General features: G+C 61.1%; 6 protein-coding genes across 11 annotated transcripts in view; 5 read left to right on the top strand and 1 right to left on the bottom strand.

Annotated features, from left to right (window-relative positions):
* Positions 1–68,103: 68,103 nt before the first annotated feature.
* PROM2 (prominin 2) lies at positions 68,104–77,428 on the bottom strand. The gene is made up of 26 exons (XM_068920518.1): positions 77,349–77,428; positions 76,532–76,625; positions 75,872–76,298; positions 75,720–75,769; positions 74,815–75,017; positions 74,605–74,725; positions 74,376–74,439; positions 74,072–74,161; positions 73,732–73,931; positions 73,577–73,651; positions 73,429–73,492; positions 73,162–73,321; positions 72,886–73,038; positions 72,668–72,791; positions 72,497–72,588; positions 72,278–72,362; positions 72,015–72,161; positions 71,857–71,928; positions 71,178–71,270; positions 71,033–71,086; positions 70,805–70,885; positions 70,639–70,707; positions 70,444–70,533; positions 70,240–70,346; positions 70,064–70,143; positions 68,104–68,187 (listed from the first exon to the last, which is right to left on the bottom strand). The coding sequence occupies exons 1-25, from the start codon at positions 77,426–77,428 to the stop codon at positions 70,080–70,082; spliced, it is 2,859 nt and encodes a 952-aa protein (XP_068776619.1). The 3' UTR covers positions 68,104–68,187; positions 70,064–70,079.
* Positions 77,429–80,151: 2,723 nt separating this feature from the next.
* Positions 80,152–85,590, top strand: DUSP11 (dual specificity phosphatase 11). The gene is made up of 10 exons (XM_068920566.1): positions 80,152–80,337; positions 80,652–80,727; positions 81,614–81,745; positions 81,960–82,083; positions 82,669–82,729; positions 83,058–83,104; positions 83,634–83,709; positions 84,022–84,147; positions 84,580–84,624; positions 84,863–85,590. The coding sequence occupies exons 1-10, from the start codon at positions 80,303–80,305 to the stop codon at positions 85,116–85,118; spliced, it is 978 nt and encodes a 325-aa protein (XP_068776667.1). The 5' UTR covers positions 80,152–80,302; the 3' UTR covers positions 85,119–85,590.
* A 413-nt stretch (positions 85,591–86,003) lies between these two features.
* On the top strand, positions 86,004–99,302 carry STAMBP (STAM binding protein). Of its 2 annotated transcripts, none has more exons than XM_068921013.1 (10): positions 86,004–86,090; positions 87,753–87,993; positions 92,065–92,140; positions 92,796–92,891; positions 93,794–94,169; positions 94,869–94,993; positions 95,940–96,077; positions 97,289–97,401; positions 97,616–97,715; positions 98,177–99,302. In XM_068921013.1, exons 2-10 carry the CDS (start codon positions 87,779–87,781, stop codon positions 98,231–98,233), a joined length of 1,296 nt encoding a protein of 431 aa, XP_068777114.1. In that variant the 5' UTR covers positions 86,004–86,090; positions 87,753–87,778; the 3' UTR covers positions 98,234–99,302. The 2 variants fall into 2 exon arrangements, with proteins under 2 accessions (XP_068777114.1, XP_009678556.1); XM_009680261.2 differs by lacking the exon at positions 86,004–86,090 and adding an exon at positions 87,031–87,461.
* Positions 99,303–102,200: 2,898 nt separating this feature from the next.
* On the top strand, positions 102,201–105,707 carry ACTG2 (actin gamma 2, smooth muscle). Its single transcript, XM_068921014.1, has 9 exons — positions 102,201–102,298; positions 103,275–103,444; positions 103,528–103,656; positions 103,737–103,847; positions 104,339–104,423; positions 104,507–104,668; positions 104,743–104,934; positions 105,047–105,228; positions 105,435–105,707. Exons 2-9 carry the CDS (start codon positions 103,319–103,321, stop codon positions 105,576–105,578), a joined length of 1,131 nt encoding a protein of 376 aa, XP_068777115.1. The 5' UTR covers positions 102,201–102,298; positions 103,275–103,318; the 3' UTR covers positions 105,579–105,707.
* Positions 105,708–106,571: 864 nt separating this feature from the next.
* DGUOK (deoxyguanosine kinase) lies at positions 106,572–114,438 on the top strand. 3 transcript variants are annotated; one of them, XM_068920720.1, is made up of 7 exons: positions 106,572–106,686; positions 108,406–108,518; positions 109,085–109,272; positions 111,205–111,352; positions 111,903–112,018; positions 112,282–112,381; positions 113,015–114,438. In XM_068920720.1, the coding sequence occupies exons 1-7, from the start codon at positions 106,638–106,640 to the stop codon at positions 113,084–113,086; spliced, it is 786 nt and encodes a 261-aa protein (XP_068776821.1). In that variant the 5' UTR covers positions 106,572–106,637; the 3' UTR covers positions 113,087–114,438. The 3 variants fall into 3 exon arrangements, with proteins under 3 accessions (XP_068776821.1, XP_068776820.1, XP_068776822.1); XM_068920719.1 differs by having other exon boundaries at positions 106,609–106,686; positions 111,148–111,352; positions 113,015–114,436; XM_068920721.1 differs by lacking the exon at positions 106,572–106,686 and adding an exon at positions 108,112–108,241 and having other exon boundaries at positions 111,148–111,352; positions 113,015–114,436.
* Positions 114,439–120,214: 5,776 nt separating this feature from the next.
* TET3 (tet methylcytosine dioxygenase 3) overlaps positions 120,215–129,343 on the top strand; it is a 26,205-nt gene continuing 17,076 nt past the window's right edge. The window contains exons 1-2 of one of the 3 annotated variants that reach the window (XM_068920713.1): positions 120,384–120,425; positions 120,846–120,909. The gene's annotated coding sequence lies outside the window, so the exon portion shown is untranslated. Of the gene's footprint in view, positions 120,426–120,845; positions 120,910–124,894; positions 125,121–129,343 lie in introns of those variants that run through there. The other 2 variants (XM_068920715.1, XM_068920714.1) reach the window with 2 other exon arrangements.

A 129,343-nucleotide genomic window follows, 5' to 3' on the forward strand; every position in this document is an offset into this window, starting at 1 on the left:
AGGGGTCCCGGAGTGTGTTTTGTTTTGGCCGAGGGGTCTTGGAGTGTGTTTTGTGGAGGGAGAGGCCCCTTGAAGTGGCTTTTGTGGAGTGTGAGGTGCCTCGGAGTGTGTTTTGGGGATGCCGAGGGTCCTCAAAGTGTGTTTTGTGGAGTGTGAGGTGCCTGGGAGTGGCTATTGGGGAGGCTGAGGGTCCTCGGAGTGGCTTTTGGGGAGGCCGGGGATCCTCCGAGTGTGTTTTGGGGAGGCCAGGGAGCGTCAGAGTGGCTTTTGTGGAGTGTGAGGTGCCTTGGAGTGGCTTTTGGGGAGGTGTCAGGGCCACCAAGTGTGTTCTGGGGAGGGCGAGGGGCCTTGGAGTGGCTATTGGGTAGGCGTTGGGGCCTTGGAGTGGCTTTTGTTGAGGAAGAGGAGCCTCGGAGTGTGTTTTGGGGAGGCCTCAGGGCCTCGGAGTGTGTTTTGGGGAGGCCTCAGGGCCTTGGCGTGGCTATTGGGGAGGGGTCGGGGCCTTGGAGTGGCTTTTGGGGAGGCGTGGGGTCCTCGGAGCGGCTTTGGAGGATGCCGAGTAGCCTCCGAGTGTGTTTTGGAGAGGCGGAGGGTCCACCGAGTGGCTTTTGTGGAGTCGGAGGTGGCTCGGAGTGTGTTTTGTGGAGGGCGAGGGTCCTCGGAGTGTGTTTTGTGGAGGGCGAGGAGCCTCGGAGTGGCTTTTGTGGAGGCCGAGGGGCCACCGAGTGTCTTTTGTGGAGTGTGAGGTGCCTCGGAGTGTGTTTTGTGGAGGCCTCGGGGCCTTGGAGTGGCTTTTGGGGATGTTGCGTGGCCTCAGAGAGTTTTTTGGGGAGGCTGAGGGTGTTGGGGTGTGTTTTGTGGAGGGCGAGGTGCCTCCGAGTGTGTTTTGTGGAGGCGGAGGGGCGTTGGAGTGTCTTTTGGGGAGGGAGAGGAGCCTCGGAGTGTGTTTTGTGGAGGGCGAGGAGCCTCCGAGTGTGCTTTGGAGAGGCGTAGGGGCCGACAAGTGTGTTTTGTGGAGGCGGAGGGGCCTTGGAGTGTGTTTTGGGAGGGCTGAGGAGCTTCTGAGTGTGTTTTGGGGAGGCCATGGGGCGTCGGAGTGGGTTTTGTGGAGCCTGGGGAGCTTTGGTGTGTGTTTTGTTTTGGCCGAGGGGTCTCGGAGTGTGTTTTGTGGAGGCCGAGGGGTCTCGGAGTGTGTTTTGTGGAGGGAGAGGCCGCTTGAAGTGGCTTTTGTGGAGTGTGAGGTGCCTCGGAGTGTGTTCTGGGGATGCCGAGGGTCCTCAAAGTGTGTTTTGTGGAGTGTGAGGTGCCTGGGAGTGGCTATTGGGGAGGCTGAGGGTCCTCGGAGTGGCTTTTGGGGAGGCCGGGGATCCTCCGAGTGTGTTTTGGGGAGGGCGAGGGGCCTTGGAGTGGCTATTGGGGAGGGGTGGGGTCCTCGGAGCGGCTTTGGAGGATGCCGAGTAGCCTCCGAGTGTGTTTTGGAGAGGCGGAGGGTCCACCGAGTGGCTTTTGGGGATGTTGCGGTGCCTCAGAGTGGCTTTTGTGGAGGCCTTGAGGCCTCGGAGTGTGTTTTGTGGAGGGCGAGGAGCCTCGGAGTGCGTTTTGGGGAGGCCAGGGATCCTCAGAGTGTGTTTTGGGGAGGCCGGGGAGCGTCACCGAGTGTCTTTTGTGGAGTGTGAGGTGCCTCGGAGTGTGTTTTGTGGAGGGCGAGGTGCCTCGGAGTGGCTTTTGTGGAGAGAGAGGAGCCTCGGAGTGTGTTTTTGGGGGGCCAAGGATCCTCAGAGAGTGTTTTGGGGAGGCGGAGGGGCGTCGGAGTGGCTTTTGGGGATGCCGAGTAGCCTCCGAGTGTGTTTTGGAGAGACGGAGGGTCCACCGAGTGGCTTTTGTGGAGTCGGAGGTGGCTCGGAGTGTGTTTTGTGGAGGGCGAGGATCCTCGGAGTGTGTTTTGGGGAGGCCGAGGGGTGTTGGAGTGTCTTTTGGGGAGGGAGAGGAGCCTCGGAGTGTGTTTTGTGGAGGGCGAGGAGCCTCCGAGTGTGCTTTGGAGAGGCGTAGGGGCCGACAAGTGTGTTTTGCGGAGGCGGAGGGGCCTTGGAGTGTGTTTTGGGAGGGCTGAGGAGCTTCTGAGTGTGTTTTGGGGAGGCCATGGGGCGTCGGAGTGGGTTTTGTGGAGCCTGGGGAGCCTTGGTGTGTGTTTTGGGGAGGCCTCGGGGTCCCGGCGTGCGTTTTGGTGATGGTGAGGTTCCTAGAAGTGTATTGGAGGGAGGCCGAGGAGCCTCGGAGTGGCTTTGTTTTGGCCGAGGGGTCTCGGAGTGTGTTTTGTGGAGTGTGAAGAGCCTGGGAGTGTGTTTTGTGGAGTGTGAGGAGCCTGGGAGTGTGCTTTGGGTAGGCCAAGGGGCGTTGGAGTGGCTTTGTGGAGGCCGAGGGGTCTCGGAGTGTGTTTTGGGGAGGCCGAGGATCCTCCGAGTGTGTTTTGGGGAGGCCGAGTGGCGTCGGAATGGCTTTTTGGGAGGCCTGAGGGCCTTGGAGTGTGTTTTGAGGATGCTGAGGATCCTCTGAGTGTGTTCTGGGGAGGTCGAGGGGTGTCGGCGTGGCTTTGGGGAGGCCAAGGGGCGTCGGAGTGGCTTTGGGGGAGGCCGAGCAGACTGGGAGTGTGTTTTGGGTAGGCGTTGGGGCCTTGGAGTGGCTTTTGTTGAGGAAGAGGAGCCTCGGAGTGTGTTTTGGGGAGGCCTCAGGGCCTCGGAGTGTGTTTTGGGGAGGCCTCAGGGCCTTGGAGTGGCTTTTGGGGATTTTGTGTGGCCTCAGAGAGTTTTTTGGGGAGGCCGAGGGTTTTGGGGTGTTTTTTGTGGAGGGCGAGGGGCCACGGAGTGTTTTGGGGAGGCGGAGGGGCCTTGGAGTGTGTTTTGGGAGGGCTGAGGAGCTTCTGAGTGTGTTTTGGGGAGGCCATGGGGCGTCGGAGTGGGTTTTGTGGAGCCTGGGGAGCCTCGGAGTGTGTTTTGGGGAGGGCGAGGGGTCTTGGAGTGTGTTTTGTGGAGGGAGAGGCCGCTTGAAGTGGCTTTTGTGGAGTGTGAGGTGCCTCGGAGTGTGTTCTGGGGATGCCGAGGGTCCTCAAAGTGTGTTTTGTGGAGTGTGATGTGCCTCGAAGTGTGTTTTGTGGAGGCCTCGTGGCCTTGGAGTGGCTTTTGGGGATGTTGCGTGGCCTCAGAGAGTTTTTTGGGGAGGCCGAGGGTGTTGGGGTGTGTTTTGTGGAGGGCGAGGGGCCACGGAGTGTGTTTTGTGGAGGCGGAGGGGCGTTGGAGTGTCTTTTGGGGAGGGCGAGGAGCCTCGGAGTGTGTTTTGTGGAGGGCGAGGAGCCCCCGAGTGTGCTTTGGAGAGGCGTAGGGGCCGACAAGTGTGTTTTGTGGAGGCGGAGGGGCCTTGGAGTGTGTTTTGGGAGGGCTGAGGAGCTTCTGAGTGTGTTTTGGGGAGGCCATGGGGCGTCGGAGTGGGTTTTGTGGAGCCTGGGGAGCCTTGGTGTGTGTTTTGGGGAGGCCTCGGGGTCCCGGCGTGCGTTTTGGTGATGGTGAGGTTCCTAGAAGTGTATTGGAGGGAGGCCGAGGAGCCTCGGAGTGGCTTTGTTTTGGCCGAGGGGTCTCGGAGTGTGTTTTGTGGAGTGTGAAGAGCCTGGGAGTGTGTTTTGTGGAGTGTGAGGAGCCTGGGAGTGTGCTTTGGGTAGGCCAAGGGGCGTTGGAGTGGCTTTGTGGAGGCCGAGGGGTCTCGGAGTGTGTTTTGGGGAGGCCGAGGATCCTCCGAGTGTGTTTTGGGGAGGCCGAGTGGCGTCGGAATGGCTTTTTGGGAGGCCTGAGGGCCTTGGAGTGTGTTTTGAGGATGCTGAGGATCCTCCGAGTGTGTTCTGGGGAGGTCGAGGGGTGTCGGCGTGGCTTTGGGGAGGCCGAGGGGCGTCGGAGTGGCTTTGGGGGAGGCCGAGCAGACTGGGAGTGTGTTTTGGGGAGGCCTCGGGGCCTTGGAGTGGCTTTTGTTGAGGAAGAGGAGCCTTGGAGTGTGTTTTGGGGAGGCCTCAGGGCCTCGGAGTGTGTTTTGGGGAGGCCTCAGGGCCTTGGCGTGGCTATTGGGGAGGGGTTCGGGGCCTTGGAGTGGCTTTTGAGGAGGCGTGGGGTCCTCGGAGCAGCTTTGGAGGATGCCGAGTAGCCTCCGAGTGTGTTTTGGAGAGGCGGAGGGTCCACCGAGTGGCTTTTGTGGAGTCGGAGGTGGCTCGGAGTGTGTTTTGTGGAGGGCGAGGATCCTCGGAGTGTGTTTTGGGGAGGCGGATGAGACTCCGAGGGGCCACCGAGTGTCTTTTGTGGAGTGTGAGGTGCCTCGGAGTGTGTTTTGTGGAGGCCTCGTGGCCTTGGAGTGGCTTTTGGGGATGTTGCGTGGCCTCAGAGAGTTTTTTGGGGAGGCCAAGGGTGTTGGGGTGTGTTTTGTGGAGGGTGAGGGGCCACGGAGTGTGTTTTGGGGAGGCGGAGGGGCGTTGGAGTGTCGTTTGGGGAGGGCGAGGAGCCTCGGAGTGTGTTTTGTGGAGGGCGAGGAGCCTCGGAGTGTGCTTTGGAGAGGCGTAGGGGCCGACAAGTGTGTTTTGTGGAGGCGGAGGGGCCTTGGAGTGTGTTTTGGGAGGGCTGAGGAGCTACTGAGTGTGTTTTGGGGAGGCTGAGGGGCCACCGAGTGTCTTTTGTGGAGTGTGAGGTGCCTCGGAGTGTGTTTTGTGGAGGCCTCGGGGCCTTGGAGTGGCTTTTGTGGATGTTGTGTGGCCTCAGAGAGTTTTTTGGGGAGGCCGAGGGTGTTGGGGTGTGTTTTGTGGAGGGCGAGGGGCCACGGAGTGTTTTGGGGAGGCAGAGGGGCGTTGGAGTGTGTTTTGGGAGGGCTGAGGAGCTTCTGAGTGTGTTTTGGGGAGGCCATGGGGCGTCGGAGTGGGTTTTGTGGAGCCTGGGGAGCCTTGGTGTGTGTTTTGGGGAGGCCTCGGGGTCCCGGCATGCGTTTTGGTGATGGTGAGGTTCCTAGAATTGTATTGGAGGGAGGCCGAGGAGCCTCGGAGTGGCTTTGTTTTGGCCGAGGGGTCTCGGAGTGTGTTTTGTGGAGTGTGAAGAGCCTGGGAGTGTGTTTTGTGGAGTGTGAGGAGCCTGGGAGTGTGCTTTGGGTAGGCCAAGGGGCGTTGGAGTGGCTTTGTGGAGGCCGAGGGGTCTCGGAGTGTGTTTTGGGGAGGCCGAGGGGACTCCGAGTATGTTTTGGGGAGGCCGAGGGGCCACCGAGTGTCTTTTGTGGAGTGTGAGGTGCCTCGGAGTGTGTTTTGGGGAGGCCTCGGGGCCTTGGAGTGGCTTTTGTGGATGTTGCGTGGCCTCAGAGAGTTTTTTGGGGAGGCCGAGGGTGTTGGGGTGTGTTTTGTGGAGGGCGAGGGGCCACGGAGTGTCTTTTGGGGAGGGAGAGGAGCCTCGGAGTGTGTTTTGGGGAGGGCGAGGAGCCTCGGAGTGTGTTTTGTGGAGGGCGAGGAGCCTCCGAGTGTGCTTTGGAGAGGCGTAGGGGCCGACAAGTGTGTTTTGTGGAGGCGGAGGGGCCTTGGAGTGTGTTTTGGGAGGGCTGAGGAGCTTCTGAGTGTGTTTTGGGGAGGCCATGGGGCGTCGGAGTGGGTTTTGTGGAGCCTGGGGAGCCTTGGTGTGTGTTTTGGGGAGGCCTCGGGGTCCCGGCATGCGTTTTGGTGATGGTGAGGTTCCTAGAAGTGTATTGGAGGGAGGCCGAGGAGCCTCGGAGTGGCTTTGTTTTGGCCGAGGGGTCTCGGAGTGTGTTTTGTGGAGTGTGAAGAGCCTGGGAGTGTGTTTTGTGGAGTGTGAGGAGCCTGGGAGTGTGCTTTGGGTAGGCCAAGGGGCGTTGGAGTGGCTTTGTGGAGGCCGAGGGGTCTCGGAGTGTGTTTTGGGGAGGCCGAGGGGACTCCGAGTATGTTTTGGGGAGGCCGAGGGGCCACCGAGTGTCTTTTGTGGAGTGTGAGGTGCCTCGGAGTGTGTTTTGGGGAGGCCTCGGGGCCTTGGAGTGGCTTTTGTGGATGTTGCGTGGCCTCAGAGAGTTTTTTGGGGAGGCCGAGGGTGTTGGGGTGTGTTTTGTGGAGGGCGAGGGGCCACGGAGTGTCTTTTGGGGAGGGAGAGGAGCCTCGGAGTGTGTTTTTGGGAGGGCGAGGAGCCTCGGAGTGTGTTTTGTGGAGGGCGAGGAGCCTCCGAGTGTGCTTTGGAGAGGCGTAGGGGCCGACAAGTGTGTTTTGTGGAGGCGGAGGGGCCTTGGAGTGTGTTTTGGGAGGGCTGAGGAGCTTCTGAGTGTGTTTTGGGTAGGCCATGGGGCGTCGGAGTGGGTTTTGTGGAGCCTGGGGAGCCTTGGTGTGTGTTTTGGGGAGGCCTCGGGGTCCCGGAGTGCGTTTTGTGGAGGCCGAGGGGTCTCGGAGTGTGTTTTGTGGAGGGAGAGGCCCCTTGAAGTGGCTTTTGTGGAGTGTGAGGTGCCTCGGAGTGTGTTTTGGGGATGCCGAGGGTCCTCAAAGTGTGTTTTGTGGAGTGTGAGGTGCCTGGGAGTGGCTATTGGGGAGGCTGAGGGTCCTCGGAGTGGCTTTTGGGGAGGCCGGGGATCCTCCGAGTGTGTTTTGGGGAGGCCGGGGAGCGTCAGAGTGGCTTTTGAGGAGTGTGAGGTGCCTCGGAGTGGCTTTTGGGGAGGCGTCAGGGCCTTGGAGTGGCCTTTGGGGAGGCGTGGGGTCCTCGGAGCGGCTTTGGAGGATGCCGAGTAGCCTCCGAGTGTGTTTTGGAGAGGCGGAGGGTCCACCGAGTGGCTTTTGGGGATGTTGCGGTGCCTCAGAGTGGCTTTTGTGGAGGCCTTGAGGCCTCGGAGTGTGTTTTGTGGAGGGCGAGGAGCCTCGGAGTGCGTTTTGGGGAGGCCGGGGATCCTCAGAGTGTGTTTTGGGGAGGCCGGGGAGCGTCACCGAGTGTCTTTTGTGGAGTGTGAGGTGCCTCGGAGTGTGTTTTGTGGAGGGCGAGGTGCCTCGGAGTGGCTTTTGTGGAGAGAGAGGAGCCTCGGAGTGTGTTTTTGGGGGGCCAAGGATCCTCAGAGAGTGTTTTGGGGAGGCGGAGGGGCGTCGGAGTGGCTTTTGGGGATGCCGAGTAGCCTCCGAGTGTGTTTTGGAGAGACGGAGGGTCCACCGAGTGGCTTTTGTGGAGTCGGAGGTGGCTCGGAGTGTGTTTTGTGGAGGGCGAGGATCCTCGGAGTGTGTTTTGGGGAGGCCGAGGGGTGTTGGAGTGTCTTTTGGGGAGGGAGAGGAGCCTCGGAGTGTGTTTTGTGGAGGGCGAGGAGCCTCGGAGTGTGCTTTGGAGAGGCGTAGGGGCCGACAAGTGTGTTTTGTGGAGGCGGAGGGGCCTTGGAGTGTGTTTTGGGAGGGCTGAGGAGCTTCTGAGTGTGTTTTGGGGAGGCCATGGGGCGTCGGAGTGGGTTTTGTGGAGCCTGGGGAGCCTCGGAGTGTGTTTTGTGGAGGCCTCGGGGCCTTGGAGTGGCTTTTGGGGATGTTGCGTGGCCTCAGAGAGTTTTTTGGGGAGGCCGAGGGTGTTGGGGTGTGTTTTGTGGAGGGCGAGGGGCCACGGAGTGTGTTTTGGGGAGGCGGAGGGGCGTTGGAGTGTCTTTTGGGGAGGGCGAGGAGCCTCGGAGTGTGTTTTGTGGAGGGCGAGGAGCCTCCGAGTGTGCTTTGGAGAGGCGTAGGGGCCGACAAGTGTGTTTTGTGGAGGCGGAGGGGCCTTGGAGTGTGTTTTGGGAGGGCTGAGGAGCTTCTGAGTGTGTTTTGGGGAGGCCATGGGGCGACGGAGTGTCTTTTGTGGAGCCTGGGGAGCCTCGGAGTGTGTTTTGTGGAGGCCGAGGGGTCTCGGAGTGTGTTTTGTGGAGGGAGAGGCCCCTTGAAGTGGCTTTTGTGGAGTGTGAGGTGCCTCAGAGTGTGTTCTGGGGATGCCGAGGGTCCTCAAAGTGTGTTTTGTGGAGTGTGAGGTGCCTCGGAGTGTGTTTTGTGGAGGCCTCGTGGCCTTGGAGTGGCTTTTGGGGATGTTGCGTGGCCTCAGAGAGTTTTTTGGGGAGGCCGAGGGTGTTGGGGTGTGTTTTGTGGAGGGCGAGGGGCCACGGAGTGTGTTTTGGGGAGGCGGAGGGGCGTTGGAGTGTCTTTTGGGGAGGGCGAGGAGCCTCGGAGTGTGTTTTGTGGAGGGCGAGGAGCCTCGGAGTGTGCTTTGGAGAGGCGTAGGGGCCGACAAGTGTGTTTTGTGGAGGCGGAGGGGCCTTGGAGTGTGTTTTGGGAGGGCTGAGGAGCTTCTGAGTGTGTTTTGGGGAGGCCATGGGGCGTCGGAGTGGGTTTTGTGGAGCCTGGGGAGCCTCGGAGTGTGTTTTGGGGAGGGCGAGGGGTCCCGGAGTGTGTTTTGTTTTGGCCGAGGGGTCTCGGAGTGTGTTTTGTGGAGGGAGAGGCCCCTTGAAGTGGCTTTTGTGGAGTGTGAGGTGCCTCGGAGTGTGTTTTGGGGATGCCGAGGGTCCTCAAAGTGTGTTTTGTGGAGTGTGAGGTGCCTGGGAGTGGCTATTGGGGAGGCTGAGGGTCCTCGGAGTGGCTTTTGGGGAGGCCGGGGATCCTCCGAGTGTGTTTTGGGGAGGCCAGGGAGCGTCAGAGTGGCTTTTGTGGAGTGTGAGGTGCCTTGGAGTGGCTTTTGGGGAGGTGTCAGGGCCACCAAGTGTGTTCTGGGGAGGGCGAGGGGCCTTGGAGTGGCTATTGGGTAGGCGTTGGGGCCTTGGAGTGGCTTTTGTTGAGGAAGAGGAGCCTCGGAGTGTGTTTTGGGGAGGCCTCAGGGCCTCGGAGTGTGTTTTGGGGAGGCCTCAGGGCCTTGGCGTGGCTATTGGGGAGGGGTCGGGGCCTTGGAGTGGCTTTTGGGGAGGCGTGGGGTCCTCGGAGCGGCTTTGGAGGATGCCGAGTAGCCTCCGAGTGTGTTTTGGAGAGGCGGAGGGTCCACCGAGTGGCTTTTGTGGAGTCGGAGGAGGCTCGGAGTGTGTTTTGTGGAGGCCTTGAGGCCTCGGAGTGTGTTTTGTGGAGGGCGAGGAGCCTCGGAGTGGCTTTTGTGGAGGCCGAGGGGCCACCGAGTGTCTTTTGTGGAGTGTGAGGTGCCTCGGAGTGTGTTTTGTGGAGGCCTCGGGGCCTTGGAGTGGCTTTTGGGGATGTTGCGTGGCCTCAGAGAGTTTTTTGGGGAGGCCGAGGGTGTTGGGGTGTGTTTTGTGGAGGGCGAGGGGCCACGGAGTGTGTTTTGGGGAGGCGGAGGGGCGTTGGAGTGTCTTTTGGGGAGGGAGAGGAGCCTCGGAGTGTGTTTTGTGGAGGGCGAGGAGCCTCCGAGTGTGCTTTGGAGAGGCGTAGGGGCCGACAAGTGTGTTTTGTGGAGGCGGAGGGGCCTTGGAGTGTGTTTTGGGAGGGCTGAGGAGCTTCTGAGTGTGTTTTGGGGAGGCCATGGGGCGTCGGAGTGGGTTTTGTGGAGCCTGGGGAGCTTTGGTGTGTGTTATGTTTTGGCCGAGGGGTCTCGGAGTGTGTTTTGTGGAGGCCGAGGGGTCTCGGAGTGTGTTTTGTGGAGGGAGAGGCCCCTTGAAGTGGCTTTTGTGGAGTGTGAGGTGCCTCGGAGTGTGTTTTGGGGAGGCCGAGGGTCCTCAAAGTGTGTTTTGTGGAGTGTGAGGTGCCTGGGAGTGGCTATTGGGGAGGCTGAGGGTCCTCGGAGTGGCTTTTGGGGAGGCCGGGGATCCTCCGAGTGTGTTTTGGGGAGGGCGAGGGGCCTTGGAGTGGCTATTGGGGAGGGGTGGGGTCCTCGGAGCGGCTTTGGAGGATGCCGAGTAGCCTCCGAGTGTGTTTTGGAGAGGCGGAGGGTCCACCGAGTGGCTTTTGGGGATGTTGCGGTGCCTCAGAGTGGCTTTTGTGGAGGCCTTGAGGCCTCGGAGTGTGTTTTGTGGAGGGCGAGGAGCCTCGGAGTGCGTTTTGGGGAGGCCGGGGATCCTCAGAGTGTGTTTTGGGGAGGCCGGGGAGCGTCACCGAGTGTCTTTTGTGGAGTGTGAGGTGCCTCGGAGTGTGTTTTGTGGAGGGCGAGGTGCCTCGGAGTGGCTTTTGTGGAGAGAGAGGAGCCTCGGAGTGTGTTTTTGGGGGGCCAAGGATCCTCAGAGAGTGTTTTGGGGAGGCGGAGGGGCGTCGGAGTGGCTTTTGGGGATGCCGAGTAGCCTCCGAGTGTGTTTTGGAGAGACGGAGGGTCCACCGAGTGGCTTTTGTGGAGTCGGAGGTGGCTCGGAGTGTGTTTTGTGGAGGGCGAGGATCCTCGGAGTGTGTTTTGGGGAGGCCGAGGGGTGTTGGAGTGTCTTTTGGGGAGGGAGAGGAGCCTCGGAGTGTGTTTTGTGGAGGGCGAGGAGCCTCCGAGTGTGCTTTGGAGAGGCGTAGGGGCCGACAAGTGTGTTTTGCGGAGGCGGAGGGGCCTTGGAGTGTGTTTTGGGAGGGCTGAGGAGCTTCTGAGTGTGTTTTGGGGAGGCCATGGGGCGTCGGAGTGGGTTTTGTGGAGCCTGGGGAGCCTTGGTGTGTGTTTTGGGGAGGCCTCGGGGTCCCGGCGTGCGTTTTGGTGATGGTGAGCTTCCTAGAAGTGTATTGGAGGGAGGCCGAGGAGCCTCGGAGTGGCTTTGTTTTGGCCGAGGGGTCTCGGAGTGTGTTTTGTGGAGTGTGAAGAGCCTGGGAGTGTGTTTTGTGGAGTGTGAGGAGCCTGGGAGTGTGCTTTGGGTAGGCCAAGGGGCGTTGGAGTGGCTTTGTGGAGGCCGAGGGGTCTCGGAGTGTGTTTTGAGGATGCTGAGGATCCTCCGAGTGTGTTCTGGGGAGGTCGAGGGGTGTCGGCGTGGCTTTGGGGAGGCCGAGGGGCGTCGGAGTGGCTTTGGGGGAGGCCGAGCAGACTGGGAGTGTGTTTTGGGTAGGCGTTGGGGCCTTGGAGTGGCTTTTGTTGAGGAAGAGGAGCCTCGGAGTGTGTTTTGGGGAGGCCTCAGGGCCTCGGAGTGTGTTTTGGGGAGGCCTCAGGGCCTTGGAGTGGCTTTTGGGGATTTTGTGTGGCCTCAGAGAGTTTTTTGGGGAGGCCGAGGGTTTTGGGGTGTTTTTTGTGGAGGGCGAGGGGCCACGGAGTGTTTTGTGGAGGCGGAGGGGCCTTGGAGTGTGTTTTGGGAGGGCTGAGGAGCTTCTGAGTGTGTTTTGGGGAGGCCATGGGGCGTCGGAGTGGGTTTTGTGGAGCCTGGGGAGCCTCGGAGTGTGTTTTGGGGAGGGCGAGGGGTCTTGGAGTGTGTTTTGTGGAGGGAGAGGCCGCTTGAAGTGGCTTTTGTGGAGTGTGAGGTGCCTCGGAGTGTGTTCTGGGGATGCCGAGGGTCCTCAAAGTGTGTTTTGTGGAGTGTGATGTGCCTCGAAGTGTGTTTTGTGGAGGCCTCGTGGCCTTGGAGTGGCTTTTGGGGATGTTGCGTGGCCTCAGAGAGTTTTTTGGGGAGGCCGAGGGTGTTGGGGTGTGTTTTGTGGAGGGCGAGGGGCCACGGAGTGTGTTTTGGGGAGGCGGAGGGGCGTTGGAGTGTCTTTTGGGGAGGGCGAGGAGCCTCGGAGTGTGTTTTGTGGAGGGCGAGGAGCCTCCGAGTGTGCTTTGGAGAGGCGTAGGGGCCGACAAGTGTGTTTTGTGGAGGCGGAGGGGCCTTGGAGTGTGTTTTGGGAGGGCTGAGGAGCTTCTGAGTGTGTTTTGGGGAGGCCATGGGGCGTCGGAGTGGGTTTTGTGGAGCCTGGGGAGCCTTGGTGTGTGTTTTGGGGAGGCCTCGGGGTCCCGGCGTGCGTTTTGGTGATGGTGAGGTTCCTAGAAGTGTATTGGAGGGAGGCCGAGGAGCCTCGGAGTGGCTTTGTTTTGGCCGAGGGGTCTCGGAGTGTGTTTTGTGGAGTGTGAAGAGCCTGGGAGTGTGTTTTGTGGAGTGTGAGGAGCCTGGGAGTGTGCTTTGGGTAGGCCAAGGGGCGTTGGAGTGGTTTTGTGGAGGCCGAGGGGTCTCGGAGTGTGTTTTGGGGAGGCCGAGGATCCTCCGAGTGTGTTTTGGGGAGGCCGAGTGGCGTCGGAATGGCTTTTTGGGAGGCCTGAGGGCCTTGGAGTGTGTTTTGAGGATGCTGAGGATCCTCTGAGTGTGTTCTGGGGAGGTCGAGGGGTGTCGGCGTGGCTTTGGGGAGGCCGAGGGGCGTCGGAGTGGCTTTGGGGGAGGCCGAGCAGACTGGGAGTGTGTTTTGGGGAGGCCTCGGGGCCTTGGAGTGGCTTTTGTTGAGGAAGAGGAGCCTCGGAGTGTGTTTTGGGGAGGCCTCAGGGCCTTGGCGTGGCTATTGGGGAGGGGTCGGGGCCTTGGCGTGGCTTTTGGGGAGGCGTGGGGTCCTCGGAGCAGCTTTGGAGGATGCCGAGTAGCCTCCGAGTGTGTTTTGGAGAGGCGGAGGGTCCACCGAGTGGCTTTTGGGGATGTTGCGGTGCCTCAGAGTGGCTTTTGTGGAGGCCTTGAGGCCTCGGAGTGTGTTTTGTGGAGGGCGAGGAGCCTCGGAGTGGCTTTTGTGGAGGCCTTGAGGCCTCGGAGTGTGTTTTGGGGAGGCCGAGGGGACTCCGAGTGTGTTTTGGGGAGGCCGAGGGTCCACCAAGTGTCTTTTGTGGAGCCTGGGGAGCGTCGGAGTGTGTTTTGTGGAGGCCTCGGGGCCTTGGAGTGGCTTTTGGGGATGTTGCGTGGCCTCAGATAGTTTTTGGGGAGGCCGAGGGTGTTGGGGTGTGTTTTGTGGAGGCCGAGGGGCGTTGGAGTGGCTTTTGGGGAGGGAGAGGAGCCTCGGAGTGTCTTTTGGGGAGGGCGAGGAGCCTCGGAGTGTGTTTTGTGGAGGGCGAGGAGCCTCCGAGTGTGCTTTGGAGAGGCGTAGGGGCCGACAAGTGTGTTTTGTGGAGGCGTAGGGGCCTTGGAGTGTGTTTTGGGAGGGCTGAGGAGCTTCTGAGTGTGTTTTGGGGAGGCCATGGGGCGTCGGAGTGGGTTTTGTGGAGCCTGGGGAGCCTTGGTTTGTGTTTTGGGGAGGCCTCGGGGTCCCGGCGTGCGTTTTGGTGATGGTGAGGTTCCTAGAAGTGTATTGGAGGGAGGCCGAGGAGCCTCGGAGTGGCTTTGTTTTGGCCGAGGGGTCTCGGAGTGTGTTTTGTGGAGTGTGAAGAGCCTGGGAGTGTGTTTTGTGGAGTGTGAGGAGCCTGGGAGTGTGCTTTGGGTAGGCCAAGGGGCGTTGGAGTGGCTTTGTGGAGGCCGAGGGGTCTCGGAGTGTGTTTTGGGGAGGCCGAGGATCCTCCGAGTGTGTTTTGGGGAGGCCGAGTGGCGTCGGAATGGCTTTTTGGGAGGCCTGAGGGCCTTGGAGTGTGTTTTGAGGATGCTGAGGATCCTCCGAGTGTGTTCTGGGGAGGTCGAGGGGTGTCGGCGTGGCTTTGGGGAGGCCGAGGGGCGTCGGAGTGGCTTTGGGGGAGGCCGAGCAGACTGGGAGTGTGTTTTGGGGAGGCCTCGGGGCCTTGGAGTGGCTTTTGTTGAGGAAGAGGAGCCTCGGAGTGTGTTTTGGGGAGGCCTCAGGGCCTTGGCGTGGCTATTGGGGAGGGGTCGGGGCCTTGGCGTGGCTTTTGGGGAGGCGTGGGGTCCTCGGAGCAGCTTTGGAGGATGCCGAGTAGCCTCCGAGTGTGTTTTGGAGAGGCGGAGGGTCCACCGAGTGGCTTTTGGGGATGTTGCGGTGCCTCAGAGTGGCTTTTGTGGAGGCCTTGAGGCCTCGGAGTGTGTTTTGTGGAGGGCGAGGAGCCTCGGAGTGGCTTTTGTGGAGGCCTTGAGGCCTCGGAGTGTGTTTTGGGGAGGCCGAGGGGACTCCGAGTGTGTTTTGGGGAGGCCGAGGGTCCACCAAGTGTCTTTTGTGGAGCCTGGGGAGCGTCGGAGTGTGTTTTGTGGAGGCCTCGGGGCCTTGGAGTGGCTTTTGGGGATGTTGCGTGGCCTCAGATAGTTTTTGGGGAGGCCGAGGGTGTTGGGGTGTGTTTTGTGGAGGCCGAGGGGCGTTGGAGTGGCTTTTGGGGAGGGAGAGGAGCCTCGGAGTGTCTTTTGGGGAGGGCGAGGAGCCTCGGAGTGTGTTTTGTGGAGGGCGAGGAGCCTCCGAGTGTGCTTTGGAGAGGCGTAGGGGCCGACAAGTGTGTTTTGTGGAGGCGTAGGGGCCTTGGAGTGTGTTTTGGGAGGGCTGAGGAGCTTCTGAGTGTGTTTTGGGGAGGCCATGGGGCGTCGGAGTGGGTTTTGTGGAGCCTGGGGAGCCTTGGTTTGTGTTTTGGGGAGGCCTCGGGGTCCCGGCGTGCGTTTTGGTGATGGTGAGGTTCCTAGAAGTGTATTGGAGGGAGGCCGAGGAGCCTCGGAGTGGCTTTGTTTTGGCCGAGGGGTCTCGGAGTGTGTTTTGTGGAGTGTGAAGAGCCTGGGAGTGTGTTTTGTGGAGTGTGAGGAGCCTGGGAGTGTGCTTTGGGTAGGCCAAGGGGCGTTGGAGTGGCTTTGTGGAGGCCGAGGGGTCTCGGAGTGTGTTTTGGGGAGGCCGAGGATCCTCCGAGTGTGTTTTGGGGAGGCCGAGTGGCGTCGGAATGGCTTTTTGGGAGGCCTGAGGGCCTTGGAGTGTGTTTTGAGGATGCTGAGGATCCTCCGAGTGTGTTCTGGGGAGGTCGAGGGGTGTCGGCGTGGCTTTGGGGAGGCCGAGGGGCGTCGGAGTGGCTTTGGGGGAGGCCGAGCAGACTGGGAGTGTGTTTTGGGGAGGCCTCGGGGCCTTGGAGTGGCTTTTGTTGAGGAAGAGGAGCCTCGGAGTGTGTTTTGGGGAGGCCTCAGGGCCTCGGAGTGTGTTTTGGGGAGGCCTCAGGGCCTTGGCGTGGCTATTGGGGAGGGGTCGGGGCCTTGGAGTGGCTTTTGGGGAGGCGTGGGGTCCTCGGAGCAGCTTTGGAGGATGCCGAGTAGCCTCCGAGTGTGTTTTGGAGAGGCGGAGGGTCCACCGAGTGGCTTTTGGGGATGTTGCGGTGCCTCAGAGTGGCTTTTGTGGAGGCCTTGAGGCCTCGGAGTGTGTTTTGTGGAGGGCGAGGAGCCTCGGAGTGGCTTTTGTGGAGGCCGAGGGGCCACCGAGTGTCTTTTGTGGAGTGTGAGGTGCCTCGGAGTGTGTTTTGGGGCGGCGGAGGGGCCTTGGAGTGGCTTTTGGGGATGTTGTGTGGCCTCAGAGAGTTTTTTGGGGAGGCCGAGGGTGTTGGGATGTGTTTTGTGGAGGGCGACGGGCCTCCGAGTGTGCTTTGGAGAGGCGTAGGGGCCGACAAGTGTGTTTTGTGGAGGCGGAGGGGCCTTGGAGTGTGTTTTGGGAGGGCTGAGGAGCTTCTGAGTGTGTTTTGGGGAGGCCATGGGGCGTCGGAGTGGGTTTTGTGGAGCCTGGGGAGCCTTGGTGTGTGTTTTGGGGAGGCCTCGGGGTCCCGGCGTGCGTTTTGGTGATGGTGAGGTTCCTAGAAGTGTATTGGAGGGAGGCCGAGGAGCCTCGGAGTGGCTTTGTTTTGGCCGAGGGGTCTCGGAGTGTGTTTTGTGGAGTGTGAAGAGCCTGGGAGTGTGTTTTGTGGAGTGTGAGGAGCCTGGGAGTGTGCTTTGGGTAGGCCAAGGGGCGTTGGAGTGGCTTTGTGGAGGCCGAGGGGTCTCGGAGTGTGTTTTGGGGAGGCCGAGGATCCTCCGAGTGTGTTTTGGGGAGGCCGAGGGGCCACCGAGTGTCTTTTGTGGAGTGTGAGGTGCCTCGGAGTGTGTTTTGTGGAGGCCTCGGGGCCTTGGAGTGGCTTTTGGGGATGTTGCGTGGCCTCGGAGAGTTTTTTGGGGAGGCCGAGGGTGTTGGGGTGTGTTTTGTGGAGGGCGAGGGGCCACGGAGTGTGTTTTGGGGAGGCGGAGGGGCGTTGGAGTGTCTTTTGGGGAGGGCGAGGAGCCTCGGAGTGTGTTTTGTGGAGGGCGAGGAGCCTCCGAGTGTGCTTTGGAGAGGCGTAGGGGCCGACAAGTGTGTTTTGTGGAGGCGGAGGGGCCTTGGAGTGTGTTTTGGGAGGGCTGAGGAGCTTCTGAGTGTGTTTTGGGGAGGCCATGGGGCGTCGGAGTGGGTTTTGTGGAGCCTGGGGAGCCTTGGTGTGTGTTTTGGGGAGGCCTCGGGGTCCCGGCGTGCGTTTTGGTGATGGTGAGGTTCCTAGAAGTGTATTGGAGGGAGGCCGAGGAGCCTCGGAGTGGCTTTGTTTTGGCCGAGGGGTCTCGGAGTGTGTTTTGTGGAGTGTGAAGAGCCTGGGAGTGTGTTTTGTGGAGTGTGAGGAGCCTGGGAGTGTGCTTTGGGTAGGCCAAGGGGCGTTGGAGTGGCTTTGTGGAGGCCGAGGGGTCTCGGAGTGTGTTTTGGGGAGGCCGAGGATCCTCCGAGTGTGTTTTGGGGAGGCCGAGTGGCGTCGGAATGGCTTTTTGGGAGGCCTGAGGGCCTTGGAGTGTGTTTTGAGGATGCTGAGGATCCTCCGAGTGTGTTCTGGGGAGGTCGAGGGGTGTCGGTGTGGCTTTGGGGAGGCCGAGGGGCGTCGGAGTGGCTTTGGGGGAGGCCGAGCAGACTGGGAGTGTGTTTTGGGGAGGCCTCGGGGCCTTGGAGTGGCTTTTGTTGAGGAAGAGGAGCCTCGGAGTGTGTTTTGGGGAGGCCTCAGGGCCTCGGAGTGTGTTTTGGGGAGGCCTCAGGGCCTTGGCGTGGCTATTGGGGAGGGGTCGGGGCCTTGGAGTGGCTTTTGGGGAGGCGTGGGGTCCTCGGAGCAGCTTTGGAGGATGCCGAGTAGCCTCCGAGTGTGTTTTGGAGAGGCGGAGGGTCCACCGAGTGGCTTTTGGGGATGTTGCGGTGCCTCAGAGTGGCTTTTGTGGAGGCCTTGAGGCCTCGGAGTGTGTTTTGTGGAGGGCGAGGAGCCTCGGAGTGGCTTTTGTGGAGGCCTTGAGGCCTCGGAGTGTGTTTTGGGGAGGCCGAGGGGACTCCGAGTGTGTTTTGTGGAGGCCTCGGGGCCTTGGAGTGGCTTTTGGGGATGTTGCGTGGCCTCAGAGAGTTTTTTGGGGAGGCCGAGGGTGTTGGGGTGTGTTTTGTGGAGGGCGAGGGGCCACGGAGTGTGTTTTGGGGAGGCGGAGGGGCGTTGGAGTGTGTTTTGGGGAGGGCGAGGAGCCTCGGAGTGTGTTTTGTGGAGGGCGAGGAGCCTTGGAGTGTGTTTTGGGAGGGCTGAGGAGCTTCTGAGTGTGTTTTGGGGAGGCCATGGGGCGTCGGAGTGGGTTTTGTGGAGCCTGGGGAGCCTTGGTGTGTGTTTTGGGGAGGGCGAGGGGTCTCGGAGTGTGTTTTGTTTTGGCCGAGGGGTCTCGGAGTGTGTTTTGTGGAGGGAGAGGCCCCTTGAAGTGGCTTTTGTGGAGTGTGAGGTGCCTCGGAGTGTGTTTTGGGGATGCCGAGGGTCCTCAAAGTGTGTTTTGTGGAGTGTGAGGTGCCTGGGAGTGGCTATTGGGGAGGCTGAGGGTCCTCGGAGTGGCTTTTGGGGAGGCCGGGGATCCTCCGAGTGTGTTTTGGGGAGGCCGGGGAGCGTCAGAGTGGCTTTTGTGGAGTGTGAGGTGCCTCGGAGTGGCTTTTGGGGAGGTGTCAGGGCCACCAAGTGTGTTCTGGGGAGGGCGAGGGGCCTCGGAGTGGCTATTGGGGAGGCGTTGGGGCCTTGGAGTGGCTTTTGTTGAGGAAGAGGAGCCTCGGAGTGTGTTTTGGGGAGGCCTCAGGGCCTCGGAGTGTGTTTTGGGGAGGCCTCAGGGCCTTGGCGTGGCTATTGGGGAGGGGTCGGGGCCTTGGCGTGGCTTTTGGGGAGGCGTGGGGTCCTCGGAGCGGCTTTGGAGGATGCCGAGTAGCCTCCGAGTGTGTTTTGGAGAGGCGGAGGGTCCACCGAGTGGCTTTTGGGGATGTTGCGGTGCCTCAGAGTGGCTTTTGTGGAGGCCTTGAGGCCTCGGAGTGTGTTTTGTGGAGGGCGAGGAGCCTCGGAGTGCGTTTTGGGGAGGCCGGGGATCCTCAGAGTGTGTTTTGGGGAGGCCGGGGAGCGTCACCGAGTGTCTTTTGTGGAGTGTGAGGTGCCTCGGAGTGTGTTTTGTGGAGGGCGAGGTGCCTCGGAGTGGCTTTTGTGGAGAGAGAGGAGCCTCGGAGTGTGTTTTTGGGGGGCCAAGGATCCTCAGAGAGTGTTTTGGGGAGGCGGAGGGGCGTCGGAGTGGCTTTTGGGGATGCCGAGTAGCCTCCGAGTGTGTTTTGGAGAGGCGGAGGGTCCACCGAGTGGCTTTTGTGGAGTCGGAGGTGGCTCGGAGTGTCTTTTGTGAAGGGCGAGGATCCTCGGAGTGTGTTTTGGGGAGGCCGAGGGGACTCCGAGTGTGTTTTGGGGAGGCCGAGGGGCCACCGAGTGTCTTTTGCGGAGTGTGAGGTGCCTCGGAGTGTGTTTTGTGGAGGCCTCGGGGCCTTGGAGTGGCTTTTGGGGATGTTGCGTGGCCTCAGAGTTTTTTGGGGAGGCCGAGGGTGTTGGGGTGTGTTTTGTGGAGGGCGAGGGGCCACGGAGTGTGTTTTGGGGAGGCGGAGGGGCATTGGAGTGTCTTTTGGGGAGGGAGAGGAGCCTCGGAGTGGCTTTTGTGGAGGCCTTGAGGCCTCGGAATGTGTTTTGGGGAGGCCGAGGATCCTCCGAGTGTGTTTTGGGGAGGCCGAGTGGCGTCGGAATGGCTTTTTGGGAGGCCTGAGGGCCTTGGAGTGTGTTTTGAGGATGCTGAGGATCCTCCGAGTGTGTTCTGGGGAGGTCGAGGGGTGTCGGCGTGGCTTTGGGGAGGCCGAGGGGCGTCGGAGTGGCTTTGGGGGAGGCCGAGCAGACTGGGAGTGTGTTTTGGGGAGGCCTCGGGGCCTTGGAGTGGCTTTTGTTGAGGAAGAGGAGCCTCGGAGTGTGTTTTGGGGAGGCCTCAGGGCCTTGGAGTGTGTTTTGGGAGGGCTGAGGAGCTTCTGAGTGTGTTTTGGGGAGGCCATGGGGCGTCGGAGTGGGTTTTGTGGAGCCTGGGGAGCCTTGGTGTGTGTTTTGGGGAGGCCTCGGGGTCCCGGCGTGCGTTTTGGTGATGGTGAGGTTCCTAGAAGTGTATTGGAGGGAGGCCGAGGAGCCTCGGAGTGGCTTTGTTTTGGCCGAGGGGTCTCGGAGTGTGTTTTGTGGAGTGTGAAGAGCCTGGGAGTGTGTTTTGTGGAGTGTGAGGAGCCTGGGAGTGTGCTTTGGGTAGGCCAAGGGGCGTTGGAGTGGCTTTGTGGAGGCCGAGGGGTCTCGGAGTGTGTTTTGGGGAGGCCGAGGATCCTCCGAGTGTGTTTTGGGGAGGCCGAGTGGCGTCGGAATGGCTTTTTGGGAGGCCTGAGGGCCTTGGAGTGTGTTTTGAGGATGCTGAGGATCCTCCGAGTGTGTTCTGGGGAGGTCGAGGGGTGTCGGTGTGGCTTTGGGGAGGCCGAGGGGCGTCGGAGTGGCTTTGGGGGAGGCCGAGCAGACTGGGAGTGTGTTTTGGGGAGGCCTCGGGGCCTTGGAGTGGCTTTTGTTGAGGAAGAGGAGCCTCGGAGTGTGTTTTGGGGAGGCCTCAGGGCCTCGGAGTGTGTTTTGGGGAGGCCTCAGGGCCTTGGCGTGGCTATTGGGGAGGGGTCGGGGCCTTGGAGTGGCTTTTGGGGAGGCGTGGGGTCCTCGGAGCAGCTTTGGAGGATGCCGAGTAGCCTCCGAGTGTGTTTTGGAGAGGCGGAGGGTCCACCGAGTGGCTTTTGGGGATGTTGCGGTGCCTCAGAGTGGCTTTTGTGGAGGCCTTGAGGCCTCGGAGTGTGTTTTGTGGAGGGCGAGGAGCCTCGGAGTGGCTTTTGTGGAGGCCTTGAGGCCTCGGAGTGTGTTTTGGGGAGGCCGAGGGGACTCCGAGTGTGTTTTGTGGAGGCCTCGGGGCCTTGGAGTGGCTTTTGGGGATGTTGCGTGGCCTCAGAGAGTTTTTTGGGGAGGCCGAGGGTGTTGGGGTGTGTTTTGTGGAGGGCGAGGGGCCACGGAGTGTGTTTTGGGGAGGCGGAGGGGCGTTGGAGTGTCTTTTGGGGAGGGCGAGGAGCCTCGGAGTGTGTTTTGTGGAGGGCGAGGAGCCTTGGAGTGTGTTTTGGGAGGGCTGAGGAGCTTCTGAGTGTGTTTTGGGGAGGCCATGGGGCGTCGGAGTGGGTTTTGTGGAGCCTGGGGAGCCTTGGTGTGTGTTTTGGGGAGGGCGAGGGGTCTCGGAGTGTGTTTTGTTTTGGCCGAGGGGTCTCGGAGTGTGTTTTGTGGAGGGAGAGGCCCCTTGAAGTGGCTTTTGTGGAGTGTGAGGTGCCTCGGAGTGTGTTTTGGGGATGCCGAGGGTCCTCAAAGTGTGTTTTGTGGAGTGTGAGGTGCCTGGGAGTGGCTATTGGGGAGGCTGAGGGTCCTCGGAGTGGCTTTTGGGGAGGCCGGGGATCCTCCGAGTGTGTTTTGGGGAGGCCGGGGAGCGTCAGAGTGGCTTTTGTGGAGTGTGAGGTGCCTCGGAGTGGCTTTTGGGGAGGTGTCAGGGCCACCAAGTGTGTTCTGGGGAGGGCGAGGGGCCTCGGAGTGGCTATTGGGGAGGCGTTGGGGCCTTGGAGTGGCTTTTGTTGAGGAAGAGGAGCCTCGGAGTGTGTTTTGGGGAGGCCTCAGGGCCTCGGAGTGTGTTTTGGGGAGGCCTCAGGGCCTTGGCGTGGCTATTGGGGAGGGGTCGGGGCCTTGGCGTGGCTTTTGGGGAGGCGTGGGGTCCTCGGAGCGGCTTTGGAGGATGCCGAGTAGCCTCCGAGTGTGTTTTGGAGAGGCGGAGGGTCCACCGAGTGGCTTTTGGGGATGTTGCGGTGCCTCAGAGTGGCTTTTGTGGAGGCCTTGAGGCCTCGGAGTGTGTTTTGTGGAGGGCGAGGAGCCTCGGAGTGCGTTTTGGGGAGGCCGGGGATCCTCAGAGTGTGTTTTGGGGAGGCCGGGGAGCGTCACCGAGTGTCTTTTGTGGAGTGTGAGGTGCCTCGGAGTGTGTTTTGTGGAGGGCGAGGTGCCTCGGAGTGGCTTTTGTGGAGAGAGAGGAGCCTCGGAGTGTGTTTTTGGGGGGCCAAGGATCCTCAGAGAGTGTTTTGGGGAGGCGGAGGGGCGTCGGAGTGGCTTTTGGGGATGCCGAGTAGCCTCCGAGTGTGTTTTGGAGAGGCGGAGGGTCCACCGAGTGGCTTTTGTGGAGTCGGAGGTGGCTCGGAGTGTCTTTTGTGAAGGGCGAGGATCCTCGGAGTGTGTTTTGGGGAGGCCGAGGGGACTCCGAGTGTGTTTTGGGGAGGCCGAGGGGCCACCGAGTGTCTTTTGCGGAGTGTGAGGTGCCTCGGAGTGTGTTTTGTGGAGGCCTCGGGGCCTTGGAGTGGCTTTTGGGGATGTTGCGTGGCCTCAGAGTTTTTTGGGGAGGCCGAGGGTGTTGGGGTGTGTTTTGTGGAGGGCGAGGGGCCACGGAGTGTGTTTTGGGGAGGCGGAGGGGCATTGGAGTGTCTTTTGGGGAGGGAGAGGAGCCTCGGAGTGGCTTTTGTGGAGGCCTTGAGGCCTCGGAATGTGTTTTGGGGAGGCCGAGGATCCTCCGAGTGTGTTTTGGGGAGGCCGAGTGGCGTCGGAATGGCTTTTTGGGAGGCCTGAGGGCCTTGGAGTGTGTTTTGAGGATGCTGAGGATCCTCCGAGTGTGTTCTGGGGAGGTCGAGGGGTGTCGGCGTGGCTTTGGGGAGGCCGAGGGGCGTCGGAGTGGCTTTGGGGGAGGCCGAGCAGACTGGGAGTGTGTTTTGGGGAGGCCTCGGGGCCTTGGAGTGGCTTTTGTTGAGGAAGAGGAGCCTCGGAGTGTGTTTTGGGGAGGCCTCAGGGCCTTGGAGTGTGTTTTGGGAGGGCTGAGGAGCTTCTGAGTGTGTTTTGGGGAGGCCATGGGGCGCCGGAGTGGGTTTTGTGGAGCCTGGGGAGCCTTGGTGTGTGTTTTGGGGAGGCCTCGGGGTCCCGGCGTGCGTTTTGGTGATGGTGAGGTTCCTAGAAGTGTATTGGAGGGAGGCCGAGGAGCCTCGGAGTGGCTTTGTTTTGGCCGAGGGGTCTCGGAGTGTGTTTTGTGGAGTGTGAAGAGCCTGGGAGTGTGTTTTGTGGAGTGTGAGGAGCCTGGGAGTGTGCTTTGGGTAGGCCAAGGGGCGTTGGAGTGGCTTTGTGGAGGCCGAGGGGTCTCGGAGTGTGTTTTGGGGAGGCCGAGGATCCTCCGAGTGTGTTTTGGGGAGGCCGAGTGGCGTCGGAATGGCTTTTTGGGAGGCCTGAGGGCCTTGGAGTGTGTTTTGAGGATGCTGAGGATCCTCCGAGTGTGTTCTGGGGAGGTCGAGGGGTGTCGGCGTGGCTTTGGGGAGGCCGAGGGGCGTCGGAGTGGCTTTGGGGGAGGCCGAGCAGACTGGGAGTGTGTTTTGGGGAGGCCTCGGGGCCTTGGAGTGGCTTTTGTTGAGGAAGAGGAGCCTCGGAGTGTGTTTTGGGGAGGCCTCAGGGCCTTGGCGTGGCTATTGGGGAGGGGTCGGGGCCTTGGCGTGGCTTTTGGGGAGGCGTGGGGTCCTCGGAGCAGCTTTGGAGGATGCCGAGTAGCCTCCGAGTGTGTTTTGGAGAGGCGGAGGGTCCACCGAGTGGCTTTTGGGGATGTTGCGGTGCCTCAGAGTGGCTTTTGTGGAGGCCTTGAGGCCTCGGAGTGTGTTTTGTGGAGGGCGAGGAGCCTCGGAGTGGCTTTTGTGGAGGCCTTGAGGCCTCGGAGTGTGTTTTGGGGAGGCCGAGGGGACTCCGAGTGTGTTTTGGGGAGGCCGAGGGTCCACCAAGTGTCTTTTGTGGAGCCTGGGGAGCGTCGGAGTGTGTTTTGTGGAGGCCTCGGGGCCTTGGAGTGGCTTTTGGGGATGTTGCGTGGCCTCAGATAGTTTTTGGGGAGGCCGAGGGTGTTGGGGTGTGTTTTGTGGAGGCCGAGGGGCGTTGGAGTGGCTTTTGGGGAGGGAGAGGAGCCTCGGAGTGTCTTTTGGGGAGGGCGAGGAGCCTCGGAGTGTGTTTTGTGGAGGGCGAGGAGCCTCCGAGTGTGCTTTGGAGAGGCGTAGGGGCCGACAAGTGTGTTTTGTGGAGGCGGAGGGGCCTTGGAGTGTGTTTTGGGAGGGCTGAGGAGCTTCTGAGTGTGTTTTGGGGAGGCCATGGGGCGTCGGAGTGGGTTTTGTGGAGCCTGGGGAGCCTTGGTTTGTGTTTTGGGGAGGCCTCGGGGTCCCGGCGTGCGTTTTGGTGATGGTGAGGTTCCTAGAAGTGTATTGGAGGGAGGCCGAGGAGCCTCGGAGTGGCTTTGTTTTGGCCGAGGGGTCTCGGAGTGTGTTTTGTGGAGTGTGAAGAGCCTGGGAGTGTGTTTTGTGGAGTGTGAGGAGCCTGGGAGTGTGCTTTGGGTAGGCCAAGGGGCGTTGGAGTGGCTTTGTGGAGGCCGAGGGGTCTCGGAGTGTGTTTTGGGGAGGCCGAGGATCCTCCGAGTGTGTTTTGGGGAGGCCGAGTGGCGTCGGAATGGCTTTTTGGGAGGCCTGAGGGCCTTGGAGTGTGTTTTGAGGATGCTGAGGATCCTCCGAGTGTGTTCTGGGGAGGTCGAGGGGTGTCGGCGTGGCTTTGGGGAGGCCGAGGGGCGTCGGAGTGGCTTTGGGGGAGGCCGAGCAGACTGGGAGTGTGTTTTGGGGAGGCCTCGGGGCCTTGGAGTGGCTTTTGTTGAGGAAGAGGAGCCTCGGAGTGTGTTTTGGGGAGGCCTCAGGGCCTCGGAGTGTGTTTTGGGGAGGCCTCAGGGCCTTGGTGTGGCTATTGGGGAGGGGTCGGGGCCTTGGAGTGGCTTTTGGGGAGGCGTGGGGTCCTCGGAGCAGCTTTGGAGGATGCCGAGTAGCCTCCGAGTGTGTTTTGGAGAGGCGGAGGGTCCACCGAGTGGCTTTTGGGGATGTTGCGGTGCCTCAGAGTGGCTTTTGTGGAGGCCTTGAGGCCTCGGAGTGTGTTTTGTGGAGGGCGAGGAGCCTCGGAGTGGCTTTTGTGGAGGCCGAGGGGCCACCGAGTGTCTTTTGTGGAGTGTGAGGTGCCTCGGAGTGTGTTTTGGGGCGGCGGAGGGGCCTTGGAGTGGCTTTTGGGGATGTTGTGTGGCCTCAGAGAGTTTTTTGGGGAGGCCGAGGGTGTTGGGATGTGTTTTGTGGAGGGCGACGGGCCTCCGAGTGTGCTTTGGAGAGGCGTAGGGGCCGACAAGTGTGTTTTGTGGAGGCGGAGGGGCCTTGGAGTGTGTTTTGGGAGGGCTGAGGAGCTTCTGAGTGTGTTTTGGGGAGGCCATGGGGCGTCGGAGTGGGTTTTGTGGAGCCTGGGGAGCCTTGGTGTGTGTTTTGGGGAGGCCTCGGGGTCCCGGAGTGCGTTTTGGTGATGGTGAGGTTCCTAGAAGTGTATTGGAGGGAGGCCGAGGAGCCTCGGAGTGGCTTTGTTTTGGCCGAGGGGTCTCGGAGTGTGTTTTGTGGAGTGTGAAGAGCCTGGGAGTGTGTTTTGTGGAGTGTGAGGAGCCTGGGAGTGTGCTTTGGGTAGGCCAAGGGGCGTTGGAGTGGCTTTGTGGAGGCCGAGGGGTCTCGGAGTGTGTTTTGGGGAGGCCGAGGATCCTCCGAGTGTGTTTTGGGGAGGCCGAGTGGCGTCGGAATGGCTTTTTGGGAGGCCTGAGGGCCTTGGAGTGTGTTTTGAGGATGCTGAGGATCCTCCAAGTGTGTTCTGGGGAGGCCGAGGGGTGTCGGCATGGCTTTGGGGAGGCCGAGGGGCGTCGGAGTGGCTTTAGTTGAGGAAGAGGAGCCTTGGAGTGTGTTTTGGGGAGGCCTCAGGGCCTTGGCGTGGCTATTGGGGAGGGGTCGGGGCCTTGGCGTGGCTTTTGGGGAGGCGTGGGGTCCTCGGAGCAGCTTTGGAGGATGCCGAGTAGCCTCCGAGTGTGTTTTGGAGAGGCGGAGGGTCCACCGAGTGGCTTTTGGGGATGTTGCGGTGCCTCAGAGTGGCTTTTGTGGAGGCCTTGAGGCCTCGGAGTGTGTTTTGTGGAGGGCGAGGAGCCTCGGAGTGCGTTTTGGGGAGGCCGGGGATCCTCAGAGTGTGTTTTGGGGAGGCCGGGGAGCGTCACCGAGTGTCTTTTGTGGAGTGTGAGGTGCCTCGGAGTGTGTTTTGTGGAGGCCTCGTGGCCTTGGAGTGGCTTTTGGGGATGTTGCGTGGCCTCAGAGAGTTTTTTGGGGAGGCCGAGGGTGTTGGGGTGTGTTTTGTGGAGGGCGAGGGGCCACGGAGTGTGTTTTGGGGAGGCGGAGGGGCGTTGGAGTGTCTTTTGGGGAGGGCGAGGAGCCTCGGAGTGTGTTTTGTGGAGGGCGAGGAGCCTCCGAGTGTGCTTTGGAGAGGCGTAGGGGCCGACAAGTGTGTTTTGTGGAGGCGGAGGGGCCTTGGAGTGTGTTTTGGGAGGGCTGAGGAGCTTCTGAGTGTGTTTTGGGGAGGCCATGGGGCGTCGGAGTGGGTTTTGTGGAGCCTGGGGAGCCTTGGTGTGTGTTTTGGGGAGGCCTCGGGGTCCCGGCGTGCGTTTTGGTGATGGTGAGGTTCCTAGAAGTGTATTGGAGGGAGGCCGAGGAGCCTCGGAGTGGCTTTGTTTTGGCCGAGGGGTCTCGGAGTGTGTTTTGTGGAGTGTGAAGAGCCTGGGAGTGTGTTTTGTGGAGTGTGAGGAGCCTGGGAGTGTGCTTTGGGTAGGCCAAGGGGCGTTGGAGTGGCTTTGTGGAGGCCGAGGGGTCTCGGAGTGTGTTTTGGGGAGGCCGAGGATCCTCCGAGTGTGTTTTGGGGAGGCCGAGTGGCGTCGGAATGGCTTTTTGGGAGGCCTGAGGGCCTTGGAGTGTGTTTTGAGGATGCTGAGGATCCTCTGAGTGTGTTCTGGGGAGGTCGAGGGGTGTCGGCGTGGCTTTGGGGAGGCCGAGGGGCGTCGGAGTGGCTTTGGGGGAGGCCGAGCAGACTGGGAGTGTGTTTTGGGGAGGCCTCGGGGCCTTGGAGTGGCTTTTGTTGAGGAAGAGGAGCCTCGGAGTGTGTTTTGGGGAGGCCTCAGGGCCTTGGCGTGGCTATTGGGGAGGGGTCGGGGCCTTGGCGTGGCTTTTGGGGAGGCGTGGGGTCCTCGGAGCAGCTTTGGAGGATGCCGAGTAGCCTCCGAGTGTGTTTTGGAGAGGCGGAGGGTCCACCGAGTGGCTTTTGGGGATGTTGCGGTGCCTCAGAGTGGCTTTTGTGGAGGCCTTGAGGCCTCGGAGTGTGTTTTGTGGAGGGCGAGGAGCCTCGGAGTGGCTTTTGTGGAGGCCTTGAGGCCTCGGAGTGTGTTTTGGGGAGGCCGAGGGGACTCCGAGTGTGTTTTGGGGAGGCCGAGGGTCCACCAAGTGTCTTTTGTGGAGCCTGGGGAGCGTCGGAGTGTGTTTTGTGGAGGCCTCGGGGCCTTGGAGTGGCTTTTGGGGATGTTGCGTGGCCTCAGATAGTTTTTGGGGAGGCCGAGGGTGTTGGGGTGTGTTTTGTGGAGGCCGAGGGGCGTTGGAGTGGCTTTTGGGGAGGGAGAGGAGCCTCGGAGTGTCTTTTGGGGAGGGCGAGGAGCCTCGGAGTGTGTTTTGTGGAGGGCGAGGAGCCTCCGAGTGTGCTTTGGAGAGGCGTAGGGGCCGACAAGTGTGTTTTGTGGAGGCGTAGGGGCCTTGGAGTGTGTTTTGGGAGGGCTGAGGAGCTTCTGAGTGTGTTTTGGGGAGGCCATGGGGCGTCGGAGTGGGTTTTGTGGAGCCTGGGGAGCCTTGGTTTGTGTTTTGGGGAGGCCTCGGGGTCCCGGCGTGCGTTTTGGTGATGGTGAGGTTCCTAGAAGTGTATTGGAGGGAGGCCGAGGAGCCTCGGAGTGGCTTTGTTTTGGCCGAGGGGTCTCGGAGTGTGTTTTGTGGAGTGTGAAGAGCCTGGGAGTGTGTTTTGTGGAGTGTGAGGAGCCTGGGAGTGTGCTTTGGGTAGGCCAAGGGGCGTTGGAGTGGCTTTGTGGAGGCCGAGGGGTCTCGGAGTGTGTTTTGGGGAGGCCGAGGATCCTCCGAGTGTGTTTTGGGGAGGCCGAGTGGCGTCGGAATGGCTTTTTGGGAGGCCTGAGGGCCTTGGAGTGTGTTTTGAGGATGCTGAGGATCCTCCGAGTGTGTTCTGGGGAGGTCGAGGGGTGTCGGCGTGGCTTTGGGGAGGCCGAGGGGCGTCGGAGTGGCTTTGGGGGAGGCCGAGCAGACTGGGAGTGTGTTTTGGGGAGGCCTCGGGGCCTTGGAGTGGCTTTTGTTGAGGAAGAGGAGCCTCGGAGTGTGTTTTGGGGAGGCCTCAGGGCCTTGGCGTGGCTATTGGGGAGGGGTCGGGGCCTTGGCGTGGCTTTTGGGGAGGCGTGGGGTCCTCGGAGCAGCTTTGGAGGATGCCGAGTAGCCTCCGAGTGTGTTTTGGAGAGGCGGAGGGTCCACCGAGTGGCTTTTGGGGATGTTGCGGTGCCTCAGAGTGGCTTTTGTGGAGGCCTTGAGGCCTCGGAGTGTGTTTTGTGGAGGGCGAGGAGCCTCGGAGTGGCTTTTGTGGAGGCCTTGAGGCCTCGGAGTGTGTTTTGGGGAGGCCGAGGGGACTCCGAGTGTGTTTTGGGGAGGCCGAGGGTCCACCAAGTGTCTTTTGTGGAGCCTGGGGAGCGTCGGAGTGTGTTTTGTGGAGGCCTCGGGGCCTTGGAGTGGCTTTTGGGGATGTTGCGTGGCCTCAGATAGTTTTTGGGGAGGCCGAGGGTGTTGGGGTGTGTTTTGTGGAGGCCGAGGGGCGTTGGAGTGGCTTTTGGGGAGGGAGAGGAGCCTCGGAGTGTCTTTTGGGGAGGGCGAGGAGCCTCGGAGTGTGTTTTGTGGAGGGCGAGGAGCCTCCGAGTGTGCTTTGGAGAGGCGTAGGGGCCGACAAGTGTGTTTTGTGGAGGCGTAGGGGCCTTGGAGTGTGTTTTGGGAGGGCTGAGGAGCTTCTGAGTGTGTTTTGGGGAGGCCATGGGGCGTCGGAGTGGGTTTTGTGGAGCCTGGGGAGCCTTGGTTTGTGTTTTGGGGAGGCCTCGGGGTCCCGGCGTGCGTTTTGGTGATGGTGAGGTTCCTAGAAGTGTATTGGAGGGAGGCCGAGGAGCCTCGGAGTGGCTTTGTTTTGGCCGAGGGGTCTCGGAGTGTGTTTTGTGGAGTGTGAAGAGCCTGGGAGTGTGTTTTGTGGAGTGTGAGGAGCCTGGGAGTGTGCTTTGGGTAGGCCAAGGGGCGTTGGAGTGGCTTTGTGGAGGCCGAGGGGTCTCGGAGTGTGTTTTGGGGAGGCCGAGGATCCTCCGAGTGTGTTTTGGGGAGGCCGAGTGGCGTCGGAATGGCTTTTTGGGAGGCCTGAGGGCCTTGGAGTGTGTTTTGAGGATGCTGAGGATCCTCCGAGTGTGTTCTGGGGAGGTCGAGGGGTGTCGGCGTGGCTTTGGGGAGGCCGAGGGGCGTCGGAGTGGCTTTGGGGGAGGCGGAGCAGACTGGGAGTGTGTTTTGGGTAGGCGTTGGGGCCTTGGAGTGGCTTTTGTTGAGGAAGAGGAGCCTCGGAGTGTGTTTTGGGGAGGCCTCAGGGCCTCGGAGTGTGTTTTGGGGAGGCCTCAGGGCCTTGGCGTGGCTATTGGGGAGGGGTCGGGGCCTTGGAGTGGCTTTTGGGGAGGCGTGGGGTCCTCGGAGCAGCTTTGGAGGATGCCGAGTAGCCTCCGAGTGTGTTTTGGAGAGGCGGAGGGTCCACCGAGTGGCTTTTGGGGATGTTGCGGTGCCTCAGAGTGGCTTTTGTGGAGGCCTTGAGGCCTCGGAGTGTGTTTTGTGGAGGGCGAGGAGCCTCGGAGTGGCTTTTGTGGAGGCCGAGGGGCCACCGAGTGTCTTTTGTGGAGTGTGAGGTGCCTCGGAGTGTGTTTTGGGGCGGCGGAGGGGCCTTGGAGTGGCTTTTGGGGATGTTGTGTGGCCTCAGAGAGTTTTTTGGGGAGGCCGAGGGTGTTGGGATGTGTTTTGTGGAGGGCGACGGGCCTCCGAGTGTGCTTTGGAGAGGCGTAGGGGCCGACAAGTGTGTTTTGTGGAGGCGGAGGGGCCTTGGAGTGTGTTTTGGGAGGGCTGAGGAGCTTCTGAGTGTGTTTTGGGGAGGCCATGGGGCGTCGGAGTGGGTTTTGTGGAGCCTGGGGAGCCTTGGTGTGTGTTTTGGGGAGGCCTCGGGGTCCCGGCGTGCGTTTTGGTGATGGTGAGGTTCCTAGAAGTGTATTGGAGGGAGGCCGAGGAGCCTCGGAGTGGCTTTGTTTTGGCCGAGGGGTCTCGGAGTGTGTTTTGTGGAGTGTGAAGAGCCTGGGAGTGTGTTTTGTGGAGTGTGAGGAGCCTGGGAGTGTGCTTTGGGTAGGCCAAGGGGCGTTGGAGTGGCTTTGTGGAGGCCGAGGGGTCTCGGAGTGTGTTTTGGGGAGGCCGAGGATCCTCCGAGTGTGTTTTGGGGAGGCCGAGTGGCGTCGGAATGGCTTTTTGGGAGGCCTGAGGGCCTTGGAGTGTGTTTTGAGGATGCTGAGGATCCTCCAAGTGTGTTCTGGGGAGGCCGAGGGGTGTCGGCATGGCTTTGGGGAGGCCGAGGGGCGTCGGAGTGGCTTTAGTTGAGGAAGAGGAGCCTTGGAGTGTGTTTTGGGGAGGCCTCAGGGCCTTGGCGTGGCTATTGGGGAGGGGTCGGGGCCTTGGCGTGGCTTTTGGGGAGGCGTGGGGTCCTCGGAGCAGCTTTGGAGGATGCCGAGTAGCCTCCGAGTGTGTTTTGGAGAGGCGGAGGGTCCACCGAGTGGCTTTTGGGGATGTTGCGGTGCCTCAGAGTGGCTTTTGTGGAGGCCTTGAGGCCTCGGAGTGTGTTTTGTGGAGGGCGAGGAGCCTCGGAGTGGCTTTTGTGGAGGCCTTGAGGCCTCGGAGTGTGTTTTGGGGAGGCCGAGGGGACTCCGAGTGTGTTTTGGGGAGGCCGAGGGTCCACCAAGTGTCTTTTGTGGAGCCTGGGGAGCGTCGGAGTGTGTTTTGTGGAGGCCTCGGGGCCTTGGAGTGGCTTTTGGGGATGTTGCGTGGCCTCAGATAGTTTTTGGGGAGGCCGAGGGTGTTGGGGTGTGTTTTGGGGAGGCGGAGAGGCGTTGGAGTGTCTTTTGGGGAGGGAGAGGAGCCTCGGAGTGTGTTTTGTGGAGGGCGAGGAGCCTCGGAGTGTGCTTTGGAGAGGCGTAGGGGCCGACAAGTGTGTTTTGTGGAGGCGGAGGGGCCTTGGAGTGTGTTTTGGGAGGGCTGAGGAGCTTCTGAGTGTGTTTTGGGGAGGCCATGGGGCGTCGGAGTGGGTTTTGTGGAGCCTGGGGAGCCTTGGTGTGTGTTTTGGGGAGGCCTCGGGGTCCCGGCATGCGTTTTGGTGATGGTGAGGTTCCTAGAAGTGTATTGGAGGGAGGCCGAGGAGCCTCGGAGTGGCTTTGTTTTGGCCGAGGGGTCTCGGAGTGTGTTTTGTGGAGTGTGAAGAGCCTGGGAGTGTGTTTTGTGGAGTGTGAGGAGCCTGGGAGTGTGCTTTGGGTAGGCCAAGGGGCGTTGGAGTGGCTTTGTGGAGGCCGAGGGGTCTCGGAGTGTGTTTTGGGGAGGCCGAGGATCCTCCGAGTGTGTTTTGGGGAGGCCGAGGGGCCACCGAGTGTCTTTTGTGGAGTGTGAGGTGCCTCGGAGTGTGTTTTGTGGAGGCCTCGGGGCCTTGGAGTGGCTTTTGGGGATGTTGCGTGGCCTCGGAGAGTTTTTTGGGGAGGCCGAGGGTGTTGGGGTGTGTTTTGTGGAGGGCGAGGGGCCACGGAGTGTGTTTTGGGGAGGCGGAGGGGCGTTGGAGTGTCTTTTGGGGAGGGCGAGGAGCCACGGAGTGTGTTTTGTGGAGGGCGAGGAGCCTCCGAGTGTGCTTTGGAGAGGCGTAGGGGCCGACAAGTGTGTTTTGTGGAGGCGTAGGGGCCTTGGAGTGTGTTTTGGGAGGGCTGAGGAGCTTCTGAGTGTGTTTTGGGGAGGCCATGGGGCGTCGGAGTGGGTTTTGTGGAGCCTGGGGAGCCTTGGTGTGTGTTTTGGGGAGGCCTCGGGGTCCCGGCGTGCGTTTTGGTGATGGTGAGGTTCCTAGAAGTGTATTGGAGGGAGGCCGAGGAGCCTCGGAGTGGCTTTGTTTTGGCCGAGGGGTCTCGGAGTGTGTTTTGTGGAGTGTGAAGAGCCTGGGAGTGTGTTTTGTGGAGTGTGAGGAGCCTGGGAGTGTGCTTTGGGTAGGCCAAGGGGCGTTGGAGTGGCTTTGTGGAGGCCGAGGGGTCTCGGAGTGTGTTTTGGGGAGGCCGAGGATCCTCCGAGTGTGTTTTGGGGAGGCCGAGTGGCGTCGGAATGGCTTTTTGGGAGGCCTGAGGGCCTTGGAGTGTGTTTTGAGGATGCTGAGGATCCTCCGAGTGTGTTCTGGGGAGGTCGAGGGGTGTCGGTGTGGCTTTGGGGAGGCCGAGGGGCGTCGGAGTGGCTTTGGGGGAGGCCGAGCAGACTGGGAGTGTGTTTTGGGGAGGCCTCGGGGCCTTGGAGTGGCTTTTGTTGAGGAAGAGGAGCCTCGGAGTGTGTTTTGGGGAGGCCTCAGGGCCTCGGAGTGTGTTTTGGGGAGGCCTCAGGGCCTTGGCGTGGCTATTGGGGAGGGGTCGGGGCCTTGGAGTGGCTTTTGGGGAGGCGTGGGGTCCTCGGAGCAGCTTTGGAGGATGCCGAGTAGCCTCCGAGTGTGTTTTGGAGAGGCGGAGGGTCCACCGAGTGGCTTTTGGGGATGTTGCGGTGCCTCAGAGTGGCTTTTGTGGAGGCCTTGAGGCCTCGGAGTGTGTTTTGTGGAGGGCGAGGAGCCTCGGAGTGGCTTTTGTGGAGGCCTTGAGGCCTCGGAGTGTGTTTTGGGGAGGCCGAGGGGACTCCGAGTGTGTTTTGTGGAGGCCTCGGGGCCTTGGAGTGGCTTTTGGGGATGTTGCGTGGCCTCAGAGAGTTTTTTGGGGAGGCCGAGGGTGTTGGGGTGTGTTTTGTGGAGGGCGAGGGGCCACGGAGTGTGTTTTGGGGAGGCGGAGGGGCGTTGGAGTGTCTTTTGGGGAGGGCGAGGAGCCTCGGAGTGTGTTTTGTGGAGGGCGAGGAGCCTTGGAGTGTGTTTTGGGAGGGCTGAGGAGCTTCTGAGTGTGTTTTGGGGAGGCCATGGGGCGTCGGAGTGGGTTTTGTGGAGCCTGGGGAGCCTTGGTGTGTGTTTTGGGGAGGGCGAGGGGTCTCGGAGTGTGTTTTGTTTTGGCCGAGGGGTCTCGGAGTGTGTTTTGTGGAGGGAGAGGCCCCTTGAAGTGGCTTTTGTGGAGTGTGAGGTGCCTCGGAGTGTGTTTTGGGGATGCCGAGGGTCCTCAAAGTGTGTTTTGTGGAGTGTGAGGTGCCTGGGAGTGGCTATTGGGGAGGCTGAGGGTCCTCGGAGTGGCTTTTGGGGAGGCCGGGGATCCTCCGAGTGTGTTTTGGGGAGGCCGGGGAGCGTCAGAGTGGCTTTTGTGGAGTGTGAGGTGCCTCGGAGTGGCTTTTGGGGAGGTGTCAGGGCCACCAAGTGTGTTCTGGGGAGGGCGAGGGGCCTCGGAGTGGCTATTGGGGAGGCGTTGGGGCCTTGGAGTGGCTTTTGTTGAGGAAGAGGAGCCTCGGAGTGTGTTTTGGGGAGGCCTCAGGGCCTCGGAGTGTGTTTTGGGGAGGCCTCAGGGCCTTGGCGTGGCTATTGGGGAGGGGTCGGGGCCTTGGCGTGGCTTTTGGGGAGGCGTGGGGTCCTCGGAGCGGCTTTGGAGGATGCCGAGTAGCCTCCGAGTGTGTTTTGGAGAGGCGGAGGGTCCACCGAGTGGCTTTTGGGGATGTTGCGGTGCCTCAGAGTGGCTTTTGTGGAGGCCTTGAGGCCTCGGAGTGTGTTTTGTGGAGGGCGAGGAGCCTCGGAGTGCGTTTTGGGGAGGCCGGGGATCCTCAGAGTGTGTTTTGGGGAGGCCGGGGAGCGTCACCGAGTGTCTTTTGTGGAGTGTGAGGTGCCTCGGAGTGTGTTTTGTGGAGGGCGAGGTGCCTCGGAGTGGCTTTTGTGGAGAGAGAGGAGCCTCGGAGTGTGTTTTTGGGGGGCCAAGGATCCTCAGAGAGTGTTTTGGGGAGGCGGAGGGGCGTCGGAATGGCTTTTGGGGATGCCGAGTAGCCTCCGAGTGTGTTTTGGAGAGGCGGAGGGTCCACCGAGTGGCTTTTGTGGAGTCGGAGGTGGCTCGGAGTGTCTTTTGTGAAGGGCGAGGATCCTCGGAGTGTGTTTTGGGGAGGCCGAGGGGACTCCGAGTGTGTTTTGGGGAGGCCGAGGGGCCACCGAGTGTCTTTTGCGGAGTGTGAGGTGCCTCGGAGTGTGTTTTGTGGAGGCCTCGGGGCCTTGGAGTGGCTTTTGGGGATGTTGCGTGGCCTCAGAGTTTTTTGGGGAGGCCGAGGGTGTTGGGGTGTGTTTTGTGGAGGGCGAGGGGCCACGGAGTGTGTTTTGGGGAGGCGGAGGGGCATTGGAGTGTCTTTTGGGGAGGGAGAGGAGCCTCGGAGTGGCTTTTGTGGAGGCCTTGAGGCCTCGGAATGTGTTTTGGGGAGGCCGAGGATCCTCCGAGTGTGTTTTGGGGAGGCCGAGTGGCGTCGGAATGGCTTTTTGGGAGGCCTGAGGGCCTTGGAGTGTGTTTTGAGGATGCTGAGGATCCTCCGAGTGTGTTCTGGGGAGGTCGAGGGGTGTCGGCGTGGCTTTGGGGAGGCCGAGGGGCGTCGGAGTGGCTTTGGGGGAGGCCGAGCAGACTGGGAGTGTGTTTTGGGGAGGCCTCGGGGCCTTGGAGTGGCTTTTGTTGAGGAAGAGGAGCCTCGGAGTGTGTTTTGGGGAGGCCTCAGGGCCTTGGAGTGTGTTTTGGGAGGGCTGAGGAGCTTCTGAGTGTGTTTTGGGGAGGCCATGGGGCGCCGGAGTGGGTTTTGTGGAGCCTGGGGAGCCTTGGTGTGTGTTTTGGGGAGGCCTCGGGGTCCCGGCGTGCGTTTTGGTGATGGTGAGGTTCCTAGAAGTGTATTGGAGGGAGGCCGAGGAGCCTCGGAGTGGCTTTGTTTTGGCCGAGGGGTCTCGGAGTGTGTTTTGTGGAGTGTGAAGAGCCTGGGAGTGTGTTTTGTGGAGTGTGAGGAGCCTGGGAGTGTGCTTTGGGTAGGCCAAGGGGCGTTGGAGTGGCTTTGTGGAGGCCGAGGGGTCTCGGAGTGTGTTTTGGGGAGGCCGAGGATCCTCCGAGTGTGTTTTGGGGAGGCCGAGTGGCGTCGGAATGGCTTTTTGGGAGGCCTGAGGGCCTTGGAGTGTGTTTTGAGGATGCTGAGGATCCTCCGAGTGTGTTCTGGGGAGGTCGAGGGGTGTCGGCGTGGCTTTGGGGAGGCCGAGGGGCGTCGGAGTGGCTTTGGGGGAGGCCGAGCAGACTGGGAGTGTGTTTTGGGGAGGCCTCGGGGCCTTGGAGTGGCTTTTGTTGAGGAAGAGGAGCCTCGGAGTGTGTTTTGGGGAGGCCTCAGGGCCTTGGCGTGGCTATTGGGGAGGGGTCGGGGCCTTGGCGTGGCTTTTGGGGAGGCGTGGGGTCCTCGGAGCAGCTTTGGAGGATGCCGAGTAGCCTCCGAGTGTGTTTTGGAGAGGCGGAGGGTCCACCGAGTGGCTTTTGGGGATGTTGCGGTGCCTCAGAGTGGCTTTTGTGGAGGCCTTGAGGCCTCGGAGTGTGTTTTGTGGAGGGCGAGGAGCCTCGGAGTGGCTTTTGTGGAGGCCTTGAGGCCTCGGAGTGTGTTTTGGGGAGGCCGAGGGGACTCCGAGTGTGTTTTGGGGAGGCCGAGGGTCCACCAAGTGTCTTTTGTGGAGCCTGGGGAGCGTCGGAGTGTGTTTTGTGGAGGCCTCGGGGCCTTGGAGTGGCTTTTGGGGATGTTGCGTGGCCTCAGATAGTTTTTGGGGAGGCCGAGGGTGTTGGGGTGTGTTTTGTGGAGGCCGAGGGGCGTTGGAGTGGCTTTTGGGGAGGGAGAGGAGCCTCGGAGTGTCTTTTGGGGAGGGCGAGGAGCCTCGGAGTGTGTTTTGTGGAGGGCGAGGAGCCTCCGAGTGTGCTTTGGAGAGGCGTAGGGGCCGACAAGTGTGTTTTGTGGAGGCGGAGGGGCCTTGGAGTGTGTTTTGGGAGGGCTGAGGAGCTTCTGAGTGTGTTTTGGGGAGGCCATGGGGCGTCGGAGTGGGTTTTGTGGAGCCTGGGGAGCCTTGGTGTGTGTTTTGGGGAGGCCTCGGGGTCCCGGCGTGCGTTTTGGTGATGGTGAGGTTCCTAGAAGTGTATTGGAGGGAGGCCGAGGAGCCTCGGAGTGGCTTTGTTTTGGCCGAGGGGTCTCGGAGTGTGTTTTGTGGAGTGTGAAGAGCCTGGGAGTGTGTTTTGTGGAGTGTGAGGAGCCTGGGAGTGTGCTTTGGGTAGGCCAAGGGGCGTTGGAGTGGCTTTGTGGAGGCCGAGGGGTCTCGGAGTGTGTTTTGGGGAGGCCGAGGATCCTCCGAGTGTGTTTTGGGGAGGCCGAGTGGCGTCGGAATGGCTTTTTGGGAGGCCTGAGGGCCTTGGAGTGTGTTTTGAGGATGCTGAGGATCCTCCGAGTGTGTTCTGGGGAGGTCGAGGGGTGTCGGCGTGGCTTTGGGGAGGCCGAGGGGCGTCGGAGTGGCTTTGGGGGAGGCCGAGCAGACTGGGAGTGTGTTTTGGGGAGGCCTCGGGGCCTTGGAGTGGCTTTTGTTGAGGAAGAGGAGCCTCGGAGTGTGTTTTGGGGAGGCCTCAGGGCCTCGGAGTGTGTTTTGGGGAGGCCTCAGGGCCTTGGTGTGGCTATTGGGGAGGGGTCGGGGCCTTGGAGTGGCTTTTGGGGAGGCGTGGGGTCCTCGGAGCAGCTTTGGAGGATGCCGAGTAGCCTCCGAGTGTGTTTTGGAGAGGCGGAGGGTCCACCGAGTGGCTTTTGGGGATGTTGCGGTGCCTCAGAGTGGCTTTTGTGGAGGCCTTGAGGCCTCGGAGTGTGTTTTGTGGAGGGCGAGGAGCCTCGGAGTGGCTTTTGTGGAGGCCGAGGGGCCACCGAGTGTCTTTTGTGGAGTGTGAGGTGCCTCGGAGTGTGTTTTGGGGCGGCGGAGGGGCCTTGGAGTGGCTTTTGGGGATGTTGTGTGGCCTCAGAGAGTTTTTTGGGGAGGCCGAGGGTGTTGGGATGTGTTTTGTGGAGGGCGACGGGCCTCCGAGTGTGCTTTGGAGAGGCGTAGGGGCCGACAAGTGTGTTTTGTGGAGGCGGAGGGGCCTTGGAGTGTGTTTTGGGAGGGCTGAGGAGCTTCTGAGTGTGTTTTGGGGAGGCCATGGGGCGTCGGAGTGGGTTTTGTGGAGCCTGGGGAGCCTTGGTGTGTGTTTTGGGGAGGCCTCGGGGTCCCGGAGTGCGTTTTGGTGATGGTGAGGTTCCTAGAAGTGTATTGGAGGGAGGCCGAGGAGCCTCGGAGTGGCTTTGTTTTGGCCGAGGGGTCTCGGAGTGTGTTTTGTGGAGTGTGAAGAGCCTGGGAGTGTGTTTTGTGGAGTGTGAGGAGCCTGGGAGTGTGCTTTGGGTAGGCCAAGGGGCGTTGGAGTGGCTTTGTGGAGGCCGAGGGGTCTCGGAGTGTGTTTTGGGGAGGCCGAGGATCCTCCGAGTGTGTTTTGGGGAGGCCGAGTGGCGTCGGAATGGCTTTTTGGGAGGCCTGAGGGCCTTGGAGTGTGTTTTGAGGATGCTGAGGATCCTCCAAGTGTGTTCTGGGGAGGCCGAGGGGTGTCGGCATGGCTTTGGGGAGGCCGAGGGGCGTCGGAGTGGCTTTAGTTGAGGAAGAGGAGCCTTGGAGTGTGTTTTGGGGAGGCCTCAGTGCCTTGGCGTGGCTATTGGGGAGGGGTCGGGGCCTTGGCGTGGCTTTTGGGGAGGCGTGGGGTCCTCGGAGCAGCTTTGGAGGATGCCGAGTAGCCTCCGAGTGTGTTTTGGAGAGGCGGAGGGTCCACCGAGTGGCTTTTGGGGATGTTGCGGTGCCTCAGAGTGGCTTTTGTGGAGGCCTTGAGGCCTCGGAGTGTGTTTTGTGGAGGGCGAGGAGCCTCGGAGTGGCTTTTGTGGAGGCCTTGAGGCCTCGGAGTGTGTTTTGGGGAGGCCGAGGGGACTCCGAGTGTGTTTTGGGGAGGCTGAGGGGCCACCGAGTGTCTTTTGTGGAGTGTGAGGTGCCTCGGAGTGTGTTTTGGGGCGGCGGAGGGGCCTTGGAGTGGCTTTTGGGGATGTTGCGTGGCCTCAGAGAGTTTTTTGGGGAGGCCGAGGGTGTTGGGGTGTGTTTTGGGGAGGCGGAGAGGCGTTGGAGTGTCTTTTGGGGAGGGAGAGGAGCCTCGGAGTGTGTTTTGTGGAGGGCGAGGAGCCTCGGAGTGTGCTTTGGAGAGGCGTAGGGGCCGACAAGTGTGTTTTGTGGAGGCGGAGGGGCCTTGGAGTGTGTTTTGGGAGGGCTGAGGAGCTTCTGAGTGTGTTTTGGGGAGGCCATGGGGCGTCGGAGTGGGTTTTGTGGAGCCTGGGGAGCCTTGGTGTGTGTTTTGGGGAGGCCTCGGGGTCCCGGCATGCGTTTTGGTGATGGTGAGGTTCCTAGAAGTGTATTGGAGGGAGGCCGAGGAGCCTCGGAGTGGCTTTGTTTTGGCCGAGGGGTCTCGGAGTGTGTTTTGTGGAGTGTGAAGAGCCTGGGAGTGTGTTTTGTGGAGTGTGAGGAGCCTGGGAGTGTGCTTTGGGTAGGCCAAGGGGCGTTGGAGTGGCTTTGTGGAGGCCGAGGGGTCTCGGAGTGTGTTTTGGGGAGGCCGAGGATCCTCCGAGTGTGTTTTGGGGAGGCCGAGGGGCCACCGAGTGTCTTTTGTGGAGTGTGAGGTGCCTCGGAGTGTGTTTTGTGGAGGCCTCGGGGCCTTGGAGTGGCTTTTGGGGATGTTGCGTGGCCTCGGAGAGTTTTTTGGGGAGGCCGAGGGTGTTGGGGTGTGTTTTGTGGAGGGCGAGGGGCCACGGAGTGTGTTTTGGGGAGGCGGAGGGGCGTTGGAGTGTCTTTTGGGGAGGGCGAGGAGCCTCGGAGTGTGTTTTGTGGAGGGCGAGGAGCCTCCGAGTGTGCTTTGGAGAGGCGTAGGGGCCGACAAGTGTGTTTTGTGGAGGCGGAGGGGCCTTGGAGTGTGTTTTGGGAGGGCTGAGGAGCTTCTGAGTGTGTTTTGGGGAGGCCATGGGGCGTCGGAGTGGGTTTTGTGGAGCCTGGGGAGCCTTGGTGTGTGTTTTGGGGAGGCCTCGGGGTCCCGGCGTGCGTTTTGGTGATGGTGAGGTTCCTAGAAGTGTATTGGAGGGAGGCCGAGGAGCCTCGGAGTGGCTTTGTTTTGGCCGAGGGGTCTCGGAGTGTGTTTTGTGGAGTGTGAAGAGCCTGGGAGTGTGTTTTGTGGAGTGTGAGGAGCCTGGGAGTGTGCTTTGGGTAGGCCAAGGGGCGTTGGAGTGGCTTTGTGGAGGCCGAGGGGTCTCGGAGTGTGTTTTGGGGAGGCCGAGGATCCTCCGAGTGTGTTTTGGGGAGGCCGAGTGGCGTCGGAATGGCTTTTTGGGAGGCCTGAGGGCCTTGGAGTGTGTTTTGAGGATGCTGAGGATCCTCCGAGTGTGTTCTGGGGAGGTCGAGGGGTGTCGGTGTGGCTTTGGGGAGGCCGAGGGGCGTCGGAGTGGCTTTGGGGGAGGCCGAGCAGACTGGGAGTGTGTTTTGGGGAGGCCTCGGGGCCTTGGAGTGGCTTTTGTTGAGGAAGAGGAGCCTCGGAGTGTGTTTTGGGGAGGCCTCAGGGCCTCGGAGTGTGTTTTGGGGAGGCCTCAGGGCCTTGGAGTGGCTTTTGGGGATTTTGTGTGGCCTCAGAGAGTTTTTTGGGGAGGCCGAGGGTTTTGGGGTGTTTTTTGTGGAGGGCGAGGGGCCACGGAGTGTTTTGGGGAGGCGGAGGGGCCTTGGAGTGTGTTTTGGGAGGGCTGAGGAGCTTCTGAGTGTGTTTTGGGGAGGCCATGGGGCGTCGGAGTGGGTTTTGTGGAGCCTGGGGAGCCTCGGAGTGTGTTTTGGGGAGGGCGAGGGGTCTTGGAGTGTGTTTTGTGGAGGGAGAGGCCGCTTGAAGTGGCTTTTGTGGAGTGTGAGGTGCCTCGGAGTGTGTTCTGGGGATGCCGAGGGTCCTCAAAGTGTGTTTTGTGGAGTGTGATGTGCCTCGAAGTGTGTTTTGTGGAGGCCTCGTGGCCTTGGAGTGGCTTTTGGGGATGTTGCGTGGCCTCAGAGAGTTTTTTGGGGAGGCCGAGGGTGTTGGGGTGTGTTTTGTGGAGGGCGAGGGGCCACGGAGTGTGTTTTGGGGAGGCGGAGGGGCGTTGGAGTGTCTTTTGGGGAGGGCGAGGAGCCTCGGAGTGTGTTTTGTGGAGGGCGAGGAGCCTCCGAGTGTGCTTTGGAGAGGCGTAGGGGCCGACAAGTGTGTTTTGTGGAGGCGGAGGGGCCTTGGAGTGTGTTTTGGGAGGGCTGAGGAGCTTCTGAGTGTGTTTTGGGGAGGCCATGGGGCGTCGGAGTGGGTTTTGTGGAGCCTGGGGAGCCTTGGTGTGTGTTTTGGGGAGGCCTCGGGGTCCCGGCGTGCGTTTTGGTGATGGTGAGGTTCCTAGAAGTGTATTGGAGGGAGGCCGAGGAGCCTCGGAGTGGCTTTGTTTTGGCCGAGGGGTCTCGGAGTGTGTTTTGTGGAGTGTGAAGAGCCTGGGAGTGTGTTTTGTGGAGTGTGAGGAGCCTGGGAGTGTGCTTTGGGTAGGCCAAGGGGCGTTGGAGTGGCTTTGTGGAGGCCGAGGGGTCTCGGAGTGTGTTTTGGGGAGGCCGAGGATCCTCCGAGTGTGTTTTGGGGAGGCCGAGTGGCGTCGGAATGGCTTTTTGGGAGGCCTGAGGGCCTTGGAGTGTGTTTTGAGGATGCTGAGGATCCTCCGAGTGTGTTCTGGGGAGGTCGAGGGGTGTCGGCGTGGCTTTGGGGAGGCCGAGGGGCGTCGGAGTGGCTTTGGGGGAGGCCGAGCAGACTGGGAGTGTGTTTTGGGGAGGCCTCGGGGCCTTGGAGTGGCTTTTGTTGAGGAAGAGGAGCCTCGGAGTGTGTTTTGGGGAGGCCTCAGGGCCTTGGCGTGGCTATTGGGGAGGGGTCGGGGCCTTGGCGTGGCTTTTGGGGAGGCGTGGGGTCCTCGGAGCAGCTTTGGAGGATGCCGAGTAGCCTCCGAGTGTGTTTTGGAGAGGCGGAGGGTCCACCGAGTGGCTTTTGGGGATGTTGCGGTGCCTCAGAGTGGCTTTTGTGGAGGCCTTGAGGCCTCGGAGTGTGTTTTGTGGAGGGCGAGGAGCCTCGGAGTGGCTTTTGTGGAGGCCTTGAGGCCTCGGAGTGTGTTTTGGGGAGGCCGAGGGGACTCCGAGTGTGTTTTGGGGAGGCCGAGGGTCCACCAAGTGTCTTTTGTGGAGCCTGGGGAGCGTCGGAGTGTGTTTTGTGGAGGCCTCGGGGCCTTGGAGTGGCTTTTGGGGATGTTGCGTGGCCTCAGATAGTTTTTGGGGAGGCCGAGGGTGTTGGGGTGTGTTTTGTGGAGGCCGAGGGGCGTTGGAGTGGCTTTTGGGGAGGGAGAGGAGCCTCGGAGTGTCTTTTGGGGAGGGCGAGGAGCCTCGGAGTGTGTTTTGTGGAGGGCGAGGAGCCTCCGAGTGTGCTTTGGAGAGGCGTAGGGGCCGACAAGTGTGTTTTGTGGAGGCGTAGGGGCCTTGGAGTGTGTTTTGGGAGGGCTGAGGAGCTTCTGAGTGTGTTTTGGGGAGGCCATGGGGCGTCGGAGTGGGTTTTGTGGAGCCTGGGGAGCCTTGGTTTGTGTTTTGGGGAGGCCTCGGGGTCCCGGCGTGCGTTTTGGTGATGGTGAGGTTCCTAGAAGTGTATTGGAGGGAGGCCGAGGAGCCTCGGAGTGGCTTTGTTTTGGCCGAGGGGTCTCGGAGTGTGTTTTGTGGAGTGTGAAGAGCCTGGGAGTGTGTTTTGTGGAGTGTGAGGAGCCTGGGAGTGTGCTTTGGGTAGGCCAAGGGGCGTTGGAGTGGCTTTGTGGAGGCCGAGGGGTCTCGGAGTGTGTTTTGGGGAGGCCGAGGATCCTCCGAGTGTGTTTTGGGGAGGCCGAGTGGCGTCGGAATGGCTTTTTGGGAGGCCTGAGGGCCTTGGAGTGTGTTTTGAGGATGCTGAGGATCCTCCGAGTGTGTTCTGGGGAGGTCGAGGGGTGTCGGCGTGGCTTTGGGGAGGCCGAGGGGCGTCGGAGTGGCTTTGGGGGAGGCCGAGCAGACTGGGAGTGTGTTTTGGGGAGGCCTCGGGGCCTTGGAGTGGCTTTTGTTGAGGAAGAGGAGCCTCGGAGTGTGTTTTGGGGAGGCCTCAGGGCCTCGGAGTGTGTTTTGGGGAGGCCTCAGGGCCTTGGTGTGGCTATTGGGGAGGGGTCGGGGCCTTGGAGTGGCTTTTGGGGAGGCGTGGGGTCCTCGGAGCAGCTTTGGAGGATGCCGAGTAGCCTCCGAGTGTGTTTTGGAGAGGCGGAGGGTCCACCGAGTGGCTTTTGGGGATGTTGCGGTGCCTCAGAGTGGCTTTTGTGGAGGCCTTGAGGCCTCGGAGTGTGTTTTGTGGAGGGCGAGGAGCCTCGGAGTGGCTTTTGTGGAGGCCGAGGGGCCACCGAGTGTCTTTTGTGGAGTGTGAGGTGCCTCGGAGTGTGTTTTGGGGCGGCGGAGGGGCCTTGGAGTGGCTTTTGGGGATGTTGTGTGGCCTCAGAGAGTTTTTTGGGGAGGCCGAGGGTGTTGGGATGTGTTTTGTGGAGGGCGACGGGCCTCCGAGTGTGCTTTGGAGAGGCGTAGGGGCCGACAAGTGTGTTTTGTGGAGGCGGAGGGGCCTTGGAGTGTGTTTTGGGAGGGCTGAGGAGCTTCTGAGTGTGTTTTGGGTAGGCCATGGGGCGTCGGAGTGGGTTTTGTGGAGCCTGGGGAGCCTTGGTGTGTGTTTTGGGGAGGCCTCGGGGTCCCGGAGTGCGTTTTGGTGATGGTGAGGTTCCTAGAAGTGTATTGGAGGGAGGCCGAGGAGCCTCGGAGTGGCTTTGTTTTGGCCGAGGGGTCTCGGAGTGTGTTTTGTGGAGTGTGAAGAGCCTGGGAGTGTGTTTTGTGGAGTGTGAGGAGCCTGGGAGTGTGCTTTGGGTAGGCCAAGGGGCGTTGGAGTGGCTTTGTGGAGGCCGAGGGGTCTCGGAGTGTGTTTTGGGGAGGCCGAGGATCCTCCGAGTGTGTTTTGGGGAGGCCGAGTGGCGTCGGAATGGCTTTTTGGGAGGCCTGAGGGCCTTGGAGTGTGTTTTGAGGATGCTGAGGATCCTCCAAGTGTGTTCTGGGGAGGCCGAGGGGTGTCGGCATGGCTTTGGGGAGGCCGAGGGGCGTCGGAGTGGCTTTAGTTGAGGAAGAGGAGCCTTGGAGTGTGTTTTGGGGAGGCCTCAGGGCCTTGGCGTGGCTATTGGGGAGGGGTCGGGGCCTTGGCGTGGCTTTTGGGGAGGCGTGGGGTCCTCGGAGCAGCTTTGGAGGATGCCGAGTAGCCTCCGAGTGTGTTTTGGAGAGGCGGAGGGTCCACCGAGTGGCTTTTGGGGATGTTGCGGTGCCTCAGAGTGGCTTTTGTGGAGGCCTTGAGGCCTCGGAGTGTGTTTTGTGGAGGGCGAGGAGCCTCGGAGTGGCTTTTGTGGAGGCCTTGAGGCCTCGGAGTGTGTTTTGGGGAGGCCGAGGGGACTCCGAGTGTGTTTTGGGGAGGCTGAGGGGCCACCGAGTGTCTTTTGTGGAGTGTGAGGTGCCTCGGAGTGTGTTTTGGGGCGGCGGAGGGGCCTTGGAGTGGCTTTTGGGGATGTTGCGTGGCCTCAGAGAGTTTTTTGGGGAGGCCGAGGGTGTTGGGGTGTGTTTTGGGGAGGCGGAGAGGCGTTGGAGTGTCTTTTGGGGAGGGAGAGGAGCCTCGGAGTGTGTTTTGTGGAGGGCGAGGAGCCTCGGAGTGTGCTTTGGAGAGGCGTAGGGGCCGACAAGTGTGTTTTGTGGAGGCGGAGGGGCCTTGGAGTGTGTTTTGGGAGGGCTGAGGAGCTTCTGAGTGTGTTTTGGGGAGGCCATGGGGCGTCGGAGTGGGTTTTGTGGAGCCTGGGGAGCCTTGGTGTGTGTTTTGGGGAGGCCTCGGGGTCCCGGCATGCGTTTTGGTGATGGTGAGGTTCCTAGAAGTGTATTGGAGGGAGGCCGAGGAGCCTCGGAGTGGCTTTGTTTTGGCCGAGGGGTCTCGGAGTGTGTTTTGTGGAGTGTGAAGAGCCTGGGAGTGTGTTTTGTGGAGTGTGAGGAGCCTGGGAGTGTGCTTTGGGTAGGCCAAGGGGCGTTGGAGTGGCTTTGTGGAGGCCGAGGGGTCTCGGAGTGTGTTTTGGGGAGGCCGAGGATCCTCCGAGTGTGTTTTGGGGAGGCCGAGGGGCCACCGAGTGTCTTTTGTGGAGTGTGAGGTGCCTCGGAGTGTGTTTTGTGGAGGCCTCGGGGCCTTGGAGTGGCTTTTGGGGATGTTGCGTGGCCTCGGAGAGTTTTTTGGGGAGGCCGAGGGTGTTGGGGTGTGTTTTGTGGAGGGCGAGGGGCCACGGAGTGTGTTTTGGGGAGGCGGAGGGGCGTTGGAGTGTCTTTTGGGGAGGGCGAGGAGCCTCGGAGTGTGTTTTGTGGAGGGCGAGGAGCCTCCGAGTGTGCTTTGGAGAGGCGTAGGGGCCGACAAGTGTGTTTTGTGGAGGCGGAGGGGCCTTGGAGTGTGTTTTGGGAGGGCTGAGGAGCTTCTGAGTGTGTTTTGGGGAGGCCATGGGGCGTCGGAGTGGGTTTTGTGGAGCCTGGGGAGCCTTGGTGTGTGTTTTGGGGAGGCCTCGGGGTCCCGGCGTGCGTTTTGGTGATGGTGAGGTTCCTAGAAGTGTATTGGAGGGAGGCCGAGGAGCCTCGGAGTGGCTTTGTTTTGGCCGAGGGGTCTCGGAGTGTGTTTTGTGGAGTGTGAAGAGCCTGGGAGTGTGTTTTGTGGAGTGTGAGGAGCCTGGGAGTGTGCTTTGGGTAGGCCAAGGGGCGTTGGAGTGGCTTTGTGGAGGCCGAGGGGTCTCGGAGTGTGTTTTGGGGAGGCCGAGGATCCTCCGAGTGTGTTTTGGGGAGGCCGAGTGGCGTCGGAATGGCTTTTTGGGAGGCCTGAGGGCCTTGGAGTGTGTTTTGAGGATGCTGAGGATCCTCCGAGTGTGTTCTGGGGAGGTCGAGGGGTGTCGGTGTGGCTTTGGGGAGGCCGAGGGGCGTCGGAGTGGCTTTGGGGGAGGCCGAGCAGACTGGGAGTGTGTTTTGGGGAGGCCTCGGGGCCTTGGAGTGGCTTTTGTTGAGGAAGAGGAGCCTCGGAGTGTGTTTTGGGGAGGCCTCAGGGCCTCGGAGTGTGTTTTGGGGAGGCCTCAGGGCCTTGGCGTGGCTATTGGGGAGGGGTCGGGGCCTTGGAGTGGCTTTTGGGGAGGCGTGGGGTCCTCGGAGCAGCTTTGGAGGATGCCGAGTAGCCTCCGAGTGTGTTTTGGAGAGGCGGAGGGTCCACCGAGTGGCTTTTGGGGATGTTGCGGTGCCTCAGAGTGGCTTTTGTGGAGGCCTTGAGGCCTCGGAGTGTGTTTTGTGGAGGGCGAGGAGCCTCGGAGTGGCTTTTGTGGAGGCCTTGAGGCCTCGGAGTGTGTTTTGGGGAGGCCGAGGGGACTCCGAGTGTGTTTTGTGGAGGCCTCGGGGCCTTGGAGTGGCTTTTGGGGATGTTGCGTGGCCTCAGAGAGTTTTTTGGGGAGGCCGAGGGTGTTGGGGTGTGTTTTGTGGAGGGCGAGGGGCCACGGAGTGTGTTTTGGGGAGGCGGAGGGGCGTTGGAGTGTCTTTTGGGGAGGGCGAGGAGCCTCGGAGTGTGTTTTGTGGAGGGCGAGGAGCCTTGGAGTGTGTTTTGGGAGGGCTGAGGAGCTTCTGAGTGTGTTTTGGGGAGGCCATGGGGCGTCGGAGTGGGTTTTGTGGAGCCTGGGGAACCTTGGTGTGTGTTTTGGGGAGGGCGAGGGGTCTCGGAGTGTGTTTTGTTTTGGCCGAGGGGTCTCGGAGTGTGTTTTGTGGAGGGAGAGGCCCCTTGAAGTGGCTTTTGTGGAGTGTGAGGTGCCTCGGAGTGTGTTTTGGGGATGCCGAGGGTCCTCAAAGTGTGTTTTGTGGAGTGTGAGGTGCCTGGGAGTGGCTATTGGGGAGGCTGAGGGTCCTCGGAGTGGCTTTTGGGGAGGCCGGGGATCCTCCGAGTGTGTTTTGGGGAGGCCAGGGAGCGTCAGAGTGGCTTTTGTGGAGTGTGAGGTGCCTCGGAGTGGCTTTTGGGGAGGTGTCAGGGCCACCAAGTGTGTTCTGGGGAGGGCGAGGGGCCTCGGAGTGGCTATTGGGGAGGCGTTGGGGCCTTGGAGTGGCTTTTGTTGAGGAAGAGGAGCCTCGGAGTGTGTTTTGGGGAGGCCTCAGGGCCTCGGAGTGTGTTTTGGGGAGGCCTCAGGGCCTTGGCGTGGCTATTGGGGAGGGGTCGGGGCCTTGGCGTGGCTTTTGGGGAGGCGTGGGGTCCTCGGAGCGGCTTTGGAGGATGCCGAGTAGCCTCCGAGTGTGTTTTGGAGAGGCGGAGGGTCCACCGAGTGGCTTTTGGGGATGTTGCGGTGCCTCAGAGTGGCTTTTGTGGAGGCCTTGAGGCCTCGGAGTGTGTTTTGTGGAGGGCGAGGAGCCTCGGAGTGCGTTTTGGGGAGGCCGGGGATCCTCAGAGTGTGTTTTGGGGAGGCCGGGGAGCGTCACCGAGTGTCTTTTGTGGAGTGTGAGGTGCCTCGGAGTGTGTTTTGTGGAGGGCGAGGTGCCTCGGAGTGGCTTTTGTGGAGAGAGAGGAGCCTCGGAGTGTGTTTTTGGGGGGCCAAGGATCCTCAGAGAGTGTTTTGGGGAGGCGGAGGGGCGTCGGAGTGGCTTTTGGGGATGCCGAGTAGCCTCCGAGTGTGTTTTGGAGAGGCGGAGGGTCCACCGAGTGGCTTTTGTGGAGTCGGAGGTGGCTCGGAGTGTCTTTTGTGAAGGGCGAGGATCCTCGGAGTGTGTTTTGGGGAGGCCGAGGGGACTCCGAGTGTGTTTTGGGGAGGCCGAGGGGCCACCGAGTGTCTTTTGCGGAGTGTGAGGTGCCTCGGAGTGTGTTTTGTGGAGGCCTCGGGGCCTTGGAGTGGCTTTTGGGGATGTTGCGTGGCCTCAGAGTTTTTTGGGGAGGCCGAGGGTGTTGGGGTGTGTTTTGTGGAGGGCGAGGGGCCACGGAGTGTGTTTTGGGGAGGCGGAGGGGCATTGGAGTGTCTTTTGGGGAGGGAGAGGAGCCTCGGAGTGGCTTTTGTGGAGGCCTTGAGGCCTCGGAATGTGTTTTGGGGAGGCCGAGGATCCTCCGAGTGTGTTTTGGGGAGGCCGAGTGGCGTCGGAATGGCTTTTTGGGAGGCCTGAGGGCCTTGGAGTGTGTTTTGAGGATGCTGAGGATCCTCCGAGTGTGTTCTGGGGAGGTCGAGGGGTGTCGGCGTGGCTTTGGGGAGGCCGAGGGGCGTCGGAGTGGCTTTGGGGGAGGCCGAGCAGACTGGGAGTGTGTTTTGGGGAGGCCTCGGGGCCTTGGAGTGGCTTTTGTTGAGGAAGAGGAGCCTCGGAGTGTGTTTTGGGGAGGCCTCAGGGCCTTGGAGTGTGTTTTGGGAGGGCTGAGGAGCTTCTGAGTGTGTTTTGGGGAGGCCATGGGGCGCCGGAGTGGGTTTTGTGGAGCCTGGGGAGCCTTGGTGTGTGTTTTGGGGAGGCCTCGGGGTCCCGGCGTGCGTTTTGGTGATGGTGAGGTTCCTAGAAGTGTATTGGAGGGAGGCCGAGGAGCCTCGGAGTGGCTTTGTTTTGGCCGAGGGGTCTCGGAGTGTGTTTTGTGGAGTGTGAAGAGCCTGGGAGTGTGTTTTGTGGAGTGTGAGGAGCCTGGGAGTGTGCTTTGGGTAGGCCAAGGGGCGTTGGAGTGGCTTTGTGGAGGCCGAGGGGTCTCGGAGTGTGTTTTGGGGAGGCCGAGGATCCTCCGAGTGTGTTTTGGGGAGGCCGAGTGGCGTCGGAATGGCTTTTTGGGAGGCCTGAGGGCCTTGGAGTGTGTTTTGAGGATGCTGAGGATCCTCCGAGTGTGTTCTGGGGAGGTCGAGGGGTGTCGGCGTGGCTTTGGGGAGGCCGAGGGGCGTCGGAGTGGCTTTGGGGGAGGCCGAGCAGACTGGGAGTGTGTTTTGGGGAGGCCTCGGGGCCTTGGAGTGGCTTTTGTTGAGGAAGAGGAGCCTCGGAGTGTGTTTTGGGGAGGCCTCAGGGCCTTGGCGTGGCTATTGGGGAGGGGTCGGGGCCTTGGCGTGGCTTTTGGGGAGGCGTGGGGTCCTCGGAGCAGCTTTGGAGGATGCCGAGTAGCCTCCGAGTGTGTTTTGGAGAGGCGGAGGGTCCACCGAGTGGCTTTTGGGGATGTTGCGGTGCCTCAGAGTGGCTTTTGTGGAGGCCTTGAGGCCTCGGAGTGTGTTTTGTGGAGGGCGAGGAGCCTCGGAGTGGCTTTTGTGGAGGCCTTGAGGCCTCGGAGTGTGTTTTGGGGAGGCCGAGGGGACTCCGAGTGTGTTTTGGGGAGGCCGAGGGTCCACAAAGTGTCTTTTGTGGAGCCTGGGGAGCGTCGGAGTGTGTTTTGTGGAGGCCTCGGGGCCTTGGAGTGGCTTTTGGGGATGTTGCGTGGCCTCAGATAGTTTTTGGGGAGGCCGAGGGTGTTGGGGTGTGTTTTGTGGAGGCCGAGGGGCGTTGGAGTGGCTTTTGGGGAGGGAGAGGAGCCTCGGAGTGTCTTTTGGGGAGGGCGAGGAGCCTCGGAGTGTGTTTTGTGGAGGGCGAGGAGCCTCCGAGTGTGCTTTGGAGAGGCGTAGGGGCCGACAAGTGTGTTTTGTGGAGGCGTAGGGGCCTTGGAGTGTGTTTTGGGAGGGCTGAGGAGCTTCTGAGTGTGTTTTGGGGAGGCCATGGGGCGTCGGAGTGGGTTTTGTGGAGCCTGGGGAGCCTTGGTTTGTGTTTTGGGGAGGCCTCGGGGTCCCGGCGTGCGTTTTGGTGATGGTGAGGTTCCTAGAAGTGTATTGGAGGGAGGCCGAGGAGCCTCGGAGTGGCTTTGTTTTGGCCGAGGGGTCTCGGAGTGTGTTTTGTGGAGTGTGAAGAGCCTGGGAGTGTGTTTTGTGGAGTGTGAGGAGCCTGGGAGTGTGCTTTGGGTAGGCCAAGGGGCGTTGGAGTGGCTTTGTGGAGGCCGAGGGGTCTCGGAGTGTGTTTTGGGGAGGCCGAGGATCCTCCGAGTGTGTTTTGGGGAGGCCGAGTGGCGTCGGAATGGCTTTTTGGGAGGCCTGAGGGCCTTGGAGTGTGTTTTGAGGATGCTGAGGATCCTCCGAGTGTGTTCTGGGGAGGTCGAGGGGTGTCGGCGTGGCTTTGGGGAGGCCGAGGGGCGTCGGAGTGGCTTTGGGGGAGGCCGAGCAGACTGGGAGTGTGTTTTGGGGAGGCCTCGGGGCCTTGGAGTGGCTTTTGTTGAGGAAGAGGAGCCTCGGAGTGTGTTTTGGGGAGGCCTCAGGGCCTCGGAGTGTGTTTTGGGGAGGCCTCAGGGCCTTGGTGTGGCTATTGGGGAGGGGTCGGGGCCTTGGAGTGGCTTTTGGGGAGGCGTGGGGTCCTCGGAGCAGCTTTGGAGGATGCCGAGTAGCCTCCGAGTGTGTTTTGGAGAGGCGGAGGGTCCACCGAGTGGCTTTTGGGGATGTTGCGGTGCCTCAGAGTGGCTTTTGTGGAGGCCTTGAGGCCTCGGAGTGTGTTTTGTGGAGGGCGAGGAGCCTCGGAGTGGCTTTTGTGGAGGCCGAGGGGCCACCGAGTGTCTTTTGTGGAGTGTGAGGTGCCTCGGAGTGTGTTTTGGGGCGGCGGAGGGGCCTTGGAGTGGCTTTTGGGGATGTTGTGTGGCCTCAGAGAGTTTTTTGGGGAGGCCGAGGGTGTTGGGATGTGTTTTGTGGAGGGCGACGGGCCTCCGAGTGTGCTTTGGAGAGGCGTAGGGGCCGACAAGTGTGTTTTGTGGAGGCGGAGGGGCCTTGGAGTGTGTTTTGGGAGGGCTGAGGAGCTTCTGAGTGTGTTTTGGGTAGGCCATGGGGCGTCGGAGTGGGTTTTGTGGAGCCTGGGGAGCCTTGGTGTGTGTTTTGGGGAGGCCTCGGGGTCCCGGAGTGCGTTTTGGTGATGGTGAGGTTCCTAGAAGTGTATTGGAGGGAGGCCGAGGAGCCTCGGAGTGGCTTTGTTTTGGCCGAGGGGTCTCGGAGTGTGTTTTGTGGAGTGTGAAGAGCCTGGGAGTGTGTTTTGTGGAGTGTGAGGAGCCTGGGAGTGTGCTTTGGGTAGGCCAAGGGGCGTTGGAGTGGCTTTGTGGAGGCCGAGGGGTCTCGGAGTGTGTTTTGGGGAGGCCGAGGATCCTCCGAGTGTGTTTTGGGGAGGCCGAGTGGCGTCGGAATGGCTTTTTGGGAGGCCTGAGGGCCTTGGAGTGTGTTTTGAGGATGCTGAGGATCCTCCAAGTGTGTTCTGGGGAGGCCGAGGGGTGTCGGCATGGCTTTGGGGAGGCCGAGGGGCGTCGGAGTGGCTTTAGTTGAGGAAGAGGAGCCTTGGAGTGTGTTTTGGGGAGGCCTCAGGGCCTTGGCGTGGCTATTGGGGAGGGGTCGGGGCCTTGGCGTGGCTTTTGGGGAGGCGTGGGGTCCTCGGAGCAGCTTTGGAGGATGCCGAGTAGCCTCCGAGTGTGTTTTGGAGAGGCGGAGGGTCCACCGAGTGGCTTTTGGGGATGTTGCGGTGCCTCAGAGTGGCTTTTGTGGAGGCCTTGAGGCCTCGGAGTGTGTTTTGTGGAGGGCGAGGAGCCTCGGAGTGGCTTTTGTGGAGGCCTTGAGGCCTCGGAGTGTGTTTTGGGGAGGCCGAGGGGACTCCGAGTGTGTTTTGGGGAGGCTGAGGGGCCACCGAGTGTCTTTTGTGGAGTGTGAGGTGCCTCGGAGTGTGTTTTGGGGCGGCGGAGGGGCCTTGGAGTGGCTTTTGGGGATGTTGCGTGGCCTCAGAGAGTTTTTTGGGGAGGCCGAGGGTGTTGGGGTGTGTTTTGGGGAGGCGGAGAGGCGTTGGAGTGTCTTTTGGGGAGGGAGAGGAGCCTCGGAGTGTGTTTTGTGGAGGGCGAGGAGCCTCGGAGTGTGCTTTGGAGAGGCGTAGGGGCCGACAAGTGTGTTTTGTGGAGGCGGAGGGGCCTTGGAGTGTGTTTTGGGAGGGCTGAGGAGCTTCTGAGTGTGTTTTGGGGAGGCCATGGGGCGTCGGAGTGGGTTTTGTGGAGCCTGGGGAGCCTTGGTGTGTGTTTTGGGGAGGCCTCGGGGTCCCGGAGTGCGTTTTGGTGATGGTGAGGTTCCTAGAAGTGTATTGGAGGGAGGCCGAGGAGCCTCGGAGTGGCTTTGTTTTGGCCGAGGGGTCTCGGAGTGTGTTTTGTGGAGTGTGAAGAGCCTGGGAGTGTGTTTTGTGGAGTGTGAGGAGCCTGGGAGTGTGCTTTGGGTAGGCCAAGGGGCGTTGGAGTGGCTTTGTGGAGGCCGAGGGGTCTCGGAGTGTGTTTTGGGGAGGCCGAGGATCCTCCGAGTGTGTTTTGGGGAGGCCGAGGGGCCACCGAGTGTCTTTTGTGGAGTGTGAGGTGCCTCGGAGTGTGTTTTGTGGAGGCCTCGGGGCCTTGGAGTGGCTTTTGGGGATGTTGCGTGGCCTCGGAGAGTTTTTTGGGGAGGCCGAGGGTGTTGGGGTGTGTTTTGTGGAGGGCGAGGGGCCACGGAGTGTGTTTTGGGGAGGCGGAGGGGCGTTGGAGTGTCTTTTGGGGAGGGCGAGGAGCCTCGGAGTGTGTTTTGTGGAGGGCGAGGAGCCTCCGAGTGTGCTTTGGAGAGGCGTAGGGGCCGACAAGTGTGTTTTGTGGAGGCGGAGGGGCCTTGGAGTGTGTTTTGGGAGGGCTGAGGAGCTTCTGAGTGTGTTTTGGGGAGGCCATGGGGCGTCGGAGTGGGTTTTGTGGAGCCTGGGGAGCCTTGGTGTGTGTTTTGGGGAGGGCGAGGGGTCTCGGAGTGTGTTTTGTTTTGGCCGAGGGGTCTCGGAGTGTGTTTTGTGGAGGGAGAGGCCCCTTGAAGTGGCTTTTGTGGAGTGTGAGGTGCCTCGGAGTGTGTTTTGGGGATGCCGAGGGTCCTCAAAGTGTGTTTTGTGGAGTGTGAGGTGCCTGGGAGTGGCTATTGGGGAGGCTGAGGGTCCTCGGAGTGGCTTTTGGGGAGGCCGGGGATCCTCCGAGTGTGTTTTGGGGAGGCCGGGGAGCGTCAGAGTGGCTTTTGTGGAGTGTGAGGTGCCTCGGAGTGGCTTTTGGGGAGGTGTCAGGGCCACCAAGTGTGTTCTGGGGAGGGCGAGGGGCCTTGGAGTGGCTATTGGGGAGGCGTTGGGGCCTTGGAGTGGCTTTTGTTGAGGAAGAGGAGCCTTGGAGTGTGTTTTGGGGAGGCCTCAGGGCCTCGGAGTGTGTTTTGGGGAGGCCTCAGGGCCTTGGCGTGGCTATTGGGGAGGGGTCGGGGCCTTGGAGTGGCTTTTGGGGAGGCGTGGGGTCCTCGGAGCGGCTTTGGAGGATGCCGAGTAGCCTCCGAGTGTGTTTTGGAGAGGCGGAGGGTCCACCGAGTGGCTTTTGGGGATGTTGCGGTGCCTCAGAGTGGCTTTTGTGGAGGCCTTGAGGCCTCGGAGTGTGTTTTGTGGAGGGCGAGGAGCCTCGGAGTGCGTTTTGGGGAGGCCGGGGATCCTCAGAGTGTGTTTTGGGGAGGCCGGGGAGCGTCACCGAGTGTCTTTTGTGGAGTGTGAGGTGCCTCGGAGTGTGTTTTGTGGAGGGCGAGGTGCCTCGGAGTGGCTTTTGTGGAGAGAGAGGAGCCTCGGAGTGTGTTTTTGGGGGGCCAAGGATCCTCAGAGAGTGTTTTGGGGAGGCGGAGGGGCGTCGGAGTGGCTTTTGGGGATGCCGAGTAGCCTCCGAGTGTGTTTTGGAGAGGCGGAGGGTCCACCGAGTGGCTTTTGTGGAGTCGGAGGTGGCTCGGAGTGTCTTTTGTGAAGGGCGAGGATCCTCGGAGTGTGTTTTGGGGAGGCCGAGGGGACTCCGAGTGTGTTTTGGGGAGGCCGAGGGGCCACCGAGTGTCTTTTGCGGAGTGTGAGGTGCCTCGGAGTGTGTTTTGTGGAGGCCTCGGGGCCTTGGAGTGGCTTTTGGGGATGTTGCGTGGCCTCAGAGTTTTTTGGGGAGGCCGAGGGTGTTGGGGTGTGTTTTGTGGAGGGCGAGGGGCCACGGAGTGTGTTTTGGGGAGGCGGAGGGGCATTGGAGTGTCTTTTGGGGAGGGAGAGGAGCCTCGGAGTGGCTTTTGTGGAGGCCTTGAGGCCTCGGAATGTGTTTTGGGGAGGCCGAGGATCCTCCGAGTGTGTTTTGGGGAGGCCGAGTGGCGTCGGAATGGCTTTTTGGGAGGCCTGAGGGCCTTGGAGTGTGTTTTGAGGATGCTGAGGATCCTCCGAGTGTGTTCTGGGGAGGTCGAGGGGTGTCGGCGTGGCTTTGGGGAGGCCGAGGGGCGTCGGAGTGGCTTTGGGGGAGGCCGAGCAGACTGGGAGTGTGTTTTGGGGAGGCCTCGGGGCCTTGGAGTGGCTTTTGTTGAGGAAGAGGAGCCTCGGAGTGTGTTTTGGGGAGGCCGAGGGGACTCCGAGTGTGTTTTGGGGAGGCTGAGGGGCCACCGAGTGTCTTTTGTGGAGTGTGAGGTGCCTCGGAGTGTGTTTTGGGGCGGCGGAGGGGCCTTGGAGTGGCTTTTGGGGATGTTGCGTGGCCTCAGAGAGTTTTTTGGGGAGGCCGAGGGTGTTGGGGTGTGTTTTGGGGAGGCGGAGAGGCGTTGGAGTGTCTTTTGGGGAGGGAGAGGAGCCTCGGAGTGTGTTTTGTGGAGGGCGAGGAGCCTTGGAGTGTGTTTTGGGAGGGCTGAGGAGCTTCTGAGTGTGTTTTGGGGAGGCCATGGGGCGTCGGAGTGGGTTTTGTGGAGCCTGGGGAGCCTTGGTGTGTGTTTTGGGGAGGGCGAGGGGTCTCGGAGTGTGTTTTGTTTTGGCCGAGGGGTCTCGGAGTGTGTTTTGTGGAGGGAGAGGCCCCTTGAAGTGGCTTTTGTGGAGTGTGAGGTGCCTCGGAGTGTGTTTTGGGGATGCCGAGGGTCCTCAAAGTGTGTTTTGTGGAGTGTGAGGTGCCTGGGAGTGGCTATTGGGGAGGCTGAGGGTCCTCGGAGTGGCTTTTGGGGAGGCCGGGGATCCTCCGAGTGTGTTTTGGGGAGGCCAGGGAGCGTCAGAGTGGCTTTTGTGGAGTGTGAGGTGCCTCGGAGTGGCTTTTGGGGAGGTGTCAGGGCCACCAAGTGTGTTCTGGGGAGGGCGAGGGGCCTCGGAGTGGCTATTGGGGAGGCGTTTGGGCCTTGGAGTGGCTTTTGTTGAGGAAGAGGAGCCTCGGAGTGTGTTTTGGGGAGGCCTCAGGGCCTCGGAGTGTGTTTTGGGGAGGCCTCAGGGCCTTGGCGTGGCTATTGGGGAGGGGTCGGGGCCTTGGCGTGGCTTTTGGGGAGGCGTGGGGTCCTCGGAGCGGCTTTGGAGGATGCCGAGTAGCCTCCGAGTGTGTTTTGGAGAGGCGGAGGGTCCACCGAGTGGCTTTTGGGGATGTTGCGGTGCCTCAGAGTGGCTTTTGTGGAGGCCTTGAGGCCTCGGAGTGTGTTTTGTGGAGGGCGAGGAGCCTCGGAGTGCGTTTTGGGGAGGCCGGGGATCCTCAGAGTGTGTTTTGGGGAGGCCGGGGAGCGTCACCGAGTGTCTTTTGTGGAGTGTGAGGTGCCTCGGAGTGTGTTTTGTGGAGGGCGAGGTGCCTCGGAGTGGCTTTTGTGGAGAGAGAGGAGCCTCGGAGTGTGTTTTTGGGGGGCCAAGGATCCTCAGAGAGTGTTTTGGGGAGGCGGAGGGGCGTCGGAGTGGCTTTTGGGGATGCCGAGTAGCCTCCGAGTGTGTTTTGGAGAGGCGGAGGGTCCACCGAGTGGCTTTTGTGGAGTCGGAGGTGGCTCGGAGTGTCTTTTGTGAAGGGCGAGGATCCTCGGAGTGTGTTTTGGGGAGGCCGAGGGGACTCCGAGTGTGTTTTGGGGAGGCCGAGGGGCCACCGAGTGTCTTTTGCGGAGTGTGAGGTGCCTCGGAGTGTGTTTTGTGGAGGCCTCGGGGCCTTGGAGTGGCTTTTGGGGATGTTGCGTGGCCTCAGAGTTTTTTGGGGAGGCCGAGGGTGTTGGGGTGTGTTTTGTGGAGGGCGAGGGGCCACGGAGTGTGTTTTGGGGAGGCGGAGGGGCATTGGAGTGTCTTTTGGGGAGGGAGAGGAGCCTCGGAGTGGCTTTTGTGGAGGCCTTGAGGCCTCGGAATGTGTTTTGGGGAGGCCGAGGATCCTCCGAGTGTGTTTTGGGGAGGCCGAGTGGCGTCGGAATGGCTTTTTGGGAGGCCTGAGGGCCTTGGAGTGTGTTTTGAGGATGCTGAGGATCCTCCGAGTGTGTTCTGGGGAGGTCGAGGGGTGTCGGCGTGGCTTTGGGGAGGCCGAGGGGCGTCGGAGTGGCTTTGGGGGAGGCCGAGCAGACTGGGAGTGTGTTTTGGGGAGGCCTCGGGGCCTTGGAGTGGCTTTTGTTGAGGAAGAGGAGCCTCGGAGTGTGTTTTGGGGAGGCCTCAGGGCCTTGGAGTGTGTTTTGGGAGGGCTGAGGAGCTTCTGAGTGTGTTTTGGGGAGGCCATGGGGCGCCGGAGTGGGTTTTGTGGAGCCTGGGGAGCCTTGGTGTGTGTTTTGGGGAGGCCTCGGGGTCCCGGCGTGCGTTTTGGTGATGGTGAGGTTCCTAGAAGTGTATTGGAGGGAGGCCGAGGAGCCTCGGAGTGGCTTTGTTTTGGCCGAGGGGTCTCGGAGTGTGTTTTGTGGAGTGTGAAGAGCCTGGGAGTGTGTTTTGTGGAGTGTGAGGAGCCTGGGAGTGTGCTTTGGGTAGGCCAAGGGGCGTTGGAGTGGCTTTGTGGAGGCCGAGGGGTCTCGGAGTGTGTTTTGGGGAGGCCGAGGATCCTCCGAGTGTGTTTTGGGGAGGCCGAGTGGCGTCGGAATGGCTTTTTGGGAGGCCTGAGGGCCTTGGAGTGTGTTTTGAGGATGCTGAGGATCCTCCGAGTGTGTTCTGGGGAGGTCGAGGGGTGTCGGCGTGGCTTTGGGGAGGCCGAGGGGCGTCGGAGTGGCTTTGGGGGAGGCCGAGCAGACTGGGAGTGTGTTTTGGGGAGGCCTCGGGGCCTTGGAGTGGCTTTTGTTGAGGAAGAGGAGCCTCGGAGTGTGTTTTGGGGAGGCCTCAGGGCCTTGGCGTGGCTATTGGGGAGGGGTCGGGGCCTTGGCGTGGCTTTTGGGGAGGCGTGGGGTCCTCGGAGCAGCTTTGGAGGATGCCGAGTAGCCTCCGAGTGTGTTTTGGAGAGGCGGAGGGTCCACCGAGTGGCTTTTGGGGATGTTGCGGTGCCTCAGAGTGGCTTTTGTGGAGGCCTTGAGGCCTCGGAGTGTGTTTTGTGGAGGGCGAGGAGCCTCGGAGTGGCTTTTGTGGAGGCCTTGAGGCCTCGGAGTGTGTTTTGGGGAGGCCGAGGGGACTCCGAGTGTGTTTTGGGGAGGCCGAGGGTCCACCAAGTGTCTTTTGTGGAGCCTGGGGAGCGTCGGAGTGTGTTTTGTGGAGGCCTCGGGGCCTTGGAGTGGCTTTTGGGGATGTTGCGTGGCCTCAGATAGTTTTTGGGGAGGCCGAGGGTGTTGGGGTGTGTTTTGTGGAGGCCGAGGGGCGTTGGAGTGGCTTTTGGGGAGGGAGAGGAGCCTCGGAGTGTCTTTTGGGGAGGGCGAGGAGCCTCGGAGTGTGTTTTGTGGAGGGCGAGGAGCCTCCGAGTGTGCTTTGGAGAGGCGTAGGGGCCGACAAGTGTGTTTTGTGGAGGCGTAGGGGCCTTGGAGTGTGTTTTGGGAGGGCTGAGGAGCTTCTGAGTGTGTTTTGGGGAGGCCATGGGGCGTCGGAGTGGGTTTTGTGGAGCCTGGGGAGCCTTGGTTTGTGTTTTGGGGAGGCCTCGGGGTCCCGGCGTGCGTTTTGGTGATGGTGAGGTTCCTAGAAGTGTATTGGAGGGAGGCCGAGGAGCCTCGGAGTGGCTTTGTTTTGGCCGAGGGGTCTCGGAGTGTGTTTTGTGGAGTGTGAAGAGCCTGGGAGTGTGTTTTGTGGAGTGTGAGGAGCCTGGGAGTGTGCTTTGGGTAGGCCAAGGGGCGTTGGAGTGGCTTTGTGGAGGCCGAGGGGTCTCGGAGTGTGTTTTGGGGAGGCCGAGGATCCTCCGAGTGTGTTTTGGGGAGGCCGAGTGGCGTCGGAATGGCTTTTTGGGAGGCCTGAGGGCCTTGGAGTGTGTTTTGAGGATGCTGAGGATCCTCCGAGTGTGTTCTGGGGAGGTCGAGGGGTGTCGGCGTGGCTTTGGGGAGGCCGAGGGGCGTCGGAGTGGCTTTGGGGGAGGCCGAGCAGACTGGGAGTGTGTTTTGGGGAGGCCTCGGGGCCTTGGAGTGGCTTTTGTTGAGGAAGAGGAGCCTCGGAGTGTGTTTTGGGGAGGCCTCAGGGCCTCGGAGTGTGTTTTGGGGAGGCCTCAGGGCCTTGGTGTGGCTATTGGGGAGGGGTCGGGGCCTTGGAGTGGCTTTTGGGGAGGCGTGGGGTCCTCGGAGCAGCTTTGGAGGATGCCGAGTAGCCTCCGAGTGTGTTTTGGAGAGGCGGAGGGTCCACCGAGTGGCTTTTGGGGATGTTGCGGTGCCTCAGAGTGGCTTTTGTGGAGGCCTTGAGGCCTCGGAGTGTGTTTTGTGGAGGGCGAGGAGCCTCGGAGTGGCTTTTGTGGAGGCCGAGGGGCCACCGAGTGTCTTTTGTGGAGTGTGAGGTGCCTCGGAGTGTGTTTTGGGGCGGCGGAGGGGCCTTGGAGTGGCTTTTGGGGATGTTGTGTGGCCTCAGAGAGTTTTTTGGGGAGGCCGAGGGTGTTGGGATGTGTTTTGTGGAGGGCGACGGGCCTCCGAGTGTGCTTTGGAGAGGCGTAGGGGCCGACAAGTGTGTTTTGTGGAGGCGGAGGGGCCTTGGAGTGTGTTTTGGGAGGGCTGAGGAGCTTCTGAGTGTGTTTTGGGGAGGCCATGGGGCGTCGGAGTGGGTTTTGTGGAGCCTGGGGAGCCTTGGTGTGTGTTTTGGGGAGGCCTCGGGGTCCCGGAGTGCGTTTTGGTGATGGTGAGGTTCCTAGAAGTGTATTGGAGGGAGGCCGAGGAGCCTCGGAGTGGCTTTGTTTTGGCCGAGGGGTCTCGGAGTGTGTTTTGTGGAGTGTGAAGAGCCTGGGAGTGTGTTTTGTGGAGTGTGAGGAGCCTGGGAGTGTGCTTTGGGTAGGCCAAGGGGCGTTGGAGTGGCTTTGTGGAGGCCGAGGGGTCTCGGAGTGTGTTTTGGGGAGGCCGAGGATCCTCCGAGTGTGTTTTGGGGAGGCCGAGTGGCGTCGGAATGGCTTTTTGGGAGGCCTGAGGGCCTTGGAGTGTGTTTTGAGGATGCTGAGGATCCTCCAAGTGTGTTCTGGGGAGGCCGAGGGGTGTCGGCATGGCTTTGGGGAGGCCGAGGGGCGTCGGAGTGGCTTTAGTTGAGGAAGAGGAGCCTTGGAGTGTGTTTTGGGGAGGCCTCAGGGCCTTGGCGTGGCTATTGGGGAGGGGTCGGGGCCTTGGCGTGGCTTTTGGGGAGGCGTGGGGTCCTCGGAGCAGCTTTGGAGGATGCCGAGTAGCCTCCGAGTGTGTTTTGGAGAGGCGGAGGGTCCACCGAGTGGCTTTTGGGGATGTTGCGGTGCCTCAGAGTGGCTTTTGTGGAGGCCTTGAGGCCTCGGAGTGTGTTTTGTGGAGGGCGAGGAGCCTCGGAGTGGCTTTTGTGGAGGCCTTGAGGCCTCGGAGTGTGTTTTGGGGAGGCCGAGGGGACTCCGAGTGTGTTTTGGGGAGGCTGAGGGGCCACCGAGTGTCTTTTGTGGAGTGTGAGGTGCCTCGGAGTGTGTTTTGGGGCGGCGGAGGGGCCTTGGAGTGGCTTTTGGGGATGTTGCGTGGCCTCAGAGAGTTTTTTGGGGAGGCCGAGGGTGTTGGGGTGTGTTTTGGGGAGGCGGAGAGGCGTTGGAGTGTCTTTTGGGGAGGGAGAGGAGCCTCGGAGTGTGTTTTGTGGAGGGCGAGGAGCCTCGGAGTGTGCTTTGGAGAGGCGTAGGGGCCGACAAGTGTGTTTTGTGGAGGCGGAGGGGCCTTGGAGTGTGTTTTGGGAGGGCTGAGGAGCTTCTGAGTGTGTTTTGGGGAGGCCATGGGGCGTCGGAGTGGGTTTTGTGGAGCCTGGGGAGCCTTGGTGTGTGTTTTGGGGAGGCCTCGGGGTCCCGGCGTGCGTTTTGGTGATGGTGAGGTTCCTAGAAGTGTATTGGAGGGAGGCCGAGGAGCCTCGGAGTGGCTTTGTTTTGGCCGAGGGGTCTCGGAGTGTGTTTTGTGGAGTGTGAAGAGCCTGGGAGTGTGTTTTGTGGAGTGTGAGGAGCCTGGGAGTGTGCTTTGGGTAGGCCAAGGGGCGTTGGAGTGGCTTTGTGGAGGCCGAGGGGTCTCGGAGTGTGTTTTGGGGAGGCCGAGGATCCTCCGAGTGTGTTTTGGGGAGGCCGAGGGGCCACCGAGTGTCTTTTGTGGAGTGTGAGGTGCCTCGGAGTGTGTTTTGTGGAGGCCTCGGGGCCTTGGAGTGGCTTTTGGGGATGTTGCGTGGCCTCGGAGAGTTTTTTGGGGAGGCCGAGGGTGTTGGGGTGTGTTTTGTGGAGGCCGAGGGGCCACGGAGTGTGTTTTGGGGAGGCGGAGGGGCGTTGGAGTGTCTTTTGGGGAGGGCGAGGAGCCTCGGAGTGTGTTTTGTGGAGGGCGAGGAGCCTCCGAGTGTGCTTTGGAGAGGCGTAGGGGCCGACAAGTGTGTTTTGTGGAGGCGGAGGGGCCTTGGAGTGTGTTTTGGGAGGGCTGAGGAGCTTCTGAGTGTGTTTTGGGGAGGCCATGGGGCGTCGGAGTGGGTTTTGTGGAGCCTGGGGAGCCTTGGTGTGTGTTTTGGGGAGGGCGAGGGGTCTCGGAGTGTGTTTTGTTTTGGCCGAGGGGTCTCGGAGTGTGTTTTGTGGAGGGAGAGGCCCCTTGAAGTGGCTTTTGTGGAGTGTGAGGTGCCTCGGAGTGTGTTTTGGGGATGCCGAGGGTCCTCAAAGTGTGTTTTGTGGAGTGTGAGGTGCCTGGGAGTGGCTATTGGGGAGGCTGAGGGTCCTCGGAGTGGCTTTTGGGGAGGCCGGGGATCCTCCGAGTGTGTTTTGGGGAGGCCGGGGAGCGTCAGAGTGGCTTTTGTGGAGTGTGAGGTGCCTCGGAGTGGCTTTTGGGGAGGTGTCAGGGCCACCAAGTGTGTTCTGGGGAGGGCGAGGGGCCTTGGAGTGGCTATTGGGGAGGCGTTGGGGCCTTGGAGTGGCTTTTGTTGAGGAAGAGGAGCCTCGGAGTGTGTTTTGGGGAGGCCTCAGGGCCTCGGAGTGTGTTTTGGGGAGGCCTCAGGGCCTTGGCGTGGCTATTGGGGAGGGGTCGGGGCCTTGGAGTGGCTTTTGGGGAGGCGTGGGGTCCTCGGAGCGGCTTTGGAGGATGCCGAGTAGCCTCCGAGTGTGTTTTGGAGAGGCGGAGGGTCCACCGAGTGGCTTTTGGGGATGTTGCGGTGCCTCAGAGTGGCTTTTGTGGAGGCCTTGAGGCCTCGGAGTGTGTTTTGTGGAGGGCGAGGAGCCTCGGAGTGCGTTTTGGGGAGGCCGGGGATCCTCAGAGTGTGTTTTGGGGAGGCCGGGGAGCGTCACCGAGTGTCTTTTGTGGAGTGTGAGGTGCCTCGGAGTGTGTTTTGTGGAGGGCGAGGTGCCTCGGAGTGGCTTTTGTGGAGAGAGAGGAGCCTCGGAGTGTGTTTTTGGGGGGCCAAGGATCCTCAGAGAGTGTTTTGGGGAGGCGGAGGGGCGTCGGAGTGGCTTTTGGGGATGCCGAGTAGCCTCCGAGTGTGTTTTGGAGAGGCGGAGGGTCCACCGAGTGGCTTTTGTGGAGTCGGAGGTGGCTCGGAGTGTCTTTTGTGAAGGGCGAGGATCCTCGGAGTGTGTTTTGGGGAGGCCGAGGGGACTCCGAGTGTGTTTTGGGGAGGCCGAGGGGCCACCGAGTGTCTTTTGCGGAGTGTGAGGTGCCTCGGAGTGTGTTTTGTGGAGGCCTCGGGGCCTTGGAGTGGCTTTTGGGGATGTTGCGTGGCCTCAGAGTTTTTTGGGGAGGCCGAGGGTGTTGGGGTGTGTTTTGTGGAGGGCGAGGGGCCACGGAGTGTGTTTTGGGGAGGCGGAGGGGCATTGGAGTGTCTTTTGGGGAGGGAGAGGAGCCTCGGAGTGGCTTTTGTGGAGGCCTTGAGGCCTCGGAATGTGTTTTGGGGAGGCCGAGGATCCTCCGAGTGTGTTTTGGGGAGGCCGAGTGGCGTCGGAATGGCTTTTTGGGAGGCCTGAGGGCCTTGGAGTGTGTTTTGAGGATGCTGAGGATCCTCCGAGTGTGTTCTGGGGAGGTCGAGGGGTGTCGGCGTGGCTTTGGGGAGGCCGAGGGGCATCGGAGTGGCTTTGGGGGAGGCCGAGCAGACTGGGAGTGTGTTTTGGGGAGGCCTCGGGGCCTTGGAGTGGCTTTTGTTGAGGAAGAGGAGCCTCGGAGTGTGTTTTGGGGAGGCCGAGGGGACTCCGAGTGTGTTTTGGGGAGGCTGAGGGGCCACCGAGTGTCTTTTGTGGAGTGTGAGGTGCCTCGGAGTGTGTTTTGGGGCGGCGGAGGGGCCTTGGAGTGGCTTTTGGGGATGTTGCGTGGCCTCAGAGAGTTTTTTGGGGAGGCCGAGGGTGTTGGGGTGTGTTTTGGGGAGGCGGAGAGGCGTTGGAGTGTCTTTTGGGGAGGGAGAGGAGCCTCGGAGTGTGTTTTGTGGAGGGCGAGGAGCCTCGGAGTGTGCTTTGGAGAGGCGTAGGGGCCGACAAGTGTGTTTTGTGGAGGCGGAGGGGCCTTGGAGTGTGTTTTGGGAGGGCTGAGGAGCTTCTGAGTGTGTTTTGGGGAGGCCATGGGGCGTCGGAGTGGGTTTTGTGGAGCCTGGGGAGCCTTGGTGTGTGTTTTGTTTTGGCCGAGGGGTCTCGGAGTGTGTTTTGTTTTGGCCGAGGGGTCTCGGAGTGTGTTTTGTGGAGGGAGAGGCCCCTTGAAGTGGCTTTTGTGGAGTGTGAGGTGCCTCGGAGTGTGTTTTGGGGATGCCGAGGGTCCTCAAAGTGTGTTTTGTGGAGTGTGAGGTGCCTGGGAGTGGCTATTGGGGAGGCTGAGGGTCCTCGGAGTGGCTTTTGGGGAGGCCGGGGATCCTCCGAGTGTGTTTTGGGGAGGCCAGGGAGCGTCAGAGTGGCTTTTGTGGAGTGTGAGGTGCCTTGGAGTGGCTTTTGGGGAGGCGTCAGGGCCTTGGAGTGGCCTTTGGGGAGGCGTGGGGTCCTCGGAGCGGCTTTGGAGGATGCCGAGTAGCCTCCGAGTGTGTTTTGGAGAGGCGGAGGGTCCACCGAGTGGCTTTTGGGGATGTTGCGGTGCCTCAGAGTGGCTTTTGTGGAGGCCTTGAGGCCTCGGAGTGTGTTTTGTGGAGGGCGAGGAGCCTCGGAGTGCGTTTTGGGGAGGCCGGGGATCCTCAGAGTGTGTTTTGGGGAGGCCGGGGAGCGTCACCGAGTGTCTTTTGTGGAGTGTGAGGTGCCTCGGAGTGTCTTTTGTGGAGGGCGAGGTGCCTCGGAGTGGCTTTTGTGGAGAGAGAGGAGCCTCGGAGTGTGTTTTTGGGGGGCCAAGGATCCTCAGAGAGTGTTTTGGGGAGGCGGAGGGGCGTCGGAGTGGCTTTTGGGGATGCCGAGTAGCCTCCGAGTGTGTTTTGGAGAGGCGGAGGGTCCACCGAGTGGCTTTTGTGGAGTCGGAGGTGGCTCGGAGTGTCTTTTGTGAAGGGCGAGGATCCTCGGAGTGTGTTTTGGGGAGGCCGAGGGGACTCCGAGTGTGTTTTGGGGAGGCCGAGGGGCCACCGAGTGTCTTTTGCGGAGTGTGAGGTGCCTCGGAGTGTGTTTTGTGGAGGCCTCGGGGCCTTGGAGTGGCTTTTGGGGATGTTGCGTGGCCTCAGAGTTTTTTGGGGAGGCTGAGGGTGTTGGGGTGTGTTTTGTGGAGGGCGAGGGGCCACGGAGTGTGTTTTGTGGAGGCGGAGGGGCGTTGGAGTGTCTTTTGGGGAGGGAGAGGAGCCTCGGAGTGTGTTTTGTGGAGGGCGAGGAGCCTCCGAGTGTGCTTTGGAGAGGCGTAGGGGCCGACAAGTGTTTTTTGGGGAGGCGGAGCGGCCTTGGAGTGGGTTTTGTGGAGTGTGAGGTGCCTCGGAGTGTGTTTTGGGGAGGGCGAGGGGTCTCGGAGTGTGTTTTGTGGAGGGAGAGGCCCCTTGAAGTGGCATTTGTGGAGGCCTCTGTGCCTCGGAGTGTGTTATGGGGAGGCCTCGGGGCCTCTGAGTATTTTTTGGGGAGATTGAGGTGACTGGTAGCAGCTTTTGTGGAGGTCTCGAAGCCTCTGAATGTCTTTTGGGAAGGCTGAAGTGCCTCCGAGTGTTTTTCGGAGGAGGCTGAGGGGCCTCCGAGTATAGCTTTTGTTGAGGCCGAGGGGTATTGTAGTGGCTTTTGGGGAGGCCGTAATAGAGGTAACGCCTCTTTGAGATTCCACCTGGAACCCCAACAGCAGTTACCGTCTACTTTTCTTTTTCTATTATTGTTAACGTTAATAATGATAAAAACACCTGTCATGCCCAGCACATCCATTTAAGAGAGGCGCATGCCAGCCGGGCTGTTTCTTCAGTGTTTTACACCCTGCTTTATATGTCTCGGGATAATATTTCCCGGTAGATGAGGGAGGATATGTGAAAATATATAGCGGGTGAATGTTTCTTTAGGTCTAGGAAATGCATCTCTACACCCCAGTGCGCGCTCTAGAAACTCTGCACTTGCGTTTCTCTCTAGTTAAGCAAATGCCCCAGGAAAGGCAAGTCTCAGGGGCACGGACCCGCTGGCACTGGCAGCATCCCCCATGAAATTTCTCCTGTGCAATGCAAGCGATGACTCTTTTTTTAAGCTGCTCAGTGCCCATTTCTAGAAGAATTAGAGGCTTTTCAGGTTCCTTTCAAGCAGTGCATAGAAACCTGCCCGTGGTTCTATTTAATAAATGGCACAGGAGGAAAGTGGAGCTTACAGACAGCATTTCTCCTTCACTCTCGATATCCTATAGTTAAAAACAAATCAAAAGCATACAACTTCTGAACTTTTCGAGCAGAACCGAAAACAGGCCACAAGACTGCTTGCACAACTAGCCTGAACAGCACACTGACGTTTCCAGTATATGGTTACTCTTTCCTATATGTCATTAGTCAGGTATGCAAGTATCGATCACGGGGAGGAGCAGTCCCACGGACAACGCCTCTAATCCAGGAGACACGTGAGGGGAAGGAATGGTGGAATAACCCACCAAGGAACGCCCCAGGAGAGGAAAAAAAAATCAGGCAAAAAAACTTTCCAAGAAATGCCTTGAGCTGGTCCCAGGAGGTTTTCAACAGCTAGAGCTCTGTGGCAAAGCCAAGGGCTCAAATGGGGAGAAAAATAAAAGAAAAGGCAGTTTGTGACTCTGCTAGGAAATGAGCCTTAATACGCCCATGACGCTGCTGGAGAGTAATATTTCCCTTGACATTGCATTAGGCTGACAAAATCTCTAGGAAATAAATATCTAGGCCAACTTACTACAGGTGAAGAGTAACCGGAAGAGGGAAAAAACTAACATTGAAAGGTATTTTGAGTCTTTGGGTAGAAGGCAGTAAATAAGCCAAGTCATATTTTCTTGGCATTTCAAGGTCAAAGATGTATCCTAGAAGCAGCAGGTGACCCGAAGTTGCTGAACGTGAACCTCTGCAAGGAGAAGCCACTGAACCATGAAATTTTTGGAGGTTTCCTTGTACAGAATCGCTACAAAATAATAGAAGAGCTCTGAACCAGTATGAGTTTTGGGGCCAGCAACAGCTTGATTAATTTATTCAGAAAGAGCACTCAGCCGATACGAGTAAGTCGCGCTAGTCCAAGGAATAAGTTCGACGGTGGATTCGGTTTCAGCCCAGTGTTTTGGTTAAAAATAACGCGTCCTGGCGCCTTCGCCGTGTGATACACCAGGCTTGGGCTGCTGGGGTGAACAATTCCCCACTGTGTCTGGGAAAATGCAAGAGGGGAAGAGTCCTAATCCGTAGCAGAAAGGGAACATTGCGTCCTTTAGTATCAATAACTTGCTTCCCCTCCCCCCCAAAAACCACAAGGGCAGTGGTTCAGCTCTTTTAAGATGACGTGGTCTTTGCTAAAGCTGCGGGAATACATTGCCAAGGAATATTTTGCTAGTGCTCGCACGCTGCCGCCTGAGCCCTGCCAGCTGGAGCCCTTATAGGAAAGACTAAATATTTCTGTCCACAACAGGGCTGGTAATATATGACTCACCAAGAGGCTTTCCTTTACCCTCTCCCGTTTATTAACTTGCAGTCCCTCTGGAAGACTTTCAGATAGGAAAGCAAGAGGGCAAGCGAGAGCAGACGCCGTCTCAGCGCCTTGCTTCGGGAAGCGCGTCAGTTGTGCGCCGCAAGGTTTTAGCGGCATGCCCAAATTGCGCGGCCTGAGAAACACCGACCTTTTGTTGTTAGAAAATAAAAAGCGAGCCATAGACTGAAATGACACAAGTATTACGTTGGAGATGGAACAATGTGGAGAAAAAAAAAAGAGAATAGCCAGGTTATCCTTATATAGATGCATCTTATTCCGGATCTTCACCTTGTTTACTTTCACGGAAACAAATCGAGCTTTTACGTGCCGTGACTTGGTTTCTAATTCCAGTGCCCGGCGAGGATGAGACAATTAAACCCGATTTGCTCACAAAACGGCTCTGCAAAGCCTCTTACGTGAACCGGCGAGCAGGTTTCCACCGAGTTTTTCCCTTCTCGCCATGTGGAAAAAGGTTCCCGGGGTCTGAGCTGGCTCGTTCTGTGCCGTTCCTAGGGTTTTGTACCTGGATATAAACGCGAATACGCACGGGGGAACGGGGCTTGGGAAGATGTGTACATCCTGGGGGAAAACAGACTGCTTTTTTCTAGCCATTAGGATTTGTTTAATATATTGAAGCTGCTTTCCCTTTCTGCATGCTATGTGCCTTCCCGTGCATTCAGCATATCCTCCAAGCAGGAGGTTTATCCAGGACCACTCCGGAGTTATTGCAAAGCTTTCCAGCCACCCAAGCGACAAGTTAAAAGCGCTTTTTAAGGAAGCTGCCGGGGCTGGGAAGCGCCGGCCTTTCGCGCCGGCGTATCCTCGTTCCCAGAGGATGCTCACGCCCCGTTGTCATGGGCACGGTGTTATCCATGGTGTCTCCATGGATACGTCGGCGCAGGGGAGGGGGACCAGCGACGCAAGGAGGGGGATGCTCTCTCTCACCTGCTTTAAATAAGCAATATTTAGGCTTATAGAAAGGTTTCGCCCCAGGGGCGATGGCTGTTTGGGAGCTTGAAAGAGGTGGAGGTTGCAATTATTTTATTTGTAAGGAATTGGGGTCTTACCACTTCGTCATGAACCACTGCCCACCTCCCACGCGAATCTATGGAGAAGTAGCATTTTGGGGATGAGCAGGAATTTTTTTTAGCAGCCCTTAAGAGCAAACACTGCGGCCTGAGATCCTGCAGTTCTCTGTCAAAGCCTTCAGAGCTATTTTGGGGAGAAGATGAGAAAAGCAGAGGGAAAAGGTCAGCACTGTTTTCTGGAGAGAGCTGGAGGTTGGTGTGCCGGGGAAAATGGGAAATAAGAACAGAAATGAAACGACAACGGAAAAGCCTGCTGCTCTTTTAATTCCAGCAATTGACTGATTCGGACTGAACTGGCTCGAAACACTTTTCCTGTATTTTCCTTTAGTTGCAAGAATGCAGAATAGTGATTTATTTCCAAAAATAGCCACTAGTGGGGATCCGCACAGGGGCAGAGAGCCTCCAGGCAGACGCAGGCTGGCTGTGTGGGGCCGCGTCCCGAATGTCAGCGGCGGATGCGACCGGCGAGGAGAGCTGGCAGCGATATCGGCACCGCTACCCTCTAGCGCTTGCATTATTAATCTTATATATACTAATTTTTGAAATTTTGGGGAGTTAGATAGGCCCAGCACAGGAAAGGTGCCCCAGGTGAGGTCCCACGGCAGTTGAGTTTCAATAGCCGATGAGAAGGGAAACGTTTTACTCAACACTAGTAGGCGGCAGTTTAATTAAATCCTTACAAATGTGCAGAACACGGATCCCAGATAAACCAAATCAGAGAAAATCTCCAGCATGCGGGAACCTCATTTTTCATGAAAAGCACCACATCCAGGGGCCGGAAACCAGCAAATCTCAGTCTTGGTTTTAGCAATAAACCTAATTAACCAGGGGAAACATGTGCCGGTGTAGGTGAGGGACTCCTTATTATTATTATTTTTAGTCAGAGCTGGGTTTTTTTTTCAGATACCTCCCAGCCCAGCCCCACCTGGAGCGACATGGGACATGGGATGCTGCGACCGACTGTCGTGGCCCCCCGAGCCCTGGGGTGGGGGGACTGGTGCTTTTTGGAAGGAACTGGATGTTAATCATAAAACATTGACCTTGCTTGGGAGGATGAATCATCATCCAACTTGTCCTTTATTGTATTGCATTGTATTTTTTTTTTTATTGTTTACAAGTGTCAGCCAGTTGGTTTAAGTCAACTTTCTGGATTGTTCCTTGGTGAGTGACTGTTCACCCGGAGAGGCAACCGCTCACGTTTTCGATATTTCCACCTCCCAGGCAGGGAACAGAGATGATACAGTAACAGTAATAAAAATCTGAAATTTCAGGCATCTGCAGACATTCTGGGGTGCCTTCCTCTGATACTCACTGCTTATCTGTGTAGTACTTCACTTATTGTGACCCAGCTATGAGGAATAACGGTAGGAATAACAACTAATTTAAGTCAGCTAGTTTGTTGGCAAACCTGTATCTCTTTTTTTTTTTTAATCAGTGGATCAGCATCATCGCAGTGGTATTAAGTGCCCTTTCAAGTAGATAATCCCCTCACTCTTTTACATCCCATACAGAGTATTATTTCATTTAAAAATGCAGTTCTGCACAAAAGCGCCTCGTGCTCCCAGGAGAAGTGGGGGGAAACGCCCTTTTGCTACCAGTAAAAGCATTTCTGAACTCCCGCGGGCAAGTCGGTCACCGTGTGAGCTTGTGCCCGTGATGCAAACTACTTCGTTTTTAAAGTCTGGTTGGGGCCAAGCGAGAGGCGCAGAGGCCAACGGCGGCTTGCCCAGCGCCTGCGGGGAGCTGGGTTTCGGGCCCCGGGGGCTGTGGAGACCCTCAGCGGACCTGCGCCGGCCAGAGCCCTGGCAAAGGCCTTCGCAATGCCGACCTCTGCAGGCACGCAGCAGATAAAAACCACTTGGCTTTAGCAATACCTCTTTGGGAGTGCCTAAAATGTGCTTTTTTTAAAATTTTAATTGTTATTATTTTTATTTCTTTCCTGTTGGCTAGCAAATACAAAGCAGAGTATTGCAGTGAGGGAAATCCTGGGAAATCCCGGCTGATGTGGAAGCGGGGAGGGCGGGACGTGGCAACGCCTGCCCTTCCCCCCCCCCCCCCCCCGGCCCCGGAGCGGCTCCGCCAGGCGGGCGGGCGAGCTGCCTTGCGGGCTCTGCCGCCCCCGAGACCGGGTCGGACGGAGGGGCCCGCGGCGACGCAGCCGGACGCCCGGGTCGCGAGAGACCTGCCGGCGGCGGCAAAGCGCTCGGAAATCCCGGGGCGCGAGCGGAGGCAGAAAGGTCCCTCGTGTCCCCCCCCCCCCCGCCGCCGCCGCCCCGACCCCGGAGCTGCCCCCGCTTCCGGACCCCCCTTCCCGGCCCCGGAGCTCCCCCCCGGCCCCGCAGCCCCGGGAGCCCCTCCCGGTCCCAGACCTCCCCCCCCCTCCGGACCCGGAGATCCCCCCGGCCCCAAAGCCCCAGGAGCCCCCCCGGTCCCAGACCCTTCCCCCGGCCCCGCAGCCCCCCAGCCCCCGGAGCCCCCCCCCCCCCCCGCTCCCGCAGCTGCCCCCGGCGCTGGAGCTCCTCCCGGCCCCGCAGCCCCCGCAGCCCCGCCGGCCCCAGACCCACCCCCCCGGCTGCTGAGCACACCCCCGGCCCCGCAGCCCTCCCCGCCCCGCAGCCCCCCAGCCCCCCAGCCCCAGAGCTCCCTGGCCCCGGAGCTCCCCCCGACCCCGCAGCCCCCGGAGCTCTGCTGGTCCCGCCCCCCCTCCCCGGCCCTGCAGGCGCCCCCGGCCCCGGAGCTCACCCCGCCCCGCAGCCCCCCCGGTCCCAGACCCCCTCTGGCTTCTGAGCCCCCCTCCCCAGCCCCGAACCTCCCCCCGGCCCTGCAGCCCCTCCAACCCCGCAGCCCCCCCCAGCTCCCCCGAGCCCCCCAGCACCCCATGGTCCCTGACCCTCCCACCCCCACAACACACCCAGCCCCATAACACCCCTCTTCCCAAGCCCCCCCCCCCCAGCCACAAGCCCCTCTCCCTGGCCTCGAACCTTCCCCTGGCCCCACAGCCCCCCCGACCCCTGAGCCCCTCCCAGCCCCCCAGCACCCCATGGCCCTGACCCTCCCACCCACCCCCACAATACACCCAGCCCCACAGCCTCCCCCAGCCCCTGAGCCCCCCCAGCCCCACAACACCCCTGGTCCCAAGCACCCCCCCAGCCCTGCAGCCCCTCCCAGCCACTGAGCCCCCCGGCCCCCCAGCCCCCTCCCCAGCCCCAGACCACCCCCAGCCCCACAGGCCCCCCCTGCCCAGCAGTCCCCCTTTGCCCCTCAGCCCCCTTCCCAGCCCCAACCCCCCCCCAGCCCTGCAGGCCCCCCTGGCCCCACAACACCCCCAGCCCTGGGAGCCCCCTGGCCCTTGAGCTCCCCCCAGCCCCACAACACTCCTGGCCCCACAGCCCCCCCCCAGCACTGCGGCCCCCTCCCCAACCTGAACCCCCCCTGACCCCACAACACCCTCAGCCTGAGCCCCCTCCCCAACCCCCCCACCTCCACAGCCCCCCCCAGCCTGGCAGCCCCCCCCCAGCCTGGCAGCCCCCCAGCCCCACCCCCCCCAGCCCCTGACCAACCCCAGCCCCACAACACCCCTAGCCCCTGAGCTCCCTCCCCAGCCCCAAACCCCCTGGCCCCTGACCCCCCCACCAGCCTGGCAGCCCTCCCCCAGTTCTCCAGCCCCCTCCAGCCCCAGAGCTCCCCCCAGCCCCCCCAGTCCCAGACCCCCCCAGCTGCTGAGCCCCCCCCGGCCCCGGACCCCCCCCCGAGCCCCTGAGCCCCTCTCAGCCCCAAACCCCCTCCTGGCCCCAAACCCCCTCCCCAGCCCTTGAGCCCCCCTGGCCTCAGAGCCCCCCTGCCTCCCACCCCAGACCTGGCCTCCCGGCTGCTGAGCACCCCCCACCCCCAGCCCCTGAGCCCCCCTCGGCCCCAAACGCCGCCGGGGAGGGTCCCGCATAGTTCCGAGCGCCGCCAGCAGGGAGGGGAGCTCCTGGGCTGCGGGGCGTGCGGCGAGCGGCTCGGGTCTCAGCTGGCCGGCCCCGGGGGGAGGGGGGGGGGCCTCCCTCGCCTCTCACCCAGGGGCAGCCGGGCTCAGAGCTTGAGGGCCGTGACGCGGGGGATGTGGAAGGGGCAGGTCTCGTCCGAGCCCGTGGAGCTGCCGAAGGCGGGCGGCCCGTCAGCGGCACCGCTCGGCCCCCCGCCCCAGGTGGCCGAGCCGAGGGTGCCGGGTGCCGGGTGCCGAGCCGCTTACATGAGCCGGCGGCGGCCGGGTCGGAAGTGCTCGGCGAGCTGGACGGCCAAGACGATGGCGGGCACGAGGCAGAAGGTGCAGCAGGCCAGGCTGAACCAGAAGGCGTTCTGCGGGGAGGGAGCGACGCCGCGTCGGTTCGGCCGCCAACGACCCCCCCCCCACCCAAATCTCGCCCCCCCCCTCCACCCCCCGGACCCGACCTACCCAGGGCTCGGCGATGCGGTCGCACAGGATCACCCGGCCGTTGTCCAGCGCCGTGGCGAGCGGCTGGCACGAGGCCACCTCCTCCCGCAGCTGCGCCAGAAGCCGCGGCGTGAAGGCACGATGCTCGGGGGCTTTTTTTGGGGGGGGGGGAACGTCACGGTGTCCCCCCACCCCCCACCCCAGGCCAGCACCTACCGTCTGCCCGACCCAGTGCAGGTACTGCGAGAAATAGCGCAGCTCCTTGCGGGCGAAGCAGCCGAGCTCCTGCGGCCGGAGGGAGAGGAGGCGGCAGGGTGGGTGGGCGCCAGGTGCCCCCCCCCCCCCCACCTGGGGTCACCTTCCCGAAACCGGTCGCGCTCACCTGCCGGAGCAGCCGCTGGGCTCGCGCCGGCAGAGCCGCCTCCAGCGAGGCCGTGGCCGCCAGCGTCTCGTTCAGCCGGGCCTGGGTGGAGGAGAGCGGGGGGCGATGGCGCTCGGGGCGGTGCGGGGGGGGGGGGGGCGCAGGACCAGCCGGGGTTTTGGGTGGTGTTTGGGCGGTGGAGTTGGGGTGGGGGGGGCTCGGAGAGACCCGCTTCTCCGCGGCGGGTACCTGGAGGTGAGGCGCCAGCGCGGAGAGGAAGCGGACGCTTTCGTTCAGCTTCGCCTGCGAGACGGGGACAGTCGGAGCCGCAGCCGCTGTGAATTAAACCTCCCCCCCCCCCCACTCCCCAAAACCGGCCGGGGCGCGGACTCACCACCGAGGCCTCCTGCTCGCGCACCGTGGAGTTGTGCACCCGCCACAGGGCCAGGGCTTCGGCCGCCAGGCGCGCCGCCACCGTGCCGTTCCTCTGCGGGTGGAGGTGGCGTCAGCGGCGTCCCCGCTGCCGTCCCCGCCGTCCCTGTTGCCACCCCCACCGCCGTCCCCACCACCGTCCCCACCACTCTCCCCACCGTCCCCGTCACCATCCCCACTGTCGTCCCCCCCACTGTCCCCACCGCTGTCCCCGCCGCCGTCCCCACCACTGTTCCCGCTGTCCCCGTCGCCGTCCCCGCTGCCGTCCCCACCACCATCCCCACCACTGTCCCCGCTGTCCCCACCACCATCCCCACCACCATCCCCACCACTCTCCCCACCGTCCCCGCCGCCATCCCCACTGTCCCCGTCGCCATCCCCACCGCCGTCCCCACCACTGTCCCCACTATCGCTGTCCCAACCGCTGTGCCCACCACTGTCCCTGCTGTCCCCACCACCGTCCCCACCATCCCTGTTGCCATCCCCATCGCTGTCCCCGCCATCCCCACCGCTGTCCCCATCACTGTCCCCACTGTTGCTGTCCCCGTCGCCATCCCCGCCACTGTCCCCGTCGCCATCCCCACCGTCCCCGTCGCCATCCCCACCGCCCCCGTCGCCGTCCCCACCGCCCCGCTCCTCACCTGCATTTTCTGCAGCCCCTCCAGGCTGCTGGCGAGGCCGGCGAGGCTGGTCTTCACCACGGGGTTTCGCATCTGGGGGGAGACGGGCGTCACGGGCCGCGTCGCCTGCGGACGAGCCTCCCGCGGGGGGAGGACGGCGGCGGCGGCGACCGACCGACCTCGGCGCGGAAGCGCCCGTAGTCCAGCCGGTCGACGCCGCTGCGGGCGAAGGTCCGCAGGTCGCGGCGGCCGTCGGCGCCCAGCAGCCGCACGTCGCCCAGGCGGGCGCTGAAGTCGGCCAGGCGTTTCTGGAAGGCGGCGGCGTACTGCGGAGAGGAGAGGCCGGCTCGCGTCGCCGGCGAAGGACCCCCCCCCCCCGCCCCAGGCGGTGATGGGGGGGGAACCCACTTTTGGGAGCAGGGAGGGGGGGGACAGCCCTCACCTTGGAGGCTTCGAGGTGCTCGCCGAGGTCGTAGGGCTCGTCGAGCTGCAGCACTTCCCAGAGCCCCGCGCCGCTCTTGCACTCGCTGCCGAGGCGGACGGCGTGGGCGGCCATCCCCCCCCCAGCCAAGCACCCCCCCCGGGACCCTCCCACCTCGGGGGGGGGGTGGGTTTTGAGGGGAAAGTGAGAAAAAAAGGGAAGCGGGGCCCGAGAGCTCACTGGTACGCGGCGCTGAGGTTATAGCCCCGGCGGAGGTTGAGTTGCCGGCTGAGGTTCATGGAGGGCGGCAGGTTCCCGGGGGTGTCGATGAACTGCACGGGGGGAGCGCAGGCGAGGATGAGGCCGCCGAAGAGCCTTCATCCCGCCGCGCCGAGCGTCGCCGCCGCCCACCTCGTAGATCTCCCGGTTGCCCCAATTCCTGCAGACCAGTGTCTGGACGTTGCCGCCCACCAGGAAAGAGGCCAAAACCAGGAGGCTCAGGAAGGCGGAGAAGAGGAAACTGAGGCCGACGCCACTGCAACGGGCAGAGCGGGCGCCGTGGGCGACCGGCCGGCCGGGCCGGGCCCGCGCGGAGGCCAGCGCTCGCCCCCTCCACCCCGGGGACCTACACCATGAGAAAGCGGGCGCCGGCTTCGCTTCGGCACTCGGGCTCGCCGGGGTGCTGACGCCGGCGGAGCCCGTAGGCGCCCAGCGCCATCCCCGCCGCGTTGCAGCCCAGGACGAGGAGGACGGCGGCGCAGAGGGCCATGCCGGCCGTCCACCTGCGGAGGGAGGAGGAAGGCGTCCTGGAGAGGCGCCAGCCTCGGGGCGGGCGGAAAGGGGCGCTCAGCACCCGTCTCCTCCGGCATGCCCCCCCCCACCATCTTCCCCGGCTCCGGCATCACCTGTACCGCTCCAAGCGCCTGGCCTCCTGCAGGTAGGGGCGGCTGCCGTCCTCGGCCGCCCGCAGCGCCTGGCTGGCGAGCCGCGCGTAGTCGGGCGGCGGGAAGCCGGCGGCGATGGCCCGCACCTTCTCTGTCGCTTTGGCCAGCTCGAGCCGCAGCTCTGCAGACGGAGGCAGCGGCCGGGGGGGAGGGAGGGGGCGGTGGTAAGCGGCCTCGGCGGCAGCCCCCGCACCCGGCCCGCCGTGGTCCCCGCGCCCCCCGCCTCACCCTGCACGAGCGGAGCCATCCTCTCCACCGCCAGCTCCGGGATGGCGTTGAAGGTGGCGTTGGCCTGCAAGGAGAAAGGAGCTGCCCAACGGCTCTGGCCAGGGGTTGGGGGGGGTCCGGCCGGCCCGTCTCGCCCGCCCGGCTCCACCTGGCGGATGCTCTCTGGGAAGTCGCTGCCGGGCAGGTCGGAGAGCGCTTGCAAAACTCGTTCCACCGATGGCACCTGCCGGAGGGAAAAAGCCGCAGCTGAGCGGAGGGTGCCGGCGGGCAGGGGACGGACCGGGCGGACGCTGAGCCACCCACCTGGCCGTAGTCGGCGCCTGGCTCCAGGCTCTGGGCCCGGCCCAGGGCGCTGGCGCAGGCGGCGCAGCGCGGGTCGTCCAGCAGCGCCACGAGGTGCTGCCGCCGCTCCTGCAGCGCCGGCTCCAGGCGGGCCCGCGCCGCCGCCAGCGCCCGCGCCGTCCTCTCCACTGTCTGCAGATGGTGCAGCGAGGCCCGGAGCTCTTTAAAGAGAGGGGAAAAACAACAAGCAAAAAAAAAAAAAAAGCCGTGGCTGGTCCCCTTCGGCTGCCCCTGCGGCCGGCTTTTCCCGCGCTCCTTCCCGCTCCGCGCTGACCCCGTATCTGCTCCGGCTCGCCTTTACCTTCTGCCCTGTCCCGCAGGTCTGCCAGCACCGTGTACGTCGCCGCCTTCAGCTGCGAGTGGATGGAGATTCCCACGCTCCGGCTCAGGTCTGCAGAGCCCCCCGGCACCCCATGAGCCTGGCCGGCGCGTTGGGTGCAGCCAGCTCAGTCGGCACCCGCTGGGCTCAAAATCCAGGGCGACCGGCACGAATTTGTCCGCAGAGCTTGGTGTTCGGGGGGGCAGGGGGTCCGCACCGGATCCGAGCCTGCCATTCCCGGGATGGGGTGCTCGGGCCGGCAGCGCCCGGCGCACGGGTAACTCACCGCCCAGGTCGGCGATGATCCTCTCTCGGGGCACTTCGAACTGCTCCACCACCATCTGCACCCCCTGCCGAGAGAGGCGGGAGGGGAAGGTCACCTCGATCCGGCAGTGGGGAGGGCAGGATGAGGCCCACCTAGCCATTGCACAACCCTACCCCGGGCCTTTTGCACCGAGCCGATCCGGTGCCATCCCCCGTGGGACTGTGCAATCCCGGAGAGAGATGCCACCGACCTGGGGGATGTTGCTGATGTGCTGCTGCAGGGCCCGCAGGGTGGCCGGCACAGCCACCAGCCCCGGCTCCATCTGCTCCGTCACCCGCTGGTTGGCCACCAAGGCGCAGATCACGGCGGCTCTGCCGGAGCGGGAGCGGGCGGTGAGCGCTGGGCGCGTCCCCTTGCCTGCGGGCGGCTGCCGGCTCGCCGGGCACCTCTGGGCACTCACAGGCTGACGACGGAGGTGGCGGAGAGGCAGGCGAGGAGGCAGTGGCGGCAGCAGCCCAGCGAGCGCCAGTGGACTCGCAGGCGGCCCCCGCACCGCCGCCGCCTGCGGTGGTAGCAGAAGCACACGCCGCCCGCCGGCACAGCCAAGGCGAAGAGCAGAGCCACCGCGGCGCACACCACGTAGCCCAGCTCGTATTGCACCACCTAGGCGAGGCGAGAGCCCGGTCGGGGCAGCCGCGGACCTCGCGGGGATGCTCCGGCACCTTCGTCCAGCCGTGGCGGCGTGTGTCCATCCAGGATGGCGTGCATCCCTCCAGGGCAGCATGCATCCATCCAGGATGGTGTGCATCCATCCGGGACAGCATGCACCCATCCGTGAAGGGGTGCATCCATCCAGAATGGTGTGCACCCGTCCGGGACAATGTGCTTCCGTCCGGGATGGTGTGCACCCATCTGGGATGGCATGCATCCATCTGGGACAGCGTGCATCCATCCGGGACAGTGTGCATCGGTCCAGGACAGTATGCACCCATCCATGACAGCATGCACCCATCCGGGATGGCGTGCATCCATCTGGGACAGGCTGCATCCATCCAAGACAGCATGCATCGGTCCAGGACAGCATGCACCCATCCATGACAGCATGCACCCATCCGGGATGGTGTGCACCCATCTGGGATGGTGTGCATCCATCTGGGACGATGTGCATCCGTCCAGAACAGAGTGCACCCATCCACGACGGTGTGCATCCCTCCATCCGGCTGCCCCAGGCAGTCCCGGTGCCCCTCTCCTCCCTCATCCCGCGCCCCATCCCGGACGGCGTGTCCCGTCCTGTCCCGTCCCATCCCGTCCTGGTGGGCTTGGCCTCAGGGTGCCCCTGTGGGAATCCCCTCTCTCCCGTCTCACCTGGGACGTCTTCACCAAGGCCGGGTTGTTCAGGGCCGCCCGGAGCAGCTCTGCAAGAAGCAACGGCGTTGCGGGAGAAGCACCTGCCGCTGGCATCCCTCCCCCTCGGCGGGCTGGGACCCTGCGGGCACCGGAGTGGGCGCTGGGCTCACCTGTGGGCAGCGGGTTTTGCTGCACGAGGTCCAGGCAACGGCGGACGAGGCCGTAGAGGGGGTCCAGCGCGCTGGGCACGCGGTGTAGAGCTGGCACGCGGATGTCGGCGTGCGTGTCGGTGAAACGGAGCATGCCGCCGGGGTCGGCCGGCGGGCACTGCTGGGTGCTGCCGGGACCCAGGAGCGCCCAGGCTAGGAGCAGGGCGGCAGGCAGCGCTGCCCGGCGCTCGGCCGCCCGCATGGCTCTGGCGGTGGTGGCGGCGATGCTCTCGCTACATGCGCCTTCCGCTCGCTTCTCCCGCGGCAAACCTGCCTGACGGGCTGCGCCGCCTCGGAGCGCCCAGGCGCTGCCGCGGCTTGCTCCCGCCGGCTCCCCGGGGCGCCTGGGCTTGGCGGAGGCGGGCGCAGCCGCGTCGCCCGAGCCGTCCTGGGGGGGCTGTTTCACAAGCCTGAGTCACCCCACCGGTGCTCCCCAGCCCTGTGCCAATGACCCCCCCACCCCACCGGCTCCCACCGGCCGCTCGGCCCCAGCGAAGGGCTCCGAGCTTGGGGCAGCGCCCGCGGGGACCCCGAGGACCTCGACGCCACTGGCAGGGCCTGGCGCTGCCTTCGGGAAGCGCCCAGCGCGGGCGACGCAAGGACGAGGGAGGGCGAGCGCACCGGCCCGGTGATGCCCCCCTCGCCGGGAAGGCGCGAGCTGAGTTTCCCGGGCTCGGTGAGCTCCCGCCTGGGCTCCAGCAGCCGCTTGGCAGAGCTGGCGCGGGGTGAGCGGTAATTACGGGGGAAGCGGAGCAGTCCCGCCTGATCGCCCCGGCGCGGGGCTCTGCCGGGCCAGTCGAGCTAGCCTTTCACCGCCCCGGGCTGGGGACGCCTGCCGGGCTCGAGGCTCATTTGCCAGCTGGCGCGGCACCCATGGGGAAAAAGGGCCTTTTTGTTCCCAGCTCGCCGCTGGTTTCACCTCGCTCATCTTGGCAGGCAAGGGCAAAATGAGTGCTCAGGCATGCCGCGATGGGAACGACTTTACTTCCCGATGGGAGCCGGGCACGGCACGGACTTGCTTCTCTGGGCGCGCGCCGGCTTGCCCCGACTGCTTCCCACGATGAGGAGGAGGGGGGCTGGAGCAGCCTTCCTCCGGCCGCCCGCTCCGCTGGGGCTGGGAGCGACAGGGGCGCGCGGCCAGGGGCCGAGCCGCCCCGCGCTCGGGCGACGCTGCCAGCATCCCTCCGGCGCTGCCTCGGGCCGGCGGGAATTGCAGTTGGAAAAATGACGCCAGGCTGGGCGAGACGTTGAGGACTTGAAAATCCTGCCCAGTATCCCCAGGCTGGGGCCCATCTCCCTTCCCTGGGACAAAATTCCCACGGCTGGGAAAATACGGAGGCAGAGGAGCAATTAAGCGGGGGATATATGCATGGCGGGGGGGAGGTACGTGCCGTGGGAACGGCTCCTCCGCGTGCTCCGGCCGCTGCCGTGCTGTCACCCCGCCGGGCGCCGGAGGCTGTTGCCCGCTCGCCCGGAGCGATTCCCGCTGTGCCGGCGCCTCTCCGTCGCAGCAGCCATCCCCTGGCTGCTTAAGTATTTAGCCAGGGCGCTAAATACTTAAGAGCGCAGGCTGCGGCTCACGGTGCGGCGGACCCGCGCGCCTCCCCCTCCAGCAGTGCCAGCTCCCAGCCCTGACATTGCAGGCGGGCAGAAAAATAAAAAAAAAGGGCAAACTTTAATAAACAACAGGGATAAATAGCAATGGGGGGCAGAGGAGCGGCCCCGGGGAGCAGTTCGGAGGGGACGCCCCGGCGGCGGCGGGTCTCTGGCCCCGAATCGGGGCCGGGCGTGGGTGCGACGGATGGAGGCGGGGAAGAAGAGGGGTCAGATGTAGCCGTAGCGCTTGGATATGGCCATGTCCTTCTCCCGCTGCACGAAGAACTGCAGCTTGCCCAGCTTGCAGTGCTGGGCGGCCAGCTGCCGCTCGCGCCGCGCCAGCCGTTTGAGGCGCTCGCGCTCGGGCCGCTGCCGGGCACCGATGGGCACCGACTCCTCCTGCTCCTCCAGCGGCGTGGGCTTGGCCGTGCCGCCCGCCCAGGGCCCCACGCAGGGCACCACGTCGACCGGCGGCGGCGGCGGCGGTGGCGGCGGCGGCGGCGGCGGCTGCACCGGAGGTGACGGCCGTACCCGCGGCACCGGCGCTGCTCGCCCGGCGCCCCGCGTTTCGTTCCCGCCGGCCGCCGCTCGGCGAGCCGCCGGCACGGCTTTGGCGGCGGGTTGGCCGGGTACGGTTTTGGGAGCGGCGCGGAGCGGTCCGGCCGCACTCACTTTTTTCCCCAGGGCGTGGAAAACCTGGATGGACTCGAGCATGTGCATGCCCAGGTCGCTGCGGGGCGCCTGGAAAGGCTCGCGCGGCGCTTTGCCACCCGCTTTCTTGTGCGGCAGCTTGTCCTCGGGCTTGGGGCTGCCCTCGCTCCCCGCCGCCGCCGCCGCCACTCGGGGGATTTTGGGCCGCGTTTCAGCCAGTCCCGGGGGCTCGCCGGGTTTTTTGGCACGTTTCGGCGGCTGCTTCTTGGCCTCGGCGGCTTTGCGCTTGAGCCCGGCGGGCGGCGGGGCTTCGGCGGGGCTTTTTCCCGCCGGGGTTTCAGCCCCGGCGGCGGGCGGCGGCGAGCTCAGCGAGGCGGGACGCGGCACAGCCGGGAAAAACACTTTGGCCTTGTGCTTGGCGGCCGGCTTGGGAGGGTCGAGGGCGGCGGGCGGCGGGGCAGCGGGCGGTGGGGCGGCGGGCAGCGCGGGAGGCTCCGGCAGCGGCCCGGCCGCCGCGCCGGCGTCGATGGAGTCGATCCAAGCCAGCAGGTCGTTGAGGTCGGAGAGGTCGAGGGGCGGCAGCGGCGGCTCGCGGGCCAGCAGGTCGTCCACGTCCAGCTCGGGCGAGACGGCGGCCGGCGACGGCGGGCGTAGGGTGCCGGGGGCCGGGAGGGCTGCGGGAAGCAAACGGGAGCCTTTCGGACGTCCGCTCTGCCGCAGCCCCCCCGCTTCCTCCCGCCCCGTCGCCCGCCGCCCCGGCTCACCCTGCGGCGCCTCCTCGGCCAGCGGCCGCCGCCGCTGCTGCCGCCGCTGCTGGTGGCAGGGAGCGGGGTGACCCGGCACGGCGGTGGCAGCGGGCTGCGCCGCCTCGAGCAGCAGGAGCACGTCGGCGGCGGGCGGCTCGGCGCGCCGCGGCATCGCCGGCAGCTGCAGCAGGCACGTGCCGGCCGGGTAGAGGGGTTCGGCGCGGGCCAGGCGGTTGGGCAGCGCCAAGCCCCACGCCGGCGGCAGCAGGTAGGGGTAGGCGGCAGCGGCGGCAGCGGCGGTGGCGGCGGGCACCCGCGTCCCGCCGCCCCCCGGCACCCCCGGCCACAGGGCGGCGGCGGGCAGCGGGTAGGCGACGGCGGGGACGCCGGGCGGCTCGAGTCCCGGCGCGGACGGCACCAGCCAGGCCGAGCCCGGCGGCGGGTGCGCGGCGGCCACGGGGAAGCTCAGGCGAGGCATGGCGGCGGCGAGGAAATTGGGGGTTTTCTCTAGAAAACGAGAACAAAAGATGCAGCGATGGGGAGGGGGGCGCCGAGCCGGTGAGCGTCCTGGGGCAGGCGGCCGCCCCCCGCTCCGCCGTACCTGCCATGGCCGGCTGCCCGGTGCGTGGGTTTGTTTGGGGCCATTCTCACGGTAACGGGGTTCCGGATCCCAACCACCCCTCCTCCTCCCGGAGGCACCGGCGGCACCGGTGCCGGCACCGGGGCAGGGCGGCGGGGGCGGGGGGGCAGGAAAGCCGGGACCAGCGTGGAGGGGGATGTTGGTATTGGGGTGCCGGTACTGGGATGGGGCGGGGATGGTGGTGCCGGTACTGGGATGGACTGGGCGTGGGGGTGCCGGGGATGCTGGTACCGGTATGGGGTGGGGATGGCGGGGCCGGTGCCGGCAGTAGCGGGATGCAGTTGGGACGTCGGTACCGGGATGGGAATACTGGTACCTGTACTGGCTGGGGATGCCGGTACCGGTACCGGGATGGAGTGAGCATACCAGCACCGAGGCAGGCGGGCCGCTAGCGGGGCGGCAGGGCCGGTACCGGGGCGGTGACGCCTGTACCAGGCCGGCGGTGCTGGTACCGGGGCGCCGGGGCCGGTACCGGGGCCGGTACTGGAGCGGCGGTGCCGCCGCGGGACCGCTAGGGGGCGCCGCGGCTGCAGGTGGCTCATAGGGGGCGTGGCCTCCGAGGGGGGCGTAACTTATGGGGCGTGGCCTCTGGTCGGGGCGTGGCCTCTAGTCGGGGGCGTGGTGTTGGCTAGGGGGGCGTGTCCACGGCGCCGGGTTTGGGGTGGGGCGTGACCAGGAGGCGACATCCCCGGCGACGACGGCGGCCGTGCGGGGTCAGCGCGGCGGAAGTGGAAGTGGCGGCGCAGTGAGGGCGCCGCCATGCCGGGCTGGGGGGGCGGCCGCGTTCCCGACAGGTGAGCGACGCCGCGCCGGGTCTCCCCCCCCTTCCCGGGGCCTGCCGTCCCCTCCCGGGGCCGCCCCGAGGCGCAGCGGCGGGTGGCCCGGTGCTGCGTGGGCTGCGCCGCCTCCGGGCCCGGCCTGCCCGGCCTCAGGGGCGGCGGCGCCGTGTAACAGAGCGCTCTGGAGCGCCTCCGGCGTGCCCTATTTGGGGGTTATTTGGCCCAAAACCCCGGGAACCGGCGGTCCGTTGGCCTGAAGGGAGCGGGGAGCCCCCGGGGCCGGCGCCCCGCCGTCTAACGGCTCCTGCGCGCTCTCGCCCTCGCTCTAGGTGGACGGACTACGTGCCGCTGGGCAGGCGGCTGCCCGGCACCCGCTTCATCGCCTTCAAGGTCCCCCTGAGAAAGGTGGGTGCGCGGCGCGGCGGTCCAGGGCGCGTCCGGGCTGGGAAGCGGCTGTTGGAAGAGCTGCGCTACGAGTCGGTGGGCAAATCCTGTCGGAAGGGAGGGCAGGAGCGCGGCGCAGGCCGGTTTGCGGAGGGCTGTAACTCGGGGGGAGAAGGAAGCACAGCGTGGTCTCGCCTAGGCGAGCAGACCGCCTGCGTGAAGCTGTCGCAGCGGCGTTTACGCGCTGGAGGTGAGGGGGAGCGTCTCCTGGGGGACGAGGCCGGTTCGGGTCCGAGGAGGTCTCTTCGGGCCGTCTGCGTGGCAGCAGCGAGCTCTGCCAGCGCCGCGGCCGTGTGGACAGGGTGCCAAGCCAGAGTTTCCGAAAAGAAGGGTCTGAGGGGTGTTGTGCTGCTGCTGCGTGCATGCCCAGGGCCAGCCAGCCAGCCCGCACCCTGCCACGTCAACGTATCCACTGTGTGTTAGAGGTAGCTGTGCTATTTTGGGTTTTTTATGTTTTTTGTGTTTCTTCTAAGGATAGCAGCTACTCCTAAAACATGGTGGATTGGATTAGAGCTTTTGGCAGGGAGCAGGGCTGCTTATTCACTTCAATTTGAGTTGAAAACCAAGCTAAAACTTCATTTGCTTGTAGTGTTTGTGATGCTGTGGTGGTTTGCCACAGCATGGAGGCTTTAGTCGCTCTTGGGATCCCTGAGCAGTCTGTGTACAGCCTTCAGCTGCCAATGTAGTTCTAGTTCCAGTCTTAAAATTGCAGCTGAACGGTCCTAAATCAGTAAAGGCCCAGAGCACATTCAGGTTTGGTTTGGTGTGACTTATGTGTTAGTCTGTATCTCCCCTTGGTCACTGCACCTGAATTTAATGTATGCTGTTAAACTTTATTTCTTCTCAGAGCTTCAATCAGAATCTTCATCCACAAGAGAGATTTTCACCTCGTGACCTCCTTAAGAAAATCAAGGAGCAAAAGGAAGAGCTGGGCCTGATCATTGATCTAACATACACGACTCGCTACTATGGGCCAGAGGTCAGTCCTTGTCCAGAACTCAGGAAGCGGAGTTCTGTTGAAGCCCTGATGTTGCAGATAGTCAAAGTAGAAGTTTTCTTGCCTAAAACCCTGTTGCTGTTCTTTTGGGCTGAGTTTAAAAGCTTGACTTTCTAACTTGCGCCGTGTGATTCTTTAGTTGGTCAAAATCCTTACGCTTTTTGCAGAAGTTATCGGACTCCTTTGTTTCCCGTAGGAGCTACCAGCCACGCTCGGCTACTCAAAGATCTTGACGATGGGACGTGAAATACCAAATAATCAAACTGTTTTTCAGTTCAATTGTGTTGTAAAAAACTTCTTGAGAGACAACAAAGATAATGGTAAGCGTGGATTTCCCTTGCGTTATTGAGCCGTGTTGATGGGAAGGGTGCTGCTGACTTAGAGATCAGGGAGGTTCTGTAGTAGCCTTGTGAGCAGCTCCTCTGTGCTGGTCCAGGTGAATTTTTTTTCCTCCCCTTGGCATATGACTATCGAGGCGGTAACATCACTTTTTTTATGGTGGAGAGATTCATCCTGGCTCTGATAATTTGGCAGTGCGTTGAGCTTTAATGGAGTTTGAGACTTCATCTCTATATTGGCTGTAAATATCGATTCCTCTTTAGCTGTTGCCTAAAGCACTGAGCCATTTATGGTCAAGAAACAAGTGGAATATCCTTTTATGCACTTCATAAATGTATCTTGCTCTCGGAGAGTTGTGTGACCACACAGATGAGGTCACAGGACTTAATGAGCTAAATCAGCGGTGATAAATGGTTGTAAATATGGTGATCTTGTTGCATAACCATGTCTGTTTATGTACTTGGGTGTGGTTGTTGGCTGACGAATGTGATTATCAGGCTTGTTTTCTGGTTGGCTTTTGGAAAAAGAGCACTTTAAAAATATAACCTGATTATTATGTGTTACAGATAAACTTATTGGAGTGCATTGCACGCATGGCTTAAACAGAACTGGCTACCTGGTTTGTAGGTGAGTTGTCCTTAGTCAAACTGGGTTAGGTGGTGGCATGAGCAGCTTCTTATGGCTCCAGAAGGAAATCTTATTGCACCATAAAACAAGAGTCAGGTGGCCTGCGTAATCTCAGACTGGCAAGGATTTAAACCTTATAATCTCCAAGAAGGCTTTGTTGTTAGGAGTCTCTTTTTATCTCCGATTCCAGCCAGCCAAGGGCAGATACTCCATTTTGGCATGTAAATAGAAGATCTAAAAACTTCCTGTGAGATTTTGAATTGTCTCTAACCTGTCAATGTTTCTGTAGCTAGTTCTGTAATTGGAGTTTTCTTGCTGCTCTGTTCAGGTACCTGATTGATGTTGACGGCATGGAGCCAAATACTGCAATAGAGTGTACGTATACGTATCATCATCTTGTTACGATGCAAAATGTTTATCATCGGCTTGTGGCTAGATGGTCAAAGGATTTGGGCTAGCTCCAGTGGAGTAACTGTAGCTCATGTATTAGTGTTCGCTTATGGTTTCCTGTAATGTAGAATGGGAGCTGGAAAAGCAGAGCTGTTAAGGGGTTCTTTGAAGTGAATTGAAATAAGGCATTAAGTTTAGGCTCCTGCCACAGGAGCGTGGAACTAGCCAGAACGGAGCGGACCTTGGTCTTTTGCACTGAGTCACAAAGTGGACAGTGCCACCCTGTAGCTCTGCCTTGCTATAGCCTACGCCTCTGCCTTGTCGCAGGCTGCCCTGTAAAGGGAGGCATACGGTATATTGAGTCAACTTGTGGCATGCCTGCCCTTTGCCTCTCTAACGTGAGCAGAGCCATTGGTTGAAGGGGTTAAAATCCTTCTGGAAGGTTTTGAGTGCTGGGCAGCCCCAAAGATCTCTTGTACAGAGCATCGTTAAAACTCAGCTCTTCTCTCTCCAGTGTTCAACAGAGCTCGAGGGCACCCTATAGAGAGAATGAACTATATTGAAGATCTTAGAAAGAGATCTGCAAAGAAGTAAGTCTTTTTGTGTGCATGGGGGGGGTGCACGTGCTAATTGAAAGTTGTTTTCAAGTGACTGGTACAGGCTAAACTTTCCTGGCTCCTCCTGCTTGAGGTAGAACAGGCCGGTGGATAAGGAAGAAGGTGGGCAGTTAGGAGACCTGTGTTTAAAGATCTTCTGCACAGACTTTTCACAGGCCTGCTGCCGTCCCCTTTTTAGTGGAGGAGTGATGCAAAGGGGGGGTGGATTTATATGTAAAAGAGCTGTTGTGATCACTTGGCGAATGGCTTGAGGACCCAGGCGAGACTAACAGAGTTGTGTTTAAGGAACTGCGATGTAAAGCGCTTGGGCTCTGACTCCTTCAAAGGAAGAGGTGCTATACAAAATACTGAAAGGCAGCTGGTGGCTGAACATCTGCATCATTCAGAACAATTCCCGTTAGCAATGCCCAGGTAGGTTTTTGCTTCTCGCTTCTGTGCGTACCGTACAGCTGAACAGATGGAACAAAAAGAGCTGTTCTCTTATGTTAAGAAACTTGAATGTGTTTTTATAAGCTGCGACTTGTCTACGTGCAAGAAAGCACCTATTTCCTCGCCAGCTCTGCAGGGAGGAAAAAGCTCCTTGAGGCTTGTCTAGGGCTTACATATCAATGTTGAAGCGTTCCTTGTGTCTGCAGCAGCGCAAGCAAAGCGCTTTGCCTCTGACCACAGTGTTTGTGCCTGTAGTTGCGGAACAGCTTAACTGACCGTGCTGGTGCTCGACCCTGTTGGGGCTGGAATGCTCTTAAGATATTTCAGGGGAAGAAAGCACTTCCTTTGAATTGGGTGCCAAGTAAGAGAGCTTTTTGCTTATAGTGAAGCAGGAACTTCTCTTTCTCTTCTTAGGCTCCTCCCTTCTCAGCAAAGATGGCAGGGGAACAGTGGATGCAGGTAAATAGCTTTCTCTTGACTCTGACAAATGTCCTGGCTGTGATACTGCCACTGCAGCTCCTGCCTGGTCCTTCTTGTACCAGTGGAAAGGCCCTTTATATCCACATCCTAGTGGGTTATTGGTTTTCACTAGATGGTGTGGGAGCTGCAAGAACGTACAGCCTGGGAGAGATTGAATGGGATTGAATTCTCCTGGACAGCTTGGCCATAGAGATGAGTTACCTAAATTTTCTTTCAGAAACTCCAGCTCTGCCAAGGACGGCAGGTGTGACAAGGCACGTGCGCATCGACAGGAGCTCGCGTGTGAGCACAGTGTGGCCAAGCAAAGGCAGCCTTGCAGTTTGGGACCGAGGAACTGTCCAGTTTCGTTGCCTTATAGCAAGCAGTACGATGGACTGTGTTTTCCAGCGCAGGATCCCGGCTTCCATCTCCCACAGGAAACGAACGTAGCCAAGAAACGCAGACGACGGCACAGGAAACCTGTGACAGCATAGGAAATGCTATACAAAAGGAAAGCCGTTCCAGGGCCGTGTTTTCACCCAGGAGGAGCTCTGACACGAGTCTTGCTAGTTCAATGAATGGGTTTGCCATAACATCCACCAGCAGCTGAACTGACAATCTGGAAGTGCCAAGGAAAGTGTTTTTAATCTGAACACAGCTCTTTCCCTCCCCCGCCTCGGGTACTTTTACAACTCCCCCTTGGAAGTTTGGAAAGCGTGTCGCCCGTACTGGAGTTCTAGCTCAGCTCCTCGAGGGACACTGAGAACAACCGTGTACCTACGCTGACCTAAAACCTTCCCAAAGAAGTGTCTTTGTGGGCATCCCTTTAAACTTGACAGAAGAAGCTTTTGTTTAGGGTCATATGTATGTCATATATAATTGGAAAAAGGATTGGATATGAAACAGGAAAATTTTTTCCTCACCAAACTTTGCTGAAGTAAATTTCTGCAGTGCCTAAATTCTCAATATTTGGTGTTGACCAGAGTTTCTCGGGTTAATGGGTCGGGCCTGCAGGTGTGGGGGAGGCCGGGAGGATTTGTGCTTCGGTTCTAGCCCAAGATGAGTAGTTCTTGGTAGAGAGCGCTCCTGGAGGTGGTGGAGGTGTTACTGGGGTGAAGGAGGACATTTTGGGGGGGAGAGCGGTGGTTTTGGGGGGCGGGCGGCCCCTTTAAGGCGCACCACCCCCCACCCCCAAGGCAAACGTAGTGACGCCAGGCTTCCGCCCTGCCCCAAGATGGCCGCGCCCCCTCTCCCCACGGCCGCAGGAGTGTTCCGAGGGGGCCGGCACAGCGCGGCCGGGCGGAAGCGGCAGGTGGCTGCGGCGTGCCCGGATGTGGCAGCGCTTCGCCATTGGCCGCTGAGAGCGAGGGGGCGGGGCGGAGCGGTGCGCTGCCGGCGCAACGGCAGCAACCCGGAAGCGGGAGGGAGGTCGGGCGGGCAGCGGGACCCCCTCGCCGCGGCGGCAGGTCCGGGCCGGGGCCGGGTCGTGCGGGGGGTCCGCCTTGGGGGGGGGGGTCCCTTCCTCTCCGCTTCGGGGGTGGGAGGGAGCCCCGGCGGCTCCGGGGGAGGGAGGTCCGTTGTGGGGGGGGGGGGGAGCTCGGGCTGGGGGCTCCGGTTTGGAGCGGGTAGGAGCTCGGGGTGGGGGGGTTGGGTTGTGAATTTATTGTTGTTTTTCGTGAGAGGAAGGGCCGGGGGGTTCTGGTTTGGGGGTGCTGGGAGCTCCGGGGGGGACTCTGGTTTAGGGGTGGTTTTTTTTCTCCTTTGGGGAAATAAGGGGCTGTGGCCACTCAGCAGAGTGGTTTCAGTTCAGGGAGGCGAGTGGGAGCTCCGGTGTGGGGGGCAGCTGAGTGTCCCCCCTGGTTCGGCAGGGGTTTGAACCCCAGGAGAAGGTGAAGCCCCCTCGGAGCTGTGGCTCCGGCGCGGTTCCTGAGCGAGCACCCCGTCGCGGCAGCCTCGGACGGGACCGAATCCCACAGTCCTTATTTAGGGGAAAAAGGCCTGCGGAGGCCTCTGGCGTCTTGGCCATGATGCAGGCTGAGAAACGTGGGCCTGACTGCCTTAAAAAGGGGTTTCTAGCTCCGAGGTAACCCCAGAAAGGCAGCTTGTCCACTGTTCAGGATCCTCAGGCAGCACCTAGCCCGGCTCGGGCCCTTTCCCCTGTTTAGGAAGGAGCCACTGTAAATCATGACGTCGTGCGCGTGGCAGTGGCATTGCTGGAAGGCTGGCAAGACGCTACGCGTTCGGCTCTATGATTTCATGGAAAGTTTAACCCTTTAGCTGGCCCAGGATGGCTGTTCCCCACAGGGACTTGCATAGGGGAAGAGCGTTGAAGAGGGTTTCTGGGCTATCTTCCCCTCGAACGGTCCCGGTGCTTTCTCGCCCTGGAGTCTGTTCGCTTGTTCCCAGGGCTGTGGGTGAGCGGAGCCGGCTGGCCAAGAAGGGGTTCGTAGGAGCCAAGAGGGAAGCGGACGCGCGGATCGGGTTGAGGTGCATTCCTGGGGCGCAGGGTGTGCCTGTCACAGCGCAGGGGAGAGAGGGAGCGTGTTTTCGTGTGTGGCTGAGAGCCGTTTGGGATTGAGCTTGTCGGCCAGAGAAGCGCTGCGGAGCAGCAGGCGATGTCTGGAAGGACGGCCTTGAGCTCCGTCCTCTTCTCCCTGCTGCGTAAGCGAAACGGCAAACGCTGCGGCATTGAAACCCGGCGTAGAGCTGCACCTCCTGCTTGAGTCCAAATGAATGGCTTTGCTGCCCCTGCCCCAGACTAATGACAGGGGAAAAGTGGCAGATTCTTCCTTCGTTGTGTGGAGAGACGAGGAGGAAAGAAGCAGCAGTTGGGAAAGGTGTGCCTTGCCATAGCTAGCAGGGGTAGGATTCAGACTGGTCAAACCCTAGCTTGAAATCAAAGAGTAATCCTGAACTTGTGGCTGCCTTTCAGATCATAAATATCCAAGCGCTGTCTCCAAAAAGTGCTTGGCTTCTCCCAGATTCCTCCCTGAGGCCTGCTTGGCCCATGCATTAGACTTTCCTCTGCTGGAGAAATGATTTCTGTCCAGGAAGGGAGGTTCCGAGGAGCCTGGATAAGTTACCTGCTTGCAGTGGTTTTGACACGCTTGCCTTTCCTCCCACCCCAGGGTTTGTCGGCGCTGTGGCAGCTTTGATGCGCGTCGTTATGCCTGATCACGCCGATGTCAGCCTCCCACCGGAGGAGCGAGTCCGAAGGCTGATCCAGATGGGGAGCGCTGTGGAAGTGAACGAGGACGTGCCACCGCGGCGCTATTACCGCTCTGGAGTGGAAATTCTCCGCATGGCTACCGTTTACTCGGAGGAAGGCAATATCGAGTATGCCTTCATTTTGTACAACAAATATATCACGTAAGAGCACCTTTGCTTCATTTGCGAGGAACCCGTGTTGCTACAAAGGCTTGTTATTTTTGTCTTGCTTCGAGTGTGCAAAACCACAGCCAAGCCTTGCTGGCCTGGAAGAACTGGGTTCTGTCCAGAGCTCTGCTGCTGAGGAGGCCTGAGAAAGGCTCGTTCTGAATTTCACTTCCGCTGGGGTAAGGATCCAGCCAGCCTAGTTAGAAAGAACAGGAGACGTAGCAAAGGTGCCAGGTACTAGCAGGCAAACACTGCTCACCCGTTTGCAGGACGGATATAAGAGTTCCTTTTAAATCCAGGCTTGCCTTATAGTCCTTCATCCCAGAGCGACAGCTAGTGAGGACTCCTGTCAGCAGACGGGGAGCTTTTGGCTCCCTGTATTTAGAAGCGGATACTTCCTGGCGTTTTACCACCACAGAGCAGCTAATTTGGTTGTTGACTTGCCTGCCACATCATACGAATGGGCAAGGGTCGTAGTTTTATAAAGGGGCTCTTGGAAAGGATATAGGCTGGTTGGCGATTTCACGAATAAGCCTGCTTTGGGAGAGAGGCCTGGTTCACATTTGGTTTATTAAGGGCTGGTAGAGCAGGAAGTGGGTTCCTCCTTCGAGCGCAGGGATCAGTTGCCTGGGAGTGTAGGTTTAGTTCAACAGCTCAGAAACAATATAATCCCTCCCCCCGTACACACGTGCACCCAAGCCCCTTTTGAGGAAGGATGTGGGGAAGAGGACTGAGTCCCAAGGACCTGATCCCAGTCAGCTGGTGCTGACAGCATATGGGTATCTTGGGTCCTGAGCACCCTCCTAGAAAGCCCCAGATCGGGTATAAATCCAGCTGAGACCCCGCTGTTATTTCAGCTGCCGGGACTGACTGTGTGGACAAGCACAGAGCCGTGTGTTTGGGCTACTGTCTCAGCCGCTGGCCGGAGAAAAGCCATTTTGGGTCTGAAAGCCGCGCTGCCATGCACTGGAGCGTACGCCGTGCTAACGCGGTGACGTGCTGTCGGATCTGGCTTGTGTCTGACCGGCTTGGAGTTTGAGCAGAGCAAACGTGCCTGTCTGTAGCTGTGCCTGTGCCTGTTTAAAGGGCTAAAAGCCACGATCCTCAGAAAATAACCCAATGGCACCAATTGTCCTGTTTCTTTAGGCTTTTTGGCCAAAAGCCTGTCCCTCCCACCTTCTCCCAGTTTTAGTGGTCGAAGGGCCGGCTCTGGTATGCGCTCTGCTGCGCCCACGTTACCTACATATCCCGAATGTGGTTGGCATCTCTGCTGGCATTTTCTCTCCCTGCCCCCGTGTGCAGGGTTCCTGCCCCTTAAATCCAATGCATTTTTCTCTGATTAGCTTTGCTTCCCGCCTTACACTTCCTGAGCTTTTATGGGCATTGTAGCGAGCTCCCTGGGACGCTGCTCAGGGAGCTGGGAAGTGTAAAACCCTTGGGAAGTTTTCCAGGCTGGTTACGTAGCTGGAGCCAAAGGAGAAACTCTTTTCTAGCTAAACAAATGAATTAAGTGCACCTTTGCTGTTTCATTATTGCAATGATAGGTGCTGGCGTGTTTTCCCTCCAGCAGCTTTTAAATGCTCGTGGCATTTACGTTAGCCTCATTGTTAGGCTGCCGGGAAGGTGAAAGACTCTTGTGTCAGCAGTGTGCTTTTCCCAATGCTGATGAATTTGAGTGGCCGGTCTGGATTATATGAAGATATGAAGTTAACCTTGTCATTGCATTTCTTTAAATGAAGGCCTGTCTTTTCCGTAGCGATGCTGTAGCTCAAGTGAAGGCAATAGGCTTGAGGCAGAGTTTCTAGGTGTGCTTCCCCGAGGGCGTGATCCAGAAGGCAAGAGCATCCTAAATGGTGCCTTTAGCAGGACTTGAGCTGCTCTCCCCTTGCCAGAAATGGGGCCTGAATTGTTTCCCCTGTAGCTTGAGCCTAAATATGCAGTCAGTGATGCAGCTGGGGACTTTGGCTGTCCTTTCTCAGAGCCGAGTTCCCTACCTGAGTGTATGGCCTCGTGCAGGCGCTTTCCGCATCCGGCTCTGGCTGGGGATGGGGATGTCCCTCCTGGGGACAACTCCATCCTTGAGAAGTAAGCGAGAGGCTCTTGGCTGCACCCCTGCACTCGGTGCATTTGCTGGGAGCAAGCGCTCTGTCCTTGGGAGCGAGTCCTTGTCTTAGCGGGGACTGCGTGGCCTTAGGAAACTGGATTTCTCTTTTCTCCCAATATCGTGTTCCCCAGATCTTGTTGATCTCGCTGCGAGATTCAAGCCTTGGGATTTTGGGAGAATCTTGTCTAGGCCCGGGGTGATCTCAAGGTGGACTGGCACTGAGATTCCCGTCGAGGCGGCCAGCTCCCTGCTTTGCACCAGACTGCCTGCTTGATCTCGTGCGAGTCATTTAGCTGCTCAGCACTTCTGTTTCCCCTGTGTGAAATGAAGCTAGTTGCCCAGCTGTCCTCATGAGGGGCTGGAGGGCTGCATGGGTATCTGTAAGTATAACCAAAATGGACTTTTAGGACATATCTCTTGTCGCCTGGGAAAACATCTGCTTGCTTCTGTTGTTTTACTGTACTGGGAACAGCTTCTTCCATGCTGGTCTGAGCAGATTTGTCCTTGAATCACCAGCAGGCATAGTAGGTTGCTTTTGCTAGAGCAAAGTAAGAAGAAAAAAAAAAAAAGACATGGATTTCCTGTGGTGTTTGGGCTCCTGGGTTGCCTGCGTGGCTGTGAGCTCCTGGGCTCTGCTAGGATTGGCTCCGAGGGTTTGCGTGGGGTTTTGCGAGGGATTGGGGAGACACCGGCTTGGCACGTGGACTGCAGCAGTGCTTAAAAATAGCCTGTGAAGCGACTGCTCAGTGCCAAACAGCTGCTGTTCACAGTGGACCCAGGAGCGCTTGGAGGTTTGGACGAGCCCAAAACTTCTGGTGATGGGAGCTGCGGGATTAAGCGCTGCCAAGACTAGGATGAGCTGTGGATAGGAAATGCAAACTGTTCCTTCCCTTCTTCTGCCTCCTTCCCCAGTCTGCTGCTGCCTGGTCTTGCCTTGAAATCTTCCTCTGGCTGCCCAAGCACTTCCCATCCTGCCCATTTTCCAGCCTTTCTTACTTGTGGAAACCCAGCTGGTTTCCCTACCCTTCCCAGGCCAGCATCTGCTCTTAATCCTTGTTAATTAATCCCTTCCATTTTAATCTGCAAGCTGTTGGCAGCAATCGCAGCCATATTTTGTCTCCTCGACACAGTGACCTACTTCACAACCACCAGCTGGGAGCAGGGACCTTGCTGGGCTCTTTGGACAGAGCGAGGGCTTCTCCGTGGCTCTGGGCAGTGACGTGGTTCTGCTGATCCTGCAACCTCTGGCAAGAGCATCTTTGTGCTCACCATGGCAACTGGGAGCGTTTTGGGTTTGCAGAAAGCACTTCCCTTGCCCAGAGGGCTGGGGATTTAAAGCAACTGGGTTTATTCATCGTACACGCGGTCGTGCAACAGAGGCGAAAGACTTCTGCTGTAGCAGCTGAGGACGCTGTGAACTTGCTTTTAGCCTACCTGCAAATTTTGTTTTCAAGGTCTGAGCTAATTCCCCCGCACAAGCTGCTCTGTTCCCTGGTGCAGAAGGACAGTATGAGCACTGAGTCAGCTGAGTCCTTGAGCCTGCCCGCAATCCCTTTGGATGCTCACGGAGATGTAGGCAGGTGCCTGAGGACCTTCCTGAGTTGCTGCCAGAGTCCTGTGTGTTTTAGACTAGTTTATTAATATTTCTGTTAAAAGCAAATGTATTTGTGCCGAAGGATCGTGTCTGAAGCCCAGGTGCAGGAAAAATCCCCTGTGCGAGGTGCTCCCCTGGGACTGGACAGGATCCCCTGTGTACCCTGAAGACCTCAGAAGGGCATTATGGTTTTTTTTGCAGAAAGGCGGACAAGCATCCTGATTGCAGGGAGCAGGGTCCAGGGAGGTGGCAGAGCAGGCGGTCTGTGCTGCCAGGGAATGCTCTGTACCCCCAAAACCCCACTTACTGCCTCGTGCTTGCCCCTTTCCGCTGTCATTCAGAAACACAATCGCTCTCGTGTTTACAGGCTCTTCATAGAGAAGCTGCCCAAGCACCGTGATTACAAAAATGCTGTCATACCTGAAAAGAAGGAAACAGTGAAAGTAAGTAGTAATGTTGTTGCCAAGTCTTTAAGGGCTGCTTTTGGAAAAGTTTTGGGGTCAGAGATCTTGCGTTTTAGTGGCTCCGGGACGAGCGATCCCTCTTCACTCTGAGAAGCGCTGGCTCATCCGGGCAGCCCTGATCCCTTGGCAGTTATAGTTTGGGCTTTTTTTTACTCAGTCATACCTGTGCTGGGCTGGCTGTGGTTGTATCATCTAATTTACTTTCTGTTGAGCGCTGGGGCTTCCTTTGCTTGCTGCTAAACTCTCTGCCTGTCAAGCAGCCCTGGCTTTTCCTTGCGCCGTGACTGGATGCCTAGTGCAGAGTTCCTCAAAGGGTTGCCCGGGAGGTCCTCGGAGGTTGCTCACAGCCAGAAGGAGCTCCTGCCCTCTCTGCTCAACATTGACCAGAAGAGCAAAGGACAGCACCACCTAAGCTCATGCTCGGTGTTGCTGATGGTGCTGTCTGTGCCACCTAGCTAGCATGGCTGCCTATCTGCAGCCTCCCAGCCTGTCTGCAGACGGTGGTGGAACTGCTTGGGCCCTTCCTGCACCACGTGCCAGAGGAGGGTTTATTCTCTCTGGGTGCTGCATGTCCATTGATCCTTGCATCCACTCTGGTCCTGCGGTTACAACCATGCATGTTTCCTTCCTTCAGAAACTGAAAGAAGTAGCCTTCCCCAGAGCTGAAGAGCTCAAGAAGGAGCTATTAAAGAGGTACGCCAAGGACTATGCTAAGTACAGCGAGCGGAAGGTGAGTGAGAGGAGACTGGAGGCCCGTGCTCCCCAGAAAACCCACAGCCACAAAGGGTTTGGAAGAGGGCAGGTCTCCAGGGCTCCCTGGATGCACTGAAATGTGAAGTCTAGGTAGCCCTAGCTTGCAGGGTCCATCCAGCCTTGTCACCCGTACCAGAGGGAATCGGCTGGCTCAATCTCCTTTCTGCTGCTATTATGTAGGTGAATCTGTCACAGGCATCCCTGCATCTGTTCTTGTGGCACGTCCTGGAGGCAGTCCGAGCTGGGAGTCCCCATATCTTGCGCTTTTTCTTGTTTTAGGTCGTTCTTCAAAAGCTCTTGCAAAGGGAGCAGAGAGCAGAGGGGGAGATAGATGCACTCGCATATGGTTATCTAACAACTGCACCAGCTTCCACCTTTCATTACAGGGGGGGATACATTGTTTGGTTGCTTGCTTTTCCTTTTTGTCCCAACACGAGGTACAGGCCTCATGATTCAGAAACTCGTCAGGCAGCTGGTAGCAGCTCAGGCAGGCATCTGGGCTTCTGCAGGCAAAGCAGAAAACTCTACGGTCAGTTTTGCTGTGGGTGAGTGCGTTTTTTGCAGCTAGGACAGAGGGAAAGGAATCTGGAATTATATTTGTGCGAGGAGGGATAAGGCAGCAGTTTACTGTCCTGGTCTAGGTAGCTGTTTGGATGGAAGTGCAGATCTCTGGTTTGCAAGCCAGAGCTTCCTTGCAGGAGGAATGCTTTTTGCTGGTTACCTTTTGCAGGCTACTTCTAAAAGTAATCTGGCATTGATGAGGGTCTGCAGGCAACAGGTTGAAAGCTACAGCTCCAAAGGAATGACAGTGCGTAGGCTCCTGCCTCGAGCTTGTGTTCTGCTGTCTGCTGATGTCCTTTGATGTATTTCTCCCTGCAGAAGGAGGAGGAAGAGGAATTTGCACGCAACTTGGCTTTGCAACAGCAGCTGGAAGAAGAGAGGAACCGGGTAGCCCTAATGAAGCAGCAGCAGGCAGAGCAAGAGCAGTTTCATGCCTTTGAGGAGATGATTCGACGGCAGGACCTGGAGAAGGAGCGTCTGAGGATAGTGCAGGAGTTTGGCAAGCCGGAGCTGAGTCCCAAATCCCTGGATGGGCCCCTCATCCCTGGCGTGGAAAAGCCCCCAACTGATTTAACCCTGAAGGTTCCTGTCTCTCCAACTCAGCCTGCGAGTCCGTCGGCAGGGACTGTGTCATCCAAACCTCCTGTTGTGGACAGATCTTTGAAACCTAGTGCTTTGGAGAGCACGGAAAACAGTTAGTACATCTCAGTGCAGCCTTCTCCCTTGCTGGGGCTGGAAGGCTTGGAAGTATCTGGTCATGGCTCCATCCCTTCCAGGGATTTGCTCTTCCAAGTCACTGGATATTCTCACCATGGTCCAGCAAAGGTTTCGTAGGACTGGGGAGGACTGGCTCCTTTCAGGAATCAATCCCATACGCTTCTCCAGCCCGGTCTCTCTGCTGATCTAAAGTCTACAGCCTAATTTGGCTCTTGATTTTAGTAGGTCCAAGTACTCACTGGAGGTTGGGGTTTAGTTCCTGGCTAGGCTGGCTAAATTCTTTTCTTCTGCCAAATATGGCACCAAAATACTGATTCAGTCTTTTCCAAATTACTGGTTCTTGACCAGTGAAACATCTTACTTTAAATGACACTTTGTAAGTGTTCATGTTTTCGTTTTCTTTAGCAAAATGCTAGGTTTTGGGCACGCTTGTAAAGATTTCCTTCTCTCTGTGTATCTGTTTCCCTGTGTGAAAGAGGTAGTGACCATAAACGACTTCGTAAAGTGCCACAGTGACTTCATTAAAGCGTGAATGCTGTTGTAAGGGTAGACATTAGAATAGTTAATATTTCCAGGCTGATTTTTTTCAGTCTAGTCCCTCTGGGTACTGCCCTGAGGGAACTTTTCTCCAGTGTCCCTGGCGGCAGTGCTCACTGTGTTCCCGTTCTCCCCACAGACGCAAGTGTGGATGTTCTTCGCCAGGTCATCGTCCCTCGGGAGCTCTGCCAGAAATTCCTCCAGCTGGCTGATGCCAACACAGTTCGGGGTGTGGAGACATGCGGGATCCTCTGTGGGAAGCTGGTAAGGTGCTAATCCTAATTAAGACCCTAAAAATGGCCCGGGGCTATACTCCCAAGGTTTAACCCCATGCAATAGCTTTGAAAAAGGCTAGAGCAGCTCCAGAAATCCTTGCCCAGCAGCCGGATTCTGCTGCAAATGGTTATAGGGCAGTGTCACCGATGACTAGGATTTCATAGGAGCATTGGGGATGATCTGCCTCTCCTTTTCCTCCCTTGTACATTAGGATTTCCTCAGGCTGCATGTTAATGTGAGCTGACAGCTGCCAGGTCCCTGTGGGTGTTCATTTTCCTGTCTCCTGTTGATGACTCTCTGCTGGGTACCTGCCTTAAGCACAACGTTCCCGTGTTGCCAGTGACGGGCAGCTCCGGGTGACTTTTCCTCTTGGTACCAGCAGCACTGAGGGATCGCAGTTGTGAACTAGGACCCTCACGAAGACCAGGTTTTGCCCACACAAACCAAAGACAACTCCAGCCTGTCTCCCCTGAGTCTCCTGGGGCTGGTCTGCTCACAAGAAGTTGTTTGACATAACAACTTTGTGCAATCCAGCTGCTTCCAGGAACATATTGGTTATTTAATTATGAGGCATCATCCCCTAGCAAGTGGAGAGGTTTCCTTTGGGTGGGTATCCAGGGCTTCTTTGAGCTGCATCACAGCAAAGTCTAGGAGAAAGCTGTGGGCCGTGCTCGGACTCCAAAATCCTGTGACTCCTTTGTCAGTAACTTGCAGTCACGATTTCTGTGACCTGTAAATGGATGGTAGAGGTGTCCCTGGGTTTGATTCTGGAGCTGGCCTTCCCTCAGCTGGGCCCCCTGTGTGGTGAATGCAAAACTACTTCATTCCCAAAGCTTAAGAAATTCCCTTTGCGCCGGTGGGCGGCAGCAGTTTTGACTGCTGGTGGGGAGAGGGGGGGTCTGAAGGGTAACGGCCTCCCTGCGCTGCCTTGCAGATGAGGAATGAGTTCACGATAACGCACGTCATCGTTCCCAAGCAGTACGGAGGCCCCGATTATTGCAACACGGAGAATGAGGAGGAGCTCTTCCTGATCCAGGATCAGCACGGCCTCGTTACGCTAGGCTGGATCCACGTGAGTCTCTTGTCCCTGCTTCGCTTCCAGACTGGCCTTGGATTCAACCGGGAAGGAGTGGGGTGTGTGGAGCCAGGCTGGTGGAGGAGGATATGCTGGGGGAGACGGTAGGGAGCAGGGAGCATCCTGGATTCATCCCTCAGGTGCCATCACTGCTCACACTGCTGTGAAAATCCAGGCTTGTTCTAAGCTCAGGTGGCTTTCCTAAAGCATTGGTCCAATTGGAAGTGGGGTATTAGGCATGGAGCTCACATTTCATCAGCTAAAGGCCAACTGCGGAAGCACTGTCCGGGCAGCCTGGCCTCCCGCACGGCGCTCCCGCTGCGAGGGCAGAGCCTACCCCGCGGTGCGTGCTCGTAGTAGCACTGCCTTTTGCAGCCAGCTGTGTGCTGTTCTGCCACGGGATGTGCCAGTTCCAGATTCCTGCGCTGGCTTCAGCGCTGCCCTGCTGCCTGTCCCCACGGAGCCTTTGGCAGTCGGATCGGTGCCAAGCAAAACGTTTGGTGCTGCTGAGTAATCTCTCGAAAGCAGCAGCTGCCTCCCAGGCTTTGACAAAGAAGTGCCTGCTGCATGTGCCTGATATGTGTGGGCTGTCTGCTTTTGGCATTAACTCTTTGGTGTCAGGCCCGTAACGTGCAGAGACCTGCAGAAATCCCTCTGACCTTCCTGCTAGTCTTTGCAACAAAAAACAAACAAGCAAAAGGGAAAAGGAAAAAAAACCTTTCTGCAAGAGCTTGGCTATGAAATCTAACCCTCAGCCAGTCGGGTGAAGCAGTTGCTGCCTGAGTTCTTAAAACCTTTGACCATCTCGGTGGGATGTGGTATCTTGAAGCGTCTTGGCAGTATGTTACGTGCCTGACGTGCTGTGCCCCAGAGGTAGCCGCATTTCAGAAGCGTGTGAAGTGACTGCCCTTCAGGGAGGCATGCATCAAAGCAAGGCCAGTGTTGTGCCCTAAAATGTAAGTTTGCGTGGGACGTGGTCAGAAACCTGGAGCTCTTCCTGCGCTTTTTCCAAATAGAAAAGAGGAGCAGCCTTTTTGGGTCAATCCAAAGCCGTTTTCTGTCTGTTAACAGTGCGCAAGCAGGTACCCTGTGCCACGTGAGGAGCAATGTCTCATCTCTGTTATGGTCTTATCTTGGCAGACGCAGCCTCGGACCCGTCCTCCAACCCTGCTGTAATTTCCTCTCCTTTATTTTGCCCTGTGTTTCAGACTCACCCCACGCAGACGGCCTTCCTCTCCAGCGTGGACCTGCACACGCACTGCTCCTACCAGATGATGTTGCCAGAGTCCATTGCTATTGTGTGTTCCCCGAAATACCAGGAGTGAGTATGGAAACGGGGCGAGGAAGGCCTTCCCTTCGGCCCCCAAGTAAGGAGACGGCTCTGCAGCTGGGAGCTGGGAGAGGAGCATCCCGCGGCGTGGATCTCTGCTCTCGCTCGAGACGAGCGGGCTCGGGGGGGCTCCTTCCAACGCAGCAACAGGTTTTCCTGTTCCCAGAGGCTTGGGCTGTTCAGAGCTTGTGGTTTTTTACTGCAGGACGGGCTTTTTCAAGCTGACAGAGCACGGCCTGGAGGAGATCTCTTTCTGCCGGCAGAAAGGCTTCCACCCGCACTCCAAAGACCCCCCTCTCTTCACCGTAAGTCACCCGCAAGGCAGCGGGGGCTGCAGGGCTGTGTGCCACAGGGCACGTTGGCTGCTTGGGTTTAGCTGTCACGGGGTGCCAGGCTAAGACCCAAGGCAGGAGAGACAGTCAGGGGCTGGCAGGGGCTTGCCTCTCTCTGGAGCCGAGACGCAAATGCTGTCTCTTGAGCTGTTAGCGCGAGATGGAGGTGCGAAAAGGCACGCTTCCCTGCAGCGTCGGATTGAGGCAGGGGTGAGCGGCAGTGGGTTTGGAGGAGAGGTTTGTATTTGTGTCCTGCCACGGTCTCCGTATGATGCTGGGCAGGGCGCTGGTTCCTGGTCCATCTCGCTTTCTGCCCTGCAAGAGGGGGCTGCTCTGGGGCGCAGGTTGTGTACGGAGGTAGAGCAGACTTAGCTGAGCTGTGGCAACGTCTGACTAACCCTCTGCCCCCTCTTTTCTCCTCCTCTCTCTTCCAGACCTGCAATCATGTGACAGTAATGGAGAGGGACGTGGTACTGATGGATCTCCGCTAGGCCTCTTGCCTTAACCATGTTTCCTGTGAACCATCTACCTTCCTTCTAGGCCTAAGGAAGATTTGTTTCCTCCCGTAGCAGATGATTTCTACCGTGTAGTGACCCTTCCCCTCCCTCCCCCAGTAATCGCGGTGAAATCAGTAACCTGACCTCAGTGGGAGCGGGCGAAATCTCAGCGCCCGGCGTCGGGCTCGCGAAGCGAGGCTGAAGCTTGAGGTGTGGGGAAAAGCTAACTGGAAATTCAAAGACCGAATCTAACGCTGAAGCAGTCGTGTAACTCTTTAATCTGTGGCTAACCCAGCTTCTGGGGGAGTTCCTCGTGAGTTTCTACAACCCTGAGGTGTGGAAACCTCTTCAAGTGCTTTCCAAAGTGGGACTTGCCCAAGCTAACTGGTGCTCTGCTTTGCCTCTCTTTCCTGATTGCTAAACTGTGCCCTCGGCTCAGCTGGTTGGAGTAGATGAGTCTTTGCTGTAGTTTTAAGATCAAATCCTTCCTAACCCCTCTCGCCCCATACGATAACCCATCTTTGCGGCGCCCAGCGTGTCCCACTCGCTGGTACTTGGGTGAGGTAGGAAGGGGCCCAGCCCTTGGGCTTTCTCCTGCCTTTGGAGACCCGCGTGTCCGTGTTTTGGGGGAGAAGGTGCTCAGACGCAGCCCTGCTTTGCACGAGCTGCTGAATTGCAGCAACGGTGAGGGACGTCTGCTTATTTTATTCTTTTTCCCGGCTGGGGGTTTCGCCGCGGCCGTTGAGCTGGGCTGGACGGCGAAGGGTCGGGCTCGGCTCACACCGGTGTTGCAGCGGAGGAGGCTCTCGGCTGCTGCGTGTTGCGCGATGGCTCTGCGAGGCCATCGCCTCTCGCGCGGGGCCGGCCGGGGTGGGAGGACTCCACGGCCCTGGGACCCGGCCGCTTGCCTGGGCTCCTGGGAGGGGAGGAAGGCGAGAGTTGCCTTTCCGCCTGGGATACATATATACGTGCTATATATGTAACGGGCTTGTACGTCTACATGCAAAATGGCAAACGAAGTTCTTTGGTGTACAGTTTAATACAGATGGATTATGTTACCTTGCATGGGTTTCTTTTGTTGCTTGGGACAGCGGGAATGTTTTCTTTGACCTAGTTTGTGGAGCTGGAGGGGAGCAGAGTTACTGGCCAAGGTGGGGGGAACTGATATGTTTAGGGTATTTATTTATTTACAGCAGGCACCTCTAGCATGACACCTCTACTGCAATCTCTTGGTCATTTTTGGAAACAGGCTACCCCTGGCAGCAGGAAGGAAGCCAGGTGACTTCACGGCATCTTTGGGAACTAACTTGCAGACCTAATTAATTTAAACCACACTGGGAGGTGGGTTTTTGCCACCCTGGTTTAGGGGCGTTCGTCCCCCCCGTGTCCGTGTCGCTCTGACGCTCTTGGCGTGGGCGAGAAGGAGCCGCCTGCTGCGACCCTGGGGACGGCGAGGGGACACTAGGTGTGAAAGCCCCTCGTGAAGCAGCGATGCCTTCGCCGACGGGTCAAATTGGTAGTGAATATCAGCGAATTTGTCTCCGCTCCTCGGCCCCGAAGGTCTCGGCTGGGTCTGCAGGTGCTCCCGGCAGGAACCGGGGCAAAGTCTCGTGCGTTTTCTGAGGACCTTTTGCATTACTGAGCAGAGACGCTCCGCCGAGGAGAGGAGCTGGTGGCAAACCGCTGCTGCTTTTAAGTTATCCCCGGGACCAGTGACCCTCTCTGGGCAGTTTTTCTTGCATTACGGCCTTAAACAAGGGCCGCGCATCCAACGTCAGCGGCCAGCTGCTACCTCGCGTCCTGCCCTTCTCGGAGAGCGGTGGCTTTTGACCTCGTTACACCTTGAACAGAGGGTTGAGCGTGGTACCAGCTAAGCGTGACAACCTGGAAGAAAGAAGTTTCTTTCTGTAAAGTAGCCAAGCGCTGAAGGAAGCATGCTTTGCGGGGCTGTTTTGGGGGGTTTTGTGGTTTTGTTTTTCCCCAGCGACCACGAGGGTTGCCTCTTTGGGGGGTTTGGTGCTGGGCTTTCCCGCGGCGCTGGAGCCGGAGGCCGGGAGCAATGCTTAACCGAGCCTCTGCCTTCGGTGGGATGGGAACGAGCCTGGCTCCGGGCTTGAGCACTCACCCCCGGCTCAGTCCTCCGTCCGTCCATCCGTCCGCCCTCGGGTGCGGCCCGAGAGGTTTAAAGCGCGAACGTTACCCATATAGGGAGGTGCTGAGGGCTGACGCGCGCGCCGGAGGACTTTGCACATCCCACGGCAAACCCCGGCCTCCGGGTTGGACCGAAACCCGCTTCCCTCCCCCCCCCCCCCAAACCCGGCGGATCGGGCGCAGCCTCCGCGGAGCTGCTGCCGGCGGCCGGCCCGGCCTCGCGTGCGGCGCGGGATGCTTGGCATTCCCGCCGGCATCGGCGGGCCGGGGCCCGCTGGCGGCCGGCCCCGCGCTGCTGCTGCCGCCGCCGCCGCGGGAAAGCCGAGCGCCAGCGGGGCCGGCGGCTCCATTGGCTGCGGTGCCGCAACGTTTCCTTTTTAGGTTGCGCTCCTGCCCGGCCCCGCTCCGGCCCCGGGGGGCTTCGGAGCCGCAAACTCTCCGCGGCTGCCCAGGGCGCGGGGGGTCCCCGGTGCTTCCCAGGGATTTCGGCATGCTTTTTTTGGGAGCCGAGCGGAAGTGCCCGGGCTGGTCGTGCCAAAGCGCCGGGGCGCGAGGATGCGCCGCCCGAAATCCCAGCAGCTGCCTCCTGCGCTGCGCCCGGCCCCGTCCTCCGAAGGTCCTGGGGGCGAACGATGCTCTTTTGGGGAATTTTTTGCCCGGGAGCCAGGGCGGTGGCAGAGCAGGGCCGTGTTGTACCATGGGCTCCGCCGGCCCTGGGTTCGAGGCGGCGGTGGGCAGAGCATCTCCCCGGCCGCGGGCACCTCGTCCCTTTTTTGTCACCCTCGGCACCACTTCCAGCCGACCCCCCCCCTTTTATTTTTTTTCCATTCTCTCCTTTTTTTCTTTTTTTCTTTTTTTCCCACCGCAGCATGTCATATAAGGCAACCTTTTGCCTCGGTGACCTCATGGCTGGCGGCGGGCCAGGGTGCTGGGGCTGGGTGCCCCCCCACCCCGAGCCACCCGCCGGGGACGTCCTCGGAGGTGGGGGCCCGGCCCCCCCGGACGCCTGGGTCCCTGCGGCGGAGGGGAGCCCTCACCAGGGGGAGTTACTGCTGCGCCGGTGCCGCCCCGCACCGGACATCGGGGCTGGCGGCCGGACGCCTGCCCGTGCCTCGGTTTCCCCCCCACCGCAACGAGCATCCCTGCTGCTCCCTGGCTCCGCGGATGTCCCCAGCTTGGGACCATCACCCTTAAAAAGGTGGCGGGGAGTCGGGCAGCCTCCGGTCGGGCCCCGGGCATGGCTTTGGGGTGCTGGGACGTCCTTCCCACCCCGCGGGGCCGGGAGTTTTGGCTCCAGCTGTGGAGTGCTTAACCGGGAACCCCAAAAGCCCCAAAAAGGGGCAAAAAGAGAGGAAGGGGCCTGGGAGGCAGCAATGCCACGAGGGCCCCGGGGATGCTGGCGGTGCCAGTACCCTCCCTGGGCAAAGCGCTGCTGCCAGCCCCGGGGATGCCGGGGGTGCAGGCGTTGCATCGCCGCGATGCTCTCCGGTGGGATTTCTCTGGGTCGGGCCAGCGAGGGCCAAAGGCCATTCTTGGTAGCTTCTTCCCGGGGACCGGAGGTGCTCCCGCTTCTTTTTTCCGAACGTAGCTTATAAGGACTTGTGTCTCGCTTGTTTATCAAAGTGTAGCATAAAAGGAACAGACTCACAAAGGGGCTGTTGCCTCCCAAGCATCCCTGCATACATTTTTCTTACAATAATTAACTGTGCCGGGTCCGACCACCAGTCCAAGGTCAATTTAATGAAATAAAGCACCTTATATGGCCATATGGCTAACACACCATCACTTAGCCTATTTAGGGCCTTTGTTTAGAGAGGATCCGCCTCTGAGGTTTCAAAGTCTCACTGGTATTTATACCAAAGGCACAGCGGGACTCGGTCCCAGAGGAAAGGAGCCCTCGCGTCCGCGGTGAGTACTGCAGACGTCTGCTTTCCCTTCGCTTGCAGGAGCCTGGCGCAGAGCTGGAAGGCGAAAACCAGCCCTTAAGGCAACGCGGGGACCCCGCAGGTGCCCCTTCGGCTGCGGTGCCCTGGGCTGGGTTTGCACAGAGCCCAGAACAGCTTTAGCGGGGTGGGGGGGGGGGGAAATCACTGCTGGGCACTGCCGGGTAATTCCCACGCCGGGTGCAGGGCCTGGCGGGGGAGCGCTCGCCAAGCGGCAGGAGCGCCAAGCCCTGCTGCAGCCGGTCCGACTTCTCCGGCCACGGGACGGGGCACTGTGATTTTTTTAGTTTTTTGCCCATCGTGGGGTGTTTTGCCCCAGGGAGCATCCCCGGGGCCTCGCTTCCCGGGCGCCAGACTGCTGGGCAGGATCCCTCCTGCCCGGGAGGGGAGCGGCGGCGCCGGGAGCCCCGCCGGACCCGCCTGAGCGAGGGAGGTGATTGCCGTTTTGGGGGGAAAGGCGGCAAGGGCGAAGCAACACGTTGACCCCGGCCGGAGCTGCCGGGAAACATGCGGACGGCTCCAAGGACGGCGATGGAGCGGCGCGGGCAGGCGGCTGCGCCGGGGCCGGCTGACACGGCCACCTCCCACGGGAGACGCGATGCCGGCTCTTCCCACGGGCGAGCCCCGACGCCAGGAGTGATGGACTCCCCACCGGCCACCCGCCCGCTGCTTTTGAACCCGTGCGGGGTGTCGGAGAGCAACATCTGCACCGGCCGGACGGGGAAGCAGCCCCCGGGGGTCATGGGGCCGAAAGCGCCGGACCCGTTTCCCCGCACGCCCCCGGGGAGGGACGAGCCCGAGCCGGGCACGGGAGGATTCGGCACCACGAGCCGGGATGGCGCTCGCTCCCCCACCTTCTCGTTTGCGAGCCGAGCCCCCGGGGCACACAGCGTCGCTCCTGCCGCGGCGCCGGGTCTCACGGCCTTTCCCCTCCACCCCAGCTTTTCCCCAGGTGCCCCGATCGGCAGCCGCTCCCGGCCGCAGCATGTGCGAGGAGGAGACCACCGCTTTGGTCTGCGACAACGGCTCCGGGCTGTGCAAGGCCGGCTTCGCCGGCGATGACGCCCCCCGCGCCGTCTTCCCCTCCATCGTGGGGCGCCCCCGGCACCAGGTGGGTACCCGCGGAAAAGCGGGAGCCCCGAGGGCGCGAGCCATCGATGAGCCTAACGAAGGCGTCTCTCCCGCCGGCGCCAGGGCGTGATGGTGGGCATGGGCCAGAAAGACAGCTACGTGGGCGACGAGGCGCAGAGCAAGAGGGGCATCCTCACGCTCAAGTACCCCATCGAGCACGGCATCATCACCAACTGGGATGACATGGAGAAGGTGAGGACGGCAGCGGCCGGAGGAGTGGGCTGGTCCCCCTGGGTCGGGCACCTGTGACCCCCCCCCTTTTCTCACCCTAGATCTGGCACCACTCCTTCTACAACGAGCTGCGCGTGGCGCCCGAGGAGCACCCGACCCTGCTCACGGAGGCGCCCCTCAACCCCAAGGCCAACCGCGAGAAGATGACCCAGGTACAGCAGTGCCGCCGGCCAGCGAGGGAGGGCGACGAAGGCGGATGCGCGCGAGGGTCTCGAGGGCGCGGGGGTCCGGCGAGCTGCGTGCGGAGGGGGCGCATTGGGCTGCAGGTGCCAGTGCTCAAATAGCGGAGGGTGGGTCAAAGCCTGGTGAGTTATTAAGGGCAGAGCTCTGGCCGGTGCGGCGCGCGCAACTTCTCCGGGCGATGCTCCGACCCACCTGCATCCGGGCGATGCTCCGACCCCAGATGTGTCTGGGCGATGCTCCGACCCCAGATGTGTCCATGTGATGCTCCTACTCCAGATGTGTCTGGGCAGTGCTCCTACTCCGGATGTATCCATGCAATGCTCTGACCCCAGATGTGCCCCCGCGATGCTCCGACCCCCCTCGCATCTCCGTGCCCTGCGCTGCCCCAGGCGTCTCCCTGCAGCGCATTGACCCACGCGCCTCCGGGCGACGCACTGACCCTCACGGCCTTTCCTTGCAGATCATGTTCGAAACCTTTAACGTCCCCGCCATGTACGTCGCCATCCAAGCCGTGCTCTCCCTCTACGCCTCCGGCCGCACGACCGGTGAGTAGCCGCTCGTCCCTCCGGCGCTCCCCCCCGTCGGGCCGCGCGGGAGCCGAGGCGACGCTGCTCTTCCCCCCCGCCAGGTATCGTCCTGGACTCGGGCGACGGCGTCACTCACAACGTGCCCATCTACGAGGGCTACGCTCTGCCCCACGCCATCATGCGCCTCGACCTGGCCGGCCGCGACCTCACTGACTACCTCATGAAGATCCTCACCGAGAGGGGCTACTCCTTCGTCACCACCGGTACGTGGCGGGCGACGGCGGGGGGACCGCGGCGCCCGGCCGCCCGCCCTCACCGCCCGTCCTGCCTCCCGCAGCCGAGAGGGAGATCGTGCGCGACATCAAGGAGAAGCTCTGCTACGTGGCCCTCGACTTCGAGAACGAGATGGCCACGGCGGCCTCCTCCTCCTCGCTGGAGAAGAGCTACGAGCTGCCCGACGGGCAGGTCATCACCATCGGCAACGAGCGCTTCCGCTGCCCCGAGACCCTCTTCCAACCCTCCTTCATCGGTGAGGCCCCACCACGACGGGGAGCGAGCGCCGGCGGGCCCGGCACCTCCCAAGGCCGGCGGCGTTTCGGGCTGCCCGTCACCCAGCATCTCTCTTGCCTCCCCTCCTGCAGGCATGGAGTCCGCCGGCATCCACGAGACCACCTACAACTCCATCATGAAGTGCGACATCGACATCCGCAAGGACCTGTACGCCAACAACGTGCTCTCCGGGGGTACCACCATGTACCCCGGCATCGCCGACAGGATGCAGAAGGAAATCACAGCCCTGGCTCCCAGCACGATGAAGATCAAAGTAGGCGGCGGGGGCGCCGGGGAGGAAGGGCGGCTGCTGGTTGTTGGGTACCACGAAGCCCCTGGGTGCCCCCTTTGCCGGGGGTCTGGGTAGCCGGGACGGGACAGCAGGGGTAGCACGGGGACGGGGTTTCTCCCACCTGGAAAGCGGCAAAATGGGGGGTCTGCGGCCAGATCCTAAGGCCGTCGCTCCCGGTGTCTCTGCAGATCATCGCCCCCCCGGAGCGGAAGTACTCCGTCTGGATCGGCGGCTCCATCCTGGCCTCGCTCTCCACCTTCCAGCAGATGTGGATCAGCAAACCCGAGTACGACGAGGCCGGGCCCTCCATCGTCCACCGGAAATGCTTCTAAGCCCCCCCGCGGCGGCGGCGTCCCCCCCTCCACCCCCCCTGCCGCTGGGGCTGGGGCGCCTCTTCTCCCTTTGCAACTCCAAAGCAACTCCACCGAGCATTAAAACCTTTTCTCGAGGCTCTGTCCCCTATCTCGGGTCTGTTCGGGGGCAAGGTGGTGGGGGGGGGTGCTGGGGGTGCCCGCAGTGGGGGCAGTGGAGGGTGCCCGCGAGGATGGGGAGAGCCAGCTGGTGCCCCCCCCCCAGCCCACACTGGTATCCCGATCCCAGGCTGATGTCCCCGACCCCACGCTGATGTCCTAGGGCACCCCAGGCTGATGTCCCCGACCCCACGCTGATGCCCCGGGGCACCCCAGGCTGATGTCCCCGACCCCACGCTGATGTCCTAGGGCACCCCAGGCTGATGTCCCCGACCCCACGCTGATGCCCCGGGGCACCCCAGGCTGATGTCCCCGACCCCACGCTGATGCCCCAGGGCACCCCAGGCTGATGTCCCCGACCCCACGCTGATGTCCTAGGGCACCCCAGGCTGATGTCCCCGACCCCACGCTGATGTCCTAGGGCACCCCAGGCTGATGTCCCCGACCCCACGCTGATGCCCCGGGGCACCCCAGGCTGATGTCCCCGACCCCATGCTGATGCCCGGGTGCCCTACACCAATGACCCTGGCCCCACACCAGTGCCCCTGGGTACCCCCCACCGATGCCCCTGGCCCCATGCTGGTGCCCCAGGGTGCCCCACACCAATGCCCCAGACCCAGGCCGATGCCCCGGCCCCACGCTGACGCCCCCGGGTGCCCCACGCCGACGGCGCAGCCTTCGTCCCTCCTCCCACGGGCTTCCCTAGCGAAGGGGCGCCCCCTCCCGCACGCTGGGAGCCAGGCACCGCCCACAAATTACCATAAATTAGCATATCACGCGGGAGCGGCCGCAGCGCCGGGCGCCACCGCTGGGGGGCGGGCGCCGAGGGGCATAAATCTGCGTCTCATTATCTCGGCCCCGCCCCCTCTTCTCCGCGCACGCGCCGGCCCCGCCCCGGGCAGCGGCGGAAGCGGCGGCGGCATGAGGCGGTGGGGGGCGGCGCTGCGGCTGGCCATCGAGGGCAACATCGGTACCGGGCTGGGGGGGAACGGCCGGGGGGTGTAACGGTCGGGGGGGGCTGGGAGAGTAACGGGGGGGGCTGGGGCTGTAACGGTCGGGGGGGGGGCCTGGGAGAGTAACGGCCGAGGGGGGCTGGGGGTGTAGCGGTCGGGGGGGGGGCTGGGGGTGTAACGGCCGGAGGGGGCTGGGGGTGTAACGGCCGGGGGGGGGGCTGGGGGTGTAACGGTCGGGGGGGGGCTGGGGGTGTAGCGGTCGGGGGGGGGGGCTGGGAGAGTAACGGCCGGGGGGGGCTGGGGGTGTAACGGTCGGGGGGGGGGGCTGGGGGTGTAGCGGTCGGGGGGGGGGGCTGGGAGAGTAACGGCCGGGGGGGGCTGGGGGTGTAACGGTCGGGGGGGGCTGGGGCGGTAACGGTCGGGGGGGTGGGAGGGCCTGGGAGAGTAACGGTCGGGGGGGGGGGGCTGGGGGTGTAACGGTCGGGGGGGGGCTGGGGCTGTAACGGTCGGGGGGGGCTGGGGGTGTAGCGGTCGGGGGGGCTGGGAGAGTAACGGTCGGGGGGGGCTGGGGCGGTAACGGTCGGGGGGGGTGGGGGGGCCTGGGAGAGTAACGGTCGGGGGGGGGCTGGGAGAGTAACGGTCGGGGGGGGCCTGGGGGTGTAACTGTCGGAGGGGTTGTAACTGTCGGGGGGGGCTGGGGGTGTAACGGTCGGGGAGGTGGGAGCCTGGGGTGTAACTGTCGGGGGGGGGGGCTGGGGGTGTAACTGTCGGGGGGGTGGGAGCCTGGGGTGTAACTGTCGGGGGGGGGCTGGGGGTGTAACTGTCGGGGGGGTGGGAGCCTGGGGTGTAATGGTCAGGGGGGTCCTGGGTGTAACGGTCAGGCCTAGCGGGGGGGTGTCTAGGGTGTCTGGGGGGGCTTGGGCTGTAACAGAGGGGTTTGGGTGGGGGGGTTGAGGTGTGACAGGTGGGGTTGGGGTGTAACAGGGGCGTCTTCTGAGTGAAATGTCCTGGAGCCTGGGGGGAGGGGGCTGGGGTGGGGGGGCTGTGGGGGCGTTGGGTGTGATAGGAGGGGTCTGGGCTGCGGAGGGGCTTGGGGTGTGTTGGGGGTGTCTGGGGCGTGTGTAGGGGGTGTAGCGCGAGAGGAGGGAGTTGAGGTGTAACTGAGGGTGCTGGGGGGGCTCTGGGGTGTAATGGGAAGGGGGTTGGGGTGTGGGTGGGTGGGTCTAGTGCAAGGGGAGGGGGTTGGGGTGTGATGGGGGCTCAGGGGTGTGTCTGGGAGGTGGGGGGTGAGGACTTAAGCTAATACTGCCGTCGCGCTGGTGCATCACAAAACGCACCAGTCTGTTACTGGTTACGCAGGGCTCTGTGTAACTGTCGGGTTTGTTTACGTTCAGCTAATAAACGCTGTGTGATCTATTACTGCACTTCGGAGGAGAGGTGGCTCTTTGTCCTGCTGGGAAGCGTTCCCTTTGGAGCAGAGCAGGCATTTACAGGCGCTTATGTTGCGTGTATTCAAATAAAATCTGCGCTCTCCGTTTGTCCAGATAAAGATGGTTTAGTTGGTCCTGACAGGTTAGATGAATAAAAGTCTGCTCAGGTACTTAACCCTGGTACTTTGAAATGAGGAGGTTGCGCTTTAGCAGCCAAGTGAAAGTCTGCAGTTACTCGGGAGATCTGCCTGTGCTTCTGCAAGCACGTGACCAGGCTCTCACTCCCCTTCTTGTGTTTTCCTTGAGCCGTGGGGAAGTCTACGTTCGTAAAGCTCCTTGGAAGGAAATTCCCGGAGTGGCACTTGGTGACCGAACCCGTGGCGCAATGGCAAAAGGTTCAGGCGACTGGCACAAAAGAGGTAAGGGTGAAAGCCAGCTGCAAGGGGTTGGGAAAACGGCGTGAACCTTTCGTGTGGGCAGCTGATCTCTTGGCATGGGATTTGCAACCTGTGCAGCTTTGCGTGTAGCTGTGGCTACGTAGCTCTCAGTACCTTGGTCACCCAGTCTAACAGTAGCTGATCCACAGGAAATACGGACGCATCTGCACCTGCAGATCCAGGGGCTATTTCTGAGGGGTGCCCAAGAGATATCTAAGAAAGGGGAGTTTATTGGTAAGCTTGCAGAGGTGGCCACCTCTGCTTTTGTGTGCTTTTTTGAAGCTGAAAAAGGTTGTAACTCACAGCTGTAAAAATGGCTGCATGTTGTTGTCAGGTACGTGGCTAGAATAATAGATGCTTGCTTTCTCCAGGAGACCCTGAGTGGAGTTGTGTGGTCTGGACAAGGCAGAGAGTCTGCTTTGATGGTTATAGTTTGTCCTTTCCCATGCTGATGTTAAAGCCTCGTGCGGCACTGGGAATATCTGCCTCCTGCCCCTCTCTCTCTGCTGGGGTTTTGCCTTAAATGTGCCTCTGTCGTTCTTTCACAGGCTTCCTCTCCTCAGAGCTTTGGTAACCTGCTTCAGATGATCTACCAGGAGCCATCCCGATGGTCCTACACGTTCCAGACATACTCCTGCATGAGCCGACTGAAGGCACAGCTGGAGCCGCTTGCAGAGAGACTGTTGAAGACCCCGGAGCCTGTGCAGGTTTTTGAGAGATCTGTGTACAGCGACAGGTACGGTACCCAGAAACCCTGTTCCAAGCCCTTTACCGCAGCGTGTGAGCCATGGTACTGCCCGTTGGTGTGCAGAGAAATGCCACAGCATCTTGAGATCGTGAAGGTCTTTAATTAAAATAGAGAAAAAAGAGAATTAAGTGCCCAGTAAACTTCATGTTGATGGCAGCAGATAGCAGCAAACGTAAAAGGAATTCAGTGACTCAGGCAAAAATGGGCATCTTGGAAACTAGTCAGCCCCAAGATGTGCACGTTGAAGGTAAGAGAACGAGCCTGCAGCCTCCACTTGGCACAGAACTGGAAGCGATGCTTGACTAAAGAAATGCACGTGTTCCTCTTGGTAGGTCCACTGATAACTGGTGCTCTAGGAACACTAGAGAAAGCAACAGGAACACCCAGATCTTCAAAACCGTTTTTGCACTTTGCCGTTCGCTTCTGACCCGTGTCGGGCGAAGGCAGTAGCTGGATTGGTCTTGCTCTCGTGGACCTGCTCTGTAAAATCCTTTGGGCGACGCCTCACAGGCTACATAACGGTTGTTCCATTTAGCTTGGCAACAGTTAACTGTGCCCAGACGACTGTGTCTTCTCTGTTGCTCAGGCATATATTGAGGACGGATCCAAGGACATTGGTGCAGTTCCCAGTGTAAGCTGGCAGCTTGGACAGAGCAGGTGGTTCTCCCTCAGAAAACAGACTTGTTGCGGTTGTGTTGAGCAGCGCAGCTCTGAAGGGTGAAAGGCGCTTGAGTGAGCGGGCTGCGTAGGGAGGCTTGAGGGCCTGGCTCCTTGGTGCGGTGGCTCTTATTTCCTGCTTCTCATATGCTGGCTCGCTGCTGCTGTGGGATTTTCTTTGCAGTGTGGCAGCAGCCAGTTCTGTGGAATAACGCATAGCAGGGTTTACGTTAAACACGTGCACACCATTTCCATGCATGGCTTGTAGGAAACCCTGTAGAAAACCGCGGACCCTGACTTGCTGTTTGCATTGTTGCGCCAAAAAGGATGAGCCTGGCCTGCTTGATTAAAGCTGCGTGTGGGAGCTGGAAGCAGTTGGGTGGTGTGCTGTGTGGGTGCTGCCAGATAGGGAGGATATGAGTGTTCAGAGAGATGCTGACGCGAAAACGGGAACTGGAAGCCTGTTTCCTCATACTCCGTGGCTCTCAGCTGCGGATCAGGGAGGAGGTGCTTGTCCTTCTGGAAAGGTACCTCCCGTGCTGTGAGGGAGTTGGGCTGTTTGACATAAGTTAGCATTTGAAATGGGGCACGCTTGCAACGTGGCTGTAGGGGCAAGGGCAAACTATCCCAGAGCGCTCTGAAAGCGCAAATGTCAGGCGAGAGGAGTGTGAGCAGGGCCTTTGGGTAGAGATGAAACTTGTGAGGTGGGGAGGGAAGGGTGGAACTGTTACTCCTGGCTGAGATTGACTCTTCAAGTTTCTCCTGAGCTCAGGAAACTGGAATTGTCACTATGCTGGGTCAAAAACGCAGTGAGATTACTTAGGCAGTTGGCTCCTTAAGGACCTCTTGCTACTGCAGACGAAGTGATGTCGGCACAGCCTTTAGACTTTGGCAGTTTCGGTGGACTGCCTGCAGCGGGAGAGCTTCTTTCCTTAACCATGTTCTCCTCTGCCAAGATATATCTTCAGAGCAAGCTCCTAAGGCCTGTCCGCTCAGTGTTTTGCCTGTGACAGATATCCAGACCCCTTCCAGAGGGGCGCCTGGTGCGTACTATTGAGGCCAGTTGGGACAGAAAAGGAAAATAAGAGTGAAATTCCCTGGGCATTGATTCGTCATGGGATGGTTCAGGGCTTGCGGTTCTCGATTGCTAGTTCATACTTGCCTGTGTTGGTAGTGACTGCAAGCAGTTGCTGTCTGTCCCACTAGGTGCAGCATCCCGGTGGAGTGTGAATTACCTTGTCCCCTGCCTCTGTCCCTTCCTAGGTATGTCTTTGCGAAAAACCTCTTTGAGGCTGGCCACTTGAATCCATTGGAGTGGACCATTTACCAGGACTGGCACACTTTCCTCCTGCAGGAGCTTGGGGACCGTGCTGCTCTGCATGGCTTCCTGTATCTCCAGGCAACTCCGGAGGTAAGAGAGGGCTGCCAAAGCCAATTGCTTTCTGTGTTAACTGGGGAGGGAGAGGAGGGGAAGTGGACTAGGCCAGCGTCTTGCTTTGCCATCACTTTGCTGCAAGGGTAGACCTCGGATCTCCAGGAGCCGCACTGGGTGTCCTGTAAGCTGGACTCTGCTGCATCCCCAGCCGGAGCCAGGACAGCTTCTGACAGTGCTGAAACACTCGTTAGTGCGAGTTGCTGCCCTGTAGGACTTGGGAGCAAGGAGCCCACAGCAGCGCCTGGTCTTAATCCCAGGGCAAAGTTGATGGTTTTGCTGTAGATCCCAGAGCAGCTTCTCACCTGCCTTAATGTGTTGCCCAGATACCCGTCATGCCGCTCCTCAGTTTTAGGAGGGAGAGCTTTGGGCCCCTGTGTGCCTCTGGTGGTGTTAGCTGCCTGATGCTGAATTTTGACGGCTGTTATTGCTGCACGTGGTTTCTCCTCTTGGGCTGGTTTGCCCAACTGGCTTGTGATGCACTCTTTTTTTCCCCTGTTAAATTAGAGTCTTGTTGCTTCCTGTGTAGAAATGCCTGGAGAGGCTGCACCGGAGGGCGAGGTCTGAGGAGAAGGGAATCCAGCTGGATTATCTGCAGCAGCTTCATGCTCAGCACGAGAGCTGGCTGGTAGAGAAAACTACAGAGTGAGTGAGAGCAAGGACAGCTCGGGGTGCATCACAAAGCTTGGCTCCTTGAAACGTGTGAATAACACTGCTTTTGGAGGAGGGGGGTTGGACTAGAGACCTCAAGAGGTCCCTTCCCAGCTAAATTATTCTCTGACAACGTACAGCAGACATGCTTTTGCAACACAACGCTGTTCCTCTTGTCCCTGGGGATGGCCATCCTTTTTACGTACTGTTTGCTAATGGGCACTGCCCTTTGGGTTCTTTCTCCCTGCCACCTTCAGGATCCACTTCGCAAACTTAAGGAGCGCTTCCACGCTGGTGCTTGATGTCAATCGAGATTTCGAGCGTGATGCAGCTGCACAGGATGTCCTCATGACAAAGGTAGGCAGAGCAGACCGGCTTGCTCTTGAGCTTCTTCCTCTTAGCTGCAGGGAGTGTCGTGACTGCTCTGCCAGAGCTAGCTTAGCTCTAGCCCAGGGGGCTCTCAAAAACCCAGCAGCAGGGGGGCAGCCAGCTGTCTCATGCTGTAGGATCCTTCTTGGTATCATGATCCTCTCAAGGTCCTGTGGCTGGTACTGCAGCAGCTGGTGTTGCTGGAGGTGGATGGTAGGAAAGCAGTGATCTGGGATTACAGAAGATCTTGTGTTACTTCTCTCAGGGAATAATTCTAACCTCTGAGTCTTGGCCAGATCGCAGCAGGGCTGTGACAACCTGCCTGTCCTAATTTCCTCTGAAACTCTGGTTGGTGGGAAACCTTTCTGAAGCCGTAACATTGCTGTGTGTTGGCGAGGAGCTGCTGGACTCTCTCTGGCGTGTTGTATTTCCACAGTATATAAACGTACCCCTTCTAAGTACTTCCATGAAGAAAATAATGTGGTCCTTCTCTCAGAGCCTGTTAAACCTTTCTGCTCTATGAAGAGCCCTTGTTCAGGGGTTAACCGATTAATGACTGGCATGTGCTGTCTCGACGTGATCCGAGTGTCACGCTTTGTGAAACTGCTCTCTTCCTTGCAGGTAGAGGCTTTTGTCAAGATGCTGCGATCCGAAGCTTTGCCATCGTGCCCTAACCCTCATTCAGGAATTTAGCTCTTTGAGACTTCTTGGACCCAGCAGTATTGTTTTCCACCAAAGACTAAACTGAGCAATTGGGTGGTTAGCGTTGAATTTGGAAAGGGGTACTGTTATCTGAGCGCTCCAGCGAGCTACAGGTCCCATGCTAGCTTCTAGACTGGCTATGCCATGGGTGAAGGAAAGGATGGAGGTGCTGGAGGCTTTTGGGAGGCAGGTGAGGGGAGGCCACAACACTTTGGTAACAGGGTGAAGCATGTGTGGGCCTGGGAGAGAAGGGAGTTTTGGAGAACGGTTGCCTGGAAGAGCTTCTGAAGGGTGGTGAGGCACTGCCTTGGGTGGGTGCAGCTGTTGAGTCTGGCACTGAAGATTTTGGATCCTCACCATAAGGACAGGGGACAGATCAACTGGACTCTGCTTCCCAGCTGTCTGTCTCAGTGATTTTAACTTCTTCCCTGCCTTGGGCAAAAGATGTATTTATAGCACAGACAACACAGGATTTTTTTTTTAATCTTGAAAAAAAACAAAAACAATACCAAAAAACCCAACCCTTTCCAAAGCTGCAGTTGTCTGATGCGCTGTGGCGTGCTCTCAGCAGGAGCTGACGTCTGGGTCTGAGAGACTTCCAAGGAAGTCTAAAGCACCTAAATCTGTGGTGCTCCCAGAGATGCAACATGCAGCATCTGCACGTCTTGCTCCTGCTCACAAGTATGTAATTCTCTGAGTGAATAAATTAATAAATCTGTGCTGTAATTCTCCCCACGGAGAGGCGGCCTGTTGCTGCAGGGGTGTAGGCCCGTAGCTCTGGGGAGACCTCAGCCGACGAGGTGGCAGCAGGACCTGTCCGGAGCCAGGCAGGAGGCGAATGAGCCTCCCATAAGCAGCAGAGATGCCTCTGCAAGGGTGCTTGCAGGTGCTGCGCTTCGTGGGGAGTGCGTTTGTCGCCTGCCAGTTGAAGTAAGGGATGGGAGGGAGAGTTCATCTTCCCCAGGACCGTGATTTCACCTACTGCTGTGGTCAAGGGGAGCGTGCGAGCTGCCCACCCTACAGCCTGGATCTTCGTAACAGAGGGTGACCAAGCATGCTGCTCGCCCAGCCTGGCAAGAACTGACCTCTCTGCGTCCGCTCCTGCAACGCAGTACGTGCTGGGAGACTCACGTTTCCGTGCCGTGCCTCGGCCTGTGCGTTAGAGCTCCTTCCACATCTGTAGATGTTTGCTGCGGATGTTGGAGGAGCAGATGCTTTGTAATGTGAGTTTAATGTGCTGGTTAAATTCCAAAGGAAAATCTTTGTGCTTTTATTTGGCTTGTATTTAAGTTATGACAAACTTCCCCCCCCCCCTTTTAAATTAAAGCAATGTAAAACTCTTCTGCGTTTTGAACTGTGTCCATCTCCAGGGAGAGGTGCTGAGGGGGGTAAATTCACCCATTGTGCAGAGTTGTAGAGTTGTGAAGATGAGGGTAAAGCAGACGTCGTGGCCTGAGTGTTGGGACGCTGGGGTTCAGTCCGGGGCTCTGCTGGAGACGTGTTGGGGTCACATGTGAGGCTGAGCCGGGATGATTCCCAGCCCTTTTCCTTCCTTTGGGAAATGCTGTATGTGGGGGGATCGGTGCCTGTCCCGTACCTGCCTGGTTCCTCATCTGCCTTCTCCAGAGGGCTTCAGCTCCTGGTTGTGCTGCTCCTGCTGGGAAGCCGTGTGTGGGTTCAGCCTCGGGGCTGTCCCATATTTGTTCCCGTAGGTTGTCTCTCTGCCCGAGCAACACTGGCACCCTTGTGCTGGGGAACCACGTGAATGCAAGCTCCCTTCTTGGGGTAGGTGGACACACACTTAGTTGTATTTATTTTCCCCGAGGCCATTGCGTAAGAGAGGCTGCGAGTTTGTGATGCCTTTTGTCCGGCAGCACCCAAAGGATCTGCCGTTGTCAGCCTCGTTTTTACCAAGGCACGCAAAGTTCAAGTGACTCTCGCAGTTCTGCCTCCTCCCTTTGCAGGGGACACAGGGTCCCAGAGCACCAGGACTTGCCTGGCTGAATTGGACCCAAGGTCCCATTCGGGACCAGCTTTTTGTCTGATGGCAGCCAGATGCTTTAGAGGAAGAGCTGAGGCTTCTGCTTTCCTTGCAGGCCAGAGGCGCGGGCTAGGAAACAGCCCGAGAGCTGTGAGCGCCGGGTGTGATGGGGCCCAGGGGAAGGCATGAGCAAAGCAATGTTTCTGGAGCTGCAGCTGGGCCGCGAGAGCCACATTACTGACTTCCAGAGTGGGAGAACGTATTGGGTGTTATTTTTCTTTCTAGCAACACTTGGAAAGTTGCATTGTGCAAGAGGTGTGAGTCTTTAATCTCCTTAATCCTGTTATTCCAGGGCCTGGCGAGTTTTGTTCTAGCCCAAGTAACTTTTAGGGAGCCGGAGGGATGGAGCTTCAACTCAAGCCGAACGCTTACATGGCGTAGCTCATGCATTAATAATAAAAAACAGATGGCTGCCCAAGTCCTGCCATGCGTGGAGCCGGAGCGGAGAGCCTCGAAGCCGGACGTCTGTAAGAGAGCGCAAGATGCCCGGTCCTGGATGAGCTGGGTTTTGGCAGGCCGGGCGTCCGCGCCCTCCGCTCCGGTGATCCCAGGATGAAGTAGCTCCTAGCGAGCCTGGGGTCAGCCTGGATTAACGGGGGCCGTTCCTGGGGGGCTGCCCCGGCGCGACGGGCAGGAGTGAGACGCGGGTGAGGGTCGCGGGTCACCTACCGCAGCCCCAAGCGTTCGGCTGCCTTGGAAAAGGCCGGCTGGGCTCGCTCGCCCCAGAAGCCGCTCGTCCCTGGTGCCCTGCCGCCGCGGGACTGCGGCATGGTGGTGTCTGCTCCAAGCGACGCTCGGAGGGACGGTGGTTCTTTCGCTGTCGCGGCTTGCGTCCGAGCCAGGTGAGGAGCAATCGTCTGCCCGCGGAGGGAGCCGGATGGCGCGTAAGGTGCCTGGCTCTGCGACGATCGCTCCTCGGACATCGCTTACGCTCTGTTAGAAAAACAAAGGGGGGGGGTGGGAAAAAGTGCACGTGAAGAAAGCTGGCAAGGGCGAGAGAGAGGAGTTAAGGTAATTTGATTTTCTGCATCATAAATCCCCGCAAGCCGCGTGTAAACTTGCCGTCGGCCGGCTGAGCGCTGAGCGCCGCGCTCCCCGGAGAGCGGAGGAGGCAGAGGCGCCCTGATGTTCCTCCCGTGGCTGGTGGCGCGTCCTCCGAGGCGGTGAGCGAGACGTGGCGCCGGGATGTTCCCCCGGGGTTTACGTGCCTGATCCTGCAGCAACAACCGAGCGGGTACCCCGGCGCGGAGCCCGAACAACCCCGCGACGAGCAGCCCGGTACGGACCGGCCACCGACGACCCAGCGCCGCGTGGGGCCTCCGCGGAGGGTCCCCGGGAGCCTCCTGAACAAAGAAAGTGGCAGCGGTGACATGCCGCGGCCCGTTTGCATCCGCGTTTCTCCCCGCTTCCCTTGCCGGCGCTCCGGGCATGCCCTCGTCCCCCGTCCTCCCCGCCGGGCCGCGCGTCGCACCGCTCTTCCCTGCTGCCGGCTCTCGGTGCGGTGGGGGGGGCGGAAAGTCGGGAGGGGGTTAAAATCCTTCCGAAGGGCAGTAAAGAAACAGCTCCGAGGCTGTTAAACACCCGCCGAGCGGTGCAGGCAGGCAAAGGGCTGAAGTTGAGCAAAAATTGGGGCCGAAGCTTTGCAAAAATCTGTGCTGCAGAGAGCAAAGCGGGAGAAAAAGGCGTTTGCAAAGAAACAGAGGAGCCGCACGGGGCAGGGGGGGTTGGGGGTGACGGTGGGCTGCGGGCTCCCGCTCTGCAAAAGTTTCTCCCCCTCCCGGCCAATGCGGCAGGAAAGTGGCGGCTGATCCGCGCGAGCGGCCGGGAGCGAACGCGGTCGCCTCCGAGGTGGAAATGCCTCCGAGGGGCACGTCGCCGTTTCCTAGAGACGGCGTTTTTATTGCGGGTTGTTGCGCCGGCTGGGAATTAAAGTCCAGGCTGTAGAGCGAAAGTGCCCCGAGCCGGAGCGGTGATTTTCACTCGCCGGGGTTTGCCGCTCGCGCTTTCGGTTGCTTCGCTCAGGTGCTTTTGACGGCGGCGGCGGCTTCACAATTCCGGTGGCTTCATTTGCTCCTTGTCTCCCTTTGTCACCCGCGGAAGTCACTTCCCGGAGCCCGGCCGGCATCGGGACGAGCCACGCGCCGGCGGCGGGAGCTGCACGAGGATGCCCGGGATGCCGCGGCGGTGAGGCCGGAGCGACGCGCGGGAACCGAGCGGCTCGAGGGTGGCTCGGACGGATGGCCATGGGCACCCTCGGTCGCGAGCGGGTATGGATGACGCCAAACCCCTTTCCCACCGCGGGACAACCTCGGCCGCCCCGGCGGCTTTGGGTTTTTTCCCGCGCTGGACCCTCCCGCGGCAGCTTCCGCGTGTCCTCGCCTCCGCCGGCGCCCCCGGAGACGTCGGAGAGGTCGCTCTGCTCCGGCGCCCCTCCGTCCCCGTCCTTTCCCCCTCTCCGCGATTGCGTTGCCTTCGCGCTGCTATTGGGCAACACGGGAATTACCGGGCTCTATCGCAGTGACCAGGTTTTGGGTTTTTTTTTTTTTCTCATAAACTTCCTCGTCGCTAGAAATCGCAAGCCCAGAGCCGCTGGACGGCCGCTGAAGAAACAGCCCCTTGGTTTGAATCCCTTTTATCTAATTCCTCGCTCTTAATGGGCGAGAAGCCGTGAGGACGGCGGCTCGTGGCGCCCGCGTGGAAAGCCGGACCCGCGGGAAAGCCGTGGGCGGCCGGGGCGTTTCGGGGCGCGAGGAAGAGGCCGGGGGCCGAGCCGGGGCTGAGGGGGAGGGCAGCGCCTATCTCGAAAGCATCTCTGAGCGTGAGCTGTAAAGCAAACAAGTTGCGGCGTTATATATAGGACAAAGATTGCAGCGCTCCAGCTCGATGTTTCTGGTTTTACCGGCCAGGGTGGTTGCTCGCAGCTGATTTAAAAGACATATAATTCTTAAAGACGCAGGGCCGGGGCGGCAGGCCGGCGGTGGAGGGCCGCCGCCGCGTCCTTGCCGCTCGCACGAGCCACTTTTCCTGCCGGTTTTACTCCCCGCAGCTTTTCCCGCGTTGCTGGTTTTCGGCACCTCCGAACCACTTTTGCCAGGTTTTTTCCCCCTTAAAACTTCCCCGCGGAGCGTCGCAGGCTGAGAACGGCCGAACGTCGCGCCGCGGGTGCCTGCCCCGGGCCACGAGCAGCTTGGCGGAGGGCTGGCGAAGCGGGCAGCAGCCCCGTTCCCGCGGTCCGGCATCGCCGGCGCGGGCTCTCGCTGGGATGAATTTCCGTAGGAGGGTGCCGGAGCGGCGACGGGATAAGGAGCCGGGTGGCGGGACGGGTCGCGCCGCTGCCTTTAGCTCAAGCTCGCCGGCGCGCGCAGCTTGGGCAGCTCCGGCGGACGCCGCTTTGTAAAAAAAACCCCCAAACTCGCTTTTTTTTTTTTTCCCCCCCAACCCGCAGAGCGAGCGCGAGAAACGCCTGCCTCCGGCGAACGGGCTGCCCTCGGCCCCGGCGCCGCGCAGCCACAACCCCTCCGCGACTCTGGCATCCCGGCGGCGGGCCGAAAGCCGGCGAGATTAGCGCTAATCTCGTTTACAGCATCACTCATAAAAAGTTACTAAATTGGCCCGCCGTCCCTCGGGCAGCTGGGTTAGAGCTTGGGTTTTTTTTTTTTTTTTCTTTCCCTGGTTTTCCGCGGCTGCTTTTTCGCGGGAAAACCCGGCCGGCGGGGGCACGCGAGGCGACCGCGGGAAGGTGCCGCCGGCGGGACCCTAACCCCTTTGCCGAGGGCGCCCTCGGTGAGTTCGGAGCGCTGCCTGCCCCGGGGGACAATGCGGTTACCATGCCTACGAGGAAAATATTTCAAATCTAGGCTGCGATGTTATGGGCTAAAATTACCCGGCAGCAAATCGCTGGTTCGGCCGAGTCCGGCAGCGGGATAAAACACGCTCGTCCCTCCGGCGCGCACGGATAATTTGGCCAAACAGGTTGTTTTTCTTTTTTTTTTTTTTTTGCCGGCTTTTCGCTCCGGGCGAACGTGCGGCGGCGTCCGTGGAAGTTTCCTGCGGCTCCGGAGGGGGGGGGAAAACGTTCGCTCGCTGGCTCGGCCCCGGTTCCCGCGGTTTTGAGGTTGCGCCCCCCCCCCCCCGGGCCCCCACGGTGCGGCGTGCGCTTCGGGGTTTGCGGCTGCGGGTTTGGCTCCCGGTCGGCCCTTCGCCGGGCCCAGCGGCGCGGCCGGGGTCGGGGGCGCCCGTGAGAGCGGCCGGGCCGAGGCCTCGGGGTGGACGTTGGCAAGGCGGCGGGGTTGGCTGCATCGGCGCGGGGGTCTCGGTGGTCTTGGGCAATACTCCCCACCATGGGAAATAACCCCCCCGGAATAACCCCTTGTGGGCGATAACCCCTGTAAGGAAATACCCCCCCCGTGGGCAATAACCTCCCGTGGGAAATACTCCCCCGTGGGAAATAACAACCCCCTGAGTAACCCCTCGTGGCTGATGAGCCCTTGTGAGAAATAACCTCCCCGTGGGCAATAAACCCCCCGGTGGAAATACTCCCCCGTGGGAAATAACAACCCCCTTGAATAACCCCTTGTGGGCGATAACTCCTCTAGGAAACGATAACTCCCCTGGGCAATCCCCCCGCCGTGGGCAGCACCCCCACCGTGGGAAGTACCCCCGGTGGGCAATGCTCGCGTGGGTAACGACACCCGTGGGAAGTACCCCCGGTGGGCAATAACCCCCCAAGTGGGAGCGTTACAGGTGCGAAGGCCGCAAAATCCCGCGCGTGTGTGTGGGGGGGGGGAGGGAGGCCCACGCGGAGCCCGGTTGCGGCCGTGCCTCAGTTTCCCCCCGGCGGGCGGGGGCAGCGAGCGAGCGGGCCGCTCCGCAAGGGCGCCGCGGCCGGCAAGCGCCGCCCCCCCGGCGCCCCCCCCGCGCGGCGATTGGCTCGCGGCCCTGGCGGGGGAGGGGGGAGGAGGAGGGGGAAGGGGGGGGCGCCCGTGTCACGTCCGCGGCGTTGTGGCATCGCGGGGCGCGGGGGGGGGGAGCCCGCTGCCGCCGCCGCCGCCGCCGCCGCCGCCGCCGCCGCCCCCGGCCCCCGGCAGCATGACTCGGGCGCCCGGCAGCAGCAGCAGCAGCAGCAGCAGGAGGCCGCCGAGGGCGCCCGGGCGGCTGTAGCGGCAGCGGCGAGGCGAGCGCGACAAGATGGCTGCCTGGTAGCGCCCGGAGCGGCGCGGGCGGGGGGGGCCGGGGCCGGCGGCGGCGGCGGCGGCGGCGAGCGGATGCCGGCTTGAAAGCGGGGCTCAGGTAAATACCCCCCCCTTCCTCCTCCTCCTCCTCCTCCCCTTCGCTTCGCTCCGCCGCGCCCCTCACCGCGGCCTCGGGCCTTCGGCATAAAGCGGCGCCCTACGGGAAAGGCCAAAAGGGGGGGGGGGGAGGAAAAAAAAAAAAAAGAAAGAGGGAAAAAAACAAACAGCCCAAAACAAGAAAAACACAACAAAAGGTCCCGTCCGTGTGTGCGTGTGCGTGTCCCCAGCACCGCCGCGGTGGGTTGAATCGGGGACATCCCTCCCCCCCCCCCCCCGCCACCCACCGCTGCGGCCACGAGCGGAGCCAACATTTCGCTTAATTAATTAATTAATTAATTTTTTTTTTATTATTTCTCTCTCTTTCTCTCCCCCCCCCCCCCCGCCCCTTCCCCGTGTGCTCTCCGCGCCCTGGACGCAGGTGGCAGCGAGGGACAATAAGGGCCGGGCCGGGCCGGGCCGCGGGAGCGGCGCTGGACGCGGAGGTACCGCGCCGCCCGCCGCCCCCCCCGCGCCCCCTTTCCGTAGTGGGGGGGGGGTGCATGCTTTTTTTGGGGGGCCGCTTTGCCCGCTGCAAAAGAATAGATTCCCCGCGCGCTCCCCCCACCCCCCGCATGTTGGCAGAAAAGCGGCGTTTTTTATTTATTTATCTATTTATTTATTCCCCCCACCCCGCCGCCGCGTTTGGCTCTCCCAAATGTGCTGAGCTCAGACCGCACGGCCCGCGATGCTAACAAGGGAGCCGGCGTGACGTCACGCTGACGTCAGCACCGCGATGGCAGCTGTCACCCCCGCGCTGGGGACGAGGTTGGGGGGGACGGCGGCGGCGGCCCCTCGCCGCTTCCCGGCGGCACGAGCGCGGCGGCGGCGGCGGCAGCAGTGGGGAGGGGATTTAAAAAAAAAAAAAAAAAAGGACAAAAAGAAAGAAATCCCCCCCAAAAAGGGGCTCTTCCAGCACCGCGGACTCGGATCCGGCTCGGCCCGGGCAGGATGCGGCCGGCGGCAGGTGCTCGCGCCGCCGAGGTCGGCGCGGTTTGGCGGCGCCGCAGCCAGGGTGGAAAGTTCCTTTCCCGGTGTTTTTGGCAGCGGGTCGAGCCGCGGCGGGGTGGCCGCCGCCGCATCGGGTGGGGACGGGGCGGGCGGGCGGGGGGGGATATATTTTTGGGTGTATTTGGTTGGAGATCAGGCCACCGGCATTTGCTCTGTTGCAAAATTATCTGCGGGCGCGGAGCTGAGTTGGTGGCGGTGGGAAGCTCCGGCGGGACCCCGACAGGACCCTCCCAAGCGGGGCTTTCCCGCGGGTTTCGGCCGCGGGGCGCGCGGCCCGGGCCCAAAGGTTGCGTGCGTCGCGCCGGGCAGAGCCGGAGCCGCTCCGCGAGCGAACCTCCCTGGCCCGGCCTTTGGCACCCGATTAGCCGCAACCAGGTTTGCTTTTCCGCTTCCCCACCCGGACCCGGTATCGCGTGTAATCGCAGGGAGCAGCGGCTTAGAGGGAAGTGTGCAAAAAAAAAAAAAAAAAGGGCAAAAAAAGGGAATTGCTCCCAATTTCTGCGCGTGGTGCCCGGTGATTCTTCAACCCACGTTTGCGCCGAATTTGGGGAAGGAGGAGGGTCTGCGCCCCCACAGAGTGCTGGCATGCTGGGAAAGACCTGTCCCTGTGTTGCACCAGGGTCCCCAATGCAATGCGGCGCCCGTTGCGTTAGGGTTCCTGTCCCCGTTGCCTTGCGGTCCCCATTGCACAAAGGTCCCCATTGTCCCCGTCCCAGTTGTACTGGGGTCCCAGTTGCACCGGGGTCCCTGTTGCTCCGCAATTCCTTTGCACTGTGGTCCCCATTGCACCGCGGTCCCCGTCCCAGTTGCACCGAGGTCCCCGTTGCTCCGTGGTTCCTGTTGCACCGAGGTCCCCGTTGCTCCGCAGTCCCCATTGCACCATGGTCCCCATCCCAGTTGCACCGAGGTCCCTGTTGCTCCGTGGTTCCTGTTGCACCATGGTCCCCATTGCACTGCAGTCCCCGTCCCCGTTGCTCCGCGGTCCCTGTTGCTTTGCGGTGCTCGTTGCGCTGCAGTCCCCGTCCCCTTGCATTGGGATCCCCGTTGCTCTGCGGCATCCCTTGCCCTGAGGTCCCCGTCCCTGCTGCGCTGTGGTCCCTGTCCCCATTGCACCGGTGCCCCTGTTGCACTGCAGTGCCCGTTGCATCAGTGTCCCCGTCCCTGTTGCGCTAGGGTGCCCGTTGCACCCCGGTCCCTGTCCCCGTTGCATCGGCATCCCGGTTGCACCGTGGTCCCCATCGCACCGAAATTCCCGTCCCCATTGCACTGAGGTCCCCGTTGCACAGGGGCCCCCGTCCCCATTGCACTGAGGTCCCCATTGCACTGAGGTCCCCGTCCCTATTGCACGGGGGTTCCTGTTGCATGGGGGATCCCTGTCCCCATTGCATGGGGGTCCCTGTTGCACGGGAGTCCCCATCCCCATTGCACCAGGATCCCCATCCCTTGCCCATGCATAGCCTGCCCCAAACGCGGTCTGGCGTGGGAACGCTGCCGTCACTGTCCCTTAGGAGCTGCCGGGGGTCTCACCTTCGCATCGGCGGCGCTTTACCTCCGCTGCGAGAGCGTGCCGGATGCTTGCTTGCTTTTTTTTTTTTTTTTGGCTGAAAGCCCCCCTGTGCGAGGGGGAAGGAGCGCGGCATCCGCGTGCCGGGCGGCAAAGCACTTCTTGGGAGCGCGCCGGCGAGGCTGGGGCGCCGAGCGCGAGGATGGCCGCGGCGCCCGGCAGGTTTCCCCGAGCAGCCGCGCGTGTTCGCTTCAGCTAAAATGGCAGGTCTGGCCAAAAAAAAAAAAAAAAGAAAGGAAAAGGGAAAAAAAAGCCCCTTCTGCACGTCGAATCGCTGCATCCTTTGACATCGAGCGGGGCTTTTTTTGTTCCGTCGTCGTCGTTCCGTTTCGGTTGGGTTTGGTTCGCTCGGGGCCGCGGGGGGCGGCTCGGCGGCGTTCCCGAAGGGCCGAAGCACGCTGCCTGCCCGCACGTGGCTTTTTTTTTTTCTCCAGGTTTACAAACACGGCGGCTCCCTCCCCGTGAGTCATCGGTCCCGGCACGGCCCCTCGCCTCCGTCGGCTCCTTTTTCACCCCGAATGGGCTCGGGGCCGGCGGGTCGCTCCACCGGCGCGCGAGAATCGCCGGCGGGCTTCAGCGCGAAGGGCGGCGGCGTAAAAGGGACCCCGAAATCGGTGGCCGGGCTTTAAAAAAAAGAAAAAAAGACAAAGTGCATGGAGAGGGGTGGGAAAAGGGCAGAAGATGCGCGCGGAGGCGGAGGAGCCCCCGCGGCTGAGCTCGCGGCTGGCTGATGCGGCTGCGGTGACTCAGCAGCACCGGCGCTGACTCAGCGCCGCGGCGGCGGCTCCGCCAAACTCCCGCCCGTTGGTCCCCGCTCCCGACCGGCCCGACCGGCTGTTGCGTCGGCAGGATGGCCGAGACAAGGTTTTTAGGCTGAAAAGGAATAATTTGGAGCAAAGGGGATCTCTCTCTCCCCTTCCGCCGTGCCGGGAGCGAGGATGCGCTCAGTCCCGGTTTCCCTGAAATCAGAGCTGCTCTGTCCGGCTTGCGGCCGGGAAGCCCGGCGCCGCTCGGCTTAAGGCGATTGCTCGAATCCCGTCGCCGGCCTGGCGGGGGCCGTTGCAGGATGTCCCGCGCTGGCTTGCGGAGCCGACCGCACATCCGGAGCCGCCGGGAGGTTTTTGGGGTGCTTTGGGGGTTTGCCGCTCACCATTAAGAAGTGCTCCATAATTGTTGGTCTCCGCGGGGGGGACTTGTGCTGTTACCTGCTCTTGTCCCAGCTGGGACGTTGGGGTTTATGTATATATTTTATATATATATATATATATATATATTTTTTTTTTTTTTCCCCTCCCCGAGCTCATTAAAAACCGCGGCTCTCGGCTTTTCCCGCACGCCCACGGCATCCCGCTGAGCGGCTTCTCCTCGGCCGCATCCGAGGAGGATGCGGGTGAGAACGGCGCGGGCCGGCCGCCGGTCGGGGCTCGCGCTCGCCCGCCGCGCTCCCTCTTGCGCCTCGCCGCTCCCGGGGCGGCGGTGGCCTCCGGGATTCGGTGTCCCCCGGCCGTGCTTCCCGCTCCGGCGCGTAGCAGCAAAGCGGAAAACTCGGTGCCGGTTGGGAGCGTTGCGGAGCGCGGGAACCTTTCCCGGCTCTTTCTGCCTCCGTCCTTCGGCTGGCTCGGCGGGCGAGCGCTTTCCCACCCGGCGCGTGCCTCCGCCGAAAGAGGAATTAACCCCGGCGAAAGGGGAAGGGGAGGAGGAGCAGGATCCGGATCCGGACCCGGCCGCCCGCCCGCAGCATCCCCGCGCCGCTCTTCCCGGATGTGACTCGGGGACCGTCACGTCCGCTCGCCTGCCCGGCTGGCCGGCGCAAGAGGCGCTTGCCCGGGCGATCCTCCCCCCCACCCACCCCGCCAACCCCGATCCCCGCCGGGCGCAGGATGCGGCCGGCTTTTCGGGGAGCCGGCACGCGCCCCGGCGAGCGCTCGCGATCGGCCGGCCCGACGAAAAGTGATTTGTCGGTCGCGCGCTTCGCCCCGGCGGCTTTGGAAATGAGTGAGCGCTGACCGGGGAGGGGGAAGAATAAATATATTGAGCCCTTTTCCGGGCTCGCCGGCGCCCGAGCCCCGGCGGACGCGGCAGGTAGGTGCCGGCCGGTAGCGGCGTTTGGCTCCGGCCGAGCGTTGCCCTGGGGGTTGGCGCCTGGGAGGGTCCGCGCTCGCCCCGTGCCTCGGTTTCCCCAGCCGGTGCCGTCGAGCCGAGCGCTTTGGGGACGGGGTGGGTGGCGGCGAAACCGGCTCCTCCGGGCGCTCCTCCGCTCGCAGACAGGGCAGGGCCGGGCTCCCGCTCGTCTCCCGGCTCCTGGCCGCGTCGGCGCCTCGGGCTGCGCCGGGGCGAGCGGCGCGGACGTGCCGGCGCTTGCCGCCGGTCCCACCTCCTTTAAGCGCGAGGTTGGGCCCGGCCGAGGGATTCGCCGCTTCGGCAGAGGTGGAAGGAGCTGGGCTGGCGGCCCCAGGGCCGGCCGCGCCGACGGGGGGCCCGCGGCACCCGCAGGTAGGGCGCGGGGTGGCCCCGGGGCACCCTCGCCCCTGCCGGTGGGGGGTCGTGCTGGGACGGAGAAGCAGTGATTTTGTTGCTCGCCGGGAAGGGAGCTGGCGGTTCGGGGCGGGAAGGGAGCCGGTTTTGCAGCGGTTTTTCTGGCTTTTTTACCGACACACCTGCACGCGGGCTGGCACCTCCCTGGCATGTCCCGCGCAAGCCGGCTGCTCGGCGAGGGCCCCTCTCCAGGGCCGTTGCCCCGCCGTCCTGGCGTTTGCCGATGGAGGCTTGCAGGGATTCCCGCTCCTCGGAATGGGGGGAAAGCCCCCAAAATGTGTGTGCGTATAGGGCAATGCAAGCGGGGAACGGGGCGGCACGGGAACAGGGCAGCGCGGGTGCGCGGGAACGGGGCGACACGGGCGCACGGGAACAAGGTGCGTGGGAACGGGGCGACAGGGAACGGGGCAGCACCGATGTGCGGGAACGGGGCGACACGGGCGCACGGGAGCAAGGTGCACGGGAACGGGGCGACAGGGAATGGGGCAGCACCGATGCGCGGGAACGGGGTGACACGGGCGCACGGGAACAAGGTGCGCGGGAACGGGGCGACAGGGGCGCATGGGAACAAGGTGCGCGGGAACGGGGCGACAGGGAACGGGGCAGCACCGATGCGCGGGAACGGGGCGACACGGGCGCATGGGAACAAGGTGCGCGGGAACGGGGCGACACGGGCGCATGGGAACAAGGTGCGCGGGAACGGGGCGACAGGGGACGGGGCAGCACCGATGCGTGGGAACGGGGCGACACGGGCGCATGGGAACAAGGTGCGCGGGAACGGGGCGACGGGGGACGGGGCAGCACTGACGCGCGGGAACGGGGCGACGGGGGACGGGGCAGCACTGACGCGCGGGAACGGGGCGACGGGGGACGGGGCAGCACCGACGCGCGGGAACGGGGCGACGGGGGACAGGGCAGCACCGACGCGCGGGAACGGGGCGACGGGGGACGGGGCAGCACCGATGCGCGGGAACGGGGCGACGCGGGCGTGCGGGAATATGCGGCAGCACTGGCACGCGACACGGGCACGTGGGAATGGGGTGACATGGGTGTGTGAAAATGGGGCAGCGCGGGCACGGGGCGACGCGGGCACGCGGGAACGGGGCGGCACTGCTGGCCGAGCAGCTTTTTCCGGCAGCGCTGCCCTGCCGCAGAGCTCGTTCGCAGCCGCTTTGCTGCCCGAAGGCCCCTTCCTTTCTCGCTGGCGCAGCCGGACCTGGCGAAACTCTCCAGGCTCGGAGCAAAGGCTCCGAGTCCCCGCGAGCCGGCTGCTTTTCTTTGCTCGCCCGGCTGATTTCTACATCCCATTTGCAATGCAAAAAACTCAGCTCGGCTGAAGGGCAGGGTGGAAATTTCCCCGGCGGGGCGCCGGCGGTGCACCTGAACCGGCTCTGCCGGCGCGCCGTGCCGTGCCGTGCCCGGCTGCGGCGCCCCGGCCCAGAGCGACTCGCCGGGGATTTGGCGGCGCTCGGCCCGGCGGGCGGGCGGGCGGCCCACGCCTTGGCGCGGCGTTTGCCCAGCCGGCCCCGGCGCCAAGCTGGTAGCTGCGTGCTCGCACGAGAGCAGTCAGCTGTGTTGGAGGAAAAGCGACTCCAAGAAACAAAAATAGAGCTTGGCTTTTTGCTTTTTCTTTTTTTTTTTTTTTTTTTCCTTTCCCTTTTTCCCTTTAAAGAGCTCTTTTCCCCTCCCTCCCCGCGCCAAGCCTGGAGCGCGCCGCTCGGCCGGGGAAGCGTTTCCTCCGGCCCTCGCCAGTTGGCGCCCGCCGGCTCGGCCGCCCGCCGGGAACGTGAGCCGCGGCGCCGGCCGCCGGGCCCTTCCCTTTATCCTGCGGCCGCTGTTTTGGGGACGTCGAGGCTGGCGCGGGAACGGGCCTCGCACCCGTCACCCGGGGCGAGACGAGCGCCGCGGCCGACGCCGCGCGGCGACCCCTCCGGCTCCGTTTGCGCGAAACGGGGCCGGAGCGATGCGGGATGCGGCGTCTCGCGGTACGTAGGGACGCGCCGGGTAGCGGCGGACGCGCGGCCTGAGCGCCAGTGCCGGGCGCTTTGCCGAAACGCGGGTTTCTCGCCCCCGGGGAGGCCGTTGGGCAGGGTAACCTCGGCCCGGCGTTTCTGCCTTTTCCCCTCGCCAGTCCGCGCGCGAAAGCAACGCCGCGGGCTTTTTAGGGGACGTTTGGGTTGATTTCTTTCCATCCTCCCCTCCTGCAAATCGCTGGAAGCGAGGTAAAAGCGGCGGTTTGCAGAGCCGGGGCGCTGGGCGCCTTCGCTCGGCCCCTCGCCGGGGCAGAGGAAAAGCGGCGGGGGAGCGGACCGTTCCCCTTGTGCTTTTTCCTCGGGCTTCAACGACCGGGAAAACAACTTCCTGGCCGCTCTCCAAGCACGTAAAAAAAGCTCTGAATGCTTGCAGGGAACAATATATAAAAAAAAAAAAAGAAAAGAAAAGAAAAAAGGTATTTTCTGCCCGGCCCCGGGCAGGAGCGAGGCGGGGGCACGCGGGGCCGGCGTCCGACCGCGCTCGCTCCCGGCGGCAGCGCCGTTCCCGTCCCGCGTGAACTTGTCCGGGCTTTTTTTTTTATTATATATATATATTTTTTTCCTTTTTTGATTTTTTATTTTATTTTATTTTTTTGCCGCGATTTGTGGGGCCCGGCCGGTTGCCAGTTGCGTGCGCGGCTCTGAATTTTCCGACCTCGCTTTGAGCGGCGGCCAAGGCGGATTAACAACAGATGCTCGCGCGCGACCTTCCCCCGGCCGCGCGAAACGGCGGGCTTCCGCTCTCCCTCCACGCGCCGGGAAAAAGGAGGGGGGAAAAAAGGGTTTAAAAAAAAAAAAAAAAAAGGGGGTTTTAAGGGTTTTAAGGACTAAAAGGGGGTTTTAACTTGGCCCTCGGCGCTCGTCCGAGGGAGCCGTCGCGGGTGTCCGGGAGCCGCGGGAACGGCTCGGAAAAGGAGCTCGGGCCGGCGCTCGCCGGAGGAGGCGGCGGGAAAACGGGAGCATCCGACGCTGGCCAGCTCCTGTCCGAGCTCCCGCGGTCCGGGCAGAGAGGGAGCGGCGGTACCCGCCGGCGGGCGTTTATTCGGCGCTAGCGCGGTGAGCGTCCGCGCCGTGCTTTCGGGCGCGTGCTCGAGGAGCGAGGCGGCCGGCGGCGGCCGCTGCCAGCGCAGGAAAACCGCGAGCTCAGCGCCTGGGCTGGCCGGGCTCCACGGGCGCGCTGCAGCCCGGGGCGGCCGGCCAAGGAGGCTCCCGGCTTCTTGGCCGACCCAAGCTGCTGGCTGTCAGCGGCGCGGGCGGGCGGCTCGCTGACCTCCCGGATGCCCTCGGCCGCCTGGCAGAGCCGGCCGCCGCCGGGGACGCTGCCGGGGCGCTTCGGGCGAAAGGGAGGCCGAGGCGGGCACGAAGTCGAGGCCGGGAATTGCACAAAATCGAGCATGGGGTTTGCACAGAATCGAGGCTGGGAATCGCACAAAAGAGAAGCCGGGCTTTGCACAGAATCGAGGCCGGCATGCGCACAAAGTCGAGGATGGGGTTTGTGCAAAATAGAGGCCAGGCTTTGCATGAAGTCGAGACTGGGGCATGCACAAAATCAAGGCCAGGGTTTGCGTGAAAGAGAAGAGAGGGTTTGTACAAAATCAAAGTCCGGCTTTGCACGAAATCGAGGCCAATGTGTGCACAAAATCGAGGATGCGGTTTGTGCAAAAGAGAGACCGGGCTTTGCACGAAGTCGAGGCCAGGGTGTGCACGAAGTCGAGGCCAGGGTGTGCACGAAGTCGA

Source organism: Struthio camelus, chromosome 27, assembly GCF_040807025.1.
Source record: "Struthio camelus isolate bStrCam1 chromosome 27, bStrCam1.hap1, whole genome shotgun sequence".
In the NCBI taxonomy this organism is placed as follows: Eukaryota; Metazoa; Chordata; class Aves; order Struthioniformes; family Struthionidae; genus Struthio; species Struthio camelus.

What these genes read in the sequence shown, in the direction of transcription:
- PROM2 (XM_068920518.1), bottom strand. Translation starts at nt 77,428, where the DNA reads ATGGCTGCTGCGACGGAGAGGCGCCGGCACAGCGGGAATCGCTCCGGG. An exon ending in CAGGCGCCGACTACGGCCAG is followed by an intron (nt 73,652 to 73,731) that starts GTGGGTGGCTCA and finishes TCCCTCCGGCAG; the next exon opens with GTGCCATCGGTGGAACGAGT. An exon ending in GATGGCTCCGCTCGTGCAGG is followed by an intron (nt 73,322 to 73,428) that starts GTGAGGCGGGGG and finishes CTCCGTCTGCAG; the next exon opens with AGCTGCGGCTCGAGCTGGCC.
- DUSP11 (XM_068920566.1), top strand. Translation starts at nt 80,303, where the DNA reads ATGCCGGGCTGGGGGGGCGGCCGCGTTCCCGACAG. An exon ending in AGAAAGAGATCTGCAAAGAA is followed by an intron (nt 83,710 to 84,021) that starts GTAAGTCTTTTT and finishes GTTGTGTTTAAG; the next exon opens with GAACTGCGATGTAAAGCGCT. An exon ending in CAGGGGAACAGTGGATGCAG is followed by an intron (nt 84,625 to 84,862) that starts GTAAATAGCTTT and finishes ATTTTCTTTCAG; the next exon opens with AAACTCCAGCTCTGCCAAGG.
- STAMBP (XM_009680261.2), top strand. Translation starts at nt 87,386, where the DNA reads ATGACAGGGGAAAAGTGGCAGATTCTTCCTTCGTTGTGTGGAGAGACG. An exon ending in TTTGGAGAGCACGGAAAACA is followed by an intron (nt 94,170 to 94,868) that starts GTTAGTACATCT and finishes TTCTCCCCACAG; the next exon opens with ACGCAAGTGTGGATGTTCTT. An exon ending in GGATCCTCTGTGGGAAGCTG is followed by an intron (nt 94,994 to 95,939) that starts GTAAGGTGCTAA and finishes GCTGCCTTGCAG; the next exon opens with ATGAGGAATGAGTTCACGAT.
- ACTG2 (XM_068921014.1), top strand. Translation starts at nt 103,319, where the DNA reads ATGTGCGAGGAGGAGACCACCGCTTTGGTCTGCGACAACGGCTCCGGG. An exon ending in CTTCCAACCCTCCTTCATCG is followed by an intron (nt 104,935 to 105,046) that starts GTGAGGCCCCAC and finishes CCCCTCCTGCAG; the next exon opens with GCATGGAGTCCGCCGGCATC. An exon ending in CCAGCACGATGAAGATCAAA is followed by an intron (nt 105,229 to 105,434) that starts GTAGGCGGCGGG and finishes GTGTCTCTGCAG; the next exon opens with ATCATCGCCCCCCCGGAGCG.
- DGUOK (XM_068920719.1), top strand. Translation starts at nt 106,638, where the DNA reads ATGAGGCGGTGGGGGGCGGCGCTGCGGCTGGCCATCGAGGGCAACATC. An exon ending in CTGGTAGAGAAAACTACAGA is followed by an intron (nt 112,019 to 112,281) that starts GTGAGTGAGAGC and finishes TGCCACCTTCAG; the next exon opens with GATCCACTTCGCAAACTTAA. An exon ending in AGGATGTCCTCATGACAAAG is followed by an intron (nt 112,382 to 113,014) that starts GTAGGCAGAGCA and finishes TCTTCCTTGCAG; the next exon opens with GTAGAGGCTTTTGTCAAGAT.